The 141,620-nt window shown below is 37.2% G+C and overlaps 16 protein-coding genes and 3 pseudogenes across 25 annotated transcripts; 7 read left to right on the top strand and 12 right to left on the bottom strand.

Moving 5' to 3' along the window:
* The first annotated feature begins 4,070 nt into the window (after positions 1-4,070).
* Positions 4,071-7,666, top strand: LOC119986233 (protein LIGHT-DEPENDENT SHORT HYPOCOTYLS 7-like). Of its 2 annotated transcripts, XM_038830802.1 has the most exons (3): positions 4,071-4,760; positions 6,470-6,511; positions 7,310-7,666. In XM_038830802.1, the coding sequence occupies exon 1, from the start codon at positions 4,201-4,203 to the stop codon at positions 4,756-4,758; it is 558 nt and encodes a 185-aa protein (XP_038686730.1). In that variant the 5' UTR covers positions 4,071-4,200; the 3' UTR covers positions 4,759-4,760; positions 6,470-6,511; positions 7,310-7,666. The 2 variants fall into 2 exon arrangements, with proteins under 2 accessions (XP_038686730.1, XP_038686729.1); XM_038830801.1 differs by lacking the exon at positions 6,470-6,511 and having other exon boundaries at positions 4,072-4,760.
* A 16,117-nt stretch (positions 7,667-23,783) lies between these two features.
* On the top strand, positions 23,784-34,774 carry LOC119985834 (F-box/LRR-repeat protein 15-like). 2 transcript variants are annotated; one of them, XM_038830259.1, is made up of 19 exons: positions 23,784-23,923; positions 24,029-24,063; positions 28,672-28,765; positions 28,876-29,008; positions 29,614-29,656; positions 29,791-29,887; positions 29,977-30,174; positions 30,247-30,517; positions 30,640-30,741; positions 30,840-30,928; positions 31,077-31,176; positions 31,275-31,445; positions 32,109-32,261; positions 32,388-32,548; positions 32,640-32,838; positions 33,531-33,997; positions 34,080-34,143; positions 34,243-34,329; positions 34,501-34,774. In XM_038830259.1, exons 6-19 carry the CDS (start codon positions 29,799-29,801, stop codon positions 34,585-34,587), a joined length of 2,238 nt encoding a protein of 745 aa, XP_038686187.1. In that variant the 5' UTR covers positions 23,784-23,923; positions 24,029-24,063; positions 28,672-28,765; positions 28,876-29,008; positions 29,614-29,656; positions 29,791-29,798; the 3' UTR covers positions 34,588-34,774. The 2 variants fall into 2 exon arrangements, with proteins under 2 accessions (XP_038686187.1, XP_038686186.1); XM_038830258.1 differs by lacking the exons at positions 23,784-23,923; positions 24,029-24,063; positions 29,614-29,656 and having other exon boundaries at positions 27,947-28,765.
* Positions 34,775-38,447: 3,673 nt separating this feature from the next.
* LOC119985960 (plant intracellular Ras-group-related LRR protein 4-like) lies at positions 38,448-42,545 on the bottom strand. Of its 8 annotated transcripts, none has more exons than XR_005465177.1 (7): positions 42,413-42,545; positions 41,218-41,943; positions 40,152-41,065; positions 39,882-40,070; positions 39,636-39,709; positions 39,156-39,297; positions 38,448-38,817 (listed from the first exon to the last, which is right to left on the bottom strand). XR_005465177.1 is itself a non-coding variant. In XM_038830463.1 (5 exons), the coding sequence occupies exons 2-4, from the start codon at positions 41,879-41,881 to the stop codon at positions 39,933-39,935; spliced, it is 1,716 nt and encodes a 571-aa protein (XP_038686391.1). In that variant the 5' UTR covers positions 41,882-41,943; positions 42,413-42,545; the 3' UTR covers positions 39,401-39,786; positions 39,886-39,932. The 8 variants fall into 8 exon arrangements, 3 of the variants coding, with proteins under 3 accessions (XP_038686391.1, XP_038686392.1, XP_038686389.1); XR_005465180.1 differs by having other exon boundaries at positions 39,886-40,070; XR_005465176.1 differs by having other exon boundaries at positions 39,636-40,070.
* A 4,522-nt stretch (positions 42,546-47,067) lies between these two features.
* LOC119986242 (HVA22-like protein f) lies at positions 47,068-48,618 on the bottom strand. Its single transcript, XM_038830814.1, has 4 exons — positions 48,466-48,618; positions 48,008-48,034; positions 47,462-47,864; positions 47,068-47,196 (listed from the first exon to the last, which is right to left on the bottom strand). The coding sequence occupies exons 1-4, from the start codon at positions 48,510-48,512 to the stop codon at positions 47,170-47,172; spliced, it is 504 nt and encodes a 167-aa protein (XP_038686742.1). The 5' UTR covers positions 48,513-48,618; the 3' UTR covers positions 47,068-47,169.
* Positions 48,619-50,771: 2,153 nt separating this feature from the next.
* Positions 50,772-55,150, bottom strand: LOC119986216 (probable galacturonosyltransferase 15). Its single transcript, XM_038830784.1, has 6 exons — positions 54,744-55,150; positions 54,610-54,641; positions 53,451-53,627; positions 52,216-52,797; positions 51,788-52,090; positions 50,772-51,470 (listed from the first exon to the last, which is right to left on the bottom strand). The coding sequence occupies exons 1-6, from the start codon at positions 54,934-54,936 to the stop codon at positions 51,183-51,185; spliced, it is 1,575 nt and encodes a 524-aa protein (XP_038686712.1). The 5' UTR covers positions 54,937-55,150; the 3' UTR covers positions 50,772-51,182.
* A 5,611-nt stretch (positions 55,151-60,761) lies between these two features.
* LOC119985142 lies at positions 60,762-63,030 on the bottom strand (annotated as a pseudogene).
* Positions 63,031-71,211: 8,181 nt separating this feature from the next.
* On the top strand, positions 71,212-73,113 carry LOC119985373 (cytochrome P450 71A1-like). Its single transcript, XM_038829660.1, has 2 exons — positions 71,212-72,246; positions 72,309-73,113. Exons 1-2 carry the CDS (start codon positions 71,329-71,331, stop codon positions 72,915-72,917), a joined length of 1,527 nt encoding a protein of 508 aa, XP_038685588.1. The 5' UTR covers positions 71,212-71,328; the 3' UTR covers positions 72,918-73,113.
* A 365-nt stretch (positions 73,114-73,478) lies between these two features.
* On the bottom strand, positions 73,479-75,760 carry LOC119985457 (peptide-N4-(N-acetyl-beta-glucosaminyl)asparagine amidase A-like). The gene is made up of 4 exons (XM_038829759.1): positions 74,001-75,760; positions 73,826-73,887; positions 73,672-73,722; positions 73,479-73,549 (listed from the first exon to the last, which is right to left on the bottom strand). Exons 1-4 carry the CDS (start codon positions 75,758-75,760, stop codon positions 73,479-73,481), a joined length of 1,944 nt encoding a protein of 647 aa, XP_038685687.1.
* A 1,890-nt stretch (positions 75,761-77,650) lies between these two features.
* Positions 77,651-79,831, bottom strand: LOC119984967 (peptide-N4-(N-acetyl-beta-glucosaminyl)asparagine amidase A). Its single transcript, XM_038829100.1, has one exon. It carries the CDS (start codon positions 79,782-79,784, stop codon positions 77,964-77,966), a length of 1,821 nt encoding a protein of 606 aa, XP_038685028.1. The 5' UTR covers positions 79,785-79,831; the 3' UTR covers positions 77,651-77,963.
* Positions 79,832-81,010: 1,179 nt separating this feature from the next.
* LOC119985075 (rab3 GTPase-activating protein non-catalytic subunit) lies at positions 81,011-87,007 on the bottom strand. The gene is made up of 8 exons (XM_038829244.1): positions 86,626-87,007; positions 85,204-85,338; positions 84,853-85,044; positions 84,511-84,572; positions 84,211-84,368; positions 82,460-82,608; positions 82,206-82,349; positions 81,011-81,291 (listed from the first exon to the last, which is right to left on the bottom strand). Exons 1-8 carry the CDS (start codon positions 86,962-86,964, stop codon positions 81,112-81,114), a joined length of 1,359 nt encoding a protein of 452 aa, XP_038685172.1. The 5' UTR covers positions 86,965-87,007; the 3' UTR covers positions 81,011-81,111.
* Positions 87,008-90,977: 3,970 nt separating this feature from the next.
* Positions 90,978-91,991, bottom strand: LOC119986094 (homeobox-leucine zipper protein ATHB-52-like). Its single transcript, XM_038830645.1, has one exon. It carries the CDS (start codon positions 91,962-91,964, stop codon positions 91,383-91,385), a length of 582 nt encoding a protein of 193 aa, XP_038686573.1. The 5' UTR covers positions 91,965-91,991; the 3' UTR covers positions 90,978-91,382.
* Positions 91,992-97,224: 5,233 nt separating this feature from the next.
* LOC119986080 lies at positions 97,225-101,069 on the bottom strand (annotated as a pseudogene).
* A 4,506-nt stretch (positions 101,070-105,575) lies between these two features.
* On the top strand, positions 105,576-107,115 carry LOC119986081 (epidermis-specific secreted glycoprotein EP1-like). Its single transcript, XM_038830631.1, has one exon. It carries the CDS (start codon positions 105,617-105,619, stop codon positions 106,910-106,912), a length of 1,296 nt encoding a protein of 431 aa, XP_038686559.1. The 5' UTR covers positions 105,576-105,616; the 3' UTR covers positions 106,913-107,115.
* A 2,650-nt stretch (positions 107,116-109,765) lies between these two features.
* On the top strand, positions 109,766-111,154 carry LOC119985973 (annotated as a pseudogene).
* Positions 111,155-111,703: 549 nt separating this feature from the next.
* On the bottom strand, positions 111,704-117,222 carry LOC119985158 (uncharacterized protein At4g28440-like). Its single transcript, XM_038829356.1, has 2 exons — positions 116,837-117,222; positions 111,704-112,203 (listed from the first exon to the last, which is right to left on the bottom strand). The coding sequence occupies exons 1-2, from the start codon at positions 117,081-117,083 to the stop codon at positions 112,013-112,015; spliced, it is 438 nt and encodes a 145-aa protein (XP_038685284.1). The 5' UTR covers positions 117,084-117,222; the 3' UTR covers positions 111,704-112,012.
* Positions 117,223-117,236: 14 nt separating this feature from the next.
* On the top strand, positions 117,237-121,019 carry LOC119985456. Its single transcript, XM_038829758.1, has 4 exons — positions 117,237-117,780; positions 118,373-120,041; positions 120,168-120,242; positions 120,560-121,019. The coding sequence occupies exons 2-4, from the start codon at positions 118,375-118,377 to the stop codon at positions 121,017-121,019; spliced, it is 2,202 nt and encodes a 733-aa protein (XP_038685686.1). The 5' UTR covers positions 117,237-117,780; positions 118,373-118,374.
* A 381-nt stretch (positions 121,020-121,400) lies between these two features.
* LOC119985455 lies at positions 121,401-125,352 on the bottom strand. Its single transcript, XM_038829757.1, has 6 exons — positions 124,489-125,352; positions 123,847-124,119; positions 122,677-123,735; positions 122,312-122,407; positions 121,804-122,174; positions 121,401-121,728 (listed from the first exon to the last, which is right to left on the bottom strand). Exons 1-6 carry the CDS (start codon positions 125,350-125,352, stop codon positions 121,584-121,586), a joined length of 2,808 nt encoding a protein of 935 aa, XP_038685685.1. The 3' UTR covers positions 121,401-121,583.
* Positions 125,353-127,506: 2,154 nt separating this feature from the next.
* LOC119985053 (D-amino-acid transaminase, chloroplastic-like) lies at positions 127,507-130,381 on the bottom strand. The gene is made up of 5 exons (XM_038829213.1): positions 130,090-130,381; positions 129,913-129,986; positions 128,862-129,037; positions 128,076-128,749; positions 127,507-127,783 (listed from the first exon to the last, which is right to left on the bottom strand). The coding sequence occupies exons 2-5, from the start codon at positions 129,976-129,978 to the stop codon at positions 127,686-127,688; spliced, it is 1,014 nt and encodes a 337-aa protein (XP_038685141.1). The 5' UTR covers positions 129,979-129,986; positions 130,090-130,381; the 3' UTR covers positions 127,507-127,685.
* A 7,709-nt stretch (positions 130,382-138,090) lies between these two features.
* LOC119985031 (protein CUP-SHAPED COTYLEDON 2-like) lies at positions 138,091-141,076 on the top strand. The gene is made up of 3 exons (XM_038829188.1): positions 138,091-138,987; positions 139,078-139,361; positions 140,121-141,076. The coding sequence occupies exons 1-3, from the start codon at positions 138,807-138,809 to the stop codon at positions 140,739-140,741; spliced, it is 1,086 nt and encodes a 361-aa protein (XP_038685116.1). The 5' UTR covers positions 138,091-138,806; the 3' UTR covers positions 140,742-141,076.
* Positions 141,077-141,620: the final 544 nt, after the last annotated feature.

Genomic DNA, 141,620 nt, shown 5'->3' with positions numbered 1-141,620 from the left:
TTTGTTCTTCCCAAACTCAACAAGTGGGGTAAATCCAACTCATCAAGTTAAGAAAAAAGCCTAGTTAATTATAAAAGGGTTGATTTATCTTTATAAAGAAGAAATAATCCACACATCTTTCCGAGGGGTTAACACAAATGTCAATATCATAGTGTATTACTATTAAGGGAGATACTCTTGATGATATATAAAGCCATAAAAGCATCGTGTACATGCCAAAAATTTCAACCATGACGGCTTAAGATTATATCACATCAAATTATTCTAATGGGTTTGTTCTTCCCAAACTCAACAAATGGAATAAATTCAACTCGCCAAGTTAAAAAAAAAAAAAAAAACCCTAATTAATTGTAAAAGGGTTGATTTATCTTTGTAAAGAAGAATAATCCGTACATCTTTCCGACGTGGTTAACACAAATGTCAATATCATAGTGTATTACCATTAAGGGAGACAGTTTTCATGATATATAAAGCCATAAAAGCATCGTGTACATGCCAAAAATTTCAACCATGACTGCTTAAGATTATATGACATCATGGTGAAGTATTATTTTTTAATGTTAATGGAAAAGGGTGAGTGGGAGTGACGACCAGCTAATGTTAGCAAATCCTAAACATAGTCATAGGATGATAGTACTCACATGTGATAGAATGTTCGGTTTGAGTCATAACAACTGATATAGAGCGAACTTGTTATTACAAAAAACAAAAATACGTAAATTGGCTAAAGTCTTTCTCAATAATATCTAAATTATGCAAAGTCAGACAATTCACTTTGGTGGTGAATTTAAGGGTCCAGTGTTATTACTATCATTTTATCAAATATATCAAAACCCTAATGAGGTTTCTCTCAAATTTTTGATGGATTTTAGTGTGTTTATTTTCGATCAAACGTTGGTTTGATTCTTTTGTTGTTCTGTATACGTTAATGTGGGTGCTTGACAATACAAGAAAATGAATATTGAAACCCAATTGATTGCTCTAGATTCATTTTCTTATAAATATAATTATAGAGTATTTTAATAATAATTAAATTGAAAGTCGAACTTATAAAGAAGAAAAAATATATCATAAATATAATTTTATATTTATAAACTATTTAACTAATTAAATAATATATTTAGAACTATTTATATAAAAATTATTGTGCATGATTAGGACTAGAGTTTATTGAATTAATTAATAGATATATCAGTAGTGGCTGTGGTTCCCATTTCATAAAAAAAATTCTTAATCATTATTATACAAATGCTTATACATATATGAAAATATAATAAATAAGTAAACAAATTGTATTAATTAATCAGTCTAGCTAATAGTGGTATATTTGAAGTATAATTTTAAAGATGACAAATATATTAATTAACTTTCAATCGTTGTTTTTTGTTATTCATAAAGGAAAACTTATTTTTACTTTCCTTTATCATTAATAATACAAATTATATTGAGATTTTTCGTGCATTGCGGACTTCCGACTAGTTATTAACAATTCATGTAGAGCAGAAAAATTATATGTACCCAAGAGTGTAAGTAAGTTTTCATATTCTAATGAAATTAACCAACAAAATAATTACTTAAATATCACAAAAGCAATATGAATAGTAGTGATGAGGGGTGCGTGTAACTCTGATGACCAAGATTTGAATCTCCTCTCTTCCCTTTCAATAAAAAATAGTGGTGATAGTGGGGCATCGATGTCAAAGGTTATGTAAGGGTTACAATTTAATCCATCCTTAATTAATAAAAGGCTACACGTGTTGCTTTGCTATTAGTTTCTTTTATCACAATTTAGCATTTCGAATATAATAAGTACTGACCAAGCTGTTATACGATCATATTTATTAAAGTATGTAGAATATATCTCTTTAAGGTCAACCAGCCTATCAGGAATCATTTTTTGTATGCCTACTTCTCTTGGGTTAAGTATACGTTAGGTCACCGAAAGATTGATTATTTTTTAATTTCGTCATTGAATGTTAAAACGTTTCAAGTCAATAAACGAAAGTTAACATTTGTTTCAATTTTGGTAACTTGGGATCCCAGTTTCGAACAATCAACATGTCAAAGTAGTATTTAAATGTCAATGTTTTTTTAAAGTGACTTCATGTGTAATTTTGTAGTAGAGATTAAATTTAAAAAAAAATGAAAATTCCACCTCATCTTCTCTTCTTTCAAAAAAACCTCCAAATTCACTCTTTCTCAAATTCTAACACTCCACTGTATCCTCCATAATATTATAAGCAACAAGATCGGGCTCCAGTCCTTCCTCCTTCATATCATGTTATGAATCTCAATTGTTTCACTCTCTATACTCAGCGAATAATAGCCTTTCATGATTGTCGTATAAATGTAGTAATTCGGATTAAAGTTGAGCATGGCGGGTGAGAAGTTTTATTGTAAATTCACACCCCCATACACACCAACAATATTATTCGTGAACAATAACCTTTCATGATTGTCTTATAAATGTAGTAATTCGGATTAAAGTCGAGCATGGCGGCTGAGAAGTTTTGTTGTAAATTCACGGTACCCCCATACACACCAACAATATTATCGGCGAACAATAGCCTTTCATGATTGTCTTATAAATGTAGTAATTCGGATTAAAGTCAAGCATGGCAGGTGAGAAGTTTTGTTATAAATCCACATCCCCATACACACCGACAATATTGTTCACTTTGGGTTGTCTGATTCTCGTGAATACATCAAGCCCGCACGGCTTTATTTTTCCTTGGGCCCGAGCAAGTGGGTTAGACCCAACTCACTCAAGCCTAGAAAAATGCATTGTTAGTGGTTAAGGTGGGCTTGGTCTTTATAAATAAGAAATTGTTCCCACATCTTACCGATGTGGGACTTTACAAGTTTGTGGCCACGAGAGACATATGATGAGTTTCTTCACCAGATAAGTCTGGTGACTAGAAAACGATGGCTGCAGAGCATTAGGAGTTTTACACCATCCTTGGAGGACTTTTCTTTGGGAAAGTGACAGGAGACTTTGAGGAGGGAAATTATTTGGGGATTCTATGTGCGAAAAAAATTGGTGATCGAAAAGACGGTTTTTCTCCTACAATTTTTGGTTAGGGTTTAAAACTCTGATAATAGACTTGAATCTTGAAAAGGGCCTTAGGCGGTTAGACCTTTGTGACTTGAATATTGAAAAGGGCCTTAGGCGCTTAGACCTTTGTTTTACTAGCCCATTCAATGAAGAAATTAGGAAATAACAAATCTTTTCATGACCAAAAATATACTTAACGTCATACTTCTCCACTCATGAAAAGTCAAAACATATCTTTTCAAAAATATGGGCCTGGAATTGGGCTTTCAATCACTCTATTTTCATTTTCTTTTGAGAAATTTTTATTTGTAACAATAAAACCATCCAAGACAGTTAGATTGGATCCGCCTACATGAGAAATCCAATCATAAGTTTACTCTCAATTTCTATTGAATATGAGTCTCTTTTTTTTTTTTTTTTATATATATGTAAGGCCATATAGGCCTTTGCATAGTATCGTATGTCAAGCTGGCCCGACCCATTTTTTCCTAGCTAGGTAGTAGCCTAGTAGGTAAGACCATATATATATATATATATATGCTAACATGAGCCGGGCCACCAAGTAATACGGTTAGAACCAACGAGAGGTGGCTCTCGGTTGACAATCGATTGAGTTAGACATATGTGAGCTCAATGTTCGATTCCAATGAAAAATAAATTTCTCAATGGTATTTAAAAAAAAATAGTAATAGAGTCAGATATTGTTTCCTAAAGTGGTACCTATTCATTTAACAAGCCCTAATTACCTCCTAATTTTTAAAATTTGTAGAGTCTATAGGGTGACCATGGTACAAAACAATTAGGCTAATTAGGCAATAATATACTCCATAAAATAATATACTGTATAATGATTGCTTAGATGATGGAAACACAATACTACATATATTGAAAAATTAATTAATTAAACTATTAGTTATTGCTAATAGTGACTATTAAAAAAACTAATAATGTCAATGGGAGAAAAAGGGGTAGTAATAGCTAAAGCACTTTCATTTCATAGGGACCCATATCATGTCTCTTCATTTGTCTCATTATGTGATATCCACTCTCTTCTCTCAAGTTTTTCTACCCTCTGAAAATTTTCTCTCCCCTTCCCAGCTCTCTCAAAAGATTCTTTTCCTTCTCTCTTTCTCGAGAAAACTATTATGATGTCAAGTAGTAACAAAGGAAAGGAAATAGCACAGGGTTCATCAAGATCAATCACTACTCCTGGTAGTGCTAATATTGATCATAGTAACCAAAACCCTCCTGTCTTGAGCCGGTATGAGTCACAAAAGAGGAGAGATTGGAACACTTTTGGTCAATACTTGAGGAATCAACGGCCTCCGATGGCTCTATCGCAGTGTAGCTCGAACAACGTGCTTGAATTTCTCCGGTACCTCGATCAATTCGGCAAAACTAAGGTGCACATACAAGGGTGTATGTTTTTTGGTCAGCCTGATCCACAAGGACCTTGCACTTGCCCTCTTAAGCAAGCTTGGGGTAGCCTTGATGCCCTAATCGGACGGCTTAGGGCAGCTTACGAGGAAAACGAGGGATCACCGGAGACTAATCCGTTTGCTAATGGTGCTATTAGGGTGTATTTGAAAGAAGTTAGGGATTCTCAAGCTAAGGCTAGAGGGATTCCTTATAAGAAGAAAAAGAAGAAGAGAAATCCTATCAAGCGTAGTGATCAAGGGAGCTCAAACTTTGCCATGCAGTAATGGTAATTTTTTTTTTGTTATTGTGTGAATTGGGTGATTAGATCTAGTGATAATTATACACTTTCATAGGCACACTCATAGGGGATAGGCAATATACTATCAAAGGGAAAATTAATTCCTTATGAGTCCTTACACAATAGATATATATACACCAGATATGAATCTATACATGGGTCACCTTTTCCTCTTTTTATATGCTCACGTCATAAACTCTAAACTATGTGCTTCAAAACCCTAATTCGCATATCATTAATTCCAGAAGTTAATGACTTTACCATGCAAAATCACAAATCCTCTCTTTTGTGTGATTTGCACTATCTTATGCCCCCCAAAATGGGGTGTGTGTATATATATATATATATATATAGTACATTATGTTATATAAAATATGTATTATATATGCATATATCTTTGTAGAATCTAATTGAAGATCTGATCACAACACTGATTAATCAACCAAATAGTTATATATGGATGGTTTTTGTTTTTTTACTAACATCAGCTATATAGATATATATGGATTTATATATGTATAAATAATGATTACATTATGCTGGCTATCTGCGTTGTCTCTGATGATCCAATTTGATTATAAATGTTTCTTTTTCTCCTTTTTGTCTGTCTCTTTTGATTTTACAATTGTCATTATTATATTAATTAATTAGTACCTGAATCAGATTTGTCTTTTGTCTTCTTTATATACAAGTGATGGTAATGGCATCCAATTAAATACTAGCAAGCTAGCTAATTAAGAATCCAAACACACACACACACATATAGTGCTCCTTTTAATTGTATTGCAATTAGGGTGTATTTGGCTATCAATGCTTTATTTCTTAATCAAACGACATTATCTAAGTTGAAGTAATGGTACACAACTGATCTTGTCAATAGGAGAAAATTTATGTGCGTGCAAGCCACACACATATTACACCTTTTAATTGTACCACATTAGGATCAGGGACAGAATCAAGAATTGATGTTAGGGTAGACTGCTATATTTTGATTTGTTTGAAAAAATTTAGTAGGGGTTCGGGGGCAGTGCCCTTAAAATTTTTTTTAGGACCATTTTACAACAATATGATTTATTGAAATGATATTATCGATAAACATTCATCTTATTATTTGGTTTCATAAAATAACCCCAAAAAAGTTAACATAAATACATATTAAAACGGATGGAAACTAAATAAAGACCATGTAAGATGAAATAGTATATAAATATATAACTAGAACACATAAGTATTATATATCCAAAATGATATATGTCCATAATTTTCTCATCCATAAACTTACATAATCTAGGTGGCAAGCCAAATAGGCATGCCACATAGATTAAAAAAATAACCGAAATGATATATGTCCATAATTTTTTCATCCATAAACTTACATAATCTAGGTGGCATGCTTATTAGGCATGTCACATAGATTAAAAAAAACAAATAAAAATTATTAAAGAAGTCACATAGGCATGCCACATGTTTATGTAAGTTTATGGATGAAATTTTATGGATGTGTAGTGCTTCCGAAAAAATAAACAAACTTTATTAAAGAAGCCACATAAGCATGCCACATAAGCATGCCACATGTTTATGCAAGTTTATGGATGTTTATTTTATGGATGTGTAGTGCTTCTGATTATATATTGTTGTTTAATACAAACAATGATAGAATGAATAATTTCAAGTTACTATTGTTTTTTTGGAAACAGGGGTTTGGGGAGGGGGTAGAATTCGAAACCACGACCTAATGGGTGGGTGATCCCTTACATACAATGTGATTGTCATTCAACTAACGACTCATTTACTAAAAGTTACTATTGTTATGTATTGTTTATTACGATTAGCTAATAAGTAAAAGGAAAACTTTTCAAACATTATAGTTAAATATAAATATATGTTTACACTTATTAAAGAATATACATAAAATTATATTTACACGTTAAAATATATATACAAACATATACATATATATATAGTAGTACTATATATATATTTTTAAAAATCTAGGGAGTGTAGCCCCCTAGTACCGCCCCTGATTAGAATATGTTTAGTACCAATCATTTTTATTTATTAATCAAATGATATTAGATCAGAACTTTTTTTGAGCTCGAGCCACACACATATTTCACCTTTTAAATATAACGCATTTGGGTGTGTTTGGCTATGGATACTTTATTTATTAATTTAATGAAATTATATCTAAGCTCGAAGAAATTTTAAGCAACTTATCTCGTTGTCAGGTGAAAAACTTCTAGTTAAACTTGAATTTAGGCTTATATCGCATGTCTAAAGGACAAACTTGTATTGTATCGTTCTCAGTTGACAAAGAAAAAAACTATGGTAGACAAACAAAGAAAAAATAACTCATTAAGATTCATATATATTGTTTTGTGTTAATTACTAGTACTCGTAATAGTTCCCAAATCATTCACAAGTAGATCCAAAGTTAAGATTAAGACTAAGACATTTATGTACTTTCTTTTTTCTTTGACTGGAAAATGCATCGATGTCCTAAATCTAACTTCTTCATCTCTCTTACATTATTTCAGGTGCTTCAAGATGTCAGCTTGTAAGTTTGTCAGATCCATCCTTATATATATGTGCCAGAAACCTATGGTGATCGATCTTTCAGGCTTTACAGATCGAGTATGACTAGATTAACTTGCTTTATATGAGAGAGAGAGAGAGATCTATATATATATATATATACATATGTCAATTTGCCAAGATAAAACCCAGCATGCAGGGCTTTGAAGAGGGTAAGTTCCATTTTCATTTATAATATGCTTTCTTGATAATTGAAAAGCTTTGAAATAATTGAATTAGTTAGCCACTCTATTCCATCCTTATATGTGTTGTAATTTATATATGTTCAAGTTTACTAAAAACCCATTTGAAATTGGTTCTGTTATCCCCCACAAATATAGAATCATGCATTGTGTCCCACTTCTTCTTAATGTTTCCTTCAATTCTACCATAAATCAACTATATATCATTGGATTCTCTTTCATTGTAGTAGGTAACTAGCTAGTAGTTACACTAATTACTTTACTTTAATCTGCATTTTCCCTCTCATTTACCATGAAGGAAATTCGAATTTGGTGACAGACCTTGTTTTGGCCTTTTAGTTTGCCAGTCTAATTGCTTTGGTGTTTTGCTGCCTGATGTTGATTTGTGGATGTTGGCTAGCTTAGTAGGGGGATGTGTTCACTGAAACTGACTTTCTCAATCTTTTGGGAATCATATTTTTCGTATGATCCGGCACGGAGGGCTTACTAGCCACCCGGCTCCTTATGCGTTGGGATTGTTAGTCGGGTGTTGTTTTCTTTGTTGTTCGACTTATGTAATATTATTCTTCATTAATAATCATTCAGATTTATAAATAAAAAAAAGGGTAATTCGAATTTGAACTTTTGATGATCATACTTAGATTTCTTACTGATATATATTTTCTCATTATATATAAACTCTAGCTAGGCTAGATTGATGGAAAGCAAAGCATATATGCTCAAGAATGGATTTCTCTTAATTTGTGGTGGTTTATTAGTCTTGTTGTGACCAGTTCCATGCACTTGCACAAGTTGTAACGTTTAAATCTCTCCTCTCTCCATGGCATCAATTAGAAGAAACGAATGGGATTGCTCTTTGTTTTGTGAGATGTCTTAGAACTTGATCAGTATATTTGGGGTCCATCAAATGTCTCCATAGCTAGGGCCGGTTCCAAAAGTGTTTGGTTTTGTAATTTTAGAATATTTGTAAGCATAGATATATATGATACATACATACATACAAATATATATAATCATGTACTTTTAATGCCATGTGATTTACCATTAATTTTTCTTTTCACAGTTTGATTACGTTAGTGCAAAACTTATTCAAACGCTGAGTTTCATTTTATCCGAGAAGTTGATTTGTGAACCCCTTTACAGATTTTTTTTTTTTTTTTTGATACCAAGGAGGGGATACCCACAAGAACAAACAAACTAACTACTCAACATTCCTGACTACACGCCTAGGCCAAGATACTCCAATAACATCTTCTCTTAACATCTCTATAATATCCACAGGAGGTTGATGAAGGACCAAAACTCCACGATCATACTGAAGAGTCAAATTTGCTAACAGATCTGCACATCTGTTTCCCTCCCGAAACACATGACAAATATTGACCTCCCAATCTTTCTTCAGAAGATCACAACACTTGTAAATCAAATTAGAAATAGGAATATTTGGAACACACCCATCCTGCAGCCAGGAGGCCACAACAAGTGAATCTGTCTCAAGAAAAACTTTTCGAAATCCATTTTGCCATGCCAAAGAAAGACCCTCTAATACTGCCCAAAGCTCAGCCTCAACAGCACTACAAATCCCGATATTAATGGTGAACCCAATCAACCATCTCCCTCTAACATCTCGCACAAGGCCCCCACCTGCAGCTAAGCCAGTCATTCCTTTACAGCAACCATCTGTATTAAGTTTGACCCACCCATCAGGAGGAGGCGACCACCCAACAAGCTCCAACATCACCCTTTTATTAACACCTATACCATTCAGTTGCAATTGATTAGCAAAAGCTCTTTCGATTTCAGCCATATGAAGTTGAAACCACTCCACTTTCAATGCCAAAGACGAAACTCTCTCATTGAACACATACTCATTTCGCCACTTCCAAAGACACCAAAGAATTACAGCAAACATCGCGGCCCAATTAGAGGATAAATTGCGAGCATCTCTCCTACATATATTATAATGAAGCCAATCATTAAAGCCCAAATCAGCTTGAAAACTCAATTCTTGATCTGGAAGAATGGCTTGCCAAAATTGTTTAGCTCTTGGGCATCTCCTGAAAATATGATTGACGTCCTCATCAACACCACTACAAAGCTTACAGCTAGGATCACCTGTAAATCTTCTCTTAAAACGCTCCGAGTTCCACATTATACGTTGATGAGTAAGCTGCCAAAGAAACACTCTAACTCGTTGGGGAGCATTAAGTCTCCAAATTTTCGGCCAAAGAGGATCTACATTCAACCCATCTAACCCAACCGTGGCCATATAAGCAGATTTTACCGAGAATTTTCCATTATTTGATAAACCCCAACAAATACCGTCTTCCATATCATCCTCCTCACGCACCATGAATGTCGTTAGTTGCTGCACTATATTTTCAGGTAATAAATGCTGAAACTTCGCCCATATCCAACCCAGTCCTCGCTGCCAATAACAAGAAATCATCTTGTGCTTTTCCACCAAAGAAATATCATGCAAGCATACATCAATGAGAGGGCTATCCCCCATCCAATGATCAAGCCAAAACCGTGTTCTCCGACCATTCCTCACCAACGCCTTCACTCCCTTATGCAAAATATTGCCAGCTTTCACAATACCACGCCATAAGTTTGAAGATCCTTGCTTCCCTTTGAGATTCACAACACTAGGATTCCCTCTCATATATTTACTTGAAACTACCTTAGCCCACAATTCTTGTTTCTCATTGAGAAGCCTCCAGCCCACTTTAGCCATAAAAGCATGATTAGTTTGCTCCAATTTCCTAATCCCAAGTCCTCCCACTTCAACTGGTCTGGTAACTTGCTCCCAACTAACAAGACTAACCGGTCTCTTATCTTCACTACCTCCCCACAAGAAGCGGCGCACAAGCCTCTCAATATGCAAACAAATTTCCTTCGGAAGCAAAGCCGTTTGCATTACATACATTGGAATAGTAGTCAAGACAGATTTCGCCAAAGTGATACGACCGGCAAACGATAAGTGTCTAGTTTTCCAACCTTCCAAACGAGAAGAAATACGATCCACTACATATTGATACTCCTTGGAACTTACCCGGCCATGGATTGAAGGGGTACCCAAATATTTGCCCAAATTATCAGTGAGAGGGATCCCTGACATTCTAGAAATATCAGAAGCAACACCCTGATCCACATTCTTCGAAACATAAATACTAGATTTCTGGAAACTAACACGCTGCCCCGAGCTTGCACAAAATAAATTTAAACAATCCATTACCACCTTTATTTGATCCACCGAAGCTTCAGCAAATAACACCATATCATCCGCAAAAAACAAATGAGATAAAGCAGGTCCATAAGGAGACAATTTAATAGCCTTCCAGGCTCCAGACAAAACAACATTATTTATCAGGTGACCCAGCCTTTCAACACAAAGCACAAATAAATAAGGAGAAATAGCATCGCCTTGACGAACCCCTCGACTTGGCTTAAACCAATCCAACTGTTGGCCATTCCAAACTATGGACATGCGGGAAGTAGAAACACAACTCATAATATTTCTAACCCAAGCATCAGTAAAGCCAATCTCCTGCAAAGTATCCTGGATAAACTCCCAAGAAAGGCTATCGTACGCCTTCTCCAAATCAATCTTAATAGCCATATACCCCTGACCAGTCTTTTTCCTTCCCATAGAATGCAACACCTCCTGATAAATAATAATATTATCTGTAATCTGTCTCCCCGGGACAAAACTGCTTTGATTAGGAGCAACAACATGAGGAAGAATTCGCTTAAGACGATTAGTCATGGTTTTAGTAATAACTTTATAGCCCACATTGCACAAGCTAATCGGTCGAAACTGACTCACCAGTTCAGGCATAGGAACTTTTGGGATAAGGACTAATAAAGTATCATTAATACCTTGAGGCAAGTGGCCAGTCTCAAAAAATTGCATAGCAAGACGACACAAATCCATACCAATAACATCCCACATCCGTTGATAAAATCCTGCATGAAACCCATCTGGACCCGGCGCTTTGAAAGGAGCCATATCAAACAAAGCTTGCTTTATTTCCTCATGCCTAAAGGAAGCAGCAATAATCTCTCTATGTTCAGGATTCAGCTCAGGGAAAGAATTACGAGCAGCCAAAGACATATCACAACTCCCATCTGCCGTAAATAAAGATTGAAAATAGCAATTAACCATTTGCTGAATTTCCATGGGATCTGAGACCCAAATGCTATTATCTCCCATATCTCTCAAAGATTCAACTTTGCTCCTGCTCCTCTTAATTATAGTTGAGGCATGGTAAAATTTAGTATTTCTGTCCCCAGATTTTATCCACTCCTCGCGAGACTTTTGATACCATAAAAGTTCTTCTTGATATAAAACCATATCCAACTCTTTCCTCAACTTTAACTCCAAACGGTGCAACCGAGTAGAGAAACTAACAGCCAACCGACTTTGGACACCACCAATCCGAGCCCACAATCGTTTCTTTCTTTTAAAAATACTTCCAAAAGTCGTTTGATTCCACCAATGCAACGCCGCAGCCATACGCACATTATTCTCCAAGAAAGACTCTCCCTCATGCCAATTATCCTTAACCACCATACTCAACCCAGGATGCGTAAGCTAGGCTGCCTGAAATTTAAAAGAAGAGGACTGCCTAACGTTACTATTCTGGTTAAAACGGATCAAAACCGGAGAGTGATCTGAGTGGAGCTTTGGGAGATGAACAACAGAGGCATTCTCAAATCGTTCTCTCCAACTGCCATTACAAAGAGCTCGATCAAGTCGCGCCCCCTTGAAAGTATCACTCTTCACTCCCCTAGTCCATGTGTAAATTGGCCCGGAAAAACCCATGTCAATCAACTCCTGATCAAAAATCCAATCCACAAATCCAGAGCATCTGTTAATTGTAGTTCTATTGGTTGAACTAACCTCATCTCGAGAAATAACGGAATTAAAGTCTCCAACTACAATCCATGACCCCCTTATCTCCAAAACCTCCTTATTCAAATCTCGCCATAATAATTTGCGCAAGCTAGAATCAGGACTTCCATACACCACAGAAAGCAGCCAAGGATGAGAATTGTCGTTTTTAACACTCAAATGAATAAACTGCGGATGAGTCTTGATTACTTCAACTTGATAATAATCCCTCCAAAACACCCAAATTCCTCCACTAAAACCAGCCGCTTCCACTCTAACCCAGTTATCAAAACACCATTGCTTACACAACTGATCTGCGTGACAACCACTCACCCTCGTCTCTAACAAGCCTAAAATTCCAGGCTTATGCACACGCAGCAAATCCTTCAGAGCACGACTAAATTCCCTCGAAGCCGCACCTTGACAATTCCATATAATACAATCCATAAACATAATTAACAAAGACATAATAAACCCAAACTCCAGCATCTACTCCAATCAAACATCCCAAAAAAAAGCTAGTTACAGGCGTCTCCATTAACACCTTTACTCTCCATGCTAGAACCCGAACACTTTTCTCCATCCCGAACTGGCATAATAGCAACATCCTCATCTAAGTTAGCTTCCTCCCCTACTTCCATGAAGTCGCCTTCAAGAATTGGGGAATTGATCAACATGACAGGTGGATCCTGATGATGTTCCAGATTTGATAAAGGAACTCCATAGGAATCAGCTGCTTCACTCTTCGACTTGGCTTCGTTCATTACTACCGAGCGCACAATCTGCTGACCACTCTGGAACCCCCGAACCACCACATGACTCTCCTCAGCAGTAGCCCTTCTATGTCGATTAGCAGAGGTCGACGATTGAGGGTCGATGGGCCCCCTTCCCGGCCCCTCTGTTACAATGAGATTTGTTCGTGTTGGTGGACCAATTGGGTCAGTCACCGCAGCCTTACTTACCCAAACATTGGGCCTGCGACCCCTCCCAGAGCCTTGCGTAATTCTCTTCTCGTCCCGGCCCACCATCGGCCCTTCCTGTCCATTATTTCCAAACCCATCAACTGCCACCATCCTATCCTCTTGATTTTCCTCTAATTCAAGAACAGCAAACCTAGATTGCCTAGGATTATCATCAGCCCAAATTTGAGGGTTGCCTGATTTATTTCCTTTCCTAACATCACGATCCCCTCCTTTGATTGGATTGCCATCTTGCTTTCTAATTGCTCGCTGAGATCTACTCTTCGCCAACATCCAAGGACCATAATCATCCGTAACTTCCGGGTTAACAATAACAGCCGCCTTCCTCACCGGATTCACATCGGAAAGCAGACCAACATTATCATCCTCCTTATCTGGTCTCTGGTAATGTGCCTCCACTTCAAGACCAGTTGCAAGCAAACAAGTATCTTGTCTATGGCCATAACAACCACATTTGAAACATACTAAGTGTATCCCCTCATACTCAATACGTCGAACCCTACGTCTTAATTTGAACTTAGCAAGCAATGGTTTTGTCAAGTCCACTTCCACACACAATCGTGCAAATTTACCCCTCGACACAGAATCAGTTGCATCATCAATCTTAACTGGTTTCCCTATCTTTTCCCCTACTCACATAAGAAAATCATAGTCATAGTATTCAATCGGCAAAACCTGGGATACGAACCCATACTAGCAGCCTCTCCATACTATCCTGATCCGGATCAAAGTTAGGGAACCATTCACGAACAGTCAGGTAATGATCCATAATCATCCATGGACCCTCAAACTTGGCATAATCGTAATCATCTTTGGACGCAAATTTAACGAGGAAGTAATCATTCCCAATTGCTACTAACTCCATAAAAGCTTTTGGTCGCCAAAGATTATTAATCTTCCGTAGTAGAAAATTATAACCTATTGATCGTCCCAAAATTTTGATGATCAAAGTCTGTCTCCACGGTGATCTAAGACGCCGTTTTTCCTTCTTTGATACTCTAATCACAGGACAATCGGTCTCCTCTTCCTCCTCCATAGCTTCCTCTTCATCATCCGATACCGAGTCATCATACTCCTCCTCATGTGATAGATTCCCAGCACCCATACGGCCCATCAGTTTATCTCGGAAAGAAATCTTTGGAGACTGCCCGCCTCCTTCTCCCCTCTGAGTTTCCTCCACTCTGCTAGCCATGACAGTATCCGTCGGATCCGCACCCCCATCATTATCACCAGTCTTCACTTTCTTATTGCTACGTTCAAGCAAGTCCGTCTCTTCTTGAGAGCGTTCATTCTCGGTCGCCATTCTTGTAAAAAATATATGATTCACGGTTACCCCTTTACAGATTTTAAATATTGAAAAAACGGAAATGATATATATCTATAGGATTTTTTATACTAACTGCCCATAATCATGTGGCAATACATGTCAGCATTCCAGCTGATATATTTTAACCTCCATCTCTCACCTCTTTCATCTGAATCATCTTTGACCCCTCGTTCTTTAGAAAACACCTCCATCTCTCTCTCAACAAAACACGTCTCTCCTACGGATTTATTCGATGGTTAATCCATAGTCGCACAATCGTCCTCCTCTAGTATCGGAAGTGATAGAAGTAATCTAGGCCCACAAAAAAATCACTTAACAATCAGGCCCAAATATCATTCAGTTACTCAGCCCAAGTAACTTAGACCTTAATGTTAGCTTGAATAGTTATATCTAGCACAACGGTCAGCTGTCCTTTGTCTACAGTCTGTATACTAACTCTGTCATCTACTACTACAGCCTTCTCCTTTATATAGGTTGTAACATTTGTTTTATTGTTTAATGAAAATCATCCAACTCAAACCTTCTTATTAAGTCCAATCGGTGAATAATTTGTTGAACTTTTGATGATCATGCTTAGATTTCTTACCGGTATATATTTTCTCATTTAATTTTATAAACTCTAGCTAGCTAGATTGATGGAAAACAAAGCATATATGCGCAAGAATGGATTTCTCTTTGTGGTGGTTGATTAATCTTGCGGTGACCAATTCCACACATTTGCACAAGGTGCAACGTTTAAATCTCTCCTCTCTCCATGACTTAATAATTAGAAGAAACGAATGGATTTCTCTTGTTTTGTGAGATGTCTTAGAACTTGATCTTGATCAGTAGATTTGGGGTCCATCAAATGTCTCCATAGTTAGGGTTCCAAAAGGGTTAGGTGTTCCAATTTTGAGAATATTTGTAAGTGTATATGTGTGTATGTGTGTGTGTACACACACACACATTTCATTTAGCATTAATTTTGCTTTTCGCAGTTTGATTAGTGCAAAACTTAGTCAAACGCTGAGTTTCGTTGTATCCTGGAAGTTGATTTGTGAAACCCCTTTACAGATTTTAAACATTGAAAAAATACTACTGCCGCCTCTCCCTATTTTCCTCTACTCTGTCTCCAACTCCCAACTTTCTATTCCCTTCTCCTTTTATATTAAGATATCTAAGGGTTTATTTGCTTGGGTTGTGGGTCAATGGGTCATAGGCTTGTAGGTTTGACTTCGACTTGTGGGTTTTATTTATTGGCATTTGGGTAGGACAAAATAGGTTGGGTTAATAGTTGGGCTTAAGATTAGTCAAACTTTAGATTGGGCTTATTTGTGAATGGGGCTTGCTTAAAATTAATTTGGATTTGGACTTGGATTTTGGGTTGGATTTGTATTAAAATTGATTAAGAGAAATTAAAAGGAGAAATTGAATCAAATACACCAATAACGTATATGTACTCATGAAAAGAGTACTCGGTAAAAAAAATGATGCAGAGAAAATTCGGGTACTACATCCCCTTGTAGACAAAATGTTTCCACGCTGGGAACCATTCATAACCACTTAGTACGAGACAGACGAAACAGACTCCATAATCAAGTGGACCCATTTATCTGAAAATCTCATCTTCAACATCAACGCTTTTAGAAAATTTCATTCAACCCGATCATAAGCTTTGCTCATGTCAATTTTGAAGGCCATATAGTGTTGGATTCCCTGAGATTTAGATTTCATTTGGTGCACGATCTCAAAGGTTAAAAGAATGTTATCTGTAATTAGCCTCCCCGAAACAAAGGCACTCTGGAACTCAGAAACAAGCGTAGGAAGAGTACATTTCAAATGATTTGCCAAGAGTTTCAAAATTATCTTGTAACTGACTTTACAGAGACTTATAGGGCGATAATCTCCTACATGTCTAGGGTTGAGAACCTTCGCGATCAGGACAATATGAGTGTGGTTGATACCAACCTCCAAGGAACTTATGTGAAAGAAATTAGTGACTAGAGAGATAATATCAGGGCCCACAATGTGCCAAATTATTGATAAAAAGAGCTGGCATCCCATCAGGACCTGGCGCTTTAGAAGGGTGCATATGAAAAAGAGTTGTCTTTACTTCCTCCTCCATAACTTCCTTAACTAGATCATTGCTCATAGCTGAATTAACTCTAACCAATTGGAGCCAAAGCCATCTCCATATTAGTAGGGCCAAAAGAACAAAAAATATTGTTGAAATAACTCAGACCACACTTTTCAATAGCTGCATTAGAGTACTGCGACACATTTTGGTCATCCACTAGGCCTTTGATAAAATTCTTTTTCAGATGAAAAGAAGCTTTATGATAGAAGAAAGTTGTGTTTCTATCTCCCTCTTAAAGCCAAGTTACCCAGGATCGCTACTTCCACATAACTTCCTCCCTTTCCAAAATCTCATTAATCTCAGCCTTGAAAACCTTTTTATCTTGCTCATTCTCTAGGTCCAACCTTTTGCGAATGCAAATACCTAATAGATTTCATTTTATGTTTTAAAGATTTATGAACATGCCCACACACAGTTTTGTTCCAAGCCCCCAAGGCATCGCTACAAACCTGAATTTTGTTCCCCAACTCTTGACCTCCATACGTACGACGCCTGCTAAGATATATGTCCCCAACACCTCTTCACAACCTTCATGACCCACCCATTATGGGGGTTTAGACTTACCAAAACAAGTTTAGGGATTACTTTGATTTTAATAATAATACCAAATTAATATATATTTAGATAAATAAATATTTGTCTCTATTATATTATATTATATTATATATGTATGTATGTATAGCGAGGCGGGAATCGGGGCGAGTCGGGTTGGGAGGCATACCCGTCCCTGTCTCTCACAAGCCTCTGATTGGGAGAAATCCACGCGGGTTAGGTTGGGGTGGATCGGGGACAAATTGCCATCCCTACACCTACATTGCTTCAAAACGAAAATGGGGAGAGCGTTTCTTACGGAACTAAAACCCTTCATTAAGGTGAAAGACGATCAGAATGTGATTAGAAACAGAAGAAACATAATGAGTGATTGAAGCCATGGGAAAAAGATCCATCCAGCTCTGAGAACCCAAAGTTATATCCAGCCTTTCTTGAATGAATTGTTCCTGGGCATGATTATTTTGCCAAGTGAATCGAGCCCCTATATACCCTAAGTCTTTTAACCCACAATCATCGAGCGCCTCTCGAAACTCATTCATTTGGACACTACATCTGGTTCGACCCCCCTCTTTTTCCTAGGGGTAAAGGATCTCATTAAAAGCAACCCCATTGACCATGGACAAGGATATGTCGTTGCGTTCACTCAAATGGAAAAAAGAATATGTCGTCAAAAAAGAAAGAATCAAGATTGGTCCATTGTTTGCGCATGAAATAATTCTAGCTTGTGAAGGACTGATTTCCTTATATATGTGGTCCGACATTAAGAGCTCAAAATTCAACTATGATGGAAGATATTGCCATATGAAGTCTTACCATACTCAATGAAGATCTTTGACACATGCATTACGTCTGAAATCAAGGAAAGTAGAATTCACTTTCAAGAAGAAAGTTTCCATATATGTGCAGCCGATTATCAAGACTTTGATGGACTGATTTTCTCATAGGCGAACTTGAATTTTGAGCGGAGAATCCAGTTTATTTAAAGAAGGAAATTGCTGGAATATTAAAATAGATATTCTCCATAGATGGGGCAAGTTATAGCTGGCCAAGAAAGCAAAACAAATCAAGAGTAAACTGGGATCTTCTTGCTTCACCAAGAGCGCTAGCGCTCAAACTGCTCGAGGGTTCCCAAGCCCTTGGCAATTCCAAGATATATATAGCTCATAACGCCCGGTGACCCTGCATCATAGGGACCACTTCACCACTCAAGCAAGCCTTCTTGAGGAGCAATAACTCATCTTCTGAAACCCCGAGTGACAATTTTCGCTTTGGTTTATTTAAGTTCTCCTCCTCTTCCAGCATATCATAAACAAACGGCTGCTTCTCGGTATTCAAACGTTCCTAGGACCCCGTTGTCAGTAATGTTATTTATTTATATATATTTATTGATATTGACTTGTGTCGCGGGTTTATATGTATTAAATAATATATTCATATAAACGTGTATATGATATGAAAAACAATAAAAATAGAAGATTAATTGATATCGATACTTAATAAGTTGTCTTTTTTTTTTTTACATTAAGGAATCCTAAGTTCAAGTCGAGCAAATATTTGTCAGTTCATGTTTTATATCCCTAAGGCTCCGTTTGGTACTCCGTATAGGATAGTATAATATTGCTATCCAATGTATACTTTAATCCTCGTATAAGTTGATGTATAATTTAATCCAATCCAGTGTTTGGAAAAAATCTAATATTAGGCTTGTATAGTATAAGATTTGTGGTAATATGTCTAGATTACCCCCAATTAAAGTGAGAGTGAGGGTTTTTTTGTCATTTGACATGTTATATCTTATACTAAGTGCTCCGTATAAAATAAAAACGAGTTGGAGGTGTTTTAATACTATACTACCGGCATCGTATAAGAATCACTTTTGTATAAAGTTATATTATCCCATCCAAACACCCGATAATTTCATTAAAGGATAATTTTATACTATACAGAGTTTTATCCTCTCATCCAAACGGAGCCTAAGGGAATTAGGATCGGCCACATGTGGACTCAAAATTAATATGAAAAAAAGTGTAGAATTTTGTGCAAATTGTGGACTTTCCATTTTCATATTTAGCAAGCTCAACAAAAGATTTTCACTAAATGAGTAACTCAACTACCTGCTCAACATGGAGGAACCCCACACAACAAGATATGAAGAATTCCTTCAGTGCCAAATACCAACCTTGGGAACGCAATTTCGTCTCAAGAAATTAGGTGCCATATAGTAAGGACACCCCACAATCTCTAAGAACTTCTCACCTTCTACAAAGGATCCCATAAACCCAATTTAATGACATAATCCTGAAAACCATTAAAATATTCATTCTCAGTTTTGTATAAATTTCTATAACATTTAAATTTTTTTTAAAAATGCTTTGCTCCCCAAACGCTTCAAAATAAAGGCAGTAAATCTACCAACATTGCTAAACCCAATCCAATCAAGATGAAGGAAAATGCTACATAAAATTTGAGAAGAATGAATAAAGTTCACCAGTCATATGGGAATTCAACATTCATACCAGTGAAATAAAACCCACCAACAATCACTAAACAATTATTTTTTAAAAAAAAAGTCAAAAATGAAAATTCCAATTTTTATGTCCGAAAATGATAAAAAAAAGTAAACCAAAAACTCAAAATCAAAATCTTATCTTGTGAATTGAAACATAATGTTATTTCCTCGTTTTCCCTTTTGTTTCTAGATGAGGGAAAAAAGAACGAAAGAGAAGTGCTGAGTCGAACTCTTGTCGGATGTGTATCGCAAAACTTAAACCAAGAATATGCTAATGAAACAGCAAAAGAAGAAAATAAGTAGGATACCAACTTCGGAGTTGTCTTTCATTAGCTTCTTGGTCATTAAGATTTATGCACAAAAACCCTTTTACAGCTCACTTGAAAGCAAATAAGTTTTCGATCACCTAAAACAATATAGATGAATTATACTTAGAAGACAAGGAGGAGAAAGGAGCAGGCAGCTTAAGACATGCAGCATCCTCAAGAGTAGTCTAGCGAACCAAGCATAAAAAACTAATCACTTATGTAAGACAGATATAGCGATAAGCAAGTCTCACAACCATAATCATCCTAACAATCACAAAGAAAAACCAAACATAACAACAAAAACCATATAAACAACCATTTATTTCTTGGGGATCCCTAACATCATCCAGAAACCTTTAAAATATACGAAATTTTTGTTTAGCCATGTTTCCTTAAAAGTTCAAGGAAAAGTAATTTCATTCATATGTGCAAAACGCAAACGAATCCTATTTGTACCGAGACCAAAGTAAGAATAGTTGGTATCTTCTGCTGCTACCCTAATCTACTTACTCATCAAGTGCATGTAAAAGGGCACATGAGACATGAATTTTGTGATAAAAACTGAAAGCCCCATTTGCTATCATTATCATCCATCCAAGTAGAATAAAACCAACAATACTCCTATTCCACAGATGAATAAACACCATGTGATCAAGAAAAGAAATTACATATAATATGTGCATGGTAATGGTGAAATGTTATATAATAATGCTCTTGTAGAACATTAAAAAAGACACAACCAAACCTTATACAACCAATAGAGCGGGTATACACAATTATGGAAGTGATAAATCACATTTAGCATATAACCTTGAACCTCAACCATTTTCTTATTAACCCTTAAATGTTCCAAGCAACCCCTACTATTGTAACATAACCAAAAAAATTTGATCATTTAAGCAATATTTGTTAAATAATGGCTCATATTAGAAGCTTTATGTTACCTAAAGGCTCTAAGGAAAGGGGAGCGTAGCATACCAATGGAGCAGTTGCAAAAAACCTCGAGGATGTAGGCACATTGTCGAACCTCATAAATTATGTGTTCTTCTTCTCTCTTACTCTTGTCGATTGCTTCTTTATATTGCTCTATAATATGTGATTGTTTGTGAGGGAACCCAGTTTTCAACAATATTTTGATCAAAAAAAGGGAAGAAGTACTTATTACACAAATCCTTTATTCGAATAGTGCCAATTTGATTACTTCCAACTGCATTCGAATAGTGTCAATTTGCATTGACTGGATCTCTTTTCACCCTCATTCTATGTGAATAACAGTACAACATCAGCACCTTTCACATTCAGTGATTAGTTGTGCATCGACAATTTTCCAAAAGCCAATTTTTGTTCCTTGCACAGAATTCAGAAAAGTTAACATACACCTTGATTCTCTAAACAGGAACATAGAAGAGATACATGTCGAAAGTTCCAAAAGGCAATGGAATGTGCTGAATGAAGCAAGAACCGAATTGGAATATGTGATTACCATTTCTCGGTGCTTCTGTAGAACATCAAGCCTCATTCTGAGCTTTGAGACTTTGGCGTATACCTGTGCTAATTTGACAAATAGCTAAAAGTGCTAATTGTGAGTATTTTTAGTGGTATTGGGTTGGTATTATCTGCATTTCTTATGTTTATATTGTAGGAGAGTTCGACGTGAAGATGGTGTGCAAGGAGATGAAAACGGATGAAGTTACATCGAGGAAGCTTTAAAGGTGCGCTCACGCGTTGGGAGAGCTTGAGCATGCGAAAATAGGCCATCGATCAGAAATCAAGTAATTGGCCGGTCGAGCCTTATATAATGCTCGAGCGGACCATAATATGCCCGTTGGAATAGAATGGGAGCTAAGGTACACTCGAGCAGACCAAAACATTGCTGCGGGAATAGTAGGTGGAATATTGGTCACTCAAGCGTCCATTCCCGCTAGAGCGGATCGCGATTTTGCAAATCTCTGAATTTGAGTAGAATTAGGTTTTCTAAAAAGGTTTCTGGGTGAGACTGATTCTTTTCTTGAGTTTTTCAAGCAACAAAACTCCTTCTCTCCAAGCTTTTGCAAGATTCAAGGATTTGAGGTTTCCTACCCAACAATAATTTCATCAAATCAGGGGGTTTCTTCATCTCTCTTCCATGATTTCTCTTCCTAGATTTTTTGTTGATACTTGAATGATGAGTTGTAACTATATCTCTTTGCTAGGGCTTGATGTAGCCTAATATGAATATTGCAAGTATTTCAATTCAATGAATGCGTAATTTTGGTTCAATGATTCTTGTCTTTAATTTCCATTCTTATAGTTTATTGTTTATTTGATTGCTTGATCACCAATTGGGTATGCAATCAGGCACATCTAGTTAGGACTAAGGAACGAACTGAATTCACATGTCCTAACGGAATTGATATTAAGGAGACTAATTGTCAACTACCATGGACAAGGTTAAGGGATTGGTGGGTTGTTATAACTCTTTAGATCGTAATTAGTTATTAGTTTTGGATTAACAACTGCGAACAAACAAGATTAGTTCATTGTTTAATGATATTTGTTGGCATCGCGAACGAACGAATCAACATATTTAATAAAGTGCGTTAAACCAGACCCAGTCAATTGAGTTGTATTGTTCTCTTTGGTGCTTACAAGTGTTGTGACTGGAAAGGATTTGGAATCGTATGCAATTGTGGGGCATTTTTATTTGGTGGAGACACTTGTTGCATCAACCATGCCCTATGTTGATGCCATCTTTGATGTTTATTGTTGCCGGGTTCATGATTATGTTGCTAAAGTATTGGAGAATTTAGGTCAATTTAGTACAAAAATGAGTTGCAGTCAAGGTGTTTGATGAAATGCTTCAAAGACTTTTCATTTGTAATGCATTGGGGTGTAAAGTGTGATTTTTCTGAAAACAAAAAAAGGGGTGTACCCATAATTGCTATATTTTAAGTGGAGTTTATTTAGATCGGGGTATACTAACTAAAAAATATGGTGCAAATAAGGTTCATCATTATATATAATACTGATGATTTATTTATTTATATTTATTGATATTGATTGATTGATGTTGATGATGATTGATCGATTGATGTTGATGATAATGTTCCTCCCGAGGTTTTGAAATCGGACCGGTCCAACTAGTGATTGAACACTTGTTTGATCCGGCTGATGTGTCGGATCCGATGATTTTAGGAATCAGGATTTTTCAATTGAACTAGCCGATTCTTTGATTGAACTTATCATAACCAATTCGTTCATTTGTTTAAATTAAAAAAATATTTTTAAATTTTGTTACACTCTAACTACTAAGGCTTTAATACTTTCTTTATTTGAATATATGATATTTTATAAAAGTTTCCTTATATTATGTGAATATAATATAGACATATATATATATATATAATAATTTATTATGTTGAACTCGATTCAAACCCTGTTTGAATCTCGGTTGAACCATGAATCGAAAAAATTTTCAGTTCAATGATCGGTCCAACTCTTAAAATCTTGTTTCCTCCCATAATTCCTTTACCAATCAAACATTAGTATCCAAGAAATGCCCAATCGCAATCCCACTCCCACAAGAAACCAAACATGCCTTAGGGTTTTAGAGCGCCCTATAACATCGCAAGTCGTCCTATTTCTAGTTTTCGCATTAGTTTTGCAGACACTCGCATATGGAAACTGCTCTGTTTCTCAGCTTTAGGTATCTTTCATCCCTCTCTCTTTCTGTATATATACAGACAATTCATCCATATACATCGCATAAATTTGGGACATGGTTGATACTTTATCGTTTTTGCTTTTGAAGGGAAGTATGTGAGCATCAACAACAATAATGTCAGGGTATGTAACTCTTTGATTGATTGGTCAGTCACTTCAAATTTTCAATTCTTTGGTAGTATTTTTGTAAAGTTCCCTGGGTTTGTGCGACGTTGGTGGTTGGTTTGAACGAATAAGATGTTTATTAGGGTTTCACAATTGCTTATCATTATTTGTGTTCTTACCCAGCTTTATGATTAGAAAATATTACTTGTATGAAATTAAGGGACTTTTTTTTTGGTTAATTCTAGATTTGGTCGAATAGGTGATTTGAGCGGAGAAAAGTAAAACTTTTAGTGTAAAACCCCGTTTTAAGATTGATATTGAACGGACGGAGATACAGTTTGATCTTCTGACAAAGGTGCACTTGACTGAAGTTTGTTGATTTCTCTGTTACGCACTTGTCCCACATCGGTAGATGTGGGAGTTGAGATCTAGTTTATAAGGGGGAAGGGTCTCCTTTCCCTAGTAGCCAAGGTTTTCATGAGGGTAGGGCCACGGGCCCGGGCCTGATTGGGCCTTGGTTACAGCCGGCCCACTAGGTGGGAGTCCGGTTGGGCCTTGGTTGTTAGGAGATCCTTATCAATTGGTATCAGAGCCACCCAGCTCCCGCCTGTGGGGCCTGTGTGTGCTCCCCTGTCCGTGGAGGGCCGCGGCGGGACCGCATTCGCGGAGTGGCCAGCCATGGTGCTCGACCCACGGGGTTAGGCCCGGAGGGGCCGGCCATGGTGCTTGACCAACGTGGGCGTTGGTCCTGTAAGAGCGGGGGTATGTTACGCACTTGTCCCACATCGGTAGATGTGGGAGTTGAGATCTAGTTTATAAGGGGGAAGAGTCTCCTTTCCCTAGTAGCCAAGGTTTTCATGAGGGTAGGGCCACGGGCCCGGGCCTGATTGGGCCTTGGTTACAGCCGGCCCACTAGGTGGGAGTCCGGTTGGGCCTTGGTTGTTAGGAGATCCTTATCATTCTCATGTTGTGGTTGGTAGCTTTACTTTTCACAGCTAGTCCTGAGCAATGGATTCTGGTATAGTGCAAGTTTATCTATTAAATAGACACAAAGGAAGTTTGAATCTGCAATAATTGGGGAAAAGGAAGCACTGATCCTGATGTATTTTTTCTAGACCTCATTTTTGGAGAAAGCAGCTAAAGAATGAGCCTATCATGTAAGAGAATGTTTGACTGATAATCCACAACGGATACACGTTTTATTGTCAAAAGCGCACGAGGCGCAAAGGCGCAGCGAGGCGCGGTGCCTGCGCCAGGAGGCGCTGGCCTTGCAGAGGCGACGCCTAGGCGAGCGCCTCTGCTCAGGCGAGGAGTTCAAGGCGCAGCGTCTCGCGCGCTTTGTCAGTTTTTTTTTTTTTTTTAAGGAAACAACTTACTTAAAAAAAAAAAAAAAAAACTAAATTCGAAGAAACCTAAACTCTTTTGTGTGCCGACTGCCGAAGAAGTGAATCTCTCTAAGGTTGCCGAAGGTAAGTCATCGATTCTTTCTTTCTCCTCCTCTTCTTCCCTACATTGTTGGCTTCTCTTTCTCCTCCTCTTCTTCCCGATTCATAGTGGGTTTGTCATGAGTCCCACATCGGTTAAGTGTGGGGAGGGTGAGTGCTTTATAAGATTGGGCAAACCTATCACTAGTAAGCCGGTTTTCTAGTGCATAGTTAGGCCCATGACAAATGGTATCGAAGCCAAACCACACTTAACCGGCCCTTTGGGCCAGGCCCAGGGACCCTGGAAAGGCCATGGAAAGGGCTACCTGTGGACCCCGTACACTGTTGAGTGTGTACCCTGTTGAGGGTGCTAGCCGGGTGAAAGCCTCACACAGAGTGCAGGCCGCCATGGTGCTCGACCAACGTGGGCGTTGGTCTTGAAGGGGTGGGGTTTGTCATGAGTCCCACATCGGTTAGGTGAGGAGGAAAGTGCTAGTTTATAAGCGCGGTCCCTTCTCACCCTACCAGCCAAGGTTTTCATGGGATTCAGCCCATGGGCCTTGGTTACAGCCGGCCCGTAAGGGCGTCGGTTGGGCTTTGGTTGGCAAGAGGGTTAGGCCGTGACAATTGGTATCGAAGCCCACACTTAACCGGCCCTTCGAGCCAGGCCCAGGGACCCTGGAAAGGCCATGGAAAGGGCTACCTGTTGACCCCGTACACTGTTGAGTGTGTACCCTGTTGAGGGTGCTAGCCGGGTGAAAGCCTCAGACAGACTGCAGGCCGCCATGGTGCTCGACCAACGTGGGCGTTGGTCTTGAAGGGGTGGGGTTTGTCATGAGTCCCACATCGGTTAGGTGAGGAGGAAAGTGCTAGTTTATAAGCGCGGTCCCTTCTCACCCTACCAGCCAAGGTTTTCATGGGATTCAGCCCATGGGCCTTGGTTACAGCCGGCCCGTAAGGGCGTCGGTTGGGCTTTGGTTGGCAAGAGGGTTAGGCCGTGACAATTGGTATCGAAGCCCACACTTAACCGGCCCTTCGAGCCAGGCCCAGGGACCCTGGAAAGGCCATGGAAAGGGCTACCTGTTGACCCCGTACACTGTTGAGTGTGTACCCTGTTGAGGGTGCTAGCCGGGTGAAAGCCTCAGACAGACTGCAGGCCGCCATGGTGCTCGACCAACGTGGGCGTTGGTCTTGAAGGGGTGGGGTTTGTCATGAGTCCCACATCGGTTAGGTGAGGAGGAAAGTGCTAGTTTATAAGCGCGGTCCCTTCTCACCCTACCAGCCAAGGTTTTCATGGGATTCAGCCCATGGGCCTTGGTTACAGCCGGCCCGTAAGGGCGTCGGTTGGGCTTTGGTTGGCAAGAGGGTTGGGCCGTGACAATTGGTATCGAAGCCCACACTTAACCGGCCCTTCGAGCCAGGCCCAGGGACCCTGGAAAGGCCATGGAAAGGGCTACCTGTTGACCCCGTACACTGTTGAGTGTGTACCCTGTTGAGGGTGCTAGCCGGGTGAAAGCCTCAGACAGAGTGCAGGCCGCCATGGTGCTCGACCAACGTGGGCGTTGGTCTTGAAGGGGTGGGGTTTGTCATGAGTCCCACATCGGTTAGGTGAGGAGGAAAGTGCTAGTTTATAAGCGCGGTCCCTTCTCACCCTACCAGCCAAGGTTTTCATGGGATTCAGCCCATGGGCCTTGGTTACAGCCGGCCCGTAAGGGCGTCGGTTGGGCTTTGGTTGGCAAGAGGGTTGGGCCGTGACAGGGTTGCTCTTTTCTTTTTCTTTTTCATATTTTTATACTATTTGTATTATCTTCAAAGAACCATTTTAGCTGTAATTTAGACTGGAAAAGCGAGTTAAAATTTTCAGAATTTTCACTTGTAAATGGGCTTGAGTTCATGGGATTCATAGATGCAAGGCAAATTACAAAGTTATACAGTTGTCTCTGCCACATAGTCAAATTATGGAATTTCTAGTTGCTTCAATCCAATTCTTGTGCAGTTTCTATCATCATCATGATAGCCTCTTGCATTCTTCCTTGGAAGCTTGATGCAATTTGTTTGTCTGAAAAGGTTGATGCACAATACAACTATAGAAGGGGAAAAAACCGACTCTGTATGTAGTAAGTTACTAAGTTATCTGTTCAACAATGTGAATACAGAGAGAAAAATCATGAAAGTTGAGCTAATTTTTTAACTTTTGTAGTGCTTTATGAGTTTTGACTTTAAATTTTATTTTGTTAGAACTTAAGATATGTTATGAGTTGTGAATTATGATTATGACTTATGAGTTGAGTTTATTTTTGAACTTTTTTAGTGTGGTTGATGTTATGACTTATCACTTATGTGTTTGTTATGTTGAATTTCTCTATTATGAGAAATATTTTTATTTTAATTTTACTTTTGTGCCCTTCTTCGTTTGGGCGTGCACTTTAAATGCGCCTTGCGCCTAGGCGATATGAGACCCTTTGCGCCTTGCGCCATTGACAACTGTAGCCTGGGTCGCGGTTCAAAGTTTTAAAGTTTACTGTGTGTCTTTGCTATTTTCTCGTATATTTTAAGGAGGATAATCTAGCATGCGAAGACTACTTAGTTAAGGACTCTATATGCTTATTAATATTTTAATTAGTGTTTACTTTCAATTAACTTAGCTTGGAAGTCAAGGAATAGTTTTCTATTTGGATTTGAAGTAATAGTTTAAGTAGGATTTGTTTTGTCTTGCTATGGCTATATAAGCCGAGAGATCATTAGGTTGTTATTCATTCAATTAATCAAAAAAACCGAGAATTTATTCTCAAATACTCCTTGTTCTTTACCTCGGTCTAGATCAAGTTCTATGATGTGGGGAGGATTATTCGCTTACATTGTTTCTCTCTAATCTATTTTGTTCTAATCTTTTCCAATTTCCATAATTTCTATCATTATTCGTTTTAATCTCCTCCCAGTTTCCTGACCTACTCTGGCCCAAACCTACACAAAAGTTCATCTCTTTTCTCGCTGCCAGCTATATAAAACCTGCCGCAGTCCTTGATTTGTTCAAAACCCCAAGTCATCCTGAACACATTAGGATTGATGTCTCGCCGATTATCGTAAACTTTTTTCTATGACATCATATGCTGGGAATATTGGGAATATAGATGGAGACCACAGTGGTGGGGGATTGTCTCTTTCTTATAGGGATGGGTGATTGTAATTCCTTTGACTGTAGTGGTGGTAGAGACTATGGAGATGTGAGTGAATCTTATGAATCCGAAGAAGAATCAGCAACGTTTATGGATCTTACGGATGAACTTCTACATGTGGTACGAGCTTACTTTTATGGTCCTTTTATTGTCGTGTGTGGAGGAGCTATTCATCATGAATTGGTTTAATCTGTATCAATTTTCCTTTTCTTTTTCTTTTTTTTTTTCAGGTTTTCTCTTTCTTGGACAACAGTGATCTTTGTCGAGCTGCCATGGTTTGTAGGCAGTGGCGTGCTGCTAGTGCCCATGAAGATTTATGGAGGTGCTTGAACTTTGAGAACAGAGACGTGTCTGTGGAACAATGTGAGTTTTCTTTTATGCAATCTTCCCTCATATTCTCTAGTTTTTGCCTCTTCTTTTTCCTTGGGGGTGTTAGGTTTGAGCATGGGAGGTGAATTCAATTTGAATATACCCTTTATAAGTATTGTACTTCTCTGATTAGATGATGTTTTCCATGGAATCGACCTACTTTGACCCTTTTCCGTACTTAGACCTTTTTCCATGTTCTAATGTTGTGTTTCTGAACTTTGTTGCATCCTTTATTCTGTTATTATTTTCAGTCTCTTTTGCTACCTTTTAGAACAATTTTTATGCTTAGTAATGGTTCCATATCCCTTTCAATTTATTTGTTATAGTATCATGGACCTTACTTTGTGGGAGCCTTGTGTGCATGAGTTATTTACGTGATTACTGATATAGTTGGCTCAAAACGACTTCTTGCCAACACTTTTTATGTTACATATTAGGTAGTGTAAGTCTCTAATGAATATGTAGTGCAGATATAATTTCTTAATTACTTTTGTGGATTTCTCTCCTTGTACAATGTGTATATGTAATATACTTAAAGCTTTTACAGTTCCAATGTGTTGTCTAAAAGAATCTGTTTTACATGGACATCGCTTATTCAGAATATTGTGCACTGATTTTGCACGCAATCTGGCTGTTTCGTTTGTAAGTATCCTCAAGGACTAATGAGGTTTAAATCGTTGTTTGCTTAATGATCCCTGATCTTTGAAAATCGTTTTGGTATTTTCCCTCAAATTACTAATGGGATCCCAACATATTCCTATTTTTATGGTTTGCAGTCGAGGACATGTGTCGACGGTTCCCAAAGGCCATTGAGGTGAATATGTATGGTGTTCCTGCAACTCCGTTGCTTATCAAAGCAGCTTCTTCGTTGAGGTAAATGTTTTTTTTGTGGTTTCTGTTTATTGCTGACTATGCTTGATAACATTGAAGGGTCCCACTAATATTTTCCTTGTGATTCTCAGAAATCTAAAGACTTTGACTTTGGGCGGAGAAAAACTTGGGGAAACTTTTTTTCATCCATTGGCTAAATTTAAGTTGTTGAAGAGTTTGATTGTCAATGATGCTACTCTAGGAAATGGTAGACAGGAAATACTTATAAACCATGATAGTTTGCGTATTCTTGAGGTAACAAAATGCCGTGTGACGCGTATAGGCATCAGGTGGAGTAATGTCAGTTCTTTTACCGAAACTTTATTACAATGGACTTTTTTCTAATATAGGAGCTTTTGCAGGTGCCCACAACTTCATACCTTGTCTTTGAAACAGAGCGACGTGGCATGGGCTGTACTCAATTGCCCTCTATTGCGTCTGCTTGATATAAGCTCTTGCAACATGCTTTCAAATACTTCAATTCGTTCTGCAGTGACCTCATGTCTCCTATTAGAGTCGTTAGATATGTCAAATTGTTCAAATGTTGTTGAGGAAACACTACGTGAAATAGCAATTACTTGTAGAAATCTCTGTGTTCTCGATGCATCATATTGTCCGGACATATCACTATCGGTAAGTTCTTATATATTCCTACCTTTTTTTTGGCTTGGTTTTTGTCTCTATGTTTTAAAGAAATTTTCAGTTGGTTTTCGTAAATCTTTATATTGACATGATCCCTTTCATTTTCTTTGAAGTCTGTAAGGCAGCTGCCCAAGCTAACTGTTCTTAAGGTCCATGGCTGTGAACGCATCACTTCAGCTTCTATGGCTGCGATATCCCATAGTTCTATGCTGGAGGTTTGAACACTTTAACTGGCTTAACTAGGTGTCTTTCTGTCTGTGCAGTCCTTGCACACAGTTTAAACGTTCAGATCTGGTCATATGACTTGTTACAGGTTTTGGAGCTGGGTAACTGCAGTTTTTTGACTTCCGTGTCCTTGGATCTTCCTCGCTTGCGATCCATAAGATTAGCGGATTGTCGCAAGTATGTTTTCTGCTACATCTTGCCTTCCACACTCTCTCCCTCTTTGCCGCGGAGGAGGGGGGGGGGGGGGGGTTATATGCCTACCTGTCTGTAATATTTTCAAAAATTTCTCACTGGATTTCTCTACTCTCAATACTATTCCCTCCAGATTGTCTGACTTAAATTTACAATGCACCATGCTTTCATCCATAATGGTGTCTCACTCCCAGTCGATCCGTCGTATCAATATTGCTTCCAATTCACTAGAAGTATGTCTTTAACTGAGTGGTTTGATCTCTCTCCTTGCCCTTTCCTTAAAGATATATTGGTCTACAAATTCTGAAAGGTGCATTTGTATTGGTTTCAGAAATTGGCATTGCAGGGGCAAGAGAACTTAACTACACTGGCATTGCGATGCCAATGCTTGCAACTAGTGGACCTTACGGGTTGCGTATCTTTGGCAAATTCTATCTGTGAAGTTTTGAGTGACGGTGGTGGATGTCCCATGCTGAAATCATTGATTCTTGATAACTGTGAGGTTTGTGAATTAGTTTCGTTTCATTGCTAAGGTTTTTATGAACCTTATTAAAACAAGCAAGTTCAGGAATATCTGCAGGCTTTTTCCCCCTCTGGTTACTTTTGAGGCCCCGGGAGGGGGGCGTTAAGAGCAGTCACCCATTTATGTCGGTCATTTTGAACATGAAGTTCTCATTCGACAATTCGGATGACTATTTTTTTTCCTTAATCAAGTGGAACTGATATATTGGAAATTCTTAGGGCGGCCTAAAATACCGTTGAAGTCAAGCACCAAAGAGGTCGAAAATTGTCAAGTAGTTGTTTTTTTGTGTTGTCAAATGGCATTTATTGCATCAGGTTTCAGCAAATTGTAGTATGCACATCACAAATTATACTGCATTCTCAATTATGGGGTCAGTTGTCACTTATGCAATACTCGTGGTTTATTTAAATTTTAAATTATGTAGTCAGTCATTAACTTGGATCACGGCTGTCCTTTGAATAGTTCCGAACTCTTCTCGATGCCACGTTCCTGAGAATCTGTTTTATATTTATATATTTCAATGGGAATTCAAATACTTGTAGTTTTTATTGTTGACTTTTGTTTCTACTGCAACTTTTTTCCTCTTATACTGCGTTATATCCCTGTAAATTCCTACTAACTTTGACGATATTACTGTGCCAGACTTTGACAGCACTACAATTCCGCAGTACTTCTCTCGTAAGCCTTTCCTTAATAGGTTGCCGCAGTGTTACTGCTCTTGAACTCAATTGTCCCAGTCTTCAGCAAGTTAATTTAGATGGCTGTGATAATCTTCAAAGAGCATCATTTTGTCCTGTAAGTGAGAAATTATTATTGCTTTTCCCCGTTACATACAATTAACTTTTATACGGGATATATCACTTCTATTCTTTGCAACTGAGAAGTGAATATTTACCATACACCTATTTTTCTCCTTCTTAGGTTGGTCTTCGTTCCATCAATGTGGGAATATTACCCAAATTGAACGTGCTTACTATCGAAGCACCGCTTATGGTTATGCTTGAGATGAAAGGGTGTGGTGTTCTAGCTGAAGCATCTATCAATTGTCCTCTCTTAACATGTTTGGACGCTTCTTTTTGCAGGTTTGCTGCTTTTACACATCTTTTTTCCTAGTTCTTTTACTCTCATTATTGTGCCTTAACTTCCTTTCTTATGCTGTATGTTCTCGCTCAGCCAACTCAAGGGTGACTGCTTGTCTTCAACGGCGGCTTCATGCCCGCTGATTGAGTCATTACTGCTAGGGTCATGCCCTTCTGCTGGTCCCAGTGGACTTTACTTCTTGCGTTCACTTCTACACTTGACCATGCTTGATTTGTCATATTCATTTTTTATGAATCTGCAGCCAGTTTTTGAGTCTTGTTTGCTGCTGAAGGTATTATCTTTGAATTCCTTGATGCATACATACTTCTTCTCTGTGTACCTGGTGTGGCATAATTATATTGTATTTTCCTATGCAAGTCCAACTTGAGAGTTTTTAGTTTCTTTTTCTTTTTGAGTTTTGTAGTTTTGCCTATGAATATTAACTCAAGTTTCAGATGCATGAGGTAGCTTTGTTTTTGTTGGATAGAAATGTCGAACATACCGTTATTTTGTTTGATTTCTTGTCATTACCATGTTCGGAGACTCCTTCACATGGTGAGTATTCTTGCATTTGTCATGTCTTATATAGTTCACGAGGAGAGTACCAATTTTTGTAGAAGTATGAGTGCCTGTGGCTGGCACATTCGTCATTTTTAGGGCAGTTCGTCAAGTGCAAAGGTCCAAAGGACAGTGGAAAATATATGTGCTTTTTTTTCCCTCATTGCTAGTTTAATGTGAATTAAAAAATAAAAACAGAATATACATTTTTATGTGGTCTAGATGATTCTCCATCTGGAGAGGTTGTTGAATGCAGAATACTTAATGAGCTGATTCCATTAAAATTGCAGATGCATTGCACACTTTATTGTAATGTTGAAGCAGATTGCTTACTGATTTGTTCTTGTGTTTGTCAAATTTTTTGGATTATTTACTTGAAGACTGACCTTCGCAGCTTCCCTGATAATGCAACTTCTCTTCTTTTAGGTATTAAAACTACAAGCTTGCAAGAATCCCCTGTATTCCTCATTGGAGCCTTTGTACAAGGAAGATGCTCTACCAGCTCTGCGGGAGTTGGATTTATCTTATGGGACCCCCTTTCAGTCTACCATAGAGGATCTTCTTGCTTGCTGTACACACCTCACTCATGTGAGCTTGAATGGCTGTTTGAATATGCATGATATTAACTGGGGCAGTAGCGGGAGTCAACTTTCCACATTACCTGGTGTATATGATTCATCCGCCTTGTCTTCTCAGGAGAACATGCATCATCCACTTGACCAGCCCAACCATTTACTGCAGACCTTAAACTGTGTTGGTTGTCCTAATTTAAGCAAAGTTTTCATTCCACCTGCAGCAAGTTTTTTCCATTTGTCTTCGTTAAATCTTTCTCTATCCGCCAAATTGAAGGATGTCGACATTGCTTGTTTCAATCTGTGCTTTCTTAATCTGAGGTATATTCCTTTTTGGTTGACGCAATTTCTTCAATTTTGACTTTTTATCTGTTGCAATCTTAAAATGTTGCATGTTATCCAGCAATTGTCGCTCTTTGGAGATACTGAAGCTTCAGTGTCCAAGATTGACTTCTCTCCTCCTTCAGGTATGTGGTGTAATTATTTGTTCCAAAGAGGAGTAATTATACCATGTGAGAGCGTGCTAATGCCATTTCGTTTTTGTTGTTGTTGTTGTATTCCGCTAGTCATGCAACATTGGCGAAACAGCAGTTGAAGCTGCCATAAAACACTGCAGCAAGCTGGAAACTCTTGATGTCCGCTATTGTCCAAAGGTGAGCAAACTTGTTGTATGCCTGTATTTTGTTGTTTCCTTGGCACTGATCGTGGTTGAACCATAAGTATATCTTGAATTTGTTCTGTTTTTCTTTAATATTATATTTTTGCATTCCTCAATTGCTTATCCTATCTGAATGTATGTGAATTTGGTTGATGGTTACGTACAGATATGCTCAGTGAGCGTGAGGAGATTACGCACAGCATGCCCAAGTTTAAAGCGCATCTTCAGCAGCATGCCCAGGTTTTTATGCTAGACAATTTTTTTTTCGGAATACTGGGAAAAGGGGATAGGGAGGCTCGAAATCGAGATCTCTATGTTAAGCTACTTGGGGTTCTCGTTAGTTAAGCCCTCTTGTAAGACTAGAACAAATAATTATTATAATTTTGTGTCCCATTCAAAAAGACCTAATTATATACTAAATTATAGGAAAGATCTTCCTTAATTTTCAATTTAAACACCATTATTGTAAAAAAAAATCATGCTCGTGATTGTAAATCTTGGTGTCGTGTTCTTTCGATTTCTATTTTCGCATATTCTCTGTGTTAATACCGTTCCCAACAATAGGTGTGCCATGGGCAATTGCTATAGCTTACATAAAGGCCATGAGACTGCCCTTTAAAATTTCCAACGAACAGTGCAGCTTAATTCAAGATTTGCGTGTACCCATACTCTGTGGTAATGAGAGTGGCACATTGTTCTTTTCTTCTGTATTTGAAATTTTGGATGGTCGATATGTGGCGCTAGAGGAATTTGAGTGTTAAGACAGCTTTCTTAAATGGGAAGCTGGATGAGGTGATCTATATGGATCAACTTTTTGGTTTTGTGGCAGAGGGACAAGAAGGCAAAGTGCGTCGTCTTAAAAAATCCATATATGATCTCAAACAATTATCTAGACAATGGTCATCTTCAATCATATTCATGTCTGCCAACATTCTTCTTAGCTACATTCTTCTTGGGCTTTGGCTTCTCAATCTTCTTGTCTTTATGCTCGTGACTTTTTCATGGTTTCTTTTTCCCTCCACTTTTTCCTTATACCCTTTTCTGGGTTTGTTGGGAGCATGGGCCACTAAGGTCACTTTCTTGGTAGTAGCTTTGCAATCAGCTTCTAACTCAAGGTGACGGGAAATGTCATCGAAGGTCTTGATGTTCTCTGAGTGAGTCATCAATTGCTTAATGTGGGCCAACTCAAGGTCCGGCAAGGAACGGATCACGGCAAGCATTTGTTGCTCATCACTAAGCTTAACACCATCATTCCTCAAATCCTTGATCATGCCTTTCATTGCACGAAGATGCTCAGGCATAGTATGATTTGGGAGCAACGTATACTCATTGAATTTGTGGTTCAAGGCACGAAACCTAGTGTTATTGGTTTGTCCAAACTTGATTTTGAGCTCATTCCACATGGATTGAGCCGTAGTGCACTCCTCAAAATCACCAATTAGGTCATTTTGCATGACACTAAGCATTGTGAACCATGCATAGCGGTCCTTCTTTATCCAATTGTCATAGGCTTACTTGTCACGGCGGTGTTGGATAGTGTTACCTTCTTCAGATGGCACCATAGCATCTCTAAGGTCTCGAGCACTTCTTGCTCGTTGAGAAGATACTGAATCTTCCTCCTCCACACATCATAATTTTCAGATGCAGTTAACTTTTCTCCTTTATTAAGGTCAGCAATAACATTTTTCGAGGTCATTACTAAAAAAGTAAACGAAGGTTGGATTTTAATTAGACACAATTTATCAACTTCAAATATAAAAATCAAATAATTTTCCTAAAAAATGCGAGATCGAAAAATCGTTATGCTCAAGTCATCACTCGCAATCAAAGGAAAAATCATTTAACCTTCATATTTCATCAATCAATAATCAAAGAACAAATTTTTATGATCCATCATATTAACAATATAATATGTAAGCATTATTGCAAATAAATTTATTATTATAAGCACTAAGCATATAATAGACACATTATGAGAATTATTATGCACATAGCACCAAAAAAAAAGCTTTATTGCCTTTCTAAGTTAGAGACTAACAAATTTAACAAACAGATCATTCCCAGGAAAGAATGGGTCTTCCGTTTAATACGGCGCACAATTAAGTAACATCTTTCCTCTATAGAACTTTCTAGACATTGCTAGTAACGTTTGTCACTAACAAAGAACTTTCTAGACCTTGCTCTTTTTATTGGCTTACTCTCAATCATTGTGGAAAGTGATTCTTTACAAGTGATCTCCGAACTGAATACACAGGACCCCCCCTCACTTCACATTTGTTGTAATGTCATTATGGATATTTTAGTTTCTTCTCGCCAGTTTCATTCATGTTCTTTTAGACATGTACGTAGGTAGGCCAATATGGTGGCCCATGAGTTAGCCAAACTCGGAAAATCTGCGTCTAAGGATGGTTTGTTTATAGAGGAATGTCCTCTTTCTATTCTTCCATTTATAATTGCAAATAAGGATTATTGCTAATGGAATAAAAAACATATTGAAATAATTATATATAGAGACGTCCACAAGTGCACAAAGGTGGAGAAATCCATACGATGTCAAACTCAATGGTTAGATCCTCTTAAAGCGACCATATATATATATATATATATATATATAATTATTAAACCCTCAATTATGTTCTTTCAACGATACTCTTGAAACCCCGCAAACCCATTTGTGCAGTATTTTGTTTTGGATTTGAAGGAAAGTTGCACACTAACTTCGCCGTATTCATTGGACAGTGCATATGGTTCACTGAATCAACCAACATGCAATTGAATGATAAATACCATCATCAAAGCCTAGGGGAGAACCATATTCAACGTCAAAACCATTTAATTTATCCATTCAAGAAATCAAATCACACCATTTAAGAGACCGCAATCAAGAATTATATAGTTGAAAACAGTCACGAATCTAAAATAATCATTTAATTAATGTATTCAAAAGACAACACTATTTAAGAGACCATCAATAATTATCTGTACCTGCAAACCTTTTGAAGACCAAAAGACCATTAAATTAAATAATAAATCCATATAAGATTCAAACTATTTATGAGATATAAATCAGAATATTATCTGTAATTGATACGTTCCAAATTTCCACAAAAACACCAAATGTTTACATATAAATTGTTGACATGTATGTTGCACGTAAGTTTGAGTGCTGGCTGACGTGCCTCGCTCAGAAGAAGCAAAGCAAAAAACTCTCTAAGCTTCAGTAAAACGATTGTGTTTCTGAAAGCAATTTAAAAACGTAAACAATAGCCTGTGAAGCGCGACTAGTATTTATAAATTTGTGAACGAATTGGAAAATAAATATATTTTTATATTGACAATTGTTATAATAAATAAATTTATTATATTCGATAGGCTAAATGCATAGCCACAAATAATTTTAACACCAATATGTTACCAGTAAAAGTATAACTAAACATCTATTAGCATTTCAAAAACCGTATCTGCTACCATTTATTACCACTCTTTATTATCTATAATATATGTTATTGTCAAAATTATCTACCAAATACAACATGTATTTCTTCACATCCGTAGGCAGTAAATAATTGTGTTAGAAATATTAATAAAAAAAGTACTGGGGAAACAATCCGCCTATAAGTTCTATAGTTATGTGATCAAGTTGTCACTCGAAAACCATCTTCGTCATTGAGGTAAATTTGTATAAGATGGATTCAGCCATTGGATCATTCATCCAACAATTCACGCGGTATTTGGTTTTTGAGGTGAGAATGAGGATGAGATTAATATATTCTTCTGTTTGGTTGATTTTTCGAGGGTCAAATCTCAAACTCACTCCACCCTCCATTCTCCCTTGTGGAGAATAGTCAAGCTCACCAAAATGGTGAGAATGACTATTCTCCATAAAGAAGAAATAAGTTTCAATATATGAAAGCCTCTTTTATCCTTGTTATAAAATATTATTTCATTTTCTAAAAAAGAAAATGACGTGATATGAAAATTTTACTATTAAAATTCTCACCCTCATGTTCACTATTTATTTTATACCAAACATGATCATGCTCACCTCACACTCATCTAATGCTCATCTAATGCTCATCTCATCCATGTTATGAACCAAATGTCCCGTAAGTATTAAAGAGAAGACACCGTGTCTGTGCTCCACGTGTTGTGTGCCGTTAGGCTAAACGAGACAGACAGACGCTATCCCGTTAGGCAACTCTTATCTTCAACTGTGACAGCCAAAATACAGAAAGAAAGAAAGAAAGAAGCCAGCAACTAATTTAATTTAAGATGGCCTCTTGTTGGTCACAACATGGACTCGTGCAATTGATATATGGCAGTCCCTCACTGGACCACCACAACTATTTGGCCCAACTATCTCAATCAGCATCATCATCATCATCTTTTCCCCATGACACAAACGGGATAGGTAGGTAAGGTAGCTTTTCAAGGATCACAGGCAGCTCCACGGGTTTCCCACCACCCCCCGCGATCTGATTATCTACAACACAGATGAAACACCCACATCGCTAAAATAAAGATGGGCACGTTATAAGTCCATGAATTTCCTTGACTACATGTTTGAAAGCTATGAACCCTAGAAGCCTTGTGATGGGTTGGCCTTGGGTTTGAACTTGGAAGAACGGACAGTTTTTTATAATAATAGTCAAGTTTGGGCAAGGAAGTACATTCGTATTTCCTATCAGACTATCAGTAGTATATGGTTTCAGCTAGCAACTTGTGTATTTTAGACGAGTTATTCTGTGTCTCTGGTGTGTGTGTGTGAACTTCTCTAAAAATGAACACATAATAACGTCTCCATAATCATAAAGTGTTTACCTGTAATTTTTCAGGCAGACTAGAACAGACAAGATCGTGATCCAGCTACTACTCTCACTGCTTAACTGTACCGTTACGAACTCTGAACTCACATAACCATCCTAAAAGAGTCTGGAACTCACATAACCAGCTACTATTCTCACTGCACACAAACAGAAATATTGATCATATTCCCTATTTGCAATTGTGAATATCCAGAAGGAGATTATGGATGCTGTTTATATGGAAAAGGGAAAAAGATTCTATTAGAATTAGCCAAAAAGGGCAAACTCATACTTTATTGAATAAAGTAAGGAACCGCTGCATAATCCAATACTAAACCTTCCTTTAATATTTTCAGGCACAATGGTACAACTCAGTACATTTCGAGAACAATACTACAATGGAAGTGCAAATGAAATTACAATTTTAAGAAACAAAAAAAAAATAAAACGAGGGGAATCTACAATTTGAGAAGAAAGAGTCAGAGCCAAGTCTTACAAATTAACCGACTCCATTCTTTGTAGGAATTGCTGGTATCTCTGTACCTATTTGATAGAATGATTGCCACGTTCCTGGGAGAGAAATGTCAAAACCACACGAGCTACTGAGCTAGTGTCACTTTAACCAGCTACTTCGACATGTTTTTTGACTGTAAAAGATAACAGGGTAACATGGCACAAAGCAAATCTCAACTAAAAATTGAATCTTGGAGGTACAGAGAAACAAGATGATTCCAAAACCTACCCACCACAAAGGTTATCTTGTATTTCTTGTTAGAATATGTGATTCAGGCTTTTACATCGTCAACACATTGCGTTTCCTTTTGTTAGACTTTGAAAAAAAGCACATCTGAGCCCAGCTCTTTTTCTGTTTAATGGGTTGTAGTTTCACATCTCTGTTTTCGACAAGTTCAGCCATATATTGAACAACAGCCTGGGAAAACCATGAGAGAGAATTTCAGCCATGAGTTAGAAACATTTCCAATGTAATGGAACAATAAAAAACAGAAATTACCTGGGCACCCTTTTCAGCTATATGTCTTGGAGGCATTTCCAAAGGATTTTCTTCCACACGCAAGACACGTAACTGTGTTAGCATCCTAAAAGAGTCTGGAAGGACTCGTATCTGATTATTGCTAATATCCAACTCTTCGAGCATCTCAAGGTTCCCTATGGACCTTGGCAGTGATCGCAGATCAGCAAAGTTATTCCCTACATTCATCTTAACTAGTGTGGTAGCAAAACACAGGCTCTCAGGTATTGACTCAAGCTCATTGAAACTAATATCAAGTTCCCTGAGATTCGACAAAGATGCCATTGTAGTTGGTAATTGTTTTATGTTATTATAGCGCACAGACAAAACCTCCAAGGATTCTATCTTCCCAACAGCTTCTGGAAGGGCTTTTAGTCGATTATAGTCTGCACAAAGCTCCTTTAGCGACAAACATCGACCAATGGTATGAGGCAATTCTTCAATATCATTGGTCTCCACAATCAATCTCTTAAGACTGACAAGTGAACCAATAGATTCAGGGAGTGCAGAGAGCCTATTTGCACTCAAATCAAGCTCCTCAAGGCGTACCAATCTGCCAAAAGTCGCAGGCAGACATGATAGCTGGTTATCCCTTACGTCTAGAAACAGTAAGTTTAGGATATCCCCGATGGAATCTGGAAGTTCAACAATTTTGTTTGAATGCAAATCCAATCTCGTCAAGGATGAAAGGCCTCCGATTGTGGACGGCAAGGATACAATCCGATTCTCAGATAAGTTTAGTGAAACCAAACTCGACAACTTCCCTATTGAGTCAGGTAACCAATCGATTTGATCCATCAACTTGCCCTCAAGGTTGAGATCTCTTGTGCCTTTCTTTGCAGAAACTTCAATCAAACTAGCAAGTTTTATTAAACTCAACTTGTCACCATCTTGACCTAAACAATTTACAGTACAAATCAACCAAGCAGTCTTAGATAGTCATATTATCAATTCATCAAAAGCATTGCTCACTTTTAACATCGAATGCTCAATTGGATTGTCCATCATGAAAGAAAATTTCTAAAATCACAAAGAAGAAGATAATCACCTGATGTGAATGTAGATTTTAAGGTCGAATCCAGTATCTGCGGTGAGGTTGAAACACCATGTCCAACACCAATTCGATCAGTGTAAAATGATGATTTGGCCTTCTTGACAAAACTATCGTCTCTAGTGAACAACTCAGAAGATTGAACTGGATTTTTCTCCGAGTAATATAAGCTTGAAGAAGCAGTAGCAGGGGACTTGTTTACGGAAGCCCGAGGAACAGTCACTCCATCAAAACTGTTGTTCCCTGCCATTGTAGAATCAGAAACAGAACCGTCAGAGAAAATGGTGGTTGGCTTACTGGAATCATTGGATGAGGAACCTGAGAGGCATCCGTATGCTCTCTGGATCAACTCATCAAACAAAGCATGAGCGTTCTCGAGGTCAAGCAATTTGAGAGCCTCTCTCCTCTGCTCCTTGCTTTGGATATAGACTAGGTTCTTCTGCATCTCCTGAAGCACCATGAAGAGCTCCTCGGGAACGCGGGGGCTCTTGGTCTGCTTCCCAATGAGTTCCAGCCTGGCCTGATCTTCTCTCTCCACGTTCCAAATCAAGGCCTTAGCAGCCTCCACATCCTCGATCACTGGCCTCGCCGGCAGAGATCTGCAGATTCTCATGATTTCATCCAATGCTTCGTCCACTGATTGGACTGCCTTTGTGTCCATTATCTTCTCCTTCCTCGTCTTCTTGCTCTTGTTCTTCGATTTCTAATTCTCGAATCCAGCAACTATTGTTCGCAATTGAAGAACAGTCAGTCAGGTATTTTTCGAATCAACAGCTAAACAAAACAACTCATTAACAACAATAGACTAAAAACAAAAAGAAAAGAAAAGAAAAATCCACTTCTGCTGATCGCTCAATTCAAATCCAGATCCAGTTTTTCTGGGCTTTGAAGGGATCTTGTTGCCTTTCATTTGGGCACATTTTGAGCTGAAAAATCTGTGAGCCGCCATTGATGAATTGAAAAAAAGCTTAATCAAATTCATCATAATTTCGTCCCCGAATCCCAACCCCTCATGGATTTCTCGAGACTGACAACAGACAATAGAATAGGGAAGAACTAGGCATCTTATCCACAACTACAAGACAGGAATCCGCTATTTCTGCTTCCGAGCTCAGACAATAATACGTCTGGCATGATCGATCTTTCAGAAAACACCCAAAAACAAAAAACTGAAAAAGAGGAGGTGGCTCACCGTAAAATCCCTTCCCTTTCCCTTGTTTAGTGAGGGTGTGGCTGCAACGTTAGCTCGAATCAACTTCTAAGCGCAGCGTACAAATGGAGTCTCTCATTTATATATACGGCAATATATATGCACGGCCTAGCACTGATTGTTATACGCTGCCCATGGTCAAGGTCGGTTTTTTACATAAATTTAATGGATTAGGCAGTTGATTTTTCCAAATTTTAGTTTTTTTTTATATTTATTTTTAATGAAGAAATGTGTAATTATTTTTAAAAAACCAATCAAATGATTCGGTTACGGTCGATTTCGCTTTTGGTTAACAACCCTAACTTTTATGACACCAATTTTTAAATTTGTAATTATTCTAAATTCAATTAAGAGGAATGCTATAGACCTCTCAATTTATGACATCAATTTTATCCTCAATCCTATGGCATGAGTGATAGTCATTGAGTAAGTAAATATATACATTTAGGGTCCGCGTAACATTCAACACTCCACTTGTGTATGGGGGTCCACTTAATATTCAAAAATCCACATTCATCATGGGTAAAACGGGGGGTCATAAATTAAGAGTCGCAAACATTTTTCCTCAATTTATACTTGCAAATGCATGAATCATTGGTAGTATAATTTGCAACTCATGAGGGTTGATTATTAATTTAGTCTAACCCAAAATCCACTAACAATTATAAGTTTATAACCGAATAAAAAGACATAATGGTTTATGATTTAAGGTTGTCAAATCCAAGGACAAAAATTAAAAGAAAGTGCTGAGAAAAAGCAAAAGAGCAAATCAAATGGTTTTGTGGAAAAACAAGTTGATAAAAGATTAAGAATCCGACTTTACCATCTTTTGGTTGTTAACCATCAATTCATTCATGAATGTTAAAAACCAAACCTCCTAATTCACGGCGTTTAAGTACTCGTCTATTCTTAATTTGCAACCTCTAAACTAGTTCAAAAAATAAAAAGCGCATTAAATGAATGACAACTTACATCATGATCGTATAAGTCCTAACATATGTTTATGTCTAGACAAATATGGTGTTAAAATTCCTCTCCTTCTTGCGCGAAGAACTCTGCCGTCGTCGCCTCTTTCTCCTTGCGTCTCTGTTTCTTTCCGTCTCACGTCTTTCCTTCAGCTTCCTTGCTTCTGTCTTTGATAGGAATCATTTTCTCCAGTCTGAAAATCATGGTTGCTGTGCAGGAGATCCTGCACTTCAGAATAAGGAGTTGGTTTGTAGTCTGTTATTAGAGTAATAATGATTATGTTAGTGCTCACTTAGTTATCTTAATATTCTGTTAAGTGTTGTTAAGCCAGTCCCACCACAATAAAACAGCTAATTTGCGATGGAATTTTTCATCGCAAATCAAGAATGCCACGACATTTGAGACGGATATGCAGATTAGCGTCAGGATTTTAATTCTATCGCTAATTTATGTCATAAAAAGTAGATTCTTTTACGCAAGTACGTCAAGAAATACAAATTAGAGACGGAATTTTGATTCTGTCGTTAATGTAGTGACGGAATTAGGATTCCCTCACTAAATTAGGGACGGAATGGAATCTTAATTCCATCACTAATTTAGCAAAGGAATTACTATTCCATCCCTAATTTAGGGACGGAATTATTTTCCATCACCAAATCATCGCTAGTTTTTGCTGGAATTCGCAACACATTCTATGATGAAATTTACGACAAAAAATTTGTGTGACGAAGGAATCATTTTCCATCACAATTCCATCGCAAAAAGGTTGTTTTCTTGTAGTGGTTAATTGCACGCCGTTAAGTTTGTTAGTACGTAAACAAACTTTTACTAAGACTTGTATTCAGTTTTGGTGAATGAAATGAACATCTTATCTTCAACAATCTCTTTCAATTTTTCCTCTGTGTTCTATCTTCCACCGCCATTGCTAGGTCAAGGTGTATAAAGGGGCATATAATACAAGACCTCCTCCCTTTTTAACACTAAGTCTTTGAGAGACTGGGCCTGAGACTGTCCCAATGTTGTATATGATGCTCTTGCTATCTGAATAAAGGCATTTTTTCACCACTTCTCTCATCATCACTCTTGAAAAACCGAATTAAAACAAATAAAACTGATGTAATTTCAGTTAATATTTCAACAAAGGAAGACAAAATCTAATCAATTTGTGGTATAAATATAGGTAGAAAATGATGAATATCAAATACCCTCAAACTTAGATTTGTTGCTCGTCCAAGAGTTGAACAAAGAACACGAGAAGAATTGGAAAATAGAATTACAAATTCTTCATGAGTCTCGGGAATTTGTGCTTTTTTTTTTTTGAATTGTAACAGTTTCCTTCTATTCCTAATTTAGATCTTATAAAGACATGAGCGTGGCCAAGAATTTAGAAATGGGGGAAAAGTTTGGCGGGGTTCGAAGGCATCGTGCCCGAAAATTTTTTTTAGGGCATTTATTGGAGAGTGATCGGAAACAAATTATAATACCAACAAAAAAGTTATAATAACAATGAAAAAGTTATAATAAAAATCTAAAAATTGATTGATAATTCATCACACAACATTTAACAACTGCTCACAACATTTATCATTTTCTAAAAACTTTGAATAATAGGGCTTAACTCCATTATTCTTCTTGATGGGTTTAGGGCTAAAGGGTCTCCCTTCTCTGCAATTTTTTTCCTTCAACCAATGCATTGCCTTTCAAATTTTCAATCTCCTTTGGACTAGACCTAGATGTATATGGCTTCCCCCTTTGTTTGGGCTTGTCGAGGGGTATTTTTCATACCTCCCTTTCATTTGTGGGCTCCTCCCCCTATGGGCCTTGTCTCTACTTAGGCGTTGTTTTAATTTTCTATTTGTATTATGCCTCTCCTTTTTAAAATACTTATTAATAGATATAGACTTACAAAATACTTTTTTAAAAAAATAGTTAGTGGGGTCCAGGCCCCCATTGGCCCCACTGTAGCTCCGCCCTATGTAAAGAATGAATCAATAATTTTCACATTCATCAATAACTTAGAGGTTTTATAATAACTTTTATTATTAGTACTTAATTTTTTTAGGGTTTTGTTGTTTTTGTATAAATAGGGACGTGAGCCTTCAGGTTTAAGTAATCTTGAAATAAAATATGTTTGCTTTTTTAGAATATTGCGGTGGTTTAAACGTCATGCAGTTTTTTAGTGACGGTTTTTCCGATGATTATAAAAAACATCGCAATAGGTACAGCGTCAATTATAAAACCGTCGGTAATATAATTTATCGACAATTTTTTCTATCTATAGCGACTGTTTAAACCCTAGACCCAATTTGTTGTAGTGTCTGTCGAAGCTTATTTCTTTTTCGTTTTCCTTGAAAGAGCGTCATTCATCTGGTTGGAATTAATATTAATATATGCCAATTAATAAAGCGTTTAAAATTTGATTGATAATTCATCACATTACATTTAACAACTACTCATGACATTTTTCATTTTCTAACAACTTTGAATAATAGGGCTCTAACTCCATTGTTCTTCTTGAGGGGTTTAGGGCTAAAGGGTCTCCCTTCTCAGCATTTTTTTTCCGTCGACCTATGCATTGCCTTCCAAATTTTCGATCTCCTTTGGACTAGACCTAGATGTATATGGCTTCCTCCTTTGTTTGGGCTTGTCAAGGGGTATTTTTGATACCTCCCTTTCATTTGTGGGCTCCTCCCCCTATGGGTCTTGTCTCTATTTAGGCGTTGTTTTAATTTTCTATTTGTATTATGGCCTCTCATTTTTAAAATACTTATTAATAGATACAGATTTACAAAATACATATAAAGGAATCTCACATAAAGGTGTAAAATAAGGGTTAAGTTTTAATGATGTGGATAAATGACATGACAAGTGAAGCTCACTATTTTGGGTCCCACATGTTTCAAAGCAATGGTGTAAACATAAACCTTTATTTTACACCCTTACATTAGATTCTTATATGATAATTCCTCATATATATATATATATATATATTAAAATAGTCAGTGGGGTGCAGGGCTCCATTCTGGACCCCATTCCCATTGGCCCCACTGTAGCTCTGCCCCTATATAAAGAAGGAATCAATAATTTTCACATTCATCAATAACTTAGAGGTTTTATAATAACTTTTATTATTAGTACTTAATATTTTTTAGCGTTTTGTCGTTTTTGTATAAATAGGGACGTGAGCCGTCAGGTTAAGTAATATTGAAATGAAATATGTTTTCTTTTTTAAGCAACGATTTTTTTGATGGTTATAAAAAGCATCGCAATAGGTACAACGACAGAGGCTATGACGACAATTATAAAACCGTCGATAGTATAATTTAGCGGTAATTTTTCTATCTATAGCAGGGGTTTAAACCCCCGATATAGACCCAATTTGTTGTAGTGTCTATTGAAGCTTATTTCTTTTTTGTTTTCTTGAGAGAGCGTCATTCATCTAGTTGGAATTATTATTATTATATGCCAATTAATAAAGCGTTTAAATTATTAATTATGGGAGAATTAGAGAGTTGACACGAGGTGGATTATGCTTAATATATAATCAACTAAATTGTTTAAAGAAACATGGTGTGTGTATATATTTGTTCAAGCATAAATATATTCTCTTTCTCACCATAAATATATATATATATATATATATATATATATATATATATATATATATGGTATCGGTTCCTCTAGTATATTTACAAACGCCTGTCCTGTATCTCTCTGTCATCTTTGTGTGTGTATAGACTATAGTTGAAAGAGATATGACATTGTCTTGATCATCAGTGCTTCTTGGTTTCTCTCTCAGCCTGATGAAAAATCACAAAAGCCAAACCAAACAAACATGATTAAATTAGAATGAAAAAAAAAATAATATATATATATATATATATATAAATTCTCACATAAGGATGTAAAATGCGGACTACTTTTTCACCATTAATTTAAGTGAAAAATGACATGTGAGTGCCAAATGTGGAACTTCTACGTTGCTTTGCCTCCCATATGTGTTAAATCAATGGTGAAAAAGTTGTCGGCATTTCAGAGAGAGATAGAGAGTATATGTGTGCTTACGGCCTTGATAGCTCGTTCCACAGAATCCCAACCATACTTATCAACGTATTGAACGACAGCTTTTCTTGCGTCGAAAGTCATCATCTGCAGAAGTTTCTTTTGCTCATCGGAGTAAGCAGCGGAGGAGGAGGAGGAGGAGAATAGTAGTCTCCCACCAATATTAATATTGTTGATGATGTATCGCCTGACGTGCTTCTCATAAACATAAGCCGCCCCGTTGAACATCGGAAGCACCAACCACGCACACAGCAACAGCTTCATGTATCCCCACAATGGAAACCAGACTAGTACTTTGTAAAAGGATAGCTCGAAGAGGGTTATGAAGGAGTATATTATCCAGTACGTCAGCCATTGCTGGTCATCTAGGGTTGATGGACTCTCAATGGCTCGCAATGATGCATATCTGCATGCATGTTCAATTCATCAAACTATATCTTAAACCCGTAATGCAAACGGGTGTTTTTATATTATACGGCCTACAACTTACAAGAGGTATATTGTGAAGAAGAGTATATATATAGAACTGACTTAAGTTTGTGTACTTACAAGGGGAAAAGTAGCATGATCCCAGGCCTGTTTCAGAAAACAAAATGGAAAGCAGATTAATTGTTATATGCATAGCATAGGACGGACAACAAACATTTAAGTACAATAAATTATTAAAGGAAAACAAGGATTTTTTTGGTAGCCGAGAAATCACCCAACTCAGCATGTCTTTCGGATAGCTGAGTTGGAGTAAACCTCGGGCCTCCAAAAAAACTCGCACCCCGCTGGTGATAAGTAAGACTGAGTCGAAACCCATGGAAGTGAAAATTGGGCTTCTAATCTCTTCCCGAAAGTGGGCCATAAAGCCCACGAGAACCAAAGAAATACTCTCAGCTGGTTCAAACTCCCGACTTTAGCGATATGCCGAAGCAACCATCCGCTCTAAGTCCAGAGATATAACCAACTGAGATAGGTTTGTGGTTAAGGAAAACAAGGACAAAAGTTAGCGTAATAATTACCCGATCAGTGCATCCAAACGTTTTGCAATGACTCCAAGAACACCCATATCTGTTGTTGTTAATAAGATCAATCGCTGGAAGCCAAAATTTATAAGGATTGATTTGCTTTGATGATCCGATAAGGATGGAGGGTTGATGAGGTATATATGTTGTTGTTGCCGAGCCTGTACTTGTTATTACTGGGTATTTAACGATATATATTTGAAAAGATATATTCAGAGGGACCAAGTAAAGAATCTGTATATGTTTGGGTAACCCAAAAGTTTTCTTTCCTCCAACAACAAGAAAACTAGTTCATCGATATAATATGTATATAGGAACAATCATAAAAGCAGATTTCTAGCACATATACCTTACCTTTCTTCATTATTCTTGCTCCTTGTCTTTATAGATTAACTTTTCTTACAATATTCTTAATTTCTTGGAATCTACGTACTCAAGTCTACCCTTGGCACCTGCAGCTATTTAGACAACATGCATTTTGTCTCCATTAGACTTGTCGGTGTTCAAATTTAGAATCAAAGAATATTCAAAGGGGGCCACTAGCAATCTCTAAAATGAGCAAAGGTTGACCATCAGAGGCCTTGGACATCGAGGGTTGCCAACCAAACAGTCTCTGACGATCAAGTTAGTAACAATATTAGCGATGATCAAAAGAATATAGTATAAGTTTAATCTGTGAATGTTCAGTGTATAAAGGTCTGAGGCTAAAATTGCTTGTAAATTTTTTAGATCAGTTCATTTAGAAAGAAAAAGGAGAAGAAAATGATGATTTTGATTGAGAAGGACTTTGGCTTAAATAGTGTCCTTGGTGGGACACGCGTCTATAAGCTATAGGAGGCTTTCGTCTAGGTTAACGTTAGAGAGAGTGTGTGTGCCATTCACATCAATACTAGGATTGGTCGCTTGGTCGGATGGAAAGGGATAGTGAGGGCTGGTTTTGTGTATCATAACTAAGGTCTGATGCAGCGAGTTTGGCAGAGAGATATATGGGATAAAGGTTTTTACTATTAGAAGTGGGAATGACTCGAGTATCAAGGTTGCTTTCAAGAATGTACAAAGTAGTGTGACTGTTTGATCAATCTGAAAGGGCCAACAGTAGGACCTAGGGTCAAAGTGATAATAGATCGAGAGTCAAGGTCGAGGTGATGTGTTGGTTGATGTCGAGGTGAATCAAGAGGTCGTAGTGGAGAAATATTATAAGGATTTGGTTACGAAAATCATACTTATCGAGGAGTCTTAAGCCCACGGAAATGGGGCAGACAATTTTTGGCCACTGCAATTATCTCTGGGTCTTAAGTAGCTTGGCTTGAAGAGTAATGACGCTATCACTCTTCGGTCGTTGTGTGAGTTGCCAAAGGTGGCGGGCATTCCTTTTGTTGGTGGTTGTGGTACTGTACGAAAGTCATGGAGATATGGTTTTCACACTCTTAGTAAGCTGATGCCTAATGCAAGTTGACCGATTGAAAGTGGAAAAATCTACCTGAATTATCAAAACAGAACAATTTTGGACTTTGGTTTACTGAAGATGAACTTTTAAACATTTGGTGACAAAAACGAAATATGACGTATTTGATTTGGTTTAAACATTTTAAACATATTTTATACCCCACCATTGGACATCACTACTCCAAATCTTCCAAACTACTTCACAGTGGAGGAAAAGGTGGTTATTTGATTTTTGGTTGCCCATGCACAAAGGACAAAAAGCACTTCTCTCGTATTGACCTTTTCGCAGTAGTAAAATTCACACGAAAGCTTCCACTGCCTTTCTACACTTTCCCTATATCTCTGTCCACCCGAGAACCTTGTCTGAGATTTTACTGTAAACTGCCCATCAGTGTTCTACTTCTATACTCCTATCTCTTCTTTACACTCCGAACAGAACTACGGTGTCTTTAATCAAGACAGAGACAGACATCTCTTCCACATAGAAAATCGAATAAAGGGCGTGTCCAATTAACAACAACGCTGAGTTTTGACATTTACTGACCCAATTTCCAGACCTCCTTAACGGAGTGTCCGAACCATTGCTGTGCCCCAAAACTCCACTCTGAAGATGAAAATGAGGTCATGGAGAGTCGGTTCTACTAGACCCCGAACATATTCCCATAGTTCAGGTGAAGGTATCAATTCACACTTGTAAAACCATAAACAAAGATTAGAGCGACTTACATTATCGTATAAAATAGATCGAAAGCATACATAATAACAAAGGAGAGAAGAAAATTACTTGTCTAAGCTTATTTATTTTCACAGCATTGTCAATAAAAAGGCTATATCCACATCATTTAATCTCGAGAAGGTTTAAAATTCCAAGTTTATGGACAAATAAGATAAACCGATATGAGTATGGGCAGAGAATGAAGGCAAAACCTTCTCGCCTCTAATCCCATACTCCAGTGACACTGCCTGGTTTGGTTCCAATAATCAATATATATGTTGAGAGCTAGCAAAGAGAACTTTTCTCCTCTTCACAATACCATTTTACATTTCCTAATGAACTTGTTTGAAGAATCTACAAGTTTACAGCAGAAGTTTCGTACCTCTGAGAAACAAATCTCTAGCCATGCTTTGCAGGGCCAGTAAAATACTAAAATGCACAACAGCAGCAGCTTCCATTATGTCTTCGGGAGCTTCTTGAGATAATCTATAACCTAACCCGGCCACATGGTATGAAGGATCGCCCTTGAAAGCAAGTAAGGGAGTTCTCCTCTTCACACCACAATTTTACATTTCCTAATAAACTTGTTTGAACAATTTACATATCTGCTCCAAAAGTTTCGTACCTCTGGGAAACCAATCTCTAGCCATGGCTTTGCTGGGCCAGTAAAATGCAAAACAGCAGAAGCTTCCATTATTTCTTTAGGAGCTTCTTGAGTCGATCTATAGCCTAACCCAGCCATATGGTATGAAGGATCAATGGGAAGCACATAGCCCTCAAAAGCAAGTAAGGCTGGCGGAAGCATTCCTGGTTGCCATAATTCCAACCCAGAATTGAGGTTCTGAGATAAAGTTATATTAGTTCTCATGACCTTACTGACTTGAACCAATATTTAATGCAATAATTAAACCGGATTCCTAAATATTTCTATGAGATGTTAAAATTTCATATAGTTTTTGCATGAAAAGAGGACAGGGACCTACTGTTCTGAATTAACATATATACAGACAATATGAGCCAATTGATCTAGAGTGTTATCGGGTAACTAGCTCCCATTAAATTAAGAATGGGAAAAAAAGTTTCAAGATAGGCATTCCCTAAAATGCATTTGACTGCCAGCTTAAATCTGAATAACACGTAGACAGACAGCACACTTACATGTTTCAACCATTTACGGTAAGTTGAAGTGATGTTGGTTCTCCTCCAAGCTTTAAGATCGAAGACGTTCATTCCATAAAGCCATGCACAACGGTCAGGATCGAACGTGGAGAAAATTATTGGGTGCGAAAAATTCAAGTAGTCAACATATCTCCTTCCTGAGCAACTGTTCTCCCCACACCAGGAGCCAACAACTGCACCAACAACTTTCTTGTTGAGTTCCAATTCCCACAAAGATGATATGTCATGTTGAACTACTACATCATCATCCAAGAAAACTATCTTGTTGAGATCCGGAAATAGCTGTGTCGGCCATTAAAAAGATTTTACATCAATCACAATAAATTAAGTAATTACGTTTCTCATACAAAAAAGGTAATCAAGTTAAAAACCATTCATTCAAATATCACAGAATTATTGAATATTACCTGGGGAATGTAAAGTCGGAGATGATTCATAAGGGACAGACCGCTTGGGCTCAAAGCTTCCAATTTTCTCATTTGCGCCTCTCCTTCATAATGGAACTCTTGTTTCAATTTCTTGTAATGGTGAGTCCATATTAAGCGATGAATCTCTAGCATCTCCTTAACTCCAACATTGACTTCCTGAGTCCAATCATATTGGTGCAGTCCCTTGACTTCCACCACTGCTGATTGAATGGGATTGATAGCAAACCAAGCATGCATTGGAGTATAAGTTTTCTTGTCAGTGACTATGTGGAACACCAATCTTTCAGGGTCGACGGAGTTTTGAACAGTGGAAGAGATGACAACTGAGGCAGCGAGGACATTATCAGTTAGGAGAACAACATGCATAAACAATGGATCAGCAATGCGAGATACATATTCAGGTGGAGGCAAATGAGATCGTGCCATGGCATTTACAGCATACTCTTCAGCCAATTTGAGGGAAAGGCAATGTAGACTCTTAGGAATACCATGTGAAGCCAAATGCCAGTGTATTGACTCCCTCTGCCTGGCTGACTGCACCTTCAGCTCCATCCTGGATAACTTGATATACATGACGACAGCAAAAAATGAAGTAAGCATCTCCATGACCGCGATATGTATAGACTCTGAAAAGAGTCGTAAGTATATATTTAGCACTGCTCAGAGCATAAGTGTTATAATTAACGACTATTGCTTATGTTGAGCATCTATAGCAACAAAACATTTACCTCATAATAAATCATCTTCCAGTAGCTCTACGAGCTGCGTTAGTATTACACTTTCTGTCATTTTGAGGTCTTTCAAGGATGTGAAAGATAACAGAAAAGAAAAACCAGTGCCCATAATAGGAAACTATATTTGTGAAAGGGCAAGTTCCGTCATTTTGAAGTGAAGTAGGCACTTGCACAACTGAACCAACAAACTTGCGATTGGAAACTACACAAGTTTTTTCATTCATAGAACAAATAACACATAAAACTCTGTACTTTAGCATTAACAAGAAGTCAAAGTAATAAGGAAGTGAAGAGACTATATATATATATATATATATATATATTTATTTATTTTGTTGAGAAAAAACCCCAATTGGGTTGGCAAATAGTTTGAATGGGCTTTACCTTGAAAAGTGTTGGATCTAGACAAGCCAATGAAAGGGGAAAAAGATTAAAAAGTAGTCAGTATAGAGACAAAAATAGGAGTGGTGAAGTGAGTACCATGGACTTTGTCTTAGAAACGAAGTCCTTGATGTCCTGTTGTTTTGACGTCATATCATGCACAAGCTGGTTGAATGAGTCGAATGAACTACTAATAGTATCCATTCCTTCTCCTCCTCCATTAATGCTATCATTGTTTGCCTCCAATAGTGCTCTTGTCAGCTCTTCTCTGAGTTTCTTCACGGTACATATATTGTAAAGATGAACACAAACAGTATCACATAACATGATTCATATAGCAAACTGTGTTGAAGTGTGATGACAATATTTGTCAAAATCATCCTATATTAAGGCTGCTGCTGGTCAACAACCACTCAATTGAGTTGGTTAAGGCATATACTCGACTTGGTTGCACCAAGTTCGCATTCCCCACCCCCGTTTATATACCAAGAAAAAAGAAGAGAGGCTACTACTGCCACCACCAAGAATTAATGATTAGTCAAGTAAGTTTCAATTGGCGTTTTTCATTTGGAACAGCATTTTGAAGCATTCAAGTCAAGTGGAAGTGGATACCTCAAAAAGCCAATAGTTCGTAAATATAAATATATATATATATATTTAATATTAAATGTTTATAACTTATTGTACAATAAATAAAATAAAGATATTCAAATAAAGTGGAATACAAATATTAGTTGAATTCTTCAACTTGAGAATGAATTATATGGTATTTATTGATAAATAAACAACAAGTGGGTAGAGAATAATATGATGGCAGGACAAGTAGGCGGACGAATCAACAGTGAATGGGTCCACTCCCATGAGGAAAATGGCATCAGCCTATTTGTATGTTCAACAAGAATAGCATTTCAATCTCCAAAATTAATATACAAAAATATTTGACTTGTTTCTTCATAAAGAGAGACTAAAACTGGTCCCTACGTAGAACATAAATCATTTCCTAGCCATACTTTGAAATATGATATGGGTATGTGTGGTCATGATCATATGGACCCAGAGACCACCACCAATCAATATTAACGCTCTAATTTCTTCAATCATATATGTATATACCTATATACCTTATCTTTGCTAATTCTATGAGTGTTAAACCATATTCATACTGCAAATTTTGTTCCCAACCACACAATTAATTGTATCCTTCAATAACATAATAAGAACAATAAAAAGGGGGTAAACCAAGAATAGAGTTTATTACCAGAGAAGTGCGAAGCCTCCATCCTATACAATCTGCCAAAGCAATTAAGTAATTCCCATATTAAAAAACAAATTTAAGATATGAATCATAAATATATATAAATCAATTTTACTAATAAGAAATGAAATAGTTACCAATAGAGGAAGAACAGGCGGAAGCAGATTCAAGGACTGAAAAGGCAATTCTAACGAAAAGGAAGGGCAAAAAGATCCCTAATAGCAGCACCACCGTGAGCGTGCGCCTAGAAATAACCCGCCGAAAAGGCGCCACCTTGGAGCTCGGCACTTCAAGTCTCTTGATCCCCTTTGCGGATATGTACAAGTTCATCACTGTCTGGCACCGGCAGGCCTCTCCTCCCCCGTTTCCATCGATCGATCCCCTGGCTCCTCCTCCGCAACCAACTGCTAATGTTGTTGAGGATATAACAAATATAGAAATTGTAAGAATCAGGAGTTGGAATTCTGAGATACAGAGAGATTGAGTGAGAGTAGAGACTGGACAGTGGACACTTCTCACTGTAACGCGTTTGATGCCGCGGGAAAGATTACACCATTCTTTTTCTTTTTTTTTAATTATTTTTACAGCTAGCTAATGGTTTTTTACGAGTTTGACCCTCGTTTTGGATCACCGACAGATGGACGATGGTGACAATTCCTTCCCTTCCTCATGAGACCACGTGGCATTTTTAAAATTTTTTTTTTGTTTCCTTACAAGCTTTGTAGATTTTGTTGACAAAAGAAATTCTAACATGAGCACTGACCGTATGGATTTGTTTTTCAATCATAGATGTAACGGGTCTCACAATAAATATGTGATCCCTATTTTTATTATATTTTATTACAATCATTGAATTTCAAGTGCGTAAAATTGATACGCATGTGAGAATTCTTTTTAACATATTATATATACACAAAAGATCAATAATACCTTTTAATTAAAGGAGTTGCTTAATGCAATCGTGATCGATACATCCTTTTAACTAACTAGGGTTGGCTAGGTGAATTAGGTCCCCCTCTTTTTGAAGTAGCTATAAGTCAAGACTTATAATCACTCGTGGAATTGCCTTAAACTAATCGAGTGGCATATAGCAAAAATTAATCACTTTTCACACAACAAACACGTGTTTTGAGCTTAAGTACAACATAGACGGCTCAAAATAACAAATCCGTGCAGGTTTGTGGTCCAAAGCTATCAATATTTGTTGATGTGTTTGAATTTGGATTTCTAACACTTATAGACGACTCAAAATAACAAATTTGTGCGGGTCTGTGACCTAAAGCGACCAATATTTGTTGATGTGTTTGAACTTGGATTTCTAGCACTATAATGTTGCCAAAAATACTTTGATAGTTAAGTTAATCCTAGTTAGGTAACTAGTGTTTTAGGTCAATTAGCTTGGTATAATGTTGCCATTGAATTCTTTGATAGGTAATTAATTAGTGTGTGGTGCAGACAGAGCCACCGACACTGAGTGTGACCACATCACATGCACCACGTAACCAAAAGTCTTATAATTATGATATTGTCTTTGTGATTCCGTTTTGATGATTCATATATTAAAGACCTCACTTAGTTTCTCCTCTAATACATAAATATTAATACATGTGTATGCCAGAAATTCTCTTATGTGTATACACATAAATTATATTAATTTATTGACTCATTTATTATTTTATTTTTGAAAACACTTTAAAAAAAAATACATAAATTATTAAGTTTTCTACATATGCATGCGCGCACACGTTAACAAAATAATTTTGTTTTCCCACTTCCCACATGAAGGGCCAATAGTGGGCCATATCATTTTGGCCCACCAAACGAAAGGAAGCGCTCCGCTTTACCATTTTTTGTCGGGGCAAACAATGATCATCATATTCATTATTCATTGTAGATGATATGCCTTTAGTGGCCTTCGATGGTTTTACTTATGATTGGATTATCTATTGGGCTTGTAAAACTCTCTACTCAACAATATTGTTTATAAATGTCATCAAAATGACAAAATCAATACCATTAAAAGGATAGTAACTAATATTCAAATTTCTAGATACGTAGAATACTCTCCACATCCACTATCCTTAACACAACCTTTAGCAATTTCATTATTTTCTCCATTTCTCAAAATTATGACCACATAAAATTGAAAAAATACAAAAAAGAACACATTTTGTAAGATCATAAGATCGTAAAATCAAATCGTAAGATTGGACGATAAGATCGTACGATCTTATCAAAAAACGATTTTTGAACAATCCGGATCGTTTTGCTCATCTAGTATCGTACAATCTATATAGGCATTTTGACAAACATGAATCTAGCAATACAATCATACATGATCGTGAGCCTGCCATACAAATTCATCCTTGTAAAAATGGAACTAACAAAACCTAGAGGAGGATGTTGATATCTATCAGAATAAAATAATATAGTTGATGGAATGAAGTGGATGAATCATAACATAGAATGGTGATGATACAAAACTACTACCAATACCTTCAATCCATAGAAACTTGCATCAAATCCTTATTATGTTCCTCATCTCCACCAGCAAAGTTGTTCTTGTTGGGCTCAAAGACATATTTGATCAGAGAGTCCTTAATTCGCAACAAAAGGTTAATGTACTTCTTATACATCTCCAAGTCATGTTGTTCGAAATTTATCATATCGAGCAATCTTCGTGATAAAGTTGCGTGGGTTGCTGAGATGAGACGATATCAGCATTCACACTCTGAGAGAGCGGATGTTATCATATTCGTTCTGCACCTCTTCAACCTAGCACACAGAAGACTAAAAGTCACAGTATAGCAGCAACAAAAAAAAAAAAAAAACTGCAGTGATACTAGATGGAACAGAGAATTACTACTTGGCAGAAATTACCATGGCTTTGGTTTGAGAATAGAAAGAGCCAGTGAAGTTGGGTTTGTCTTCCTCTTTGAACCCAATTCCTGACCTGTGCGACATCATACTCAAAAACACCACCAGCAGCGTTGTTAATCTTAAGTAGCGTTGTTAATCTTAAGTAGGCCATGCTCTCTGCAGACATCTGCCAAGGTCAATGTACCTACAACATTTTGTGCATATTGTCTCTGTTCTATGACTTCCACACCAATCTACATTAGGTTTGCCAGTCACCCCAGCAGCATTATATTGAAATACATGAGTTGGCTTAACAGTCTCGATATCTGCTAACAGCTCACGTACATAATGGATTAGATTGATGGTGGTCAGGATCACATACTTTGATTGAAAATCAGTGATCAGACAATCATCGCATTAATCTACAGTCAACAATACGATCAAACTATCCAAAACAGTATCTCATAAAGAATTTCTGTGGAACTAGCATCACAGGGAGTAAAAGTAGTCCCTGCTATGCCTACCTAAAACTCTTCTTCAGTTATGCTACTACATTTAAGCAGGAACTAACTCAATAATTCAGTACGAGCTTCAATTGTAACTCAAAAAAAACAACATTACGGCAAAAAGTAACGATTTTGTTGGCTTACTACCATGTTTGGGAAACATAATTAGCCGATGCTTCCTAAGTAAGAGTCACGATTAACATTTGGGCAATTCAAAGGGATCCCAAGTACTGGAAGAGCCCTGAAGAGTTCATCCCTGAAAGACACGAGAACAGCACAGTTGATAACAGTAATCAAAGCAACCATTTCATACCGTTTGGCGGATGTAGAAGGGGCTGTCCGGGCATGTTGTTTGCAACTGCAAATGCCGAATCTCTGTTGGCTAACCTCTTCTGTTGGTTCGACTGGAAGATGCCTGGCGATGCAAGAGGAGAGGACCTGGACACGAGTGAGGTCATAAACTTCGTTCTACGGAAGAAGATTCCCCTCAATCTCATCCGACTAATGCATTCTCATTGATCTCCTCTCCAATAAAGAACGGCTCCTCTACTTTGTCATAAGCTCCTGTAAGGTTATACAAATAAAATGACCAGTCCTTTGTTTCCCCAGTTAGTTGGTAATAAACTGAATCTTCTAGTGAAAGTTCAATGACTATCTAAATCTCTCTCATTCCTCGATCAAATAAAAATCTTGCTAGCGAAACAAAAGGCTTTAATTCAGAGAAAGCCCATATCTAGCTTCAATTCAGAATGGAAACGAAACAAAAGTATGAACTGCCGACTGCGTCAATACCTCAAAGAAAAAACAAACACAGAGAGAGCTATAACACAAACTTATTTTATTTCAAGGATTACTTAGCCCGACGGCCCTATTTAAACAAAAAAAAGCAAGGAAACCCTAAAAATATTAAACTATCAAAAGTACTAATAATAAAATCAAAATACTAATTTAACTAGAATTCCTATTAATACTAAAACTTCTAATATGAAAAGGACCAACTCTCCTAAGTACTGAAGTAAACTAAGAAACTTGTCCTACATCAAACCGCAAGAATTGGCATATCATTCTTAACAAGCAATGAATAATACCTCGTAATGTCATGCACACACCAAACAGTTCCAGTCATCGTTAGCTCAGCTGTGCAACCCCTGAGAAGCTCAACGCCACCAAGCCAAACACCAAATATTCGATCAAATTGCCTGCCCTTGGAAGTAGCAATCCATTCAAGCACAATCTTGGAGAAATGTTGAGATGTACAGTAAGAGGGAGGGTTATACTCAACAAGAACAGGTGGTTTCTGGTGGGTGTAGCCAAAGTCACGTTGGAGAACTAGATGTTCGCATGGTTTGATCTTGGGAAGCTTGATGGGTTTAGTCACTTCAAAGAAAACCTTTGGATGGGTGTCATTGAGATGGGTGTGACTGCTTATGGGGGGTTGAGAAATCAGAATCATGAGTTGGAGGTTGAAAGGAATTCAAGATACTGCAAAATGCGTATATAGCAGTATTGGAGGTTTATGTTTCTTTTCCTTTGATTGATGAGTTACAGAAAGCAAATCTTCTCAATGACAACCGTCTGATGTGCCTGGAAATGGACCTTTGAGGGAGGTTTTGATTCGTTTAGATGGTTTAATGGTTGCTGCTATTTGGTCTTTTACAGGATACAATGCAGGGGTTAGTCTCCCCTCTTATGGACACCCACCACTGGCATTGGATCTTTTGATCTTCAATTTTATGATATCCAAATACACTATTCTCAGGAACACTTTTTGACATAAGGACATATACACTAGATTTTAGATGTGAATTTGCAACAACATGAGAAATGAAACTGAAGGAAAGCTTTTGGAACACAACAGCATGCATCTTGTTATTTCTACAGCATCAGAATTTTAGGGTTTTGGGGGGAAAAAAATTCTTGACAAATGTGAAGAGGCTCATCTCCTCAAGTGGATGGGTGGAGTCTGAGCATGGAAAGATGACTACCCGCTTTAATCACAACTTTGATGACAGTTACTCAATGGAGAAGGGAAACAATGAGAATTCACAGATTTGACAATCAAGAGAAATAGGTACCTATTAAGACCTGGTCTTTCCAAGTAAAAGTTGACACTTAGTCCTGCTTAACAGGATTGCTGTTTTGTTCATTATTTACGATGAAATAAACAGGGACCAAAAGAGTTTCAAAGCCCAAATATGTTCAAATAATACCATTAACAGGAAGGATAAATATGATAAAATAAAAGCAAGGATCACATACTTTGACTGAAAACGGGTGATCAGACAATCATTGTATTAACCTACGGTCAACAGTACGATCAAACTATGCATTCAAGCATCTCATAAAGAATTTCTGCAGAATTAGCATCACAGGGAGTAAACGTAGTCCCTGCTATGCCTACCTAAAACTCTTTTTCAGTTATGCTGCTACATTTAAGCAGGAGTTAACTCAATAATTCAGTATGAGCTTCAATTGTAACTAAGGAAAAACAACATTACGGCAAAAAGAAACGATTGTGTTGGCTTGCTACGATGTTTGGGAAATATAATTAGCCGATGCTTCCAGTCACCACCTAATATGACAAGGAATGACAGTTACTTAGCTATAAAACAGTGCTCACCAACCTCGATGCTAACAGTTCAATGGATATAGTCAGAGACTCAGAATATTAGAATTTTTAACCATTTAATTGATGCACTATCTGAGTTTTCTCCTAGGCAGAAGTTTACAATATTGGATTTTTACTATAGTACATGAAAAAAAGAATATAATATTTAAGACATGAGCGCAAAACCATAATTAGCTCTTTTGCAATATCAAAGTAATCCATTCCAATTAAACTATTCAAAAAGGAGAAGGCAAAAAAATTAAAAGAGGCCAAGAATAATATCAACAAATTCATTGCAACTCATGACAAACAAAAACTCAGGAACACTCACAATTTTATTAGTAGCATCCATGGTTGGAACTTCTCAGCAATATCTAAAACAGGGACAACACTTGATGAATCAATTGAAGGATGGCTGAATCAAATGATTGTACTCCTCTTTTACTGAGTAACTTAGATGCCAAAAAAGCCATTCTGAGTGGGAAAGGCTATCATCTGCTAAGTCCGAAACTCAAACAAGACTGCGTTCTTTTATTGCACATGGTACCCACTTATCGTAAAGAATGGTGTAGTTTGAGCTGCTTACAATTCTAGAGTAGCAGATATCATCATCATCAAATTTGTATGCTTGCTGTGTACTTCCAATTCCACTGGTTACCAAATTGTTCTTCACAACCATAACTCCCTGGCCATTCTGCAAGTTCTTGATAGAACTAATTCTAGATACAGGAGCACCACCCGCATGCTTTTTCTCATCGAAACCCAATGTGATGTTTGATACAGACAATGAAGTTTCATTTCCTTGATCCAAGTAGTTGGTGTTTACGTAAATATGAAATTTCTTAAACGATTTCATTGTTTGAGCATTTGAATACGGCATCATCGAGTAGACACTATCATTAAAATGAATCACCTGGTCAATAACCTGCAAATTCCCATCATTGCCCATCACCATTGAGTTACTGTAATCAAAGTTCTGACTGAAATGGGTAGTTATGTTTCCATAGGAAGACTTGACCCACCCACTCGAAAATATGAACCTGCTCACAATTGTCAAGAATGTTCCATCTAAACCATGAAAATTGGTCTCCAAAGAGACAACAAGAGGCCTGCTTTTATGTCTCGAAGTCTTGCCTTCGGTTTTCATGCTCTTATGATCCAACCAAAGGTGTAAATTTGCATCTATGTACCAGACATTCAGAGCATTTGTAACATTAAAACTGATTTCATGTGTCTTCCCATCTAGCATTGTCCCTAAAAATGGTGTAATCTCGATATCGTAGGAAGGGAGATCAAATGAACCGATACCACTTATGGGTCTCCATAAGAGAGGATTGAATCCTCCAGTATAAACAACAGTAAAAGGCCAAATGGCACCAACCATGTCACCATCTAAATTCACAACAACCTCCCTGAAAGGTCCATTTCCAGGAGTACCATTCAGATGATTGGCATCAATGTATTCATTAGGAAGATTTCCATACCAAAATTCGTCATTTTGATGAAAAGAAACATAGACCTCCAACATGGCCCTATATACATTTCGCGGAATCTTGAATTCTTTCATCTTTGAATCATTCTCATTCTTAATTTCAAACCACAATCCATCATTCAGAGGCAGATTCCGCGAAATGGGTATGATCAAATCAGCCTTAGAATCATAACCATCCCCAATTTCAGAATTACCCGCATTATACACAGGATAACTATGTGATTTATCTTCGGCAGGATAGAAGTAAACAGTTATATTCACATGGTATATCCCAGTATAAGTACTATCAACAAGATTACCAAGATAAACGGCTAGAGTTTGAATCTCATCCTTAACAAGCAATGAAGAATACCTCGTAATGTCCTTGTTCACACTCCAGACAATCCCGGTCGCTCTAGGCTCGGCTGTGCAACTCCTGAGAAGCTCAACCCCACCAAGCCAAACCCCAAAAATCCGATCAAATTGCCTGCCTTTGCAAGTAGCATTCCATTCAAGCACAATTTTAGAGAAATGTTGAGATGGGCAATGAGAGGGAGGGGTATAATTTGCAAGAACAGGGGGTTTCTTATAAGTGTAGCCAAAGTCATGCTGGAGAATCAGATGTTCGCAAGGTTGGGTCTTGGGAACTCTAATGGGTTTGGTCACTTCAAAGAAAGTAGTTGGAGGGGTGTCGTTGAAATGGGTGTTACTGGCAGTGCTTGGCTCTGAAATCTGGCTTGATTTGAGGATGTTGTTGGTCTTCTGGAGGTTGGCTTTGGAGGTGAATGGGCAGATGCAGAGGATGACAAGAAGAAGAGGCAAGTGAAAAGAAGCCATGACTGGTTGTTGTTGGAGAGTTGGCTACTGTGCTAGTCGGGTTGTGTGTTTAATACTGATGATTGCTTCGGAATAACCGGAGCTCATGACTTGTATTGCAGAAGTTAATATGGTAATCATTCAAGGATTTAAATCATTTTGCCTTGTAATAAGGCCTCTCCAACAGGCAACAGCTCTTGTAAACGTGTCCTGCATCCTATTTTATATCTAACTTTACTATTAAAATATTCAGTCGGAGACAACAAGGCCTCCTCTTCTCCTGTTACACACCCAATGCAGGAAGGCAACAAGGAAGATGATAAGCTAATAACAACTGACAGATAGATCTATAAATTCCACTGTTTACAGTCAAGTAGAGAACTGCTTAAGCATATCAAAGTAAGATAAAGCTTGTTCGAGAGAGGCTGCTCTCCAAGAGTTCCAGTACAGAAACAACATCCAAGATAAACTAACCGTAGAGGCAACAACAATACATATCAAAATAAGGAGCTAATCCTAACCCCATAAGCAACTGACATCTAACGGTTGCAAGGCCTTGAATAAAAAAAAATTAATAATACAGGAGGCGACGTCGCATTAAGAAGCTTGTAACAATACTCTCCCCCTTAGAAGACCTTGCCCACAAGGTCGAGAAACTATTCAACCAGAGTTGGATAAGTCATCCAAGTTGCTTCAGAGGCATCCTGACCATGCCATTTAACTAACAGCTCAGCTATAGGAGTATTCCCCTTCCTGCCTAAACGTATATCCAAAATCAACTCAGGCATCGGCATTGGTTGGCCATCAACATTCACAGAAGGCAAGGTGGTGGACATGACTGGAGTATCACCAATGTACCTCTTTAATTGGGAAACATGGAAAACTGGATGCACCAGAGATGAGGGAGGAAGTTCTAGTTTGTAAGCGATAGTTCCAGCCCTTTCAAGGATCGCGAAGGGTCCATAATATCGAGGGGCCAACTTGAGATTCTGTCTCTGAGCTACAGAAATTTGTCGGTATGGTTGCAACTTCAGATAGACCAATTCTCTCACCTCAAAGGTAACATGTGTCAGCTTCCTATCTGTAAATTTCTTCATTGTATTCTAGCTTTTAGTCAAGTTGTGTTTCAATAGACTCAAGATCTCTTCTCTGGACTTAATATATGCATCCACAGATGCCACAGCAGTTGTTCCAGGAATATAGTCACAAAGGCAGGGCGGCCGCCGGCCATAAACAGCTTCGAATGGAGTTATTTTTGAGCTGGAATGTGGTGTAGTGTTGTAGCAATATTCAGCAAGAGGTAGCCATTTTAGCCAAGCCTTAGGTTGGTCCCCAACGAAGCACCGAAGGTATTGCTCAATAGCCTTGTTAACTGCTTCAGTCTGACCATCGCTCTGAGGATGGTAACTGGTGGAGAAATTCAACTGGGTGCCCAACAAGTTAAAAAGTTTAGACCAAAAAGAGCCGGTGAAGACTGAGTCCCGATCTGTCACCATAGATTCAGGTACACCATGCAGCCTAAAAATGTTGTCCAGAAATGTTTGGGCCACCGAAGCTGCAATGTAGGGATGTGACAATGCAAGGAAGTGAGCATACTTGGAGAATCGATCCACCACCACTAACAACATGGACTTGCCTGAAGAAATAGGGAGGCCTTCCACGAAATCTAAACTGATATCCGCCCAAATCTTGGAAGGCACTGGCAGTGGTTGAAGTAGACCGTAAGGCTGAGAATTGAGATACTTAGTGGCTTGACAAATGTTACAGTGCTTCACAAAAGACTTAATGGTCTTTTTCATTCCCGGCCAATAAAATTCTCGTTGAGTCTTCTGGAGGGTCTTATAATAACCTGGATGTCCAGCAAAGGTGGAGTTGTTCATTTGTTCCAATATTTTCTCCCTGACCTTGGATTGACTTCCAACCACTAGTCTGTTTTTATAGAACAAGATCTCATTTCGCAAGCTAAAATGACTACAGAAGGTTGCATCAGCCTTCAATTTGGTGAATAATTGTTGTGCCACGCTATCACCCACATATGAGCATTTAATCTCTGATAATAAATCCAAAGTTGGAATGGTGATCACATAAACTGAGGATTGATCTTGCAGGGACACTCCTTCGTGCTGCCTGGATAAGGCATATGTAGCCTGATTGTCTTTCCCCTTCTTATATTCAACCAAAAAATTGTACCCAAAAGGAACTTGAGGCTGTAGTGGTCAGTCTTAAAGGTGAAAGTATGTCCCAACAAGTACGCTCTCCATTTTTTTTATGGCCAAAACTAGAGCGAATAACTCCTTCCCATAAGTGGCGAGATTTAAAGCTCTGGACTTGAGCGTAGCGCTGAAATACGAGATTTGCCTATTATGTTGCATTAACACTGCCCCAATCCCGTTGTCGGAGGCATCGCACTCAATGACAAAAGGTTGATCAAAATCGGGAAGGGCCAAAACAGGTTGTGAGGTTACAGCCCTGCGGAGGGACTGTAAAGCCGAGTCAGCAGCTGCATTCCACACAAACGAGTCTTTGGCCAAAAGCTTATACAAGGGAGAAGCAATCGAACCATACCCCTTGATAAACTTTCGGTAATAACCTGTTAACCCTAGGAACCCACGAAGAGCCTTGACAGAACTAGGCACAGGCCACTCACTCATTGCCTGAGTTTTTGCTGGGTCGGTTCTTACACCTTGCGGATCAATTATATGCCCCAAATAACTCACTTCCTGCACCCCGAAGCTACATTTTGATTTCTTGGCAAATAATTGATGTTGAGATAAGATCTAGAGAACTATAGTCAGGTGTTCCTACTGAGAGTGACTATAGACAAGAATATCATAAAAAAAAAACCAAAACAAACTTGCGAAGGAATGGTTTGAATACCGCATTCATAAGACTTTGGAAGGTGGAGGGAGCATTTGTCAATCCGAAAGGCATCACAAGAAACTCATAGTGACCCTCGTGTGTTCGAAAAGCGGTCTTCAAAATGTCCTCCTCCACCACCCGAATTTGATGATACCCGTAACGAAGATCCAATTTAGATAAAATGACAGCCCCATTCAACTCATTAAGGAGTTCTTTCGATAAGTGGTATGGGAAATCGATCTTTAATGGTGGCCTTGTTGAGTGCGCGATAATCGACACACGTACGCCACGAACCATCCGCCATGCGCACCAATAGCACTGGAGAGGAGTAAGGACTCATACTATCACGGATAACACCCGACTTAAGCAACTCCTGAATGATCTTTTCTATTTCTGCCTTTTGATAATGCGGATAGCGGTAAGGCCGGACATTAATGGGGGTAGTACCATCTTGCAGCAGAATCCGATGGTCATGAGTTCGTGTCGGGGGTAGACTCGAAGGCTCATTAAATATAGGGGCAAAGGATGATAACAACTTCTGGATATCACTTTCCATCACAGAAGGTGTTGGAGCCAGATCAGTTTTTATGAGCTGAAGTAATACACCATGGCATTCTAATGCATTCAACCTCTCCGACCCTACTGGAGACACGAAACTCCCTGAAGAAGGTTGTATTGCCAACAATTTACATTGCTTTTGGTGATAAATGAACTCCATAGTGAGGTTCCGAAAATCCCATTTTACCACGTCAAAATCCCTTAACCAACATATGCCTAGCACCATGTCACACCCACCCAATGGTAAGGCCAAAAAATCCGCACGAAATTGTAATTCCTGCAAACTGAAGTCAACCCCACAAAGCTTGCCGAGGCTGGGTAATACATCACCGTTAGCCAACGTAACCTGAACTGAAGACTGTGGATGCAACACCAAGTGAGCTTGCTGAGACAAAGTGGGATCAATGACGTTGTGGGTGGAACCAATGTCAATGAGAACCACGAATTTCAACTTCCCAATTCGATCGACTACCCTCATAGTGCGAGGTGCTACTGATCCGGATAACGCGTGTAGAGATATCCCAGGAGTGGTAGTTGAAGAACCCGTTGCGGCACCCGATGTACTTGTATCATCTCCAGTATCATCACCAGAGGTGCGTCCCGCACTAAAACTAATATCCTCCAAGGTCAGAGTATCCTCCTACGCTTCGATGTAAAACAGTTTGGGATTTGGACATTTGTGGCCAGGGGACCACTTTGCATCACAACTATAGCACAACCCTTTTTTTTTTCTTCTCCCTCATATGTTGGTCAGTAATACGCTGAATTGGAAAGCCTTTTGGTGAGCCAGTGGTTCGAACAGGATCCGAAGAAGAATAAGTGACGATAGGAGAGGTGACACCAGAGTTGGTCATACTCATGCCATACCCAGGATATGGTAGTGGCAGAGGGGTAGGCGGAGCCATCAACGCCGGCAAAGTAGTAGATGGAGAAGTCACAGGACTAGCTTATGAATAATGATGAGGCAGAGTGCCTAGCTGGGGATTTCAAAACTGGCGGCGCGTGGCCAACAACGTTTCCTCCTACATTCGAGCTAACGCTTGGGATGCCAAGAGAGTTTGGGGCATAAGCATTTTGACAGGCAAGCGAATTTCTTCCTTGAGGTCCCCCAAATAGCAACTCAGCTTGTGTGCAGCAATCCATCCCGGAATGCGGACGACCAAGTTCTCAAACTTAACTGTGTAGTCATCAACTATACCAGTTTGCCGAAGGCGCATAAGCTCCTCCAAAGGGTCTTCGAAAAGTCCAGGGCCGAAGCGGGTTTTTAAGGCATCAACAAAGTCCGTCCAAGAGGGAACATTATCCGAGGCTTGGAACTCCCGGGACCAAATGGCAGCTCTCCCTTCCATGTGGTAAGAAGCAATCAGAACCTTCTGAGTGACCGGTGTATGATAATAGGCAAAAAATTGATTTGCACACTGCAGCCAGACCGCTGGGTCATCCCCTGCATATTTGGGAAAGTCCAAGCGAGGATTACGATTCTACCCAGGTCCATTGTCCGTATGATGGTCCCTGCCGCGGTCAATGGCTTGACCTACAAGTGGTGGTGAGGGCGAAAGCTGCTAGGGATCAGGTGCGGGAGGAGGTACCATACGCTCATTGAGAGCTTGAATCGCCAAGTTCTGAGCATCCAGACGAGCTGTTAGTGCAGAAGGCCTCCAAAATCTGAGACTGGGAATCATTTTCTACCATTGTACGCTTTTTCACCACGGGATCAGTGGCTCCGATACCAATTTGTTACACACCCAATGCAGGAAGGCAACAAGGAAGATGATAAGCTAATAACAACTGACCACTGTTTGTAGTCAAGTAGAGAACTACTTAACCATACATATATCAAAGTAAGATAAAGCATGTTCGAGAGAGGCCGCTCTCCAAGAGTTCCAGTACAGAAACAACATCCAAGATAAACTAACCCTAGAGGCAACAACAATACATATCAAAATAAGGAGCTAATCCTAACCCCACAAGCAACTGACATCTAACGGCTGCAAGGCCTTGAATAAAAAAACAATTAATAATACACGAGGCGACGTCGCATTAAGAAGCTTGTAACATCTTCCTCATCATCTGGTGATTTCCCCTTTTGGTGGCATTGTCGGTCTGCAAATCAGCTTCAGTTCAAGTACATAACATATCCGGTTCAAAACTTCCAGACCCACACCCGTTTCGGTTCTGCCGCCATGCCTCAACTGCCTAGATTTCAACTCCCACAAAAACTCCGATGAGAATACCAAAAAAAAGCCGATAATCAGATTGGAAAAAAAATCGATCAGATTATCCGGAATGTGAGAGAGAGGATGTGAATGACTTGCGATAAACAGGCGCAGTTGTTTTAAAACCAATTTAGGCCCTCTTTTTGTGTTTTCTTATCACTATTGTTTTTTTTTTTTAATTTTAAGCCTCTGAACTTTTTTTTTTTAGATTAAACAAGCCCCTTTACTTAAAACAATTGTCTCCGTTAATCCTTGATCCAAATTTTTGTTAAAAAATACTGATGGGGATCCAAATATGTGACATGATATTCATTTGACAAAAAATAAAATTATTTCTAAAAGGTTGACACAGATTTCAAACAAATAAAAAAATAAAAAAAAAGCAAGAAACCGACCAACCCAACTTTATCAGACCATACATCTTGGAGGAGCTTCCATGACTAGTATGAGTTTCAATGTAGTCATAATCAAAACTCAATCAATCCAATCTCAAAAAACCAGCTCCGATTCCCCTTCCTTGCGAAACCCACAAAAATCCCATTTATTTTCCCCCATAAAAACTCAACCCCATCTTCGCTTACTTCCATGTGAAACCACAAAAATCCACATAGTTGTTCAGTAGGAGTTGGATTTTTGTTCCAAGCCAATACTTGATTCCAGAAGGGTTCAGGAGCTTAATCAATCCAAAATGTAAAGTATAAGGGTTAAATCAGTACTGATCTTGTAAAAAAGATAGTGTTTGTTTGTACGTTTTGTTTTAATTTTTATGAAAGGCTATAATAGGTTTTTCAAAATTTTCAGAACAGAAAAAAAATTCAAATTTTTTTAAAACACCACACACACAACGACCCGTTTTCTTTCTTGCATGACATGCGTGTCGACCTTTTTTTCTCATTTTTCTCGTTCTAGAGCTCATATTTAGGCCTCGACATCGGACTGGGCTGGAAAATTTAGGGCTCAAGCCCGGATTGACCATTTAGGCTTCGGGCCAAGCTTGGGACAAAAAATGGTAGCCCAAGCCCAGTATGAGCCAAGATAAATCATGCTTATGAGACAGGTTTCGTGTCCGGGTAGGGCTTGGGACATGCTTTGGGCTGAGCCTGTGTTGGGCTGAGCTTCAAGTTTGGGTCATTGTTTGGGCTTCGAGCCCTGGTCAATCGTGGGTTGAGCTTCGATCCGGGGTTATTGTTTGGGCTTTGGGCCCGAGTCAGTCTTTGGTCAGGCTTCTACCCTGGATCATTGTTTGGGCTCCGGTCTAGCCTTGGGCTCGCTTGGCTCACCCATAAGTATTTTCGGGGCTACTCATGACCGATGTCTTTTCGGGCTTGGGCTAGGCATTTGCCCTTGAGCTCAAGCTGGGCCTTAAAGCCATTTGGTGACCCCTACTCATATTTGAATTAGGAGCACTAACTATTTTTGTGAATGAAGAGCAGAGCTTCATGACATCTCACATGTCGATCTCATCTTGAATCAAATTTATATTTTCATTTCTATTTTAGGTACGTAACCAGACAAGTTGTGATTTTATTATAATTTCAACATCTCTAGACTACAACTACACAACTCTGATACCATCTTCTCTCTCCATTCCTTTCTTTGCATCTCCATCATACTTTGTCTTCTTCCTCCCATCCATATAGCAAGGCAAAAGCCCCTTCTTGGTTGAGAACTTAGCCAATCTTGTGATTCATACACAACTCTGAAGTATGCGGTTGGGCCACTACTTCCACGAGCATAGGGGCGCCAATGAGTCCTTTATGTGTGATTTCAGTCTTGTTGTGATTTTAATTCTAGGGTTAATGTCAATACTGCACAATCTATGCGGTTCGATATGAAATCAGGGCAAACAAAGTGCATTTTGGAGGACATAAAGAGCAAGGACATGACCATCGACAAGTACAAGGTCATCAATCTAAGAGAAGGACACCCTATGCCGGAGTGGAGACGCAAACTCACTACCAGGATGCGCTCCTTATTGCTGGCTTTCGAATGGAGAGAAAAGAAAAGGTGAAATAAATTTTATCTCGCCAAAAAATATTAAAAAAATTATTTTGAAGTTATCAGATTAATCTGACGGCTATCAGATTAACACTGGACCTCCCCCAAATCCTATGAAAAAAAGGAAGAAGTCACGCTCATAAGAATTTATTGGAATGGGCATTCTCATCCAAATTTATTTTAAGAATTTATTGGAATCCTAAATTGCAACTTGTCCTTATTGGAATAAGAAGTTATTTTAAGGGACCTATTGGTAAATCCCCTTATAAATTATATTGTCAAAGCAAGTGTTAGAATGGGAATTAGCTCCACCTAATCCCCTCCCAATAGTGGATGACCTATTTATTTATTTATTTATTACAATTAGTGGAATGCATGGATAACAAAACACATTCCAATAGTATACCTGAACATGTTAAACTCATGCAAATAGTACAACAAACTTCTATTCTAAAACTGTATAACTTGCTCCATTGATTATCCGACATATCTTTTTTTTTTCCTTCTATTTTATTGTTTCATGATTCAAACAAAAGTTTTATATTTTTAATGCTTCCAATGACCACCAACCACTATGACAATAAAAATCTATAATAATCTGATAAACAATGCAGGAAAAAAAAAAGTATGTTTCATTGGAGAACAGCTGTTTCAGTCTTGTCGATTTGCAGACAAAACATTACTACATATAAGCTTCTCTTAAATGAGCTTCAAAGGTACCTACCTCTCTATAAATAACAGCTTCTCTTCTTTCAGCCACCCAAAACAAAGAAAAGAAAAGAAAAGAAAGAGCGTCACATCGATACTTCTCTTCTCTTACTCTTACAGGAGATGGATCTTGTTATGTTAATGCATAAATCAAATCAATTTTATGCCATCACTGTCTCTTTGTTTCTCTGTTCTTTCCTCTACTTGTTAAAGCTCTCTCTCTTTAGAGCCAAAAAACTCAAGCTACCACCATCACCACCAAAGTTACCAATCATTGGAAATCTCCACCAACTAGTCTCACAGCCTCATCAATGTCTTAGAGCCCTCTCTAACAAGTATGGCCCTGTAATGCTCTTTCACTTTGGAACCACTCCAACCATCATAGTTTCATCTGCAGAGATAGTCTCCGAGATCATTAAAACCGACGGTCCGGTTTTCTCCAACAGACCCCAAACAAAGGGTTTGAATGATATCTTTTATGGTTGCACAGACTTGGCATTCACTTCATATGGTGATTACTGGACACAGGTCAAGAAGAGTTGCTTACTTCATCTTCTGAACCAAAAGAAGGTGCAGTGTTTTGAGCTGGCAAGGGGAGATACTGCTGCAGACATGGTTGAAAAGATTCGGGATTCGTGTCGTTCTGGAGCTGCAATCAATCTGAGTGAGATGTTTCGTACTGCAGCAAGCAACATGGTTTCGAGGGCTGTTTTCGGTCAAGTTTATGAGAGAGAAGATGGTTGTGAGAGTATTGCAGAATTGTCAAAGAAGGGAGTGAATCTTTTAGGAGATTTCTGCTTTGAAGATGCGATTCCCTTTCTGGGTTGGATGGATGGTTTAACCGGTTTCAGAGCAAGATTGAAGAAAACCTCGAAAGATATAAACGATTTCCTGGATCGAGTGATTGAAGAACATCTGAAGAAAAAGAATGAAAAATCTGAGACCAAAGAATTTGTGGATATTCTACTTGATCTTCAGAAGGATCATGACATGAGAAAAACTACAGATTTCAATCGCGACAATGTTAAGGCGACCATTGCGGTTAGTCTCTCTCTAACTGAAACACCATTCCTCCTAAAAGCTCTAACATTTAGTACTTGCAGGACATGTTTCTTGCTGGGAGCGATACAGTCGCTCTAGTGCTGGAATGGACGATGACAGAGCTGATGAAGAATCCAAGTAAAATGAAGAATGCACAAGAAGAATTAAGAAGGGTGATTGGAAACAAATCAAAGATTGAGGAGAGTGATATTAATCAGATGAACTACTTAAAATGTGTTATCAAAGAGTCTCTGAGGTTACATCCTGTAATTCCTATGCCTCCACGAGAAACGACAGCAAGTTGTAAGCTCGGTGGCTATGATCTTCCTCCCAAAGCAAGAGTGACGATTAACATTTGGGCGATTCAAAGGGATCCCAAGCACTGGGAGAGCCCGGAAGAGTTCATCCCTGAAAGACATGAAAACAGCACAGTTGATTACATTAACCAAAGCAACCATTTCATACCATTTGGTGGAGGTAGAAGGGGCTGTCCAGGCATGTCATTTGGAACTGCCAATGTCGAGTGTCTGTTGGCTAACCTCCTTTGTTGGTTCGACTGGAAGATGCCTGGCGATGCAAGAGAAGAGGACCTGGACACGAGTGAGGTCATAAACTTCGTTCTTCGGAAGAAGATTCCCCTTAATCTTGTCCCACTAATGCATTCTCATTGATCTCCTCTCCAATAACGAACGGCTCCTCTGCTTTGTCATAAGCTCCTGTAAGGTTTTACAAATAAAAAGACCAGTCCTTTGTTTCCCCAGTTAGTTGGTAATGAACTGAATCTTCTAGTGAAAGTTCAACGACTATATAAATCTTTCTCTCATTCTTCCATCAAATAAAAATCTTGCTTGCTAAATAAAAGCTTTAATTCTGAGAAAAAGCTCCATAGCTAGCTAGCTTCAATTGTCGAAAAGGATTAGAACTTCAAAGTTCAAACCCCAAACGCTTTTTCAAATGTCTACCATGAACAGGAAGGATACATCACAAACATTCATCCAAGCAATCAAAAGCTAACTCATAACTTCACCATCAAATATAAAAAGCATACTCATAACTAATGCCTGCTCAATTTGCATCATACGTGGTAATAAACTCAATATTTGTACGGACTTTCACTAGTTCTTTACCAGTAAAATAAAACAAAAAGATTACAGCACAAACCAATGGTTGCTTTATCTTACTCAAGAAAAAGCCTGCTTTAGCTTACTCAAGAAAATATAGTTAGTTATGCTTCAGTTACAAACTAATATTGCAAGAACAGTTACTGCATAGCTATTTAAAATTCTGTTTGCAAACCACCATGCTAACATTCCACTGGATACAGTCAGAAAATTGAAAATTTTGACCATTCAATAGAGGCACTATCAGAGTTTTCTCCCAGGCAGAAGTTTACATGAATACAAGATTATACTATTTAAGACACACCAACAAAACCATAATTTGCTCTCTTGGAAACGAATCGATTCATATTAAAATCTTCAAAAAGAAAAGAAAAGAAAAATATAAGAAGATGAAAGGAAACAAGTAATACCCGCTAATTCATACCATCCACAATAAACAAAAACTATGGCCAACTCACACAATTTTATCTGTAGCATCCACGTTTGGGATTTCTCAGCAATATCTGAACAGGGAAATCCTCTGAATCAATTCAAGAATCAATTGAAACAAATCATTACTCCTTTGATATCAAGTAAATTAGATGCCAAAAAGTCATTTGAGCTGGAAAAAGCTACCATCATCTAATGGCACACATGGTACCCAATTTATCGTAAAGAATGTTGTGGAAAGAGCTACCTACAATTCTAGAGTAGCAGAAATCAGCATCACTAAATTCGTACGCTTGTCTTGTATTTCCCGTTAGACCGGTTATCAAATTGTTCTTTATGACCATAGCTTGCTGCCCTTTCTGCAAGTTCTTGAGAGAGCTAATTGCAGATCCAGGAGCAGCACCCTGATACTTTCTCTCTTTGAAGCCCAAGGTGATGTTTACTATGGCTAAAGAAGTTCTATAACCTTGATTCAAGGAGTTGGTGTTTAAGTAGAGAAGAAATTTCTTGAAAGATTTCGTTGATTGAGCATGTGAAGATGGCATCTTCACATAGACAATGTCATTAAAATGAATCACTTGATCTATAATCTCTGAATTCCCATTGTTTTCCATCAACATAGAGTTACTGTAGTAAAAGTTCTGATTAAAATGGGTAGTTATGTTTCCCCAGGAAGACTTGACCCATCCACTCGAAGAGATGGACCTATGTGCTTTTGTTGAGAATTTTTTACCTAAACCCTGAGAACCAGACTCCAAAGAAACAGCAAGAGGCATGCTTTCATGTTTCAAAAGCTCCCCTTCAGTTTTCATGCTCTTATGGTCCAACCAAAGGTGCAAATTCCCATCTATGTACCATACATTCAGAGCATTTGTGACACTAAAACTAATTTTGTGTTCCTTTCCATCTAACATTGTCCCTAAAAATGGTGTAATCTCAATGTGATACGAAGGGAGATCAAATGATCCTATACCAGTTATGGGTCTCCATAAGAGAGGATCAATTCCTCCAGTATATATGACAGTAAACGGCCAAATGGCACCAACCACCTCACCATCTAAATAAACCACAACCTCCCTAAAAGGTCCATTTCCAGGAATATCGGCCAGATTGTTGACATCACTGTATTCCTTGGGAAGATTGCCATACCAAAATTCATCCTTTTCGTGAAAAGAAACATAAACCTCCAACACGGCCCTATACACGTTTTGCGGAATCTTGAATTCTTTCGACTTCTTGTTACTTTCATTGTCAATTTCAAACCATAATCCATTGTTCAGTGGTAGATTTCGTGAAATGGGTATGATCAAATCAGCCTTCGAACCATCGGTAAATTCAGAATGATCCACATTGTGCACATGATTGCTATTTGAATTATCTTCGGCAGGATAAAAATAAATTGTTATATTTACATGATACACCCCAGTATAAGTACTATCAACAACATTTCCCAGATTAACCGCAAGAGTCTGCATCTCATTCTTAACAAGCAATGAAGAATACCTCGTAATGTCCTTCTTCACACTCCAAACAGTTCCAGCCATCGTTGGCTCAGCTGTGCAACCCCTGAGAAGCTCAACCCCCCCAAGCCAAACACCAAATATTCGATCAAATTGCCTGCCCTTGCAAGTAGCAATCCATTCAAGCACAATCTTGGAGAAATGTTGAGATGTGCAGTAAGAGGGAGGGTTATACTCAACAAGAACAGGTGGTTTCTGGTAGGTGTAGCCAAAGTCATGTTGGAGAACTAGATGTTTGCATGGTTTGGTCTTGGGAAGCTTGATGGGTTTAGTCACTTCAAAGAAAACCTTTGGAAGGGTGTCGTGGAGATGGGTGTGACTGCTTATGGGTGATTGGGAAATCAGGCTTGATTTGAGGAGGCTGTTGATTTTGCGGAGGTTTGCTTTGGAGGAAAAAGGGTAGATGAACAGGAGGAGAAGGAGAGGCAAATGAAAGGAAGCCATTGCTCTTTGTTGGGTCTGTACTGGCCACTTTGTTTTGGTGCTGGCTGTGTGTTAAAAACAATGATGACAGCTTCGTAGTTATCAGAACTCACGAAATTCAGCATTTAGCTAGTCTGCCTTGCATGTTCCGCAAGTTTTTATTCCTTACAAGAAGTAAGAAAGAATTCAAATGAAGATCGAAGCTGGCACAAGTAGTCCCCATTAAAGATACCAAATGATGGGTGTTGTCGTTTCAAATTCAGAATTCCATTGATATTGGTTGGAAGGAATTCAAGATTCTGCAAAATTCATATATAGCAGTGTTGGGAGGTTTATGTTTCTTTTCCTTAGAATGATGAGTTACAGTAAGAGAATCATCTCAATGACAACCGTCTGATATGCCAGGAAATGGACCTTTGAGGGAAGTTTTTATCCGTTTAGATGGTTTAATGGTTGCTGCTATTTGTTCTTTTACTGTGATATAATGGAGGGGTTAGTCTCCTCTCTTATGGAGACCCGACACTGGCAGGGGATACTCTTAGGAACACTTTTACACATAAAGACACATAAGCTTGGTTTTAAGTGTGAAGTTGCAACAACATGAGAAATGAAACTTTGCTCCAAGATAAATGAAACTGAAGGAAAGCTTTTGGAGCACAATATCATGCATTTTGTTATTTCTATAGCATCAGAATTTTAGGGTTTTGAAGGGAAAAAAAAAATTATTGACAAATGTGAAGAGGCTCGTCACCTCAAGTAGATGCGTGGAGTCTTCCCATGGAAATAGGTACCTATTACGACCTGGTCTTTCCTAGAAAAAGTAGACTCTTACGGGTATTTGGTTGGTGTTTTGAGGGGGGAATGAGGTTGAGATGAGGGTGAGATTAGTGTATTCTCTTTGTTTGGTTGAGTTTTGGATGGTGGAATCTCAAACTCATTCCACCGTCTATTCTCCACAAGGGAGAATGAATTTTGATGTGTAAAAGACTCTTTTACACTTGTTATAAAATATCTTTTATTTTCTAAAACGAAAAAAAGGTAATATGGTAATTGTAGTATTAATATTCTCACACTCATGCTCATTCTTTATTTTATACCAAACATGACCATGCTTGCCACCATACTCATCTCGCACTCACCTCCTCCTCATCTCATGTTCACCTCATACAATTATGAACCAAATGGTTAGTCCTGGTTAACTTTCAGGATTGGGGCTTTTGCACCAGGATTCATGCTTTGTTCTTCATTTACGATCACATAAATGGGATCCAAAAGAGTTTCAAAACCCAAATATGTTCAAATAATACCATTAACAGGAAGGATAATTATGATAAAATAAAAGCAAGGATCACAAACTTGGATTGAAAACTAGTGATGAGACAATCATAGCATTAATCTACAGCCAACAGCACGATCAAGCTATGCAAAAAAGTACTATCTCATAAAGAATTTCTGCGGAATTAGCATCACAGGCAGTAAAAGTAGTCCCTGTAGGCCTCCTCAAAACTCTTCTTCAGATATGCTGCTTATAATTCAGTATAAGCTTCAATAATTCAGTATAAGCTTCAATTATAACCACTTAAAAAGAGACAACATTACGGCAAAAAGTAACGATTATGTTGGCTCACTACTAGAAAAGGGGAGAGTCGGAGAGATGTTTGGGAAATTTAATTAGCTGATGCTTCCAGTCACCAACTAATATGACAAGGAATGACAGTTACTGCTTAGCTATAAAACTTTGCTCACCAACCTCGATGCTAAGTCGCTAACAGTTCCAATGGATATAGTCAAAATATTAGAATTTTTAACTATTTAATTGATGCACTATCTGAGTTTTCTCCTAGGCATATGTTTACAATATGAGTTTTATGGAAAAAAAATGAAAAAAAAAAGAATATAAAATTCAAGACATGAGCGAAAAACCATAATTAGATCTTTTGGAATATCAAAGTAATCCATTCCAATTAAAATATTCAAAAGGAGAAGACAAAAAATTAAAAGAGACGAAGAACAATATTGACACATTCATTGCCATCCATGATAAACTGAAACTATGGAACACTCACAATTTTATTAGTAGCATCCATGGTTGGAACTTCTCAGCAATATCTAAAACAGGGACAACACTTGATGAATCGATTGAAGGATGGCAGAATCAAATGATTGTACTCCTCATTTACTGAGTAACTTAGATGCCACAAAAAGCCATTTTGAGTGGGAAAGGCTACAATCTGCTAAGTCCAAAATTCAAACGAGACTGCATTCTTTTATTGCACATGGTACCCACTTTATCGTAAAGAACGGTGTAGTTTGAGCTGCTTACAATTCTAGAGTAGCAGAAATCATCATCATCAAATTTGTATGCTTGTTGTGTCCTTCCAATTCCACTGATTACCAAATTGTTCTTCACAACCATAACTCCCTGGCCATTCTGCAAGTTCGTGAGAGAACTAATTCCAGATGTAGGAGCACCACCCGCATGCTTTTTCTCATTGAAACCCAATGTGATGTTTGATACAGACAATGAAGTATCATTTCCTTGATCCAAGTAGTTGGTGTTTAAGTACAGATGAAATTTCTTAAACGATTTCATTGAGTGAGCATTTGAATACGGCATCTTCGAGTAGACCCAATCATTAAAATGAATCACCTGATCTATAATCTGCAAATTCCCATCATTGCCCATCACCATTGAGTTAACATAATCAAAGTTCTGACTGAAATGGGTAGTTACGTTTCCATAGGAAGACTTGACCCACCCACTCGAACAGATGAACCTGCTCACATTTGTCAAGAATGTTCCATCTAAACCGTGAAAATCGGACTCCAAAGAGACAACAGGGGGCATGCTTTTATGGCTCAAAGTCTTCCCTTCAGTTTTCATGCTCTTATGGTCCAACCAAAGGTGTAAATTTGCATCTATGTACCAGACATTCAGAGCATTTGTAACACTAAAACTGATTTCATGTGTCTTATCATCGAGCATTGTCCCTAAAAATGGTGTAATCTCGATATCGTAGGAAGGGAGATCAAATGAACCGATACCACTTATGGGTCTCCATAAGAGAGGATTGACTCCTCCAGTATAAACGACAGTAAAAGGCCAAATGGCACCAACCACCTCACCATCTAAATTCACCACCACCTCCCTGAAAGGTCCATTTCCAGGAGTACCATCCAGATGATTGGCATCAATGTATTCATTAGGAAGATTTCCATACCAAAATTCGTCATTTTGATGAAAAGAAACATAAACCTCCAACACAGCCCTATATACATTTCGCGGAATCTTGAATTCTTTCATCTTTGAATCATTCTCATTCTTAATTTCAAACCACAATCCATCATTCAGAGGCAGATTCCGCGAAATGGGTATGATCAAATCAGCCTTAGAATCATAACCATCCCCAATTTCAGAATTACCCACATTATACAAAGGATAACTATTCGATTTCTCTTCGGAAGGATAGAAGTAAACAGTTATATTCACATGGTATATTCCAGTATAAGTACTATCAACAAGATTACCAAGATAAACGGCTAGAGTTTGAATCTCATCCTTAACAAGCAATGAAGAATACCTCGTAATGTCCTTCTTCACACTCCACACAATCCCGGTCGCTATAGGCTCGGCTGTGCAACTCCTGAGAAGCTCAACCCCACCAAGCCAAACCCCAAAAATCCGATCAAATTGCCTGCCTTTGCAAGTAGCATTCCATTCAAGCACAATTTTGGAGAAATGTTGAGATGGGCAATTAGAGGGAGGGGTATAATGCGCAAGAACTGGGGGTTTCCCATAAGTGTAGCCAAAGTCATGTTGCAGAACCAGATGTTCGCAAGGTTGGGTCTTGGGAACTCTAATGGGTTTGGTCACTTCAAAGAAAGTAGTTGGAGGGGTGTCATTGAAATGTGTGTGACTGGCTGTGGTGGGCTCTTGAATCAGGCTAGATTTGAGGATGCTGTTGATCTTCTGGAGATTGGCATTGGAGGTGAATGGGCAGATGCAGAGGAACAGAAGAAGATGAGGCAAGTGAAAAGAAGCCATGACTGGTGGTTGTTGGAGTGCTGGCTACTTTGTTTCGGGACAAAAGAGTCTCCATCAAAGATATTTTTAGTCCACATTCTTGGTTAACTTTCAAGGTGATGAGTTGGTAAAAATATAGACAGCGCAACTAGGAGAGAAGACGAAAGAAAAAGAGGGGTAAAATGTAGCGCAAGTCTAGGTGACTTTAGTCCAAGTGATTTAGTTTAGTTTATCCAAGGATTATTTATATTTAAAGAACCGAAAAAAGGTTGTTATAATTTTAGCATCTAAAGATTTTGTTTTTCATAACTCATTATGTGAAAATGAGAAAGAATACTCACTCGACCAAATTTTGAAAAATTTGAAAGAGATGAGAGAGGAAGGTTTCTAAAATTTTTTTAATGATATATCACTTTTTAAATGCCACTTTGACATTTAGAAACCAAAATTTATTTATTGAATGTTACATAAGTAGGATTCTTAACCGGCATTGTTCAAAGTATAATTAACCCTTTAATTAATGGTTAGACACCTAAGATGGCAAATTTTGTGGGTTTTTTACAATAACCCGCTAATTTGGAGCCAAATTTGGAGAAGAACTCTAGAATTTGAGAGTGATAGGATGAATCATATTTAAAAACACAGAGAATTAGTTAAGGAAGTTGAACAAACCAAAGGGTCGTCCAGAATTTTACCCAAAAGAGAGAACAAGGAAAAAAAATATAGAAAAGAAAGAGGAAACACAATGGCAATGGGTCGAACAATGTGAGAATGGGCCTTAAAGAACTGATATTGGGCTTCAATGAGAAGAAGTACATGCACAATTATGCGATAAGCTCCCTGGATAACTTGCAGAATGCGAAAGCTACTATGGCTTTCAAGAACAATTTGGTACTCAATGGGGTTGGAAGTAGAAAACAAACATACAGATTCAATGATGATACATTGTGCTACGGCAGGAGTATAAGCAACTCGAATTACATCATTCGGTAAGACGAACGAACTGGGAAATCGTTACAATGATAGAATGCAGCCTCTAGCTGGCAGACGATGAACCTGTTGCTTCATTCCTTTATACAGGGGATTCATTGCTTCAAATATTTCTGCGGAGAATCCCAGAAGTGGAAACTGGAAAGCACAAATAAAATGTATCGGGTTTTGGTCTTCTAACATTTTCTGCATTGGAATGAATGCTGATATGATGCATTATATACCTCCATTCACAAAAGAAGAGTAACTCCTGATACTGAAGGATTATAATCTATAAGAAACTATATTATTTTCTTAATGAGATCTGGAACAAAAAATGTAAATGCGTACATAAAGAATATGTTTCTTTATACAAATCTCAATTCAGGAATCGGTTTAGGATGGATAATTGACCAGAATCTCCATTCAACAAGAAAACCTCCAAAGGTACATACGGAGAGGCCATTGATGATCCAAAACTATATGTGGGTTGCAATATTTTGCTACCTTTGGCACACTGAATCGTTAAAAGACGAGGTCCAGTTCTCATCTGCCAGACCTGCAAGACGTTACCAAAATAGTATGCACATGTTTAGCACTATGCTATTAGAAGCGTATTAAGCTCAAAATATATAGCGTGTGTCAAGCAGGTTCAAACACTCCTTTCTTGAGATCATATCAATATGATTGTTGAAAACCCGAAAGATATGGTAGTTATTCCCAATAGAAGTAGCTCCAAAGCAGAAAATGAGATATCAATCAAATGTTTCCTCATGCAATCACGTATGAAACAGAAAATATGGCCTTGAAAATAAATGTACCAATACGACTCCCGTTTCATAGCAATGCTTTTCATTCATCTTCAAGAACCACATAGTTGGCCAACTTACAAAAATTCAAATGGGATTATAAAAATAAAGTGCATTTGAATGGCCTATTTAACATGAGATTAGTTTAGCTATCGTTAAGTGATCCTTGTGGTGCTCTTAGGATCCTCAGGATTTTGAGACATACTTCTCCAAAACTCTCACAAAAGAATTCTCAGGTAAATATCCGCATTCTAGAATGGCTTAATTTTTTGGTGGAACATTGGGTCTTATCAAAGACTAATCATGTCATTCACTATGCTACAGTTTCAGACATAAGGGTTCATTAATTTAAGATCCTAAAAGTTCATTATACACTATGATGTTATTTTTTGCGCCGGCATGGATGGACTGCTGGGGTAGTAGTCTCATCCAGTATATGGTGAGGCTTTTTTGTAGTTTGAGCATATAGCACTTAAGTTGCAAAAGGGTAACCATATACCTGAAATGACAAGGCTCTAACCGCACACATTTAGGCATAGATGTTAGAGGACAACAGCGTGTCACATAAATACAGCAGATGTATGTCTACTTTCTAGAGACAAAATTTTTTTTTTAAGAAAACAAAAAAGGGGAATCTGTGCTTAGGAATAAAAGGTATATATACCTCTATAATCCCTTTTCTAGGTGCATGAATAGCCAAGCATAGGCAATAATCGCTCTTCAGTGGTTCATAATAATTGGAAGTTGAAGCAGCAGAACCTCGACCAACTAGCATCTCCATGAATAGACAGCAGGCATCTCGATATCCCTGAAAAAGAGGATGTAATAACTGTTAAAAAGAACAACAACAAAAGGAAACCCATTCGCAAAGAATGACCAAAATCGCATTTAGAACCCATGAATGTAGAGAAAGGGAACCTTCCATAGCCGCACAACGACAAGTGCCCGTGTGTCTAAGAGCAATATACGACCTAACGAATCGGTTATTGCAGCCAAAGTACCACTGGGGGCTAAGGTGAGCTTCTCGGCCTTTCTTGGATTATCTTTCAAGCATGTCAAAGGGGAAGCTGCCACGGATCACAGAGCCGCCACCATGTCAGCCAAAAGGACTATGAAGGCATTTGAAAGCAGTATCCAAAATAAGTCTTCATTGACAGTTTATTGATGATTTAGATCACAGTTAAAACGTCAGTAAATTGCCTTAAAACATTTTCTCAAGACCTCTTCAAGTTCCATATATCTGCTTACCACTTCGAGAGTGTTTAATTCACCATGAAATGCTTTATTTTTTAGCTTTGAAGGATAATCAACTATGTAAATTAACAAGAAAGTAAAAAATGAGGACCCCAATAGTGCAGAGAGAAAGGGTACAGAAGACAAATAAAACTATAAGAGCACAAAAGAAGCTGAACAAGATTCAAATTCAATGGGATGCACCAAACATTTGAAACGGAATTCCTCGTAGTTTTTTTTTTATATAGGTGTTCAAAGGTATATAGCCACATCAACTTCCAAGTAACAATAGAAAATCCCTTTTAAAAACATCCTGCAAAAAAATCGTTTTGATACAAATTTACAACCGGTTTGACAGGAGCCACAAATTTTAATTAATTGGATGATCAAAGGCTGCTCGAATGGACATACGTTTTCTAAATCAAATCCCATTCCTTTTTTTCTGGATGATTATGCTAACTTACTAGAAGGCCAAAAGACTCCACTGAGAGAAAATTACTTTTTGAGTTTTGAGTCTTGATCTTCAAATCCTAAATTATTTTTGGTGATTGGTCCAAAGATTTTGATGAAACAGTTTAGGCTGGACACATCAAAGAGGGTAGGCAATCAAGTATTAGAGAAATGTGATTCCATGATATGAATAAGACACCTTCAGTTTCAGAGTAGTGGATACATGGGCTAAGTTGGTTGAGGCTTGTAACTGTTTAAATGCTTTGTCAGGTTAGTGATTCCCAGTTTCCCCTTTCTGTTGAAGGGATTTTCCACATCAAAAATTTGTGTTTTCTGGTTAGATTTTTTATTATTTTAGCACAGAATATAAATGGTGATAAATCATGCAAACACAGTAAGGATTTTGATTTTCTCAAATCAGAATTGGAAGAAACATGAACATTTCCCAAAAAATGAAAGCATAATTCTCCCTTCTATCTGCTTTAAGTAGACCATGTCCCTTTAAATCTGCACACGTAACATGGTGTGCATGTGTGTTGTCTATAGATGTACGGAGACAAACGAATACAACTTAGCACAAATATTTTTTTATGCATATATACACTCCAAACATCTCAGATTGAAAACACGAAAATAACTTCTAAACAATGAGGAATAAAGCTATGTGCATACAGAAGCCTTGTGCAGTTGTGCACTGGATCGTCCTTCTCGAGTTTTGACCCTATGCATGTAATCTTTAATGCAAAGGTTTTATTAGAACAATTCTAAAAAGTAAGAATTTTTATACATAACCAGAAATTTTCATCAAGATCACAACTGCTGTAATTCAAAGAAATTGCATTTGTGGAATGGCTTTGATAAGGCTCTTATTGTTTTGAAACTGACAAGGTTTATATTGTAGAACAACATTCAACCTAATGATACACAAACAAGGTATCGTGTACCCAAAATGACATTCATAAAAGACAAGAATCAGTCAACTTCACCTTTAGCAAATGGCTGCAACTTTGCTTCCGATTTTTTTCTTGGTGGTTGTTCACTCCTCCAAATCATTTTAGAAAATGATGCTATTGTCGAAAAAGTAGCAGGCACAACCTTTGATAGAATGGCTCCCACTAGAGACCTGCTTCTATCCTCCGAAAGTCTTTTAAAATAAAATGAGCACTTAATCAATAAACTAACAAAAAGGAATAAGACAGTATAATATTGAGCAAGAACAAGAGAAAAACTTATATGGCATGATAAGATAAGCAAACAATCATATTGCAAGGTCTCACCAGACTAACCTGTATGCCGAGATAACAGCATCCTCTCCAATTGTGACTGCACAGTAATAACGTTGACTTGACTGCCCAACAATAAAAGCAGCTGAATTCAAATACCAGAATAACTTCAGAGAGTTTCCATCATTCACCGAACAAACAATCAAATACCGAAGAAAGATGAACAAAGTTATTCTAGCCAGACAATGTGACTCAGGAAATTATTTTGTAGATTGCCAAGATAAACTTCTTTGTAAAGAAATGAACAATAGTATCAAATAGACTTGACCATCGCCAGCAACCCTAAAAAAGATAATCCGCCAGTTACCAAGCAACAAAATAAAGGTTTGAAAAAGCCAATTCTACCTGAATTTCCATCAAAGGAGGAGGCGTAATGCCAGTTATTGCAGCGTCAACACATGGCCCATATTTGCTGACATTCCATAATTGATAAGGTAATCTATCATATGAATTTCCACGATCCTCTGATTCCCTACTTCTCGTTTTGTGATCCCAAAAATGAGAATGGATTTCTTGAAACCATTGCTGCAACAGACTCTACATTCAAGAAAGGGAGTGTATTAGGGCAAGTGTTAATTGTCCGGGGATCCAGTGTCACTGTGTCAGAATGTGATGTATGTCACAGAAATTGCAAAAAGTGTTGCAAAAGATGACAATTTTGCAGTATAGCAGCCTTAAGCACCGTATACCATATACCTTAATGTCAGAACCATCCAAACGAGCAATTACACCAGCAAATACAATGCAAACTTCCTCCGAGGAGGATTCTTGAGTCAAATCCCTGTTAGTTCCACGGACTCTTATCTTTAGAATCTGTCCAGGATGTATCAGCTGCAACCACAAATCTTATTCAATGATTTCCAAAAGTGACAATTTAGATCTGACCAACTCAATTTAGAAAAGGCCTAGACCCAAACAATTATCATACCAAATAAACCGCAGTTCGACAGGAAATTTCAGATAAAGAAATCAACAATTATTGAGCTATATACAGCATGTGAAGCTCTGTTGATAAAAAAAACGATGCATCTTGTCATAAGGAATGGTGTCCTTTCCAAAAAGCAAACTTCATATGGTCTTCTAGCATCCTCAAAGACCTTATTTTAACATAAAACAACATAAAAGACATAAACTTCTATTTACACCATTCTAACATGTAAGATAACAAATTACCAATCATTTCAGCACATGTTTGTTTCTCCACATTTACATCATTTATTACAGCAAGAGCAGAACAAAAAAAAACACCCCTATGAGCATTATATTTATACTTTTCATACTCCTCGGTATCAAACCAGTAAAACAAAGTGCAAAAGACCCTATTCTTACTCCATTTTCACAGAAACCATATAAGAATGACTGAAATAAAATTGGAACTTCAAATTTCATCTCCAATTCTACTTCTCGTCCAACCAGTAGGCTATAGCAAAAAACAATGCTCCCTACTTTTGAGGAAAAAAACCAATAATTCCTTTTATAACTTCCAGATATGAAATTTATTTTTGTTACTTGACCAAACTTTGAATGCATTTTGTTCTGCGCCAAGAATTCAAGAAAAAGTTTTGACCAAGCCAACAAGAAAAAAATTCCTGGAATTCTTTATTGATATGACATGCTGTTTTTCTATTCATTCCTTTTTGGATCATTCGCGGTCTTCCCAACTCTACAGATAGTGTGGGCTGTGGACAAATCAATTTTTTCATAAAAATGTGTAAAAGATGCTAGTCACACTTAAAAGCCGAGTACTAGATTTCCTAGTCATGTACCGTTAACAAAAAAACACGTTTGTTACCCAAACTTCAGTGCCTTTAGGACTAATAAAGAAGAATAAAAGAATGTAGCAACCCATAATCATTAGTAAATAGAATTATGGTACATTCATAAATAGAATTTCAAATTATGATCTTTACTCACAATTCTCAGCATATCTAAAACTCTTCACATTTTCTTATTTACTGCATATTTCACACCACAAAATAATGGATTCAACTCCACAAAGCCATAAAAAAAAAAAAAACCATAATTGCATATGCAACTCAATACACCAATTCTAATTTTGAACAGGTAATAATAATACACAATTCAGAAACTAAAACGAAAAGACTAAATCAGAGATACCTGTCCATGAATCAAATCGCCGGTAAGAGAGTAAAGTAAGAAATACCCACAAGATGTCCCAACCGCAACAACTCTAATCTCATCAAACACCAACCATTCGATCGCCGTCAAATGCTCAGCCTCAATCGGGGACAATTCGGGCCGAATCTTGAGCCAGGGACCGTCGTCCCAGCCAGCGACTAGAATTAGAGATTTGTTAGCGAGTGCGAGGGAACGGGTATCGAGTGCGCATAGGACGTTAGGGTTGTCAACGAGCCAACCCTCCTTACCAGCACCGAATTCGCTCAGCTCCTCGCTCGCGATGCATCCAAGCTCGCTCGTGTGGACCCGCTTCGACATGCTAATTGGAAAGAGAGAACAAACTTCAACGAAGAGGAAACTGTGACGAGCGTTTTATGTTCGCGGTTCAACGCACCGTTTAGATGGGGAAAAGATAAAATTACCAATACACCCTTATAAACCCAGTTTTCTCTCTGGTTCTCTTCCAACGTTAACTAGAGGAGTTCTCTCCCTGGTTTCTCTTCCAACGTAAACTAGAGGAGAAAGAAGAAGTTTCTTCCTGCTGTGAGATGCAACAGGGGAGTCTAGTATTTTGTTTTAGTGATGGAGGATCGATCTCGTATCCCATTGGAAGAGTTTAACGTTAACAAATCAAGAAGAATCGGTTCTCATTTGTGATGATAGCCATTTGCAAGTACTCCAATAAAAAATGGAATTCAGTCTCATAGGCCATCTATTCATGGACCCTTCCATTTCCAAGGAGGCATTGTTACCCCTTGGATATCGGCGACAATGTCTTTTGGTATTACTTTTGCGTGAAAGCAAGATAAAGAGAGGGTGTTATTAGGCCGTCCATGGTTATTTGATCGATGTCTCTTTGTAGTGAGAGATTTTGATTGCACGGTTCCTATACTAGAGATTAAATGTACTGAGGAGTTGTTTTGGGTGAAAATCCATAACTTGCCTAGTTGCCTTTATTCGCAATGAATTCCAAGTTTGTTACTTTGATTGGAGGTTCTATAGGCCGGGTAGATCAGGTAGATAGTATGGTTGATGGGTCTGGCTGGGGGTCATTTCTGCGGATCAGGGTTTGGGTTTTGCTCATGTCTCCTTTGTTGCGAGGCGAGCAAATTCATGTTGGTGACAAAGACATTACGGTTCTTTCAACTATGAAAAATCTCACTCGTATGTGTTTTCAATGCGGCCGAATTGTTCATGATATTTCAGGTTGTCCGTCACCCATTGATCGTCGCCTACACAAGGTTTCTTTGGTTGAACAGTATGGCCCTTGGTTGAGAGTTGATCCATCTCTTCGTTGGAGATCTTCTGTCTCACAATGGAGGCTTTTCTCTCCGGCAACCACTTCATCTGACCTTCCAGTTGTCAATAGGGGAGTTGGAAAACAAGCGGTTGACAAAGCAGTTGAGAAGTTTTCAAATACACCTGGTCTTTGGGATAGGAGAATATATTGTTGTTAATTATGGACAACAATGTCTTATACACCATCTACCTTCACCATGAAAGACATGATTATAAATAAACACAATCTCAGCATCACAACATAAACCCAGATAAGAACAATGTTAACAACCATGGTTAAACCCAGTTTCCACACAGTCATGTTCCCATGGTTAGCTGTAGGACATACGATTCCATTCCTTCACCTCTCCAACAAACTAGCTGAAAGAGGCCACAGAACAACTTTCTTACTATCCAACAAAGCAATACAACAGCTCCAACACTTCAATCGCCACCAAAATCTCATCACTTTCCCGTTTCCACCCCCTAAGTATCCCATATGTGGATGGTCTCCCCGTAGGCAGTAGGCACAGAGACTGCCTCTGAAATCCACTTTCTTTGAATGGTTTGCTCTCCATTTTCGAAGAAATTGTCAATAATACACCTCCTGCTTTTGTGTTATATGATAGTGCTCATTGGATCCCATAAGTAACCAATAAATTAGGACCAAAACAATCAATTATAATGTCTCGTTCACTGTTTCGCTGCATCAATTGCAATTGCATTAGTACCTGCTTGCAATGTTGTCATGCAGAGGCTAATGAGCGGGGCTGAATTGGCAGAGCTGCCAATTTCATACCCTTCAAGCAACATCATTCTCCACGACAAGGAGTGGAATTCTTTGACATTCATATTGCTCCCATTTGGAGAAAATATCAGAAGTTATGATAGAATTACTACTGCCATGAAAAGAAGTGATTACATTGGGAATCAATATGGTAAACCAGTTTTTTAACCAGACCGGTCTTGCTGAACCGGTTGAGGCAAAGCTGGAGGAGAAGTGGGAGGGGTAGTTATCTGGGTTTGAAGTTTGAACATAGTTCAGTTCTTTTTTGTGCATTTGGAAGCCAATACATTCTTAAACAGAACCTATTTTAAAATTGACGGGTTTGAATTAACAGGTTGGCCATTTTTGATAGCATTGAAGCCTCCAGTGGGAGGTTTCAACTTTCAACAATTGAAGAGGCGTTACCTGAGGGTGAAAGGGAGAGGAGCATGGTTTGGGGGGGATGGGTTCAACAGCCATATATTGATTTTGGCTCACAAATCAGTTAGGTGTTTTGTGAACCATTGTGGGTTTTGGTCAATGTGGGACTCTAATGAACACTAGGTTAATGGCAGGAGAGTTGAAGGTACCTGTGGAGCAGGTTGAGAGAGAACATGATGGACGATTTACCAAAGAAAGTGTGTGTAAAGCAATCAAGTATGTGATGGACAAAGATAGTGAAGTCACTGAAGTGGGTGCATTAGTACTGAAGAAGAACCATGAAATGTGGAGTGAAAAATTGGTAACACCAGGTTTAATGAGTGGCTACATTAATTTACAAGTTTGTTGAAAACATGCATGCAAGAACTTCTAAGTTAAGAACACCAAATCCACTAATGCTCCCACCAGGCCACCACAAACTATACCACTTCGTAGTATTGTTCTTGTTTGGGAATTGGGAAAATATGGTTCTAGCTAGGTGATGTTAGCTTGCGTGATCTTTCAACAAGTGTATAGAATCATGTTGTCATTATCCTAGAGATGTTGTGCGAGAGGGGAGCGCAGCAAAAAAGCCTGCCAAAATCTGTTTGTAAGGACTCAGATCATGAGTTGTGTATACTTCGAAAATCGAAAGGCCAGCTTAATGCTTCAAAGTTACATAAGTGAAGCATATATGCCACATAATTTTTATGTATTCAGAGTCATCATTTACATGCTCAGGTAGTGGTCGTTAATCGAAGCAATTAATCGCAAACGTAAAGTTGTGTATTTCATTGTAGATTCACTACCTTCCACTATTGTGCCAAGGTGTGCAAGGTTTTCTTAAGCATAACGAAGAATGTCATTATGCACCAGAATGTCTTAATAAAGGAAAAAGTGTTAGGAAAATTGTTAAAACGCTTAAAGAAGTTTGTTTTGGAGAAGAAATCTCTGATACAGAAGAAATCTTATATGAAATAGAAGAAAATTTAGTTACTCTACCTACCTGTCTGTAGAAGAACAGACTCAGATAACATTAGATGACCTTGGACTTTGTTAACAGCCCAATAATCAAAACTTCTCAAGCCCAATAATCATGATGAGGGGAGTCCGATCGATCGAGAATGGCGATTTGTAGCTTTCTTAACACCTAATTGGGCTGCCATGCATGCTTTCTCCAATGGTATGATCAATGATTGGGGATCAAATCGCACTCGCAAACTGAAGGAATCCTCCTTTGTTATCTCTCTTCAGTCCATGTTACTGCCTTTTCAATTTAACTCTTCAACTTTCAATTGGTTCACTTTAGTACTCCCAACTTTGGTGATAGAATCAATAAATTCCAACCCTAATTTAGTTTGTAGATATAAAAAGAGGACAAATTTTTAAAAATGAAATAAGTTGTCTTTACATTTGAATTTAAGGTTTTTTTAAAAAAAAAATGTGAGAATCACGAGTAGCTCAGATGACACTCATGTGTTTGGTATCTCATAGAGGTCTCGAGTTTAAACCTCCCCATCCCCTCCCCCTCTAATAAAAAAAAGTTTGTTTTTAAAAAAAAAGTGTTTGTGATTTATTGGTAGGCAACTCCTTATACAGAGCACAAGATTCCATAACTTAACAAAAATACCACTAATATATGTATTAAATCTCCTAGTTTGGTGCGAGATGTTTTTGCGGCCCGAGATTTATGCCTTCTCAGTTGTACAAAGAGTATGTTGGACTGGTGATTCCTGGGTTAAAGAAAAATGCATACAAACTCTCTTAGTTGATTAGTCAATTAGTTTAAGTGACAATTGAAATAGACAAGTCCCACTTACTTTAGCTACAAAGTTGTAGATGGGGAACAAGTGGTAGCTAGGAGACAAATACATTATTATCAAGCAATATTGTACAAAAACAAGTTAGACTTTACTCCTAATCATGCAACTAAACACATCGCCAACTAATTAATAGCTACAAAGAAAATTTTAAGTGTCACCATTCCCCTAAAAAAAATTACATTATTATATTTGAGACATGCACCATCAATTAATAAAAAGTCAAACCCACCTACATTTTCTATATTTAATCCCAATAAATGCAAAAATTATTCAATTTGCCTCTCATTTATTTTGCATTCCTTTTCTCTGAAAAAAAAATGAACGGTGAATAAAATGAGAGACAAAATAAATAGTTTTGCAAAGTATATAAGCTATTATTTTTCACAATAAGCAATTTAGTCATGAAAGCCATTTTCTTTTTGGGTCACAAAACATTACACTTAATTTAATTAGGTCCATATTGACCCACCACCTCCACCAATCAAGAAAGCATAGAGGTCCTCCATTTGCAAAACTTCCCCACCATTAACATCTTGATCATTATTCAAGCTAGACCCACCTCCCTCATCACTAGAATTATTACAAGAAACGTCATGAGGAGGAGGAGGAGGAGGAGGTGCTTGAGGATGATCTACTTTTTGGTAAGTAAAGCCAAATTGATGCATCATCTCTTGAGCTCTTCTTAGCTCTCCTTGAAGCTCCATGACTTGTCTCTCTAACTTACTTTTCTCAAGCAATGCATGTTGAAGCTTGACTTGGAGTGTGTTGTAGTCAATCTCCAAGCTTTGTGTCTTCCATCTAGCTCTCTTGTTTTGGTACCAAATTGCTACTTGTCTTGGTGGGACACCAAGTTGGGTTGATAGTTGGAGCTTGAGTTCTGGCTCTAGTTTCTTGTTTGTTGTGAAACTTCTCTCAAGGAGCCTCACTTGATCTCTTGTTAGCCTCTTTTTGGCCATGTTTTTGGTGTAATTGGGTGTGTAGTTGTGGTGCTTTTGGGTTTTGCTTTGGTTTTGAGTGAGGAAGAAATCCATGTCTGATGGAAGGAGAGTTGGAATGAGTTTTTTTGTATAACTTCTTATGTTGGCATATGTATATATATATATATAGGGTCTTAATTTGGCTTCAAAGTTCAAACCCTAAAAATAAATTAATAAAATCAAATATAAGTGAGAGAGAGAGAGAGAGAGAAAGGAGAGGCGGCTATTTTTTATTTATTCATACACAAGGTATTCACGTGAAAGTGGTCCTACTCTAACTAATATAATTAACATTATTTATTATTATCCAAAATAATTAAGTGGGAATATTTGTTATATATTTTATGAGTGGGAGAGTAGTTGCAATCATATAACCAAAATTGAGATATGTACATTTAATCTACTAATATGTATGAAATTTCATTCTATATATCTATATGTACATATGAATGTGTATAAGTGCAACGAATTTTCGTACTAGCTAGCAAAAGCAAATTAATTTTAGATGTATATATATATACACACACACACAATATGTATATATATATACCAACCACACTGGGATAACTTAGTTGGTTATCGGATTTGGCTAAAGACGTATGCCTGTAGGATTGCTTTGATTTGACCCCCAATGGGATATATTCTCGTTCGGTTTCCCGTTGGACCTCACTCAAACTTATTTATCGATAAATTATACACTCAGCCCGTTAGGCCTAAGTTTATGTAATTATGTCCTACTTGACTGTCTAAAGTAAACAAGCCCAGTGATGTCGTTGTCGTTAAAAAAAAGAGAGAGTATATATGTACGTAATATATACAAGATATTTTGGCTCTAACACGACTTGTGATATCAATTTGATTGATATTATTGTTACTGTGGAAACAGATCATATCATATCATATGATTTGGATTTTGGTTTATCTTTAATTTAGACCAAGACTTATAAATATGCAATCTAATCATGTTCCCTGTGTGTAGGTTGCGAGACATCAGAATAAGCCCCATTAATCCTTATGAATATCTTTGATGATACGCCATAGTGGGACCAAATTTATGCATGAATTTCCACGGAAACATATTAAATTAGTATTAATCAACATTAAATTAATGCTCCAACCAATCATTCTAATTAATTAATTTAATTTTGTTTTGTTGTTTGAAATTCAAACAAGTCACAATATCTAGAAAGAAGAAAAGGTCCTAATTACTATATAAAGTTAGAATGAAGAATTAGCACTCCCCCACTTTAGTCTTCTTTTTTCCAAGTCTTTTGTTCTTTTCGAAGGATGATCAAAGATGACCAGTTTAATAACTTTCTCGAATGTGACCCTAATGATCAGTTTCGGGCTCTACAAATCCTCAATAATTTTAGAGATTAAAATTTTCAATCTAACGGTTAAGTTAAATGTCACATCATCTATTTTTTATTTTTATCCAAAGAATGACACGTCGCTCATATTTGCCTTTTGATTTTATTAAAAAAAAATTGATTCGACATCATATATAAACCATTTGATGTGAATTTTAAACTTTAGAATTATTGAAAAATTGTAGAGCCTCAAATCTTGACCAACTTCCTAATGTTTATGAGTTGAATACGTATAATTATGTGATGTAACCATACTTCTTGATTTGATAGTGAATCTCTCAGACGTCAAATACGCGTTGGGCATTAGTTCAACTTACGCTGTCGTCAAGTGAAAAATTTTCTGTGTGCACATATCTGACAGCTTAGGGTTAAAAAAAAAAATGAGAGTTACTAATAGATGTTGTTTAAAAGATGAGCCCATCATCATCAGAGCCCCACAAAATGGAAGTTGATAAAAACTCCTCATTCAACAGCATTAATAGTTCACAAAATTCAACTAAACACAGCACCACTTGTGACCATTGAGATGAGACGGAAGAATTGTGCTTATGTTTCTTTTGCTTTGCCAATTATTGCCGTCACTGGATTCTAGTCATTGAGTGAACACTTTGCCTAGCTTTACCAGTTCAAAGGTTCGCCACCCCTTAATTATTCTGCAGTGGCGTACTTGAGTCTTCGAAAGTCTCGGGTGAATTTTAAAAAATGGGCCCTCTTGAAAAAAAGTTTAAATTTCTTATGTTACTTAAATATGAATCTTGTAGTATTTTGATATGCACAATTCTAATTATATTGGTCCAATCAACTTTTTTCCGTCAAATAGCTTTCAATAGACTATATAACTAACTCATTTAACATTTTTTGTGACTATCATAATATAAATAGTCTAGTGTTTTTTTAAAAATATGAGACCTTGATAATTTGGGGTCCCTGGGCGACGGCCCATCTTGCCCCACCTCATTCTGTCAGTTGAAAGGTGGAATTAAAAAAAAGACTTTAGAATGAAGAACATTATTAATTTTTCAACTTGATTTAGCAATGGAAGATTTTGACGGACACTACATCATTAATCATTTATTTATGGGAAGGGTGTGGCGGCGGCCGCCATGAAAATAATATTGCTAAGACATAGGAAGACATTATTATCAACTAGTGTTCTACATATGTATGACCTCTATAAATGGATGTATATGTTGTATGGCATATCGTTTTCAATTTTCAAAGTCTATATATGTAATAGCACTAAAAACATCTTCAAAGTCTTCAAAAATATTGATGTTATATGTGTTATGTTAATCACAAGCTATAGTGAGGTAGCATATATTGATTATAGTGTGTTTGGATGGAGGGAAGGAAGAGAAATGAAGGGAAAAATACGTTTCCCTCCCTCATGTTTGGATAGATAAAAAAAGTAAAATTTTTTGTTATTTCTCTTGTTTGGATAACCATCATAAAAGAAAAGAAAAGAAAGAAAGAAAATTTGTTTAATTTACTAATTTATCCTTATTGTCATGTTAAAATATTATGTATAAGGATAACATAGGCTTTTCATACTTAAGTCACCCTTCCCTCCCCTCCCCTCCAAATGACTCCATTTTGGGGAGGAAGTATTTGGAGAAAAATTTGATGAAATCTTCACTCCAATTCTCCTCAAATCTCTTCCTTTATTTATTTATTTATTTTGTTTGGATTGAGGGATTTGAGGGGAAAGGAAGATAATAGAAACGAGGTTTCTTCCTAATTCCCTTGTTTGGATAATTTATAAAAATAAAAAATAAAGGAATGTAGATAATTGAGAGAAGATTTCATTAAATTTTTGTTAAAATTGAAAATACTTCCTCCCAAAATGGGGTAATTTGAAGGGAAAGGAGGGGAGAGTTAGGTTATCTATAAGTTAAAAATTTATTTTACCCTTATAAATAATATTCTAACATAATAATTTCCTTTCATTTCTTTTCTTTTATGATTGCTATCCAAACAAGAGAAACAACAAAATATTTTATTTTTATCTATTCAAACACGAGAAAGGAAAAAATATTATACCTTCCATTTTCTCCGTTCTCTTCCTTTCCTCCTCCTGCCTTCTATTGCCTTCCCTCCCCTCCAAATACTACTTCCTACCCTTCCCCTACAGTTACATACTCACCGATAATTTCATAAAATTAAATATCCATAACACATATTTCTAGATACTTTTGTTCTGGTATATAATCTCCCAATCACTATCCTTCAAATATATGTACTGCGTAAATTAATGTAGAATTAGTGTTTCAAGTTAATTACAAGCAAATCGTCTAGTACGTAGGATCGAAAAATCATGAGCTTAGAATTGCATGAAACTTGCCTAAGAGACTCAAGTCGACGTAATCATTAAGATTAATTTATGCTATTAGTCCCGTCCTATTTTGATCAATTTTCATTGTCTAGGGCCTCAAATGAACGTTTTAGTATTTTTGGATATTGTCATAATTTCGTATTTTGTGTTTTCCTTTCATTTAGGATTGTAGCAGCTTACGGTTAACTTAGTAATGACATAAAGCTCGGCTAGCATACGAAATTAGTAAATATAGAAAATATTTTTAATCAGTGATTAATTGGGGAACTGTCCATATTTAGACAAAACATGACTGGTTCCTAGAAGCAGACTTTGTCTCTCTTTTTTGTTATTTTCTATAGTTTCATTTCATTTCTTAGCAAGTCAAATCTTGCAACTATATATATATATATATATATATATATATATATATATATGCATACATGAGCTATGTTTTGTTTTACACAAAGTGCATGTATTTGGTTAGTTAGTGTCTCTTAATGCCATTTTAATTAAGAAAATATATAAATTAAGCTAGTAATTAGTGGTTAATTGGCTTTTCAATCAAAGGGAGAAATTGTGTCGTTTGGAGAGGTTACATTCTTTGCCCCACACAACTACGTCATGTTCATGCATCTCTCATTTCTATCTAAATCTTCTATAAAGCGCATAGATTATATATATATATACAGAAATTCTCCTATGTGGACCAAAAGTGTGGATCAAGTTTGTGTACTTGTTTTTCAACCATAGATGTAGTGAGTCCCATAATAAATGTGTCGCCCCCACTTATGTTGTGATTGATTACAACCATTGGATTTTGGTCCACAAACTTGGTCCACACTTTTTGGTCCACATAGGAGAATTCCTGTATATATATATGAAAATTCTCGGGATCCCTCACTTTATTTAAAATGAGGAATCCATCTAACATCATTCATTATGAGTAAGTGTGGCCCCCACACATGATGGGACCGGCACGTGAATGGTGTTAGATGGATTTCGCACCTGAGAAATCTCTCTCTCTATATATATATATATAAAAAAAATTTCACATGCGCATCAACTTTACGCATTCGAAATCAAATGATTGTAACAAAACACAACAAAAATGAAAACCACATATTTATTGTGAGATCCGTTACACCTATAATTAAAAAAACAAATACGTAACGCTGACGCGCATAGTTAGTGCATAAATGTTGACCACCAGTCAAGAAGTGATCAACTTTGACACTTTGACTTTTGAATTGGATAAACATGTACTTTCTCAAATACCAAAAGATGCACTTTGAATCTTTGATTAATAAACTCGAACTTGATTCGAATACAACCCCTACTTCTTAAGGGAAATGACTCTTCTATTCCGTTATAGGCCCAGACCAGGGTAGTGGAGATTTCTTTTGTAATTGTATAGTGATTTGTATGGGCCTCTTAGTCTTAGTTTTCAAACCTAGCCCATGAATATACGAGCGCCATGTACTCTCTCTATGAAGATGAAAAACTTGAAAGATCTTACTACAAATAAATTTTACTGTAAAATGAAGTATATTGATTCAGTGTTTCCTTTAAAGAAATTTTACTGTAAAATGATTTGGGATATTGTTTGGCCAATTTCAGTTTCTTTTTCTACAGATTTTAGGGGAATTGGTTTTCTCTAATTAGTGTTTGATGAGTTCATGATTACCTTGACATTTTGTGTTCTGTGCGCTTTTTCATCTTTTGAACAAGAAATATTCTGATGGTTCTGAACCTTAACCCAAAACCCTAACCACCTTAGCGTCCAAATCCATGGCTATCCAATCTTCTTTCGGCTTCATTGTTGTAGAAGAAGACTACGCAAACACTTCCTATTTCCCTTTTACCCTTCCAGTTCCAACAAGCCAACCCTGTGGCAGCGGTTCCACAATGTACTGAACCATACTTCCCATCCGCCAGTGATTTTTCCGTCCACCCTGCCCGTCTACCCTTGCAAGCAATGAAATTGAGCACAAAGCAGGAATTAAAAGGAAAGCTACCGAGTCTTTTTAAAACTTTTTCAAGATTTTCTACCTGTAACATGGCGAGACTCTTTAGAGATAGGCAAAACTAAGGGCTATGAGTTTGTTAGTTTTCCCAACCATTCTTACTTTGCTGCAGTGTGAAAGGAGATGAATGGGAACATGTTTTGAAGATTTGAGTAAATGAGTGCCAACTATGGAGCGTTTTACAGTGTAGAAGTGTAGTAATTTAACTTCCCCGTAACTGAAGATCATTTTTCCAATGTCTCAAGCTCAATTGGAATGTGGACCCAAGAGTTTGTGCATGGCATATGAAGGCATTTCCTATACCAGATATGTTACACTCTTAATACACAGTATTGTGTTGTTTTTATCATCATAAATATTTCTGAGACGCATAAATTGACTTTATTGATTTTGTGATTTTCTGGGTCTACATCTTACTGGCCTCTGGTATAAACAATGCGTGAAATGGCAATCCTAAGTTCCTAACTGCTATCCAAAGAAGACAAATTACTTAGTCTGTTGATTTTGGGTACTTTGGTTATGATCCTGAAGTGTTGCAGGAACTTTAGCCGGTGGATAGGGAATAGTAATGCACCAGAAGATCCAATAATAAACCCGAAAACAAGCCCCGCGATGACCCCCGCAAGAAGTGGGTTATCAGAGGTTTTTTCAGGATTTTTTGGATGGACAGTTCTTGGTTGATCTGTACAAGTGCGCTGTACAACTGGACCACACAAGCCTGGATTGCCATCGTAACTGGATTGGGGAAAGTATCAAACTGACCCCCTGAAGGTATGGATCCTTGAAGATTATTGTTTGCTACACTAAATGAAGACAAGAAATGCAGGCTTTTAACTGATGCAGGAATTTCACCAGATAAACGGTTGCCAGAGAGGTACAATGCCTCTAAGTTCGTGAGGTTTGATATCTCATCAGGAATATTTCCAGTGAAGCTGTTATCACTGAGATCCAGCACATGAAGTAACTTCAATTGACCAATCTGTATGGGGATTTCAGCGCTAAGACTGTTGTTCCTGAGATATATAGCTGGTGGCAGGATGGAAAGTTGATTATACTGCTGAGTAGTACGATTGTTAGGCCATACAAAGACTGGCAATTCTAAGTAGCTTGTCTCTTCTTCGTCCCATGTTGATGTCAGCGCTGAGAGTTGTGCAAGTTCCTTTGGGAATTCACCGCTAATGAAGTTACTAGACAAGTCGATGTAGAAAAGTCTAGGCAGATTCTTTAGCCAACTAGGAATTGTACCTGTGATTTGGTTGAAAGAAAGATCCAATACCTGTAGATTCTTGAGCTTACCTAGCCAAGCTGGTAGTTGACCCTTGAGTTGGCAATTACCCAGTGCAAAAACCTGTAGATTTTGGAACCCATCTGGGAATTCTAAACTACCATCATCTGGTAATGAAGAATTGCAAAAGTTCTTGGAGAGTATAACAGCAGAAAGTTTCCTGCAACCCATCAGTATCCTGATTGCATCGCTTATGTTAGTTAAACTGTTTCTTGAAAGTGAAAGATAAGACAGAGATTGCAGCGTAAGTATCTCCTCTGGGATTTGTCCTGTCAGATTGTTTTCGGCAAGCCTTAGAGCAGTCAGTGACTTGCATGAGAAGAGGCTAACTGGAAAGCTACCAGTAAACATATTATTTCCAAGGTCTAGTTTACGGAGATTGAGGAGTGTGGAGAAATTCAGTGCTGAGAGATTGCCACCGAAGTTGTTGATTCGCAGATTCAATGTAGTTAGAGTGGAGCAATTCATCAGAGATGCGGGCAAAGTGCCTGTCAAATTGTTGCTATGGAGGAGTAAGTCCTCCAATTTAAGTAGCTTACCAACATCTTTGGGGATTAAACCAGACAATTGGTTATCATAGAGCTCAAGAATTTCAAGGTTGGTAAGGTTGACAATGGCATCACTAATTGGCCCGGAAAGGCCATTGACTGGTAAAGAGAGTTCTCTAAGTGCTTTGACCCTGTAAAGATCATCAGGAAGTGGCCCTCTGAGAAAGTTGAAACCTGCTCAAAAAACCTGGAGTCTTGAACATTTCCCAAGTGCAGGAGGTATTTGACCACTGAGTTTGTTCTTAGAGAAATCGAGGATCCTGATAGACCTGGAAGAATCATTGCAGAGAGAGGTCGGAATGGGGCCTGAAAATTTGTTGTTGCTGGTATTTAAACTGATCAAATTTTTGGCTACTCCAAATAAGGAAGATGGTATTTCCCCATTGAACTGATTGTCGGATAAAAGTAACCTCTTAATGAACGGGGATTTCAGAAGGGGTGGCACAACACCGGAGAAACTATTGTTGCTCAAATCAAGAGTCTCAATTAGAGGCAGTGACAGAAAGAATCCATGGGGAAGAGGGCCACTGAGGTGATTGTGGGAAAGGTTGAGGTGTGTGAGATGCCTCAAGTTCACAAAACTTGTGGCGATGGTTCCCCTGATACCTCTGAAGGGTAACCACACTTTTGTGACTCTACTATTATCATCACAATGGCTTCCTTCCCAGAGGCAGCAATCTGTGGAAGTGGAGGAAGACCAATTTAAAGGAGGGGAAGCTGATATATTGAGAGAGAGCGACAAGAGTGAGGCCTGATCAAGTTGATTGCAGGCATGGTTGGGAGAGTACAAGCAAAACAGTAATAACAATAAAAGAAACAAGATTAATTCAGGCATGGTTTTGGTTGCTATCTTAGACTGTTAGGGTAAGCGCTCTTAACAGAAGAAGATTACCTTCTTTATTCAAGATCACCTAATTTATTGAAAAATGCAAGTAGAAATATAGTGAGTTTGACCCTAGAGAGGGATTGGGAGTGAGTTCAACTGATATCGACAATTTTAGAGTTCAATGGTATAAAAACCTATTCAATGACCCTAGAGAGGGATTGGGAGTGGTTGCCATCTGCTCTCTTTTTTTATTTGTTAGTTTTGTGGAAGGCTCATGCTAGTTGGTCTTTGCAGTTTATGATATTGAATCTCATCTATCCTTCTGTGTGTTTTAAATTTCTGTATTTTATCATTTAACATAAATAGATTTAGAAAAAGGTTTTTTCTTTGAAGCAGAAGCCAAAGGATGCATATAAATGGAAGTTCTAGGAAACTGTGAATGCCAATTCTTGAGATGCCGTCTGGAGAGTGGTTTTGGCCATAGAAGTTCACATCTTGGGCTGAATTGTTTCCGGTCTTTGTAGAAACAGATAGTCAGTTAAGCTGTGATTGTTCGGCTCCTCATTGAACAGATTGAACTCTTGTTGCTATTTTCTGTTTTTCCTTAACATGTTTGCTCAATGACGAGTTCAACATATTGCCAGGAAGGGAAAAACATAATGTATTATGTGTTGAGTTGGGTTATTAGCAATCAAGTTGTTTCATACTACGTTCATGTCATTGATGTTAGACTGATAAATATAATTCTATCCCTTCAATTTGTTTCTTTGTTGGGGGTGGAATGGAATGGAATGCTGATGTTTCTTTGTTGGTGGTGGATGGAATGGATTCCAAATGTTTTTTATGGCTACTTTGGTTAGGGAGTGGAGGGTGTTTTGAGCTTTGAACCCATGACAGGACGAGGATAGGTGGATTCTTGCTTTGAACACATATTTGGACTCAATCCACATTTTTCTAAAGATTTAAATTTACTATAAACTAACCTTAAATAAGCTCAGTGTAGAAATGCTCTTCTCGGTCTATCCCTTTCTTCGGGCGACAGCATTGCTAGCGGAGCGGTATACCAAAAGAAAGAAATAGGAAAACTACTTCTACTAAAGTATTACCACTGATAGGGGATCAGTAACAGTATGTAAAATGTACAATACCTGATGGAAAGAGTTACTAGCATAACCATATATGCGTCCTCTTCCCGGTCTATCCCTCTTTTTCGCACCACGAGTAGATAGAAGACGGTCATTCATCAAGTCAAATAGCTACAAATATAGAAGACAACTGACAATTACACACTCATTCCTAAATTTTGTTCCGGAGAGAGGCGGTCTTTACATTGCAGATGTCGGGGTGCCGGAAAAAGAGACGGGGACCAGGGGTGGTTTTGATCGGTGATGATGATGTGGGAGCTTGATTCAGAGAGAGAGGGGAAGAAAAGCAAAGGCAAAATCACAGAGACGCCAAAGAAGAGGAGGAATTTGTATTTGTATGCGATTTACGCTATGTTTTGTATGCACATAAATTCCGATTAAAAATGTCTGGCGATGTCCAATTTAGTGTTTGTGTTTTATTACTTTTTTCTTGTTTATTTAGTCCTTAGGTTATATTCCACCTTTATGGTGGCTTCAAGTGCCTACGGGTCTCAGTTACTCAATTTATTGAGTAACCTAATACAATGAGGTCTATCACCTTCTTTTTCAAAAAAATATTCCGGCCGAAAATTGCATTTTAATGTTTGGTAGGCACTAAATTAAAGTTCCTCCCGTGGACTTAGGAATCTCAAGTTCCTTGGAGGAACCTTATTTCAATTTACAGTTTGCCCATATGAAAACTTACTTATTATGTGTATTTATTATTATTTTACTCATATTATTTTTATTACTTAAAATAAAATGCATATCGATTCTAACAATATTTTAAACATACTTCTAAATAATTTATTTAATGCGAATATTTGTACTAGATAATAGTATTTTATATTCTACAAAGAAGAGAGTAACAAAGTCTTTTAAGCATTATTCTCACTCATATTCCCATATGAATTCCTTGATGGACCGAACATAAAAATTTAAAGAATTCTTGTTTTTCTTCCCACTTTGATTCTCATTCATGTTCTTAGTCCCGTATATGTTTCAGTTTTCACGGACAACCAAACATAGCATTAAGGATTTGTAGCTTTCTTTTATTTCATTAAATAATGGATGTGGGCTTAAGACTTGGTGGGCTATTAGGCTAATGTTGTGTAAATTGACTGTGCAGGCGTCCAGCAAATCGATTTTGGGCTTACGATATTGAATGGGCAAATAAGAAAGGAAAAAAAAAACCCTTCTACTTGAGGCTTGATTTTTGGACAGGAGACAATCTCCTTATACATTTCATTGGTAAATTATTAAGTATAAGCTAGTCGGCTTATAAGTTTCACTAAATACCTCATGTAGATGCCCGAACATACAATCATTCAATAGTTAACAAAATTTGTCGTGAGCACCTACAGTTGAACCTGAGAAACAAGGAAGGGTTGAAGATGAAAAAGATGTGGTCATCGATGGAATACCTACCAAAGAAACGCTAACGATCAAGTTAGTAATCGGAAGAAACTCAAGCATGTGATCAAGTAAGTGAGATGCAGAGTATGAGATGGGATGGAATGCATAGAACTTGGTTGAAGGTTAGGGTCATTATTTGAGTGAATGAACAAGTCATGCCCTCCTTTGAGGAAAGGAGGGGGTATTTATAGTGGAGCCTTCGGCGATCAAAAGGTAACGTAGGCTACATAACTATAGATTGTAGGTGAGTCGTGGGAAGGTGGTTTTGGACATCAGACGTTTGTCAGTAGACGTGACCTAACGTGGTTGACTGAAGAGAAGATCGTACACAAGCAAGCGGCCGCGTGTTAGATAATGGTAGCGATTATGTCTGTTTTGACGTGCAGGGTACAAAGATCGTGTTTGATTGGTCCGGTCAAAGTAGATAATGGCCTAAGGCGCTTGGCACCATAAGTTAGGCGAGTCAGAGCAAAAAGATCGTGGGATCAGGTGATTAGGACAACGATCGGATAAGTTTTGGCGGTTAGGGATGGGAAGCCATGCATATGTATGAATACAATTAGTTAGAATAAACTATAAAGTATGATTCATACCTGTTGGTTGTCTTGGTCACCTATTGCCTTGGCTGCCTATAGGCATGATTTTTCATATACTTGGTTGCCTGTGGGCTTAGTCGCATATAGGGCTTGGCGAATCCATGTTTGGTGAATCTAGGCTCTGGTGGAGTGTCGACCCAATTTTGACTTTCTAGGTTTTGTTTTAATGACCAAGTGTGCTGCCTGTAAAAGTGAGCTAGACCAATTTTTGGCCATCACACCCAACAACTTATGAAGTATTGTATTTTTATATCTTATAAGTTAGCATTCAACTTAAAAGATAAGGTTTACCAAATAGTCACTAAAATCTCATGCATATTCGTAAACACTAAATTTTAATACAAAGATAGAAGATTGTTTACATATCCCCAATCCAATTGCATGACAAAAAGGTGAGCAAATGGCCTTTGAACAACTATTTCTCGATAGTTTAGCTAGTTATCTCTCCAGGCGTAGGGCATAAGGCGTCCGGGGTTGGGAGTTCGAACCAATGATGTGGGATATTTCTTTGTGGACTCCTGAATTCGTGGGCTTGTCCCATTTCTGAGCCCCTATCTATATGGGTTAAGGTTCAATCTTACTTGTCGTTAGTATGGTGCGGAATATTTTGATAGCCCGAAGTTTATGCTCAATCAACTGTTCGAACGGACATGTTGGTATGAGAAATTTCTCTGCTAAAAAAAAAAGGTATTTGAGCATGCCAATAAGACAAGGTGTAGACTGCTATTGACCTATCTAGAAGGGTTCCCAATTCCAGTTGTATACTTGGATATGCTTATATATATATATATATAAAGATATATGTGTATTTAATTGCTGACATGTATTTATTTCAAATGTCTTATTGAGTGGAAAGCTATATTGGACTGTAGCCTCACTTATTAGCTCAATGATTTTGATCCAACTTCAAAAAGTTGTCCTGTCGAGTGTTGTCATTTTAGACTAGAAAACATAAGAGAGGCTGCGCACACTTTGTTGTCATTGGCACCAGGTTTTTCATTTTTCCTCTTCTCACCAGCAACTCAGCTAAAACATATTGACCACAATCGACCCCGTCTTACATTGTAAATTAGGTACGTGAATTTTTCCGTCCTACACGTACCAAATAATTAAAGGGTGTTTGATCTATGAGAGCAAATTGTGAAACAAAAAATTTATTAAACATAGGAGTTGAACTTATGATTCTTTTATCTTTGGCAATGATCATTGCAACTAATTATTATGCATATGCACCAGTAGCTGAGGATTGCTTATTAGTGGCATTCAATGCCTGACCATGAACCAGAGAGAGACTGTTAAACAGTTGTACAAGAAAGAAATATAAGAAGTGGTTTTGGAAGTATATTACTCAAATGCCCCTCTATTATACCTGAATAACTATTTGATGAACATTATTTGCATCCCGTTTTTTACTAAGTACACCCCATTAACCCTTTAAAAACATACTAGAGTGGGGTGTATTTAATAAAAATGGGGTGCAAATAATGTTCATCAACTATTTTTGTTGAAATAAACATTCTTACATACATGTAACCACTAAGAATAATCGAGTTGAGTTGGCTTGGTACAACTTAATTATTACCATTTACCACTTACTAAGGCAGCCAGAGAGAGTTTTGCATGGAATCAAATGTAACACCCGATTCAAGTGGGGGTAGGGTCACAAATCTCTACAGTACAAGTTTGATGGTGCTGGAAAAGTTACAAAATGACGAAAGGGTTTAAGACTCTTGACCCACATCACCCAAGAAAAGATGTGGATTACAGTATATAATAGGTCAAACTTCTTAATTATAATAACAAGTGTTTTTCCTGAGTTCAAACAAGTATGGGTTGGAGTTTGACTGGAAAGATAAATCCGTGCGGCCTAAAATGGATAAAGTGTTATTCATACGGAGTGGCCAACTGTTACACGTTAACTCTTGAGAAGAAATGAAAAACTAAAATTTTGTGGATATATATTCCATCTTGTCCATCCTTTGCATGCATCTACTTCAAAATTAGCTTAAATGTAGCCCCACATACAAATACATTCATTACAGACCAAGCTATAAAGTATAATCAAACGCGGCGGCTGCACTGATGATCATATTTGATTTGTGACAAAACTATCCTTTGCACAACGACTATATATAGAGAGAACATCATTTGTTCTCAAAGCACATCAAAGCCACAATATACGACTTAAGTGAGCTCTCTAATAATGGCTTACATTTCTCTTTTACCAAAGCCTTTGCTCTCTCTTTTTCTCTTCTCTTGCATCGCCCAAGCATTAGTCCCTCTCAAAGAGACATTCAAGTATGTCAACGAAGGCGAATTGGGGCCGTACGTTGTTGAATACAATGCCAATTATCGCGTTCTATCTCCCTTCGCCGCCCCGTTTCAACTATGTTTTTACAACACAACTCCTAATGCTTACACCCTTGCTTTGCGTATGGGTCTTCAACGCACCGAAACAATATTTCGTTGGGTTTGGGAGGCCAACAGGGGTAACCCAGTTAGTGAAAATGCGACCCTAACCTTTGGAAAAGACGGGAATCTTGTCCTTGCGAACGCTGATGGTCGGATTGCTTGGCAAACCAATACTGCCAACAAAGGTGTTGTTGCCTTCAAATTGCTTCCAAATGGTAACATGGTGTTGTATGACTCTAAAGGTAAGTTTATTTGGCAAAGCTTTGATTACCCAACCGACACTCTCTTGGTAGGCCAATCTCTTCGGCTCAAAGGCCCAAACAAGTTAGTGAGTCGGGCTTCCCAAATAGTCAATTCACCTGGGCCTTATAGCCTTGTCTTTGAGCCGAAAAGATTTGCTCTTTATTTTAAAAGCTCAAATTCTCCTAAACAATATGTGTATTATGATTCAACACAAAGGTTTCCTAAACCAAATGTTGCTGAAGAGTATGTCACACTCACTACTGAGGTTGAAGCAAATAAGTCTTATGTATATTTGACTGACCCCAATGGTGGTAGCCTAGTTTTGGCTGAACCCAAGTATAATGCCACCTCATCATTTCTTCGAATCGATTTGGATGGAAACTTGAGGATCTATACTTACATTGCCGATGGTGAGGTTGGTAGTGGTGCATGGAGGAGCACTCTCATTGTGTTTGCCAAAGATTCTTGGGAAACTGAGTGTCAATTGCCAGCAAAGTGTGGGAAATTTGGGCTTTGTGAAGATAGTAATTGTGTATCTTGCCCATTACCGAATGGGCTAACGGGCTGGACCAAGAACTGTGAGCCCAAGAAGGTAACCTCTTGTGCTGCTAAGGATTTCTACTATTACAAATTGGAAGGAGTTGATCATTTCTCAAGCAAGTTCAACAAAGGAGAGTCTATAAAGCTTGATGCTTGTAGCAATAAATGCACAAAGGATTGTAAATGTTTGGGTTACTTCTACAACACGGCGTCGTCTAAGTGCTGGATTGCTTATGATCTCAAAACCCTAACCAAGGTTGGAAACTCTACTCATTTGGGCTTCATAAAGGCACCAAAGCATTGACTAGTTTGAATTGTGTTTCCTTCTTCAGAACCAAGTTTATCTTTCTTGTACTCTACAATAAAAGTTTCTCTGTTTGTGAGAGAAACTAAGTGTGTTTTGTGTTCATGTATTCTTCACCTTTGTTTTATTGTTCTAGCTTGTGGCTCGAAGAAGTATATATGTTTTAGTTATTTGAAGTAATCATATCTTTATTGGAGATCTCACATTGAATTTTTCCTATATGGATAAGGCCCCATAACCATTCCAAAACCCCACACCATCAGCTACTTTCACCCAACTCCACGGTGAGAATTGAAATCAAGTGCTCATGTTACCTGGCAAGTACAGCAGCCAACCGGATAGAAATGGGTATCTAAATGAAACTTTGAGTACAGAAACGAGAAATTTGATCATTGACGAACGATAAAAGATTGATAGTTTAGACATAAAATAGATATTTTGCATCAAAAGATTTTGTACCACATATACATAGATAACGTACTTGTCCCTTTCGGAGACATCAGACAAGACATGGATAAAATATTTGTCTTTTGTACATCTTGCATGCTTCCGACCTTTGCTTTGTCACATGAAAGTGATTTATTTGTTTACTTTTTAAAATTATTTGTTTGGTCAAATTATATGATTTCATCCAATTGACGTAGGCGTGCGTAAGTATTAGACATGGATTGGAAAATAAATCAAAATCAAATTGGTTTCACTTTTTCTAGCCTTAAAAGACTTGAATGAATCCAAGTATAAAATACAGCTGAAGACTGATGTTTGTCCCAAGAATATAAATATCTGTTAAATAAAATCACTCATATTAGAAGAATTCATTTACACTTTAGAGCTCCGAAAAATGAGATATTGTGTGAGAGGGGAGCAAAGCGTATTACATAAATCTCGTATTCTTATTCTTTCACGCTATTTTCTTTTGATTGCCATGTTTGTTTTGAAAGTTCTATCTTTAACAATATATACTTCTCTCATTATATTTCTTGTCTAATTGTATACTAGAGAAACCATACACATTGATCTTGAATATTGTAATATTGACTTGGTAATTCAACTTTAGTTATTGAATTTTAGTTTTTTTTTTTTTTTGATGGGGGAACTTATCCAGAGTCAGCCCACCCTAGAACTCACCGCCCATGTATAAAAAATCTCGGGCATATGAATTGACAAAACTAAGCAGGGGTCTAGGAACAACGTCCCTATGAAAAATTTTTGGGTTATTTATTAATTATACCTTCAAAAGTATGAAAAATAACATTAAAAACCAAAAGTCTATATAGGATAAGTAATAATTGTCATATGTCTTCTTGTTTTAACCATTCGAGCATGAATTTTTTACAGCTGGAGGTCCAAATTGAAAATTCAGAGGGGTCTTTTCTTTAATTTGCTCTATACTTAGGACTAATTAAATTTTTTTGAGGGGGTGCCTTCGCCACTATATGTAGGGGTGACAAAAAACAGTTACGGTAAGACAGCAATACGTGTTTACAAAATATTTACATGTCCGGACCCTAACCCGTATTGAATTTTGGACGTACTTAATTGACCAATCTGGGTTAGGGTTCAAACAAGTAAATCAGATAAGAATTATGTTTTTTGACCAAATTTATGTCCAAACTTGGTTTAATTCGGGTCGGACAAATTCGATCATCCGGACCAAACAGAGTTTTGACACCCCTACACGGCTACACATACAGACAGATTTTTCACGGTTCATGAAGATTTCTTATATTTATTTTTATGCCACATCAGCAGTTTGACTGTCCGATTAGTCGAAAGTCTACCTGGATGTGCATATTGAAATAATTTTCAATTTTGGGTTCTCAATTTAGAACGTTTTAATCATTCGATAATTGAGTTTTACCTTGTCAACTCTTTTAGTAACAAAAAAGTTATTATCTCGGTTATAAATCATGTTCACAATTGAGGGGAGTGCTAAGAATAAAAGATTTTATGGTTGATTAAATAGGAATAGAGTGTCTCATATTGGAAAAAAAATAACAATAAAAAGTGTCCTCATGCCATATTCAGAATACAATGAATTCAATGACAATGGTCTTTCTCCAATTGTCATTGCTGTAGAACACTCAATAATGAATAAAGGGCCAATTTGTTAGGCGTCATTTTAGAGGCGTTGGTTTTGTTGTTTTCTTTTTTGGAATGAATTGGTTTGGAGTTGTCACTCTTACCATCATATTGACATACTCTATCAAACATAATAACACTCAGGCTCTGTTTGGATCGTAAATTGAAAACGTCGGTAGTTTTAAGGAGAGAGAATTATAGGAGGGGATTACATTTAATTTATTCACTCTTACTTGGATAGAAGGTTGAGTTAATCAGCGTTAAGAAATGTGAGTTATAAAAAATACCCCTATTAAAAATTGAAATGAGTGAAAAACTTTAATGAATAATTTAAAAAATAATAAACATATTTTTTTCTCTTACCTCACAAATTCCCTAAATTGGAGGTTATAAAAAGTTGAGTTGAAGAGTTAAAGTGAGCGGAAACTTCACACTTCTTCACCCCCACTTAGCTCTCCAACCTACAATACAAGTAACATGAAGTTACTCCTTCCTCCTTAACGCTCCTTATATAACTACTCCATTGAGCGTTGGTTCATTGTACTATGCATTTGCCAAATTATTGTCCTTTCAAATTAAGTGATTTGTCATTTAATCCACATAAAATTATATAATATTCAAAACAATTCATCAGCCCCGCACATAGACTGATAACATATGCAACAATTACGAACGATTCTCTAGTCTAATGTGGAGAATATTGTGACCAAATTAACTATAAATAGAGACACCATCTTTTGTTCATAACATCTATCAAAACCATAATACAAACTCACCTCTCTAACAATGGCTTACATTTCTGTTTTTGCAAAGCCTTTGCTCTCTCTTTTTCTCTTCTCTTGCATCGCCCAAGCATTAGTCCCTCTTGAAGAGACATTCAAGTATGTCAATGAAGGCGAATTGGGGCCGTACGTCATTGAATACGATGCCAATTATCGCGTTCTAGACCCCTTCGCTGCCCCATTTCAACTATGTTTTTACAATACAACTCCTAATGCCTACACCCTTGCTTTGCGTATGGGTCTTCAGCGTACTGAATCAATTTTTCGTTGGGTTTGGGAGGCTAATCGGGGTAATCCGGTTAGTGAAAATGCAACCCTAACCTTCGGACAAGATGGAAATCTTGTCCTAGCGAATGCAGATGGTCGGATTGCTTGGCAAACCAACACTGCCAACAAAGGTGTTGTTGGCTTCAGATTGCTTCCAAATGGTAACATGGTGTTATAAGACTCTATAGGAAAATTTATTTGGCAAAGTTTTGATTACCCAACTGATACTCTCTTAGTGGGCCAGTCTCTTCGGCTAAGAGGCCCAAACAAGTTAGTGAGTCGGGCTTCCCAAGTAGAGAATTCACCTGGGCCTTATAGCCTTGTCTTTGAGCCCAAAAGGTTTGCTCTCTATTTTGAAAGCTCAAATTCTCCTAAACAATATGTGTATTATGATTCAACACAAAGGTTTCCTAAACCAAATGTTGCTGAAGAGTATGTCACACTCACTACTGAGGTTGAAGAAAATTCTTCTTATATATATTTGACCGACCCCAATGGTGGTAGCCTAGTTTTGGCTGAACCCAAGTATAATGCCACATCATCATTTCTTCGAATCGATTTGGATGGAAACTTGAGGATCTATACTTACATTGCTGATGTTGATATTGGTGGTGGTGCATGGAGGAGCACTCTCATTGTCTTTGCAAAAGATTCTTGGGAAACTGAGTGTCAATTGCCGGCAAAGTGTGGGAAATTTGGGCTTTGTGAAGATAGCAATTGTGTTTCTTGCCCATTACCGAATGGGCTAACGGGCTGGACCGAAAGCTGTGAGCCCAAGAAGGTAAGCTCTTGTGCGGCTAAGGATTTCTACTACTACAAATTGGAAGGAGTTGATCATTTCTCAAGCAAGTTCAACAAAGGAGAGTCTATAAAGCTTGATGCTTGTGGCAATAAGTGCACAAAGGATTGCAAATGTTTGGGTTATTTCTACAACACGGCGTCGTCCAATTGTTGGATTGCTTATGATCTCAAAACCCTGACCAAGGTTGGAAACTCTACTCATTTGGGCTTCATAAAGACACCAAAGCATTGATTAGTTAAGAGTTTGGCTTCTTCACACCCAGTTTATTGTTCTTGTACCTGAATAAATATTTGTGTTTGCTTGTACTTTGTATTTCTTTGACGAGAGAGTGTATTTTGTGTTGATTTGATTGAGAGAGTTATGTTTGTCTTTATGTAACAATGTGTTAAGAAATGTAAATGTATTAAAGCTACTTCAATAAACTATGAGTGGAAGGTTAATAAAAAAAAAAAGGCACATATTGTACGCACAAATGAAGAAAAAAAAATTAGAACAGAGTCAGTAGTTAGGGGTGACAAAATTCTGTCCGATTCAGTTAACTGAATTTGTCCAATTTAGATTAAATCAAGTTTAGACATGAGTGATACGTCCCAAAATTGAGTCCAAACACAATTTTGTCCAATTTAAAATCGAGTTCGGATCCAAACACAAAAATCTTGCATGCTTTACTTGTCCGAATCTTAACCCGAAATAATTATTGTCCGGATTTAAACCAAGATGATGATAAAAACCAATACAGGTTTATCCTCCTTGCCTTAGTTTCACTTGACTGGGCAGAGTTTCAGCCTTACCTTCCACTCTGCCACGGTAGAACGCAAGATCTAATACATATGCGCTGGGATTGAAAGACAATAGACGAAAGGATAATTAAGCCACATAATATATATATCATTAAACACTTGCTTACATTTCCACCTTGCTAAGGCAAGCTCCGTGCGGTCAATGCAAATACCTAATAGAGAATCTACATCACGTCTCTTCCATAAACATAAATGAGCCACCAGTTTTGATTTTAACTACAATTTTCTATACCACCCACACATTCAAATACAGCCACAGTTGCAGTAAATTGCCAAGTAATTAGAGTAAAACTAACCGTCGAAGCTTTAGAACTCCGATGCTATTCTAATCTGAAAATATGGTTATGGGATTGTGAAGATATGTTTGTCACTCCTCCACAACATTCACCAACTCATATTCGACCAGAGAGAGGTTGTTATCTTCTTTCACTACAAAGTTAGCAGGCTCTGTGACCTCAACACGTCCCCACTTGTCCACAGCTAGCCTCATAGACCCCTTAAACATGTCAATCTTTGCATTGCGGAGAATAACAGTAGCACCAGGCTTCATCAAGTCAACTGCGAGCACAATGTAGAGCGGCACTTAATAATACAGATAATGGACAATTATTATAGCACGCTACTCGAATCAGAGACAAATTTTCCAAGCACATAATGGAGAAAAGTTCTAAGGTGGGGCATTCATAGAAGTATTACTGGCAGCAATATAAACTAAATTAAGCTGATTATTTGTAATGGGGAAGAATCGATGCTCTAACCAAAAACGTCAAGTATATGATACAGTGTCATATCAGGCAAGCAAATCAAACAAGTGCATCCTAGCGGCTAGCATGATCATATTAGAGAGAGAACATATCAGCCTTCAAAGGCGAAGCCAAAATTAATAATCATGAGAACATAAAGAATGTTCCATATGATTTGAGTTCATCATCTACGACAAGCAGACAACATGGTAGCATTAACAAGAGATTTAAGGCATAACACAATGAAGATCTTGGGCAAGATATCATTAAATTTGAAAGTCGGAGCTCCAATTTTAAAATAATAGTACGTTAACTGCCTCAAGTACCAAGATGAAAGTAAAGTGGTTACATGAAAGGCATCTCCCAACACAGGACTAAAAAACATAGAACAACCAACAACAAGCAAACCGGAAGAAAAAAAATCTTGAAATAAAAGCTGGATGAATGAAACAGTTAATTTCTACATCTGAAAAGTCACCTAGAAAACTTGGCAGAATTTTCAACTTTAGGAGTTCTCTGATAAAATGCAAGTGTAGTCCAAGGAATTTCTTAAACTGTGGCAATCATTTAAAAAGTCAAGTCAGTACGCCTCATGGGGTGGAGACAACTTTCATAAAAATCAGAGCATTTAAGTGACTTTAAACATAAAATAGAACACAAATGAATTTCAAATCAACTGCTACAGTGGTTGGTCCTCTAACTTCCTTCTTTGCAACATTCTGAAAATGAGAAGGTGAGCTGTTTGTGTTCACAACAGCAGTTTCATAACAAGAAAACCCAGATCAAAACTGACACTAGCCCTTAAAAGAGTAAAAAAGTAGACGCCCAGACTACCACACTCAAAAATAAACAAGCATAACCCTAGCTTTACCAAACATTTATAGCAATTTTATACATTAAGCCTTTCTTATTGGTTTGCACATATATATACACACACAAAGATATATATAGTTATATACCCTTGCTCCTGCAAGCCACGGTTGAGTCCTAAATAGGTGTCAAGCTTGCGACAAACAACTAGTATCAAATCACTGTCACCATAATTGAACATGGTTTAACAAAATATGTTGCATCTGATCTTATCTTACCACCACTTCTGACAAAATCTTTTAAAATGCTCACATAATCAAACAACAGCCAAGGAGAGCAGCAGACACTGAAAATCACACATGAAACCAGCACGTAACACATCTTAAGTCCTGAAGTTATTACTCTGTTGTTATCAGCACGTACTAAGAGCAAGCAAAAAATATCAAGCTACGCGAAAGTTATGCCTCCCAATGTAGTGGAGCAATAAACAAATCAGAACCTTCCGATCAAAGTTTCCAAAATAAATGCCCCCCAGTCCCAATCCAAAACTTTTTTTTGGATCAATAATCTTTCTTCAAAGCATTTAGCCCTTTAAAAAACACCTCATCACATTTTCCCTTCACTTTATGTAAACAAGAAAAGTACAAAACTACAATTATTCTAAGCACTATTAGAATCAATCTCATTTCTGAACAACAATACATAAGTATACATCACACAGTAAACATATTCAGAAAAAGATCAAAAAATACATCACGGGGAGAAATGTCAGAATTAACAGCTAAATTTGGGAAACATACTTTGAAGCTACAAGGGGTTACCATCAGACCTCTCAGCCAGTCATATTACAGTTAAGAAGCCCTCAAAACTAAGAAAATTCAATCTGGTTTCCTTCGAAGTCATCGGCCAACATATTTTGTACTTCAATTCATATTGATTGCACGCAGAGGCTGGGGTAAAGAGGAGATCTAATAAACAATCCTTTCAAGCAGCACACAGAATTGATATAAAAAAAATTGAAAATTTCAGTAATTAATACTATGTACACATAAACAGTAGAAAAAATCAATGATACAGCCGCACTGACGTAAAACGTTGAACAAATGCACTTTGATAGTATAATATTCCACCTTAGTCTTTCGGCAACACAAAAGGTCCTATGTCACTATAGCTTTGGGCATTTTAGTTTATAACAAAGCAAATACCAGATTCCACCTCCAATTTCAGATCAATCCACAATAGGTTCTTCGTACCGTAAATATTGGCTTAGAAATATTATGGAATGATTTGATTCTAGATTTTCCTACTATTAATTTTTTTTATCATGCTTTAAAAACCAAGACATCAACTATTGAACTGGTGACATCAGCAAATGAATCTATCTTTAGGTGTAGTAATGGGTGGCCCAGTTTGTCGTTGTCAAAATGACATAGAGATTATAAACACAACAAAAGGACTAACATAAGAACAATAAAATTCATATTTAACACCCAAAGATGCATTTTAGCATTACATAATCAAGCAATACTTACACATTCATCCATTTTCTTAATTAAAAATATGCTGACACAGGTGGTATCAAACCAACCTGATCCCCGTCCCATTTGATATAGATAGGCGATAGAGTTAAACAAAAAGGTTTTGTTGTTTGCAGATACATATTGATTTTTAAGCCACCACAAGGTCTAGGTCATTGCAAAAGTTAAAAAATTGTTCAAGGAAATAAAATAACCTCTTTTCCATTCCAAAATTTAGAAATTCAAGAAATGAATATTGAACTCAACACCAAGTAGGATGCAGAGAACAACAATTTGTTTCAAACTTCAAAGTACTCCACATAATTTCAAGTTGTAATTTGGACAGATGAAATGCAACTTCAACATCATACTCTAAAATTACATGACAATTCTGTCACATCCAATCTCCCAGAATCCAGAACATGGCCTGATCTTTAATAAGTTTAAAAGAATTCATCGTAGAAATCTATTTCAAGTCTAATATTGCACATTCTTTTCTTCAAGGAAAAAAAATATTAGAGAGAGGACCAAGGGGTGTCACCAAAGCATAATCACTGTCTTTAGCCAACTATCTGAGCACAGCCCCAAAGAGATTCACATACTCGCCTATATCTTTCTTTCCATAATTCCCATCGAATCATGAGGTATTTTCGCAACAAACTTCCTCCATTGTTTGTTCCCGTTTAAGACCAAGACATTCTCAACAGAAATGGCCATATCCTAACTCAACCCTATTAGCTTACACATAATTTCCCGTAATTACTAGACCGATTGCAAGGAGAAAAAATACAATCAATGGTTTGACCCTCCTCATTGCACAAATAACATTTATTGAGAACTACTATTCTTCCCCCATTTTTTGAGCTATGAATGGTAAAGATGCTACCAAAATATCCTTTGAGACAAGACACTAGCCTGACTTTTAGGCTTTGTATGCCCTGGTCATATTTTTCTAGTAGTTCTTGCCAAGCTCTAAAAGACCATTTAACTATACTCTATCTATCATAATAAATTTTAGGATGTTTCGTGCTGCTAAGCACCCATAACTGCAGGATGTAATCTTTACTAGGTAGAGAAAAACATCCAACTTAATCGCACAAGGTCCAAGGAAGATCAACAAGAAGACAGAAACAGACAACTGGTCATATTGCTCTCCAACTGTTCTGTAATAAGGCTAACCACCAATTTCCTCGTAACCACATTGTAAAACAGATGGCACAATCATAAACCACCAGTAGGAGAAGTCAGCAACAGCACAGGCAGAACTTTTATAACATTCACCATTTCAAGACCACAAGAAACTGAAGAAAGAATGATGCCACACTGACCACGTTACCTTCACATCATGTGGAGCAACTTTTTTTTTGTGAAAAACAAATATGAATTTGAGGGTTCACAAAAGTACCTTACGGCATCTGATATCTTGGTTGCTGTGTTGGGACAAAATAAAGTTTTCCTTTTCCCCAAATACACATTACTTTCATTAAACGGACCACTCAAAATGGCGCATTAAAGAAGCAAAACAAAACATGATAGTATTAAAATAAACCCTTTTGATTTTCCCAATTTTCTTACAAAACAAATACATGATACTATTAAAATAAACCCTTTTGATTTTCTTCCATCATCCAAATTTTTTTCTCAGGAACAAAACAGAGACAACAAAATAAATTCCATCCCGACATTATTCACAAAAACAAAATGATTTATATTCTTCTATTGTACATTAGCTAAATTTCCACAACACCCAAAAGCATGAGAGAAAGAAAAGAAAAGAAAAAAGGTCAAAATGCCATGCCCAGTCCTTTTGAAACTGAAAGAAGTCACCAAAAAATAGTTGAAAAAATAGTTGAATTGTGAGGAGACAAATGTATACTTTTTGATAAGTAGACAAATGTATGCTTATGAACTTCACAACAAAAAACATGGCATCCTCCAACGTTTAAAACAGATATTAAAAATAAAAAAAAAATCATATTCAAAAAACGCCAACCGCCCACTGAATACAACTGCATACCTACCATCAGAACAAACACCACAAGAAAACTTAAGAAAATGTGCGCAAAACACGTCATACATTATACATATCCTAAGTCATTAAGGGTATAAGCATATCTATACCTTGATCGTTACGGGCAGTGAAAATGATAGTACCGGTCTCATCCCCGACGAGACATTCTGAGATACGAGTCTGGCGGAGGTGCTGGGAGACCGATCGCCCCTTCTGCAAGACGGTATTGGAGCTGACAACCTTGACAGTAAGAGTGTGACCGGTGGTCCCCGGCTTCAACTGGTCAACCTTCGTGAAAACCGGCTTTCTCAGCCCCGGCTTCACATTGCCCTGCTGTGGAGTCACTGTTGTCGCCATGACTGGAAATCAATCAATCTCGATCAAGCAAACGAAGAAATCCAAACCCTAACCCTTAACCAAACCAAAGCAATCGACGAAATGAAATGAAGTCCTCTTCGTTCGTTAGGTCTAGTAATGGACCAATGGTGTCAGTCTGTTTCTCTTGGGTTTTTTTGAAAAATAACCCTCGTTTATAAACATTTTTCAAATCTAACCCTTCTTTTCAAAACACTTAAATATAACCCTTTTGTCAAAGGAAAAGACATTCATATCCTTTTACGTCTTTTCATGCACCACCTCTCTCTCTTAAACCCTAAAAATGATTTTCCCTCCCAAAAACACTCCTCTCCCTCTGCGAAACCACTCTCTCTCTCCTTCAAACCCAGTAAAACCGCCCATGTATACCTCTTTCATTCGAAATTTGTCACAGATCTAGTGAAATCGATAAGCCAAAAGCTCAAATCTTCAAGGTTGAAGTATCGGGACGTATAAGCTCGGTAAGCTGCCATAGCGACGTCGTCGAAGACGCAAACGAGCCTAAAGTCGGCAACGCAATCTCCGAATTCGTTCCCCTAGAACATATAAGTGCTCACCGTGGTCGCTACATGTCCAACCCTTCGTCTCCTACTTCAGCGAGTTTGCATTTTACCATACAACATCTTGTGCTAAAACATCTTGTCATTTAAGTCGAGAAGGCAGATAGCACCAAACTAAGGTTAGTGTAGTGCATTTTATGAGTTAATATACCAGTACAAATATTTCGTTGATAAATGATTTTTCGTTGATGTGAGACAAATTTTTCGTTGGTTACTTCGTTAGTTTTCGTTTAACTCAGACAATTTTTTGTTGATAAAACATTTATATGGTTGATAATATAACGATTTCAATGAAGTGGGTTTCTCACTCAACAACTTTAACCATGGCTAGATGTATAGCGCAAAAGATGTTCGACCAATCGTAAATGGCAGAAAGTTTACACTTACACTTCACCATTCTGTTAGTGTAATAAAAACTCCAGTAAATATTTTTCGTTGCTAAACTTGTGTATTTTCATTGCTAAACGTGTATATTTTGGTTGCTAAACGTGTGTAATCTCGTAGCTAAATGACTGTATTGTCGTTGATATCGACAGCTTTTTTAGTTGATAATTGTTTTACTTTTCTTATATCATACCAATTGCAGTTATTTCGTTGATAACTGTTTAAATTTTCGTTGCTAAACGTGTATAATTTATGTCTGTTTCGTTGATAACCCTGTTACTTTTCGTTGAGTTTTTTGGTTGAATACTCACTTATTTTGTGATTCAGAAATGGAAGAGGTTAGCATATTGGTTCGTTATTGTGGGTCTTGGGAAAAGGTTGGTCTCAGTTATGCATATAAGGGTGGGAAGAGTAAGGGCATGATCATTCCAAATGACATTTCCTACAACCAATTATTGGATATGGTGTACGAATTGACGAATATCGATCGTCGGACACATAACATCCAATTGAAGTATATTTTCAATGTCCATGGTCCAACTGAACCTGTTGAGATTGAAGGTGACAGGGATGTTCATTTTTTTGTACGATGCAACAGCGACAAGAACATACCTGGGACATCTCTATGCATTTCAAACACTGATAGAGAGGTATATGATGATGATACTGAGGTAAATTTTGAGTTAAATGATGATCGATATGATATTGCAGATACAGAATTGTTTGAAGAACCTGACATAGTTGGATTCAGCCGGAACATTGATGATCGTAACGAACCTCAGATAAATATATCAGAAGTTAACGCCAATGATCATACAACTGCCCAGGAAAATTTTTCTTCTGAGGGTAATGCTGGATTTGCCGGTTCTAATTCAATTGGTGCGTCACAAAGCTGTGGTAATATGATCTCACCTGTTGTACATGATGATTCATATGCTGTTTTGAAAGTCGGAGAAATATTTCCAGACAAGAAGAGCTTGTTTAAAAAGTCATGCATGCATGCGCTTCATTTGCACTTCGAATTCAAAGTGGCAAAATCGACAAAAACTCTTTTTGTTGTTCGATGCAAAGTAAGTGAATGCAAGTGGTGGCTTCGAGCAACGAGAGTTGATGACACTTGTTTTTTCGTCATAAAGGTATATCGTGACGAACATTTGTCTTCTTCTTGTTTTGAATTTCATGAAGCTCGTCAAGCAACAGGTTGGGTTGTGGGGGAATGCATTAAGTCTAAATATGAGGGGGTTAGTTGCATTTATAGACCAAATGACATTGTCAAGGATTTTCAGAGAGTGCATGGAGTTTCAATCACTTATGGGAAAGCTTGGAGGGCTAGAGAAAGTGCCCTACATTCATTACATGGTACGCCAGAACAATCTTTTGCTGAACTTCCCTCTTTTTTTGCACAATTGGAATCAAACAATCCAGGAACGGTTACACATATTGAGTTGGATTCTATCAATCGATTCAAATACTGTTTCATGGCCATTGGACCATCATTAAGAGGTTTTCGTACTTGTATAAGACCTGTAATTTGTGTTGATGGAACTCATTTGAAAGGTAAGTATCTTGGAACATTATTTGTTGCCACATGTTTGGATGGAAACAACCAGGTTTATCCTTTGGCTTTTGGAGTAGGGGATTCAGAAAATGATGATGCGTGGACATGGTTCTTTGAAAAATTGAATGGAGCTATTGGAAGCATGGATTCACTTGTTTTTATATCGGATAGGAATGCAAGTATTGAAAAAAGTATCCGGAGAGTTTTTCCAGAGGCCATACATGGTGCTTGTATGTATCACCTTGGTCAGAATTTGAAGTCCAAAAAGTTTAGTGATTCCGTCATCCCTCTATTCTACAAGGCAGCAAAGTCATACAATAAGGTGGAGTTTCACCATATCATGAATCAAATACTCAGATTCGATGCAAGTAATGTTTTCAAGTATTTAAGTGAAGCTGGTTTTGAAAAATGGTCTAGGGCTTATTTTCCTGGACAACGGTATAACATCATGACAACAAATATAGCTGAATGCTTAAATGGAATATTGAGGGATGCTCGAACCTTACCTATTACGAAGTTGATGGATCATCTGCAATCTTTATTACAACGATGGTTTCATGAGAGACGATCAATAGCTCTTGAAATGAAAGGTGAACTGACTGACTATTACGATAAAGTTGCAGAAGAAAGAAGGAATAGGTATTTAAAGTAATTTAATTCTCATTGATAACCTTGAGAAATTTCGTTGATGATTTGTTTATTTCGTTTAGAATTTAGTTATTTTGGTTGATAAAACTTCGAGAATTTTCGTTGATGATTTAAATATTTCGTTTAGAATTTTGTTGTTGTAGTTGATAAAATGTATCGTTGATAACTTTGATGATTTTGGTTGATGATTTATATATTTCGTTGAGAATTTTGTGTTTTTCGTTTACTAAAGTTTCGTTGATAACTATTATTTTCTCGTTGACTATTATAATTTTATCGTTGATAATTAAAATTTTGAAACTTTTCAGGGCTAGGGTCATGACTGTGGAGCCTATTAGTATAAATACTTTTCTTGTTAAAGATGGTGATGATGGAGGACAAGTGGATTTGGCCAGCAAGACTTGCTCCTGCAGAGTTTTTGATATTGACCATATACCCTGCATCCACGCCTTTGCAGCATGTAGAGTTAGAAAATTACCAATAATTTCATTGTGTTCGCAATATTATCGTACTGATATGCTGCTGCTGGCATACGCAGAACCAATCAACCCTGTCTTGAACACAGACGCTAATGTTCTAACTGAGGAATTGAGGGTTGTCTTACCTCCAAAAACCAGGAGAAAAAGTGGACGACCAAAGAAACGTCGAATTCCATCATCTGGTGAGCAAATACAAAAAAGAAAATGCAGTCGTTGCAAACAAGATGGTCACAACCGTCAAACTTGTAGCGAGCCCATTTGTTTACACCCTAGCACGTCAGCACAATGAGTTATGATTGAACTTGATCGTTGGTATTTATTTGTTAGGCTATCTCATGTTTCGTTGATAACTATTACTTGTAACGTTGATAAGTCTTACTGTTTCCGTTGGTAGTTATGTTATGGTGCATAGTTTTTCGTTGATAACTATTATTACTAACGTTGATAAGTCTTACTGTTTCCGTTGGTAGTTATGTTATGGTGCATAGTTTTTCGTTGATAACTATTATTAGTAACGTTGAGAAGTCTTACTGTTTCCGTTGGTAGTTATGTTATGGTGCATAGTTTTTCGTTGATAACTATTATTAGTAACGTTGATAAGTCTTACTGTTTCCGTTGGTAGTTATGTTATGGTGCATAGTTTTTCGTTGATAACTATTATTCGTAACGTTGATAAGTCTTACTGTTTCCGTTGGTAGTTATGTTATGGTGCATAGTTTTTCGTTGATAACTATTACTTGTAACGTTGATTACTCAAACTGTCTTCGTTGGTAAATATAGAATATCATATATATAAATGAAATAATTACAGTTGTATATATTAAATAAACATAATATGTTAATCAAATAGAAATTACATTCTCATCGTGCCCATTTTCCATGTCTCGACTGCAAATTTTTTCCTAATAAATCTCATGTCCTCAGGTTTCAAAATGGTCACGTCCTTATCGGCTGAGAGAATCTCTATGAATTTTATACAGAACATGCCGCAGTCCGAACTGAACGAAAAAGCAAGCGAAATTAGGTCAATTATTTATTAGAAGATTATTTATTAAAGGAATATAAAACCTTACCCATTTTGTTGTTGAGGAACTTCAGGTTGACGCTCTATGGTCCATGGAGATTCATCGTCGATGACGTTGGCCCGCTTCAGCATCTTGGGGATCAATGTTGCAATGGATTTCATTTCATTACTAAATGTCTCCTGTCTGGTGTGCTTGATAAGTGAATCATAACAAATGATCCTCTTTTCTTGAAGGTCTATCACACCAGCAGCCCAATGATCAGCAGTTATATTAATTGGGAAATAAACCCTATCCAAATTGGACCAAGAGACCATATTTTCCTTAGATCCGTCAACAAAATGCAGTAGAAGATCATCACGGTCCCAATGTGAAGGCTCATTGTTCTCTTCGTGCAATTTGTAACGGATGTTGAGATATGTCTGGAAAAAAAATTATATTGAAATATCAACGAAAAAATATTTATGTTATCAACGAAAAAGTGTATATTATAAACGAAGAGTGTAATATAAATGTCAACCTAAACATAGATAAAATCAACGAGAATTAAAATACTTACATGAAAAGGTGTATCCATAATCGCACATTTTTGTCTGAAAATATCAGTATTCTCAGACATTCTTTTACGAATGAACTCGAATGCAACGTCAAGATGCTGCAAAACATATTTATATCATTATAAGAAATAAAGTAAGTTTATCAACCATAAACACCAAAACAAATACAGTTATCAACCAAATCTATATGCATATATCAACCAAATCTATATGCATATACCAACCTAAATAAAAGCAGTAGTCAACGTAAAAGTAATTCAGTTATAAACATAATTTAAAAACTTTCATTAACATAATAACTAATTTATAAATTTCTATATCATTAACAGAAAACGTAATATACAAATTAAGAGTTATAAGTGCGTACCGTGTCTAGTAGCCACTTGCTTTGGTCGATGATTGTATCAAACCAATCCTTTTTTGCATCAATTGTTTTTAGATCAATTGTCTTATCATGATTGATGGGATTCTTAAAGAATTCATTCATTTCAACTTCCCATTCGTTAGGAAACTCTGAAATAGGATTGAACTCTGGGAGGATCTTTCTCTTCTTCTTGGAAGGGTCAGTATATGGTGACAGTTGGTACGGACCCCTCTTCTTCAATCTTTTGCTCTGATACTGTTGACCTTCTGTTGCAAGCTTTGCCAACAAACGTAATTTATTCGCATCAGTATCATCCTCCTCATTAGCAATTGAACTACTCCCATCAACCATTTCTTCGACTGAGGCATCAACTAGTTCATCAGGTTGATCAACCTTAACTTCAGAGATACCAACCATAAATTCATTGGTATCAACCTTATCTGAAGTCGTTGCAACCGTGTTGTCAACCATAAACGTAAGGTTATCAACCTTAAGTTCACTGTTATCAACTTCAAACTGGTAATTATCAACTTTATCATCAACCTTGATATCAACACTGTGACCCTTCTCAATTGCTACAGAAGGATTATCAAGATGACGATCATCATCATCAACAATCTCATCGACATGGGGGGCAACATAAAATCTATCTGCATCATCATCATCATCGGTTGTTTCAGTTGGCAACTGATCCACCTTTTCAATAATATCGCTAATAACTTTATCAAAAACTTCTTTGGATTCAGTTGCCAAGTTCTCGTCCCCCTCGATGGATGTTATATCACCCTTCTCCAGGTGCCCAATTTCCACCTGCTCAGCTTCAACTTCATCTTTATCATCATTTAAAGAAGGTTTCTTCTTCATTGAAGCCTTCTTTCTCCTGGAAATCAGCTCTTCCAAACCCACTTTTTTCTTCTTCTCCAACTCTTGTAACTCTGATATTTCTTTGGCTGCCTTCGGCATTAAACGTGAGCTCCTTCTCAGAGTATTTTTCTTTACATGCTTCCCCTTTTTTATCGCCCTCATCTTCACAATCTTCCTCTTAATCCCCACCTTTTCTTCCTTTTCCTCAACTTTATCATGTGCAATTTTCTTTTCTTCTTCTTCTGTTTTGCTCAACTTCTGAGCAGATTTTAGGCTCACAATCTCGTGCTCAATAGAACTGAGTCTCACCGAGATATCATTTATCTTCTCATCCAGTTTATTTTCTAATGCAGCAAGAGTATCCTTGACCAATCCCCTGATCAACGAACTCACAAGCAATCCCATCTCAAATGTATCATCTGACTTTTTAACTGAACTGACATCAGAGTCAGCTCCAGGGTTCTGAATGGGATGCTTGGCTTTCTTTGCCTTCTTTAACAAGACACCTACATTCCCTTCACAATTAAATGTATAGTCTTGCTCACTTTCTGAGTGTGTGTTGACCATTTCAAAGACTGTAACCTGAAGATGAAACAATAATATAATATAAAACATCTAAATTATATTATCAACGTAAATAAATAAAATACCAACGTAAATAAATAAAATACCAACTTAAATATATACAATACCAACGTAAAATTATACAATACCAACGTAAATATATATAATACCAACGTAAATATATACAATATCAAAGTAAAAAAATAAAATATCAACGTAAATATATACAATACCAACGTAAATATATACAATATCAACGTAAATATATACAATACCAACGTAAACTATATACAATACCAACGTAAAATTCTCAATAACAAATAAAACATATAAATTGTAAATCATCAAACTTCACATTTTCATTATAAACCAGAAAAATATAATTACCTCATCCGCCTCCAATATATCGTTGACAGTCTTGGACTTTGGTGCCTTAGTTGATGACCATTTCAACATTCTAGGCAACAAATTCAGATCAACACAGTCTGCAAAACTTGCTGCAATACTTGGAATAACCTCGTATACCCATAGTTGGAAAGCCCAAGGAAAGCCCAATAGATTGTACCATTCAAAATCATTCTGCTTGGCCTTAAATTTGTCGGACCTTCCAACAAGACAATTAGTTAGGGACTGTATTGTCTTCTTGTAGGACAAAGTCCCCCATGGGTACTTGTTGAACTCATCAACATAATCAACCAGATTCAAGAAATCAACATCAATCAACAGCTTCACATCTCTACCTAAGAGTACATACTCAACAAAATATACAAGTGCCAACTTATATACATCTTCTGGATCTTGGCACTGCATAAAAGTCCTTCGTAACTCTTGGCATGAAATATGATAGCTTCCATTGAAATACTTATTCTGCAAGCCCACCCTAGGTTCACCAGACTTCTCCATCTCTTTCAAATATAATGAGATGTCTGGTAGGGAATGACACCTCAATCCAGTTATGAGGTTAAATTCCCTTATTGAAAAACTAGTTTCTCTTCCACCAATCAAAAACACCAACTTCCCTTTCTTTTCATCCTCTTTTGATTGTACTTGCCGAAGGAGGAGTTGGTGTACAATCTGTGGAGCCCATTTAATGTTTTTCAGTTGTAAGAAAGTACCAAAACAGGTTCCCCTAAACAAAGTCAGCTGATCTTCGCTCAGCTTACTCCTAATATCGCTTATTGTTTCATGTAACTTTGAAAAAGAAAGAACCTTGGCACCAAATCTCTCGTTGATGGGAATCTTGTATGCCATTTTATGTCAAATCTGCATGTATATGAAAGGTGGAAAATAAGTTTATCAAACATAAACACAAAACCAAAACAGTTATCAACTAAATATATATGTATTTATCAACGAAAAAGTCATACAGTTCCCAACGAAAAAGTAATAAAGTTATCAACCTAAAAGTAATACAGTTATCAACCAAAAAGTAATACAATTATCAACCAAAAATTAATACAGTTATCAACCAAAAAGTAATACAGTTGTCAACATAAATAAAAGCAGTTATCAACGAAAAAGGTACAAACTTTCATGAACAGTACAACAACTTTCTACGTGTACTGCAAAACTGATAACAACGAACATGCACGCCTTTACCAACGAAACCCAACACCGTATAACATATATATTACACGCATGACTGTACTGTTTCTCTAACCTCTTCCAAAAATCTCATACATATGAACGAATATTGAAACACCGTAAATCCATGAAATGAAACTAACCTTAGAGTCTCGTTTGTTGTTGTTGTTGTTCGTTCGTAAAAAACCAGAAGAAATTCCAACAAATAATATTCTCGGAAGAACGAAGAAGTTGAAGGAAGAAGATACAGATGTGAGAGAATTTTTTATGCTCGTGTGTGAATAAACGAAGAAGAAGATGAAAGGACGGGTTTTACGCAATTCGAGACGGTAACTGTTGACTTTTAGGATTTTGAACTGTGCAATGGGTAATTTTGTCTTTTCCTTTGTCAAAAGGGTTATATTTAAGTGTTTTAAAAAGATGGGTTAGATTTGAAAAATGTTTATAAACGAGGGTTATTTTTCAAAAAAACCCCTTTCTCTTTCCCTCTTTTTCATGCTTTTTTTTCCTCCAATATAATATTTCTATTTTTTTTGTTCTCCTTTTCTTTTTGCTACTTTAATTGTATTTATTAAATTTTTTGAAAACTAGACATGTGACCATGGCTGGAAATATGGAATGACCTATAAATGAGGATATATAAAATGTACTTTTTATCTACTAAAATGTACTTTTTTATAAATACATTATCCCAAATTTATATGCAATGTATGTAATTTATTTGTAGAGCATATAATTTAACTACACTACATAAAAATTATTTATCTACATAGTAAATTAGTCTATAATTTATCTATAGTGCATAAAAATTATTTATCAACATAGCATATAATTTATTTGTAGTGTATATAATTTATGAGCAGGTAAATCTAACGCAAATAAATTTCAATATATACTTATCATTACAAAACCAAAATATATAATGTAGATAAATTTACAAAAGAAATCAAAATAATATTAATTTTTGGCCCAAAGTCCTCTAGATATTTATTATTGTTATTGTTATTGTTACTTGATGTGTAAGTTAATTTCATTATTAAAGTGTTTGAATTCTAATTATATATAATTTGCAAACAAAAATATGATTTATTTATTTATTGAAAAAAAAAAAAAAAACCCAAACTTCATTGCACGAACGCAATGGTTGAGATTCTTTTCATCCTTCCCACCTCATATTTTTCTTTCACTTTCTGTCACTTTCCTTTCTTTTCTTTTCTTTTGGTGATGCTTCGAATCAGGTCGTCTCGTGTAGGAGTGTGGATCACTTCAATTTGAAAAGCAGAGAAGAAGGAAGCTAATAAAAGCTGAATAATAATGGAATTAGAAAGACAAAATTAAAGACGTATAATACTCATTTGGAAGATGCAGAGCAAGAAAAAGCAAGAAAAGGTTCTTGGCTGGAGAAATCCATGTTGATTAAGAAGTAGTTGTAATTGCTCAAGTACGAAAGAGAGCTCTCACTTTATCAATATTGTTGAAATTAAGAAGTAAAACAATGGGTGAGGGCACTTTGATCAATAAAAAATATGTTTTAAACAGTTTGTTCTTATTGGAATAAATCTTATTCACTTAAAACACTTACACTGGTATCTATAAACCAATGTGAATCGCTATTATCTATAGTAAAATTGACAGATTTCTTAAAAAATGGGCTACATGTTATTTTCGAAACTTTAAAGCAACAAAAACTAATAGAAAGAAGATTCATTTCTTTTATTTTTGAATTATATATACATTATTGTCTCAAAATGTGACCTCAAATATCCCCAAATTTATGTGACAGTAAAATAGTCATTAATTAAAAACACATGTAGGGTCCACTTCAAACAACAAAGAAGGCTTCGAATTTTATTCAACAATTCTTTTTTCATATTCATAACAGAAAAGTGACAATTCAAGGAATCAAGGGCTGAAGAATGACACACAATTCAGATGGATAAATGCTTGTAGAAATCATTCCTCTAGCTGCCTTCTTGATTGAAGCTGCAAGGCACATTTCATCACTCGTAAGGCACGCACAACCTCTGCGTATCAGGGCCGGCTACCATGTCATCCCAAAGCAAATCAGAAAGTTCCATCGTCAGCTCCCCTACCTTTCCTGTTATCAGTAAACAACGGAACATACTTAAAATTCATATGCAGTTACTTCTTGGTTAACGATTGAGTGATCGATACAGTTTCATATAATCCTTTCTCAAAAACATAAGCTGAAAACATAAATCTTGTCAGCCTTGCTTTCGAGAGAATTTATGTGCTATCATTTTCAAATAATGTCTGGTCCTAAACCCATATTATTTGATACTATGCAAGGGAAAAGAGTTCAGGGTTTTAAATTTGGCATTTTAAAAGTTCCTTTCATGGTAACCAGGCAATAAGAGGATGCTTCTTACCATCTCCAATGTGTTTATCGTCCCATGTGATGATTGGCAGCAGAGGAAGTGTGCTTCCTACATACATCATTTCAGCGGCACCTTTGCCTTCCTCCACTGTAAGATTAGTAGTTTTGACACCTTTTAGGCGCCCTTGCTCGACCAATTTAGGCGCTAACTGAAGAAGCCTTTTTGCAGTGCACCCACTAAGGATCTTATCAAACGAAGGCAAGACAAGCTCTTTATCATGGGTGATGAAAGCCACATTCACGTTAGGACCCTCTGCAATGAAGCCTTCCTCATCAATCCAGATAGAAGCGAATGCTCCCTGGTCTTCAGCTTCCATTTTCGACAGCACGTTTGGGAGGTAGTTTACGTTCTTCATCGTGGCAAACAGAGGAGACTTCATGGGGATAGTCGATGTTATCACTTTTACCCCTTCTTTGCATTGTGAAAAGTCCTCATCAATTACGACAGCATAGAATGCAGAAGTTGGGCATCCTGCTGGTGAAAGCAAGAAATCTCCAGGACCAGCGCTCAACCAATACCTTAGAGTTCCTTTCTTGCACTTTGACGCTGCAGCCAGTTGCACAAGAATGCTTCGAAGAGTCGATTGAGGGAAGGGAGGGGAGATCCTTGCATTTGATGCTGATCTTAGGAAGCGGTTCAGATGGACATCCAGCTCATAAAGATATCTTCCAGAAGCAGTAACATAAATTTAGCAGGATCAATAAGCGGGGAATTGGTTCAAAAATCTCACAGTAAAGATGTCTCAACAAATTCTATGAACAGGTTTATTATGCCTACCCATTTAGAATAATGGCTGTATCGAACACCCCATGCCCTCGATGAACCATGTGATCATCTATCGGAATAACCATCATAGCAGGATCAAGAATGATTCCACCAAAGACGCTGGAATACATTGCTGGGTATGGTGGCTTTTTCACTGCATTCCACTTCTGTTGTAGCTTCCCTAGTAACTGCTAGACACAACAACATGATAAGTGAAAAAAAAAGACCAAGAACATAAAAAATAAATTTATAAAGAAGTGGGTTTGGAACTTTTCAAATCTTTGTGTACGGAAAAATCCGTGGCATATTATAGATTCCTATCATTTCTGTGTAACAACATTCATTGTCAATAAGGATCACTTGACATAACATCCTAGAGAAGGTTATCTACTGGTAGATCGGTATCCTAGCAAATGCTACCACATCATTACAAGCACAACCGGATTTTTTGGCAAATCGTGGCAACTTAGCTCGGGAAAGTGCATCTCCAACTACATCTGATCAAATTACTTGGTCACTAGGAGCAATAATCCATTCAAGTACTTCCTCATATTCTATGCCCATTATCAAAATTTCATCATGGAAAACACCATCAATTGGTCAATTTGTCCAACAGTTGAAAGAAAAAGTCGGAAGCTTGTGCAGATTCAACATTGCATGTTGCAATTAACACATCTATCAACTCAATACCCTCTCTCTATCTAACTTCTAGCAATCCACTCAGGTACATATTGAAATTAGCATTAGACTCGAACAATATCCGGCAGGAGAGGCACCAGCACAACAATGACCCGAGTTGAAAGTTTGAATCTTTACTAAATTTGAGAGGTCAATTTGTTCAGCTTTCCTCCATAAATCTTTTGAATCAAATTCAAAATACAAAGAACATAAGCCAAACAAGAACAAAAACAGAAAATCCGAACTCATTCCCCAAAATATATTTACCAAAGGCAGCAATAGTTCACTAACAAGCCACTTTAGATTCACCAACTTCTTTAACAAAGCCCTTACTTCTCATATGAGCCTTTCGATCAAACCAAATTGGGGGTTTGGAGTTGCTCACCTCAGACGACGATGAGAAAACATCAACTTTGTATTCACTGCCATTTTCAGCACCCAATAAAGCCATTTTTCCCCCTTGAAAACAAAGCACAAAGCAGATCAGTATATAAGCACAAAAATATACATAACCCCGAACTCATAACAGAAAAAAGATAGATAAACAAAGAGAGACTAGTACCTGATTTATGAGCAAAAGAGGAGTGGAAGTGTTCAATGATGGAAGAGAATTGATGCAGATATAATAAGGCCGAAAGGCCAGAAGAGACGAATCATGGGTCTATTTGAAATATGTTTATTGGGTATTATGAAATGAGTAGTGGTTGTTATTCACCATTTGTCTCTGTGTGAGAATGGAATCATTTGATCCAGTTTTGTGTTTTCTCTGCTTGCTTGTTTGTCTTGCAGCGTTGGGAGGGCAATGGAGGGTGAATAGGTGAAGAGTGACGCGCCACACCAATCAAGAGACTTGTACCAACTCCCATTCTCTTTTGCTTTTTGGGTTTTACTGGAATTTACTTAAGAAACTCAAGTTATACGTGGAACCAAATCTATTGTTGGGTGGTTAATATGTATAATAAGGACAATATGATTAAAGGGTTTGGATAGAGGGAAAGACAATAAATATGACAAACCTAAAACGGCATTTGGCATTAACCTAAATATGATTAAGGCATGTTCATTCTCCAGCTTTAATATTAAAAAATTAATATTAGTTTTTATAATTTTAACTAGTATTCATCATAATCGTCCGAGACTTTATCCTAAATAATCGGTATAGCCGGTTCGGTTTCGATTCAATTACGATTTTATATGTTATCGGTGTCAAGGTTGGCCTAAGAACAAAAGCCCAACTATATACTAAATGCAAACCCAAATCATGTCAATGCGTTTACAATATGTAGACTTTACAATATCCAAACCCTGCAGTTTGCAAAGTGCAAACAACAAAGTGTGTGTAGCAGTGGCAAAGTAAAGTGAAAACAATCAAACATCATTAAGATTTATCCCTATTACAGTTATCCAAGCATCAAAGTATCAATAAAAGTACAGTCATCCAAAAGTTTCAAATCAAACATCATTAGGATTTATGACCATTTATAAAGTAAAACAGCAGTAGGCAGTGGGCAATAAGAAGCAGTTGGACCACTAGCCATGGCAACAATATACAAAGATGAAAGAACTTTCAATAACAATTCAGTGAATACCTCATAATTATAAAATTTGGATGTAAAATTATAAAATGGTACCTCACTTTGAACTTGCTGGGGCAGGGGCAGGTACTGAACATGTTTGGTTTTTAATCTACGCTTATGTAATAATTTATATTACATATCAATGGTCTACATTAAAAGACATTAAAGTATTAAATATTAAATAATATATATCGGTCCGGTTCGGTTAACTAGTGGTTTATAAAAAAATTTGAAACCAATGACCGGACTGATTTAACTCGGTATGGTTCGATTTCTGAAATCGTTTGACCAAACTCAATCAACCAACCAACCAATCTAGATTGGATCAGTCGGTTTGATTACTGGTTTCCTTTGCACAACACTAGTTGAATCCTTCTTTCTAATTCAAATATAAGGCCAAGTAGCCGTTGTATCCTGTAAGCATTGATTAAATGATTCAATGAAAGCTCTCTTTGAGTGATTCTCTAATCTATGTTCTTCTTCTACTTCTTGTTCTTCAATATCATTACAAGTTCATACAAATATCAAAACTAACACCTATCGTACAATGATGATTTCTCTGATACTGAACCATTTGTTTTCCCTGGTCTTACTGGATAACTCAAAATTGACAAAGAATCAATTGCCAAATTTTGTGAGAGAAAATGTCGAAACCGAATTCAATAGAATGATGAAATTAGTGAATGAATCAATATTGACAAATTTATCAACTACCAGTTTATCATTATCGATTGATCGATATACCGACCATCGATAAATCGACTTTATCGATAACCGTTTCATTATTTGAGTTACCAAAATGATCAGTACGGTAACGATTTTCTGTGTTCGATAGCAGTAGTCATTACCATAACAACTCTAGGTACTATAGTGTTTCTCCTCTATTAATCACACATCCTACGAGTTTTAATAATTTGATTAAATAGCTTAGTGTGGCATACTTAAACTCAGCCATAGTTCCTATATCAGATCAAGTATATGAACAACTAGTCAATCTTGGAATAGGCACGATGTTTAAAATTGGCACAAGGACACCAAATTAACACGTCATATTCGAATTTTTTCTACCCATTTAGCACCCTGCATGTAATTATATACCAGTATAGCATCGAGTCTCAATTTTGTTTATCAATATAGCACTCCAAATTAATTAATGTTGTATTTTTTTCAATCACACCATTTGCATTGGGAATGATTGATTTTTATTCAATCGCGCCGGTAAAAATGGCATAAATATTATATGAAACAACAGTGATGTCACTAAAAATTACGTGATTATAAATTTCTTATCAATAATGCCACCAAAAAGTGTGGCGTTATTAACGGAAGCATTACACATACATAAAATAAACATCCATAAACTTACATAAACATGTGGCATGCCTATGTGGCTTCTTTAATAAAGTTTGTTTGTTTTTTTAATCTATGTGGCATGTCTATCTGGCTTGTCACCTAGATTATGTAAGTTTATAAATGAAAAATTTACGCACTTATATCATTTTTACATTACTAATATGTACAATTTCTTCTTTTTTTATTTAGTGTAAGTCTTATTTATCAAACAACATTGTATATTTATATTTGTGATGTCGACACGTGGTGTTCTACTTCCATGTGATGAAGACACGTTTGTTGAAAATTTTGGAAGGATTTGTTGAAAATGAAAGAGAAAAAGAAAGGAAGGTAATGAACGACTTTTTCAAGAAAATGATGTGGAAGACAAGGATCGGAACAATGATCAAGAGGACTTCGATCCAGAAGAATATGTTAGTAAAGAAGGAGGTAGGGGTCACCATTTGATCCATGAACCTAGGCTTGGCCTGGGCCTGGGCTCCATTTTAGGGGTCAGGTCAGGCCCGAAACCCGATATGTCGGACCAATTCTGACCCGGCCCTAGCCCGGCCAATAGCACCATATTATTTATATATTCTCTATATATATATACATATATATGTGTGCAATTGTGCACCATCTCTCTATTCACTATCTATATATGTCGATTATATATAGACAGTGCAATATATATATATATATATATATATACACATACATACATACACATATATATAATATGTATATATCATAACTGCATAGACAATACAATTGATATGTAATATATAACACACATATAAATTTTAAATAATCAAAGTCGGATCGGGCCCAACGCAAGACCCGGCCCAAGCCTTAAGACCCCCGATCGGACCTGAGCCTCATTTTGAATGTCAAGCCTGACCCAAAACCCTATGCCGAGCCCTAGATGGAGGCGCCTTTCTCCTTTGCCTTTGGATAATCTATTGGGCTTTGGCTATTTTTATTTTTTTTGGGTTAATGGGTCGAAGTGAAGTGACTAGTACGAAATTTATAATCAGGCCACTAGAAGTGGTGTCATAGCTGATTATATATATTGAAGAAAATTCAATCAGGTCAATATTTATGACATGATTGAAAAAACACAATACTAATCACGTCAATACTAATTACATCATTAATAATGTGCGAAAAATACAACAGCACTCACTACTCACGGAATGTTATACTGGTATATAGTTATGTAGAGTGTTAAATGGGTAAAAAAACTCCAATATTAAGCAAATAGAAAGACCACTCATGATGATTAGACTTGATAAGACGTGTCACATGTGGGGTCCAATCAGTACTCAAAATAGCCACGTGGCACATTTTCAATACCTTTTGCTGGTACGACCAACAAACTATGATGATCAACTACGCAGGTTATCATTTCCTCTCTATTATATTAATCATCATCATCTTCTAAACCGATATCAAACGGTGACAATTCAGACACTCTACTATTACTCGTACCATCTGATTCTCATCTTCTAATTTTGAAAAATTCTATTTGTATTTCTTATGAATTTTATAAATTATATTTCTTGTTTGAAATAAAAAAAAAATTAATTCAACATGAAAAATGTATTGTATTGAATATCTTTTGTTTATATCTAATCGTTTAAAATTGTCTTGCATTTTTAATATTAAATGTAATATTTTTGTTAAAAAATATATCACTAAATTCATAAAATCAAATTTATAATGGTATAGAATTGTTATGTATTTTTTAAATTAAATATAATTTTTTGAGTAAAAAAATATATAGCCAGATTGGTAAAATAAATCAAAATATAAATATAATTTTCAGGCTTTGCTCGATTTAGTATGAGTACGTGGTTTGTTACTTAAATCAAATGAAGAAAGCACAACAGCATGACACGTGGACACCTCGTAGTACTGTCGATGTTGACGTGTCAACCGCCGTTTGGTCTGACAAATGAAAATTATTGTACTAGTAAAACGATCTGACCCATTTGAAGTTTCGGGTGGTTTAAACAGGTTACCCACGTAAAGTGGACAGCAAGTGGGGGCCCAAAGAAATAGCAGGGGAATGGCCCGCACTACGAAGGGGCCTAAGCTTTAGGACGGCGCGGCCCGGTAGGCTTCCGGAGAAGATTCTAACATAATCTTGTCGTCACGCACTATCCAACCACGCAATCTCTTGGTATTCGAACCCCTCCAATCGCTCGTTTTTGCTTTCCTGTTCATTTCGCCCTCTATCCTCACAACTAGACAAAAAGAGCCAAATTATTTGAAATAATGTAAAAAATATTTTTTTAATTTTAATATATTTTTTTTTGGGTGAGAAAAGTCAACTGTGGGGTTGTGAAACGGAAAAGCCAGGTCGTCTTTTTGTTTGGTAGTGGAATGAACCGGTTCTGTTAAAATACCCGGTTCAATTATTTTGTATTTGGTGAAATATATATATATATATATATATAAATTCTCTTATGTGGACACTCATAAATTAACATAACTCGTGTACTTCTATCTCAGTTATTGGATCTATTAGATGGTTGAGATTAAAAAATTATGGATTCTCAAAATTTAACCAGTTTTCTACCCTAACCCATTTTAATCCCAACGTGCTTCCTCCTCCCGACTTTCCTCCCTCTCGAAATTCCATCCCAGCGTTCTCATCATTTCCCGCCTTCTTCATCATGATATCCTCTTCTTCATCTTTGGTTTACTTATTCATCATTAGATAAACCCAATTTGCTTCATGTATGGTTTGCTTCTTCTTCATCTTTGATTTTAGTTATTTCAAATAAAAGTTATTTGGGTTTGCTCCACTTTGAATCATTCGATACGCAAAGGTTTTTCTTTTTCGTGTAATTTCAAGGGGGAGGAATGTCTAGAGGAGGAAGCACGTTGGGATTGAAACGTGTGTGGATAGAAAATGGGTTAAATTTTGAGAATCAATATTTTTTAAATTTCAACTGTCTAATACGTCTAATCGATTTACCAAGATATAAATGCTCAAGTTATGTTGATTTGTGGGTGTCCACATAAGAAAATCCTTATATATATATATACATATATATATATATATAAAAATAGAGAGGGAGAGATTTAAGGCATGCAGATGGATGAGATGTTTTGATGATGTGAGTGGAGTGTGGGGAGTCTCAAAATTTCAGAGCATGATGTGTCAAAATTCCCATACCATCAATCTCTCTCATCTTTTTTTTGATAGGATGGATTGATTGGGGCCATAGGATGGGATTGCTGAATTGATCAAAGCTTTTATCATTTCTTGAGTTGAAGTTTCTACACCTAAATATATTACATAACAAATTTGCCCAATGGATATTAACAAATTAATCAAATCCAGACAAAAAAATACCTATATAAATAAATAAAAACCCACAATTTAAATCCTTAAAAGAAACCCTCAAACCCATTTGCAACCATTAAGTTGGGATTTTCCAATGCTTCTAATTGAGGATGAAATAACAAAATCGACACAATTACTATCCTCAGGATATTTCTCTATTTGATTTGTTTAAAATCCGAAAATTAATCCTATAAGGTTTTGGGATGCCTCTATATACATTGAATTTCTTGAACATATTTAAATATTTGTTAATATTGTGATATTCATGATTAATTATTCTGACATGAAATTGGATTTCACGTGTAATAAAAAAAATCAATAATTAGTGAAAAGAAAATCATATTTAAAAGCAACAAAATTTAGTCACTAAGATATGTCGTTCATTCAGGTGAAATATCATAGTTCTTTTTATTCTCCCAACCTTTGGATCAACTGTTCAGCAACATTTCTTTTTATTCCTCCTATACTTACGAGCCTCTTATCTCAATTGTTGAATGATTGAATCTAAACGGATGAGATAAAAATTGATGCAAAATTTTTTTAAATAAAATCAAAACACAAAATTTGGGGCATTCAGGTTGCAAACGATCCGTCAGATTAGAATGATTAGTTCATCGGGAAATGGATTGGGGAAGGTACACCTCGTCAAGATGAGTCGAATGGTATTATCGATAATTAAAGGGGACGTTGAGTTGGCCGGATCAACAATAAGAAGAGTCGACGATGCCACAACTTCAACTTTATTTTTTTGTCAATACACATAATGAGCTTAGGCAAAGAAGACTCATTTAAATAACTCAAAAAATAAAAAAGATCATTTAGTAGGCCATGGGGGCTTTCCTAATTTCAACTCTGATGAAACTTTTTTTGTTAGAGATAGCAATAGGGACAGTTATTTCATCTATTTTGATATTGAAAATCGAGTTTTTGAGATTGACAATGAACATTCGTTTCTAAGTGTCAATGCAATTATTAATGTGATTATTCCAACTATGTTTAGTATCATATTCAAAAGTAACGTAGCGGGAATCTTCACTATCGGATCCATTATTCAGATGACTCGAAATTGGATAACGATAAAATATATATAGACTTATTGAGCGTAGAAATTGATTTTCATTGGTATGATTTTCAACTCACCAGCTGTTTTAAGATTGTGATGGTGAATTTGTGATGTGATAGATATTTAGATAGGACATTTATTTGTAACTGTATTTATAGCTGATTTCTTTTTTTTTTGTTGCTATTTTTGATATGTCATTTAAAAGATATGACAAATGAATATCATATCATTATCATGTGTTTAACTATTTATTTACAAAATTAGGGTATTTCATGTGATTTGCAATCTTGAAAAGGGCATCAATAATAGCTATGAGAAATATTGATGATTCCTGCGGCTTTCCTACAATCTTCACTGTTACAGTAGTACTGGAGAGCAAGCATGCAGTATCGCATGCATTTATCACAATGAGCCACGGCCCGTCCATTCGGCATCCTCCAATACCTTGTCGTGTCCGTGAGTGTTGAGACCTAAGGGTTGAGGGAGAGGAGAGAGAGGACACAACTATTTAAAGAGCGGCACCATAATGTGGTGCCATATCGTATTGAAAAAAAGAAATTATTGCCAAATGAGACGAAATTTTAAGTGTCGTGTGGTGTCGGTGAGTGTTGAGGCCTGAGGAAGAGGAGATAACTTCTTTAAAAAAAAATTTGGACTTATTTTAGACTAGGTTTGGTTAGGTGTAAAAAAATTGTGGTGCCTTGGGTTCGCTTGGTGCCCAATACCCTAACTTTAACTGCTTTGTGCAAGTGTCGATTTTGACATCGTCGGATTATTAAAGCCGATTTTCTTCACTGCTTAATGGGTGGGTTTTGCAATCAAACCCCCCTCGACCTTTACATTCATGAACCAATTACCATTCGGCCTGAAAAAACCTTTACACGCCTCCAAAAATCTTTTGGGACGCCTACACCCCAATACCCCATAGAAACGGTTTACCTAAGACTCTTCCTTGACCCGTAAATCTTGACACAAGGTTAACTCTTTCATAGTGATATCTCACTAATGGCTAATTACAATATTATTATAACATTAGTTATTAATTTGAGAGTAATTATACTAACATTAAGATTGAAAATACAAAATATTGACATCATCATTACCTGAACTTCTGATCCCAACCATTCCTATAGCTGGAATGCCTACAAAAAGAGGGCCTAGCCCTCTGTTTTTTTTACTTTTATCTACTCCTCTTCCTCCTCCTCCAGAGGAAATCTTTTTGTTTTATGTGTCAAAAACTGTGGGGATCCTTCATTATCATCAAAATATTGTCCCTCTCTCTGTCAAGTTTAATAATTTAATGTTGTACTGTACCTGTAATTGGAGATCTCAAGCAGCTTTACCGATACTGGGGTGAAAATCTCTCTCAATTTTCTCTCTCTTTCTCTCGCAGAAACAACTTTCTGTTCCTTTCAATTTTTTCTTCACTGACAGAGAATACCTGTGCACGCACGCATACTCAATACCAAAGCCAGTAGAGCCCATACGGCCATACATACATCATGTATTATCTAGAGAGAGAGAGAAGAATCACACCCTCTATCAGACATGTCTAGAGAGAGAATGAAACAGAGTAGGACAAGGACGGGCAGGAAAACACAGAGAGATTTTTCTTCCAAGTCAGATCATATCTATATAATTTTTATTTTCTTTTTGGACTTTTTTCTTCTGCCATTCAATTCATCAAATCCCCATAAAAGCCTTTATGAATAACACCTTTTCACTCCCATGTTACATAACAAACCAATCACACCCAATTTTTCATTCCGCAGAATTTCTCTTCCATTTTGTTAAAGATCGTTCCTTTTCGTTCTTCGTCTGCTTGTATGAGGGAAATTCATAGTGGGTTTTAATGTCTTTTTGAGAACTTACGGTTGAGAGTTTCATCTTTTTTTGGGGAGGAGGGGGGCCGTTTCTGTTTTGGTTAGTTTGTTTTGAGTTGTGTTTTAATGGAGCTTTACCGCCATTTTGATCACTGTGACACCCACTTGCCTCCCGGGTTTCGGTTCCACCCAACTGACGAGGAACTCATTACATTCTATCTCTTGAAGAAGGTTCTTGACAGTAACTTTACTGGGAGAGCAATTTCTGAAGTGGACCTTAACAAATGCGAACCATGGGAGCTTCCTGGTACATGATATTCACTTTTCTGTCTTGACACATCTTTATGTTCTCCAAGTGTTTGATTTAATTTCTCGGGTACTTTTTTTTCTTGTGCAGGGAAAGCTAAGATGGGAGAGAAAGAGTGGTACTTCTTTAGCCTGAGAGACCGTAAGTACCCAACTGGACTTAGGACTAATAGAGCGACTGAAGCTGGGTATTGGAAAGCTACTGGAAAAGATAGAGAGATTTACAGTTCAAAGACTTGTGCACTTGTGGGAATGAAGAAGACTTTGGTGTTTTATAGAGGAAGAGCCCCTAAAGGAGAGAAGAGCAACTGGGTTATGCATGAGTATCGCCTTGAAGGGAAGTTTGCTTACCATTACCTCTCTAGGAGCTGCAAGGTAGGTGTTCCAAATGCATAATAAAGTTATACTTATGTGTTTACATTCGTTGTTCATAGTTTGTTCCTCATTAGTATGGTATGACAGTTGTTTTGTTGTTTAGAATCATGATTTTATGCTCTAAATCTGTACCAAGGTAGCTGATGATATATGTTATATATTGCGATTTGAAGCTCAAAATCATGGACTTGATTCAATTGCTGCTTAACTAAGTGTTTAGGTTTTTCTGTTTCTTTTTGCTTTCATGAACTAGTTCTATTTTAGGGATAAAGCTTGATTCAGATCAGTTGTTAATGCAGTTTCATTAATTGTTTTTATCCCTTTTTGCATCAAAACACTGCTGTTGTAAAATTATACAACTATTCACCGCATGTGCATGAAATACTATTCACCCTTAATGCTAATAAATAATGATTCTCAGCATATGAAGCCCCTTTTTTTAATGAATCGATAACATTTAAACGGCTCATTATTTCCTGTAGAGGTTGGTACCCAAACTCTAAAGGCAGTTTCTTTGATTTTTTTCAAGTTAGTGTGTGTGGTTTGTCCCTTCACATCTTCACTTTACTGCACAACTTTGCTGATAGCCATTTTTACACTTGAAAACATGAACTCTTTGTACTTCACGTCATTGCATTAATAAGGTCAACAGAGATATCTTCCAAGTAGTTTTTCCAGCTTTAAGCAAACAATTAATCTCCTTAGAATCATTAGTGTTAATATCCTCATTACTGTCACTGAACTGTATTGTGAATTCAGGATGAGTGGGTGATCTCCCGGGTCTTCCAAAAGACTGGTGGTGCCAACACAAGCAGTAGCAGCAGTACTGCTGGGGCCAAGAAAAACCGTCTGAACCAAAACATCGGTCTCAACACAGAAGCCAGCTCTTCTTCTTCAGTCTCTCTGCCGCCTCTCCTTGAACCTGGGAGTACCTCCTCTGTCACAGGGACCACATCAAACACCACCATGACCGACCGTGATTGCAGCTCTTATGGCAGCCACACCCAATCCGAGCACGTGTCCTGTTTCTCCACAATCGCGGCTGCCGCCTCCGCCGCCAACAACTACTACTTTGATTTCACTCCAATTCAGCAGCAGCCGCCTCCATTTCTTGCTATTGAAGCAGCCTCTAGGTTCCAAACAAATGCTGGTGTCAATGCATTCCCAAGCCTGAGGTCCTTACAGGACAATCTGCAGCTACCCTTTTTCTTCTCATCTCCCGGGATGGTCCCTTCTATGCAATCGCCGGCAATGCAGGACGGCGGTGCTGTTGGCTGCCCTAGTATGACTTGGGATTTGGCTAAGGAGGAGAGGGTTGGCTCTGATGGTGGACGGATGGCTGTTGGTCCCACTGAGCTTGACTGCATGTGGAATTACTAAGACTGTTTGAGAATTCCATGTTTAATCTCTACTGTCATTATCTTATGATCAGTAGTATTGCTATTTCTGAACCTGGATTTGTGATAATGATGTGTGTGTAGTAAATAGTAAGTAGTGTTTGTAGGGTAGATTTGGAAATTACCTATGTTGTTATCTATCCTTATAAGAGTGAGATACTACTCTGCTTAGGAGGGTGACTGCTTTTAACTTTAGTGTTTGATGTATGTCCTCAATGTAGGTTTTAATTGTGTGTCTACATTGAACTTGTGATTCATATGGGTATCTGTTTTTAGGCCTATATGGTATGTAGTATAATGCTTGAATTAGAAAGTTTTGGCGTGTTTTCAAGCACTAAGACCGGTCACTTATGTTTCATTAGATAGGGATTTTGGTTATTCGTAACAAAGATTGGGATGGTGAAGTTGATGTAGTAATTCTTTGCAAATGCGGGAGGTCGCAACGTCGACTCTAACACTAAATATTTACAGTATTATTTGCTTGTATGGGTTAAAACCCATGGAAGGCTTTGTGGAGTTAAAAACTCTTTTTTGTGGGCTCCGACTGTAGGTTTTCGTTTTGTTGTACCTATCGTCAACGTGGAGCGGATTGGGTTGATGACCTGAGTTGAGTTTTTCTCAGTTAACAAAAAGAAAGTATTTTGATTATTTGGGTGTGGTTTTGTGGACAATGAATACTATTATCCTAGACCCTTCAAATGGGTCGTTGACGTTGGTGGATGAATTGGATTTGCACCACAGGCTTTTACCTCCTTGTGGAAGGGACAAATTTAATTTCTGATCCATGCAGGACATTATATGTCGGTTGCTTGGCAGTTGAAACACTATAGTAGGTAATTAGGGACCATGCTGTAACACTACA

The sequence above is a fragment of the Tripterygium wilfordii genome, chromosome 19 (assembly GCF_013401445.1).
Source record: "Tripterygium wilfordii isolate XIE 37 chromosome 19, ASM1340144v1, whole genome shotgun sequence".
Lineage (NCBI taxonomy): Eukaryota > Viridiplantae > Streptophyta > Magnoliopsida > Celastrales > Celastraceae > Tripterygium > Tripterygium wilfordii.
Note: the sequence above shows the minus strand (reverse complement) of the source record. Positions and strands in the feature narration are given on the sequence as shown.

Bases quoted from the DNA above. Each gene is read 5' to 3' on its own strand.
- LOC119985960 (XM_038830461.1), bottom strand. From the start codon at position 41,881: ATGGACACAAAGGCAGTCCAATCAGTGGACGAAGCATTGGATGAAATC. The intron at 41,066-41,217 runs GTGATTATCTTC...TAAATTGTTTAG, and splicing joins AAAATCTACATTCACATCAG to GTCAAGATGGTGACAAGTTG. The intron at 40,071-40,151 runs GTAATTTCTGTT...TGGTTTTCCCAG, and splicing joins TAGCTGAAAAGGGTGCCCAG to GCTGTTGTTCAATATATGGC.
- LOC119985373 (XM_038829660.1), top strand. From the start codon at position 71,329: ATGGATCTTGTTATGTTAATGCATAAATCAAATCAATTTTATGCCATC. The intron at 72,247-72,308 runs GTTAGTCTCTCT...TAGTACTTGCAG, and splicing joins ATGTTAAGGCGACCATTGCG to GACATGTTTCTTGCTGGGAG.
- LOC119986216 (XM_038830784.1), bottom strand. From the start codon at position 54,936: ATGAACTTGTACATATCCGCAAAGGGGATCAAGAGACTTGAAGTGCCG. The intron at 54,642-54,743 runs GTAACTATTTCA...TTGCTTTGGCAG, and splicing joins CGCCTGTTCTTCCTCTATTG to ATTGTATAGGATGGAGGCTT. The intron at 53,628-54,609 runs GTAATAAACTCT...TGTACCGTGAAG, and splicing joins GGAGGCTTCGCACTTCTCTG to AAACTCAGAGAAGAGCTGAC.
- LOC119984967 (XM_038829100.1), bottom strand. From the start codon at position 79,784: ATGGCTTCTTTTCACTTGCCTCATCTTCTTCTGTTCCTCTGCATCTGC.
- LOC119985053 (XM_038829213.1), bottom strand. From the start codon at position 129,978: ATGGCTTTATTGGGTGCTGAAAATGGCAGTGAATACAAAGTTGATGTT. The intron at 129,038-129,912 runs GTGAGCAACTCC...TGTGTCTAGCAG, and splicing joins TTTTCTCATCGTCGTCTGAG to TTACTAGGGAAGCTACAACA. The intron at 127,784-128,075 runs GTAAGAAGCATC...TACTGATAACAG, and splicing joins CGATAAACACATTGGAGATG to GAAAGGTAGGGGAGCTGACG.
- LOC119985075 (XM_038829244.1), bottom strand. From the start codon at position 86,964: ATGTCGAAGCGGGTCCACACGAGCGAGCTTGGATGCATCGCGAGCGAG. The intron at 82,350-82,459 runs GTTCCCTTTCTC...CCTCTTTTTCAG, and splicing joins TCGTTGTGCGGCTATGGAAG to GGATATCGAGATGCCTGCTG. The intron at 81,292-82,205 runs GTATATATACCT...AACGTCTTGCAG, and splicing joins CTAGAAAAGGGATTATAGAG to GTCTGGCAGATGAGAACTGG.
- LOC119985834 (XM_038830258.1), top strand. From the start codon at position 28,601: ATGGAGACCACAGTGGTGGGGGATTGTCTCTTTCTTATAGGGATGGGT. The intron at 28,766-28,875 runs GTACGAGCTTAC...TTTTTTTTTCAG, and splicing joins CGGATGAACTTCTACATGTG to GTTTTCTCTTTCTTGGACAA. The intron at 32,262-32,387 runs GTAAGTGAGAAA...TCTCCTTCTTAG, and splicing joins AAAGAGCATCATTTTGTCCT to GTTGGTCTTCGTTCCATCAA.
- LOC119985457 (XM_038829759.1), bottom strand. From the start codon at position 75,760: ATGGCTTCCTTTCATTTGCCTCTCCTTCTCCTCCTGTTCATCTACCCT. The intron at 73,723-73,825 runs GTGAGTTGGCCA...TTCTTTTTGAAG, and splicing joins GATGCTACAGATAAAATTGT to ATTTTAATATGAATCGATTC. The intron at 73,550-73,671 runs GTGTGTCTTAAA...GTGGAATGTTAG, and splicing joins AGCAAATTATGGTTTTGTTG to CATGGTGGTTTGCAAACAGA.
- LOC119986094 (XM_038830645.1), bottom strand. From the start codon at position 91,964: ATGGATTTCTTCCTCACTCAAAACCAAAGCAAAACCCAAAAGCACCAC.
- LOC119986081 (XM_038830631.1), top strand. From the start codon at position 105,617: ATGGCTTACATTTCTCTTTTACCAAAGCCTTTGCTCTCTCTTTTTCTC.
- LOC119985031 (XM_038829188.1), top strand. From the start codon at position 138,807: ATGGAGCTTTACCGCCATTTTGATCACTGTGACACCCACTTGCCTCCC. The intron at 138,988-139,077 runs GTACATGATATT...TTTCTTGTGCAG, and splicing joins CGAACCATGGGAGCTTCCTG to GGAAAGCTAAGATGGGAGAG. The intron at 139,362-140,120 runs GTAGGTGTTCCA...TTGTGAATTCAG, and splicing joins ACCTCTCTAGGAGCTGCAAG to GATGAGTGGGTGATCTCCCG.
- LOC119985158 (XM_038829356.1), bottom strand. From the start codon at position 117,083: ATGGCGACAACAGTGACTCCACAGCAGGGCAATGTGAAGCCGGGGCTG. The intron at 112,204-116,836 runs GTATAGATATGC...TTGTGCTCGCAG, and splicing joins CACTGCCCGTAACGATCAAG to TTGACTTGATGAAGCCTGGT.
- LOC119985456 (XM_038829758.1), top strand. From the start codon at position 118,375: ATGGAAGAGGTTAGCATATTGGTTCGTTATTGTGGGTCTTGGGAAAAG. The intron at 120,042-120,167 runs GTATAACATCAT...GTTTCATGAGAG, and splicing joins GCTTATTTTCCTGGACAACG to ACGATCAATAGCTCTTGAAA. The intron at 120,243-120,559 runs GTATTTAAAGTA...GAAACTTTTCAG, and splicing joins GCAGAAGAAAGAAGGAATAG to GGCTAGGGTCATGACTGTGG.
- LOC119985455 (XM_038829757.1), bottom strand. From the start codon at position 125,352: ATGGCATACAAGATTCCCATCAACGAGAGATTTGGTGCCAAGGTTCTT. The intron at 124,120-124,488 runs GTAATTATATTT...TTTCATCTTCAG, and splicing joins ATATATTGGAGGCGGATGAG to GTTACAGTCTTTGAAATGGT. The intron at 122,408-122,676 runs GTACGCACTTAT...TATGTTTTGCAG, and splicing joins GCAAGTGGCTACTAGACACG to CATCTTGACGTTGCATTCGA.
- LOC119986242 (XM_038830814.1), bottom strand. From the start codon at position 48,512: ATGGGTGTTCTTGGAGTCATTGCAAAACGTTTGGATGCACTGATCGG. The intron at 48,035-48,465 runs GTAATTATTACG...TTTCTGAAACAG, and splicing joins CGTTTGGATGCACTGATCGG to GCCTGGGATCATGCTACTTT. The intron at 47,865-48,007 runs GTAAGTACACAA...ACATGCATGCAG, and splicing joins ATCATGCTACTTTTCCCCTT to ATATGCATCATTGCGAGCCA.
- LOC119986233 (XM_038830802.1), top strand. From the start codon at position 4,201: ATGATGTCAAGTAGTAACAAAGGAAAGGAAATAGCACAGGGTTCATCA.